General features: G+C 43.1%; 3 protein-coding genes across 3 annotated transcripts; 1 reads left to right on the top strand and 2 right to left on the bottom strand.

Moving 5' to 3' along the window:
- Positions 1–7,291: 7,291 nt before the first annotated feature.
- On the top strand, positions 7,292–9,915 carry gpr185b (G protein-coupled receptor 185 b). The gene is made up of 3 exons (XM_041882613.2): positions 7,292–7,489; positions 7,626–7,912; positions 8,303–9,915. The coding sequence occupies exons 1-3, from the start codon at positions 7,292–7,294 to the stop codon at positions 8,886–8,888; spliced, it is 1,071 nt and encodes a 356-aa protein (XP_041738547.2). The 3' UTR covers positions 8,889–9,915.
- A 23,543-nt stretch (positions 9,916–33,458) lies between these two features.
- Positions 33,459–93,937, bottom strand: zgc:109889 (uncharacterized protein LOC553542 homolog). Its single transcript, XM_041882608.2, has 11 exons — positions 93,594–93,937; positions 61,618–61,757; positions 60,370–60,504; positions 45,356–45,509; positions 44,582–44,699; positions 43,791–43,868; positions 43,044–43,222; positions 38,111–38,410; positions 37,814–37,876; positions 37,490–37,719; positions 33,459–35,687 (listed from the first exon to the last, which is right to left on the bottom strand). Exons 2-11 carry the CDS (start codon positions 61,748–61,750, stop codon positions 35,527–35,529), a joined length of 1,551 nt encoding a protein of 516 aa, XP_041738542.2. The 5' UTR covers positions 61,751–61,757; positions 93,594–93,937; the 3' UTR covers positions 33,459–35,526.
- Positions 93,938–100,889: 6,952 nt separating this feature from the next.
- htr2cl1 (5-hydroxytryptamine (serotonin) receptor 2C, G protein-coupled-like 1) lies at positions 100,890–137,510 on the bottom strand. Its single transcript, XM_041884753.1, has 6 exons — positions 136,804–137,510; positions 136,365–136,560; positions 110,294–110,494; positions 107,210–107,373; positions 106,498–106,854; positions 100,890–102,925 (listed from the first exon to the last, which is right to left on the bottom strand). Exons 1-6 carry the CDS (start codon positions 137,023–137,025, stop codon positions 102,356–102,358), a joined length of 1,710 nt encoding a protein of 569 aa, XP_041740687.1. The 5' UTR covers positions 137,026–137,510; the 3' UTR covers positions 100,890–102,355.
- Between the last annotated feature and the right edge of the window lie 6,669 nt (positions 137,511–144,179).

The raw sequence follows: 144,179 nt of genomic DNA, 5'->3' as shown, positions 1-144,179 counted from the left end.
CATTTACGTCATTTAGCAGACACTCTTATCCAGAGCGACTTACAAATTGGTGCATTCACCTTATAGCAGTGGGATAACCACTTTACAATGTTCTTTTTTTTGTCTTTAATATTTTTTTTTTTTTTTGGGGGGGGGTAGAAGGATTACTTTATCCTATCCCAGGTATTCCTTAAAGAGGTGGGGTTTCAAATGTCTCCGGAAGGTGGTGAGTGACTCCGCTGTCCTGGCGTCGTGAGGGAGCTTGTTCCACCATTGGGGTGCCAGAGCAGCGAACAGTTTTGACTGGGCTGAGCGGGAACTGTGCTTCTGCAGAGGTAGGGGAGCCAGCAGGCCAGAGGTGGATGAACGCAATGCCCTCGTTTGGGTGTAGGGACTGATCAGAGCCTGAAGGTACAGAGGTGCCGTTCCCCTCACAGCTCCGTAGGCAAGCACCATGGTCTTGTAGCAGATGCGAGCTTCAACTGGAAGCCAGTGGAGTGTGCGGAGGAGCGGGTGACGTGAGAGAACTTGGGAAGGTTGAACACCAGACGGGCTGCGGCAGTCTGGATGAGTTGTAGGGGCTTAATGGCACAGGCAGGGAGCCCAGCCAACAGCGAGTTGCAGTAATCCAGACGGGAGATGACAAGTGCCTGGATTAGGACCTGTGCCACTTCCACTTCCTGTGTAAGGCAGGGTCGTACTCTCCGAATGTTGTAGAGCATGAACCTACAGGATCGGGTCACCGCCTTGATGTTAGCGGAGAACGACAGGGTGTTGTCCAGGGTCACGCCAAGGCTCTTCGCACTCTGGGAGAAGGACACAACGGAGTTGTCAACCGTGATGGCGAGATCATGGAACGGGCAGTCCTTCCCCGGGAGGAAGAGCAGCTCCGTCTTGCCAAGGTTCAGCTTGAGGTGGTGATCCGTCATCCATACTGATATGTCTGCCAGACATGCAGAGATGCGATTCGCCACCTGTTTATCAGAAGGGGGAAAGGAGAAGATTAGTTGAGGAGAACTGGGTGAAAGTGTTGGAATGCTGCCTATGACCCCAAGAACACCATTCCCACCGTCAAACATGGAGGTGGAAACATTATGCTTTGGGGGTGTTTTTCTGCTAAGGGGACCGGACAACTTCACAGCATCAAAGGGACGATGGACAGGGCCATGTACCGTCAAATCTTGGGTGAGAACCTCCCTCCCTCAGCCAGGGCATTGAAAATTGGTATTGGATGGGTATTCCAGCATGACAATGACCCAAAACACACGGCCAAGGCAACAAAGGAGTGGCTCAAGAAGAAGCACATTAAGGTCCTGGAGTGGCCTAGCCAGTCTCCAGACCTTAATCCCATAGAAAATCTGTGGAGGGAGCTGAAGGTTTGAGTTGCCAAACGTCAGGCTCGAAACCTTAATGACTTGGAGAAGATCTGCAAAGAGGAGTGGGACCAAAATCCCTCCTGAGTCATGTTTTGCAGAGGGGTCAAATACTTATTTCCCTCATTAAAATTCAAATCAATGATAATATTTTTGACATACGTTTTTCTGGATTTCTTTGTTGTTATTCTGTCTCTCACTGTTCAAATAAACCTACCATTAAAATGATAGACTGATCATGTCTTTTTCAGTGGGCAAACGTACAAAATCAGCAGGGGATCAAATACTTTTTTACCTCACTGTGTATATATATATATATATATATATATACAGTGGGGGAAAAAAGTATTTAGTCAGCCACCAATTGTGCAAGTTCTCCCACTTAAAAAGATGAGAGAGGCCTGTAATTTTCATCATAGGTACACGTCAACTATGACAGACAATATGAGGAAAACAAATCCAGAAAATCACATTGTAGGATTTTTTATGAATTTATTTGCAAATTATGGTGGAAAATAAGTATTTGGTCAATAACAAAAGTTTCTCAATACTTTGTTATATACCCTTTGTTGGCAATGACACAGGTCAAACGTTTTCTGTAAGTCTTCACAAGGTTTTAACACACTGTTGCTGGTATTTTGGCCCATTCCTCCATGCAGATCTCCTCTAGAGCAGTGATGTTTTGGGGCTGTCGCTGGGCAACATGGACTTTCAACTCCCTCCAAAGATTTTCTATGGGGTTGAGATCTGGAGATTGGCTAGGCCACTCCAGGACCTTGAGAGGCTTCTTACGAAGCCACTCCTTCGTTGCCCGGGCGGTCTGTTTGGGATCATTGTCATGCTGAAAGACCCAGCCACGTTTCATCTTCAATGCCCTTGCTGATGGAAGGAGGTTTTCACTCAAAATCTCACGATACATGGCCCCATTCATTCTTTCCTTTACACGGATCAGTCGTCCTGGTCCCTTTGCAGAAAAACAGCCCCAAAGCATGATGTTTCCACCCCCATGCTTCACAGTAGGTATGGTGTTCTTTGGATGCAACTCAGCATTCTTTGTCCTCCAAACACGACGAGTTGAGTTTTTACCAAAAAGTTATATTTTGGTTTCATCTGACCATATGACATTCTCCCAATCCTCTTCTGGATCATCCAAATGCACTCTAGCAAACTTCAGACGGGCCTGGACATGTACTGGCTTAAGCAGGGGGACACGTCTGGCACTGCAGGATTTGAGTCCCTGGCGGCGTAGTGTGTTACTGATGGTAGGCTTTGTTACTTTGGTCCCAGCTCTCTGCAGGTCATTCACTAGGTCCCCCCGTGTGGTTCTGGGATTTCTGCTCACCGTTCTTGTGATAATTTTGACCCCAAGGGGGGGAGATCTTGCGTGGAGCCCCAGATCGAGGGAGATTATCAGTGGTATTGTATGTCTTCCATTTACTAATAATTGCTCCCACAGTTGATTTCTTCAAACCAAGCTGCTTACCTATTGCAGATTCAGTCTTCCCAGCCTGGTGCAGGTCTACAATTTTGTTTCTGGTGTCCTTTGACAGCTCTTTGGTCTTGGCCATAGTGGAGTTTGGAGTGTGACTGTTTGAGGTTGTGGACAGGTGTCTTTTATACTGATAACAAGTTCAAACAGGTGCCATTAATACAGGTAACGAGTGGAGGACAGAGGAGTCTCTTAAAGAAGAAGTTACAGGTCTGTGAGAGACAGAAATCTTGCTTGTTTGTAGGTGACCAAATACTTATTTTCCACCATAATTTGCAAATAAATTCATAAAAAATCCTACAATGTGATTTTCTGGATTTTTTTTCCTCCATTTGTCTGTCATAGTTGACGTGTACCTATGATGAAAATTACAGGCCTCTCTCATCTTTTTAAGTGGGAGAACTTGCACAATTGGTGGCTGACTAAATACTTTTTTTCCCCCACTGTTATATATATATATATATATATATATATATATATATATATATATATATATATACAGTGAGGGAAAAAAGTATTTGATCCTGCAGCGCCCGCAAGGTCCCCCTGCTCAAGAAAGCACATATACATGCCCGTCTGAAGTTTGCCAATGAACATCTGAATGATTCATTTTTACATTTACATTTACGTCATTTAGCAGACGCTCTTATCCAGAGCGACTTACAAATTGGTGCATTCACCTTATAGCAGTGGGATAACCACTTTACAATGTTCTTTTTTTTGTCTTTTATTTTTATTTATTTTGGGGGTGTGGGGGGTAGAAGGATTACTTTATCCTATCCCAGGTATTCCTTAAAAAGGTGGGGTTTCAAATGTCTCCGTAAGGTGGTGAGTGACTCCGCTGTCCTGGCGTCGTGAGGGAGCTTGTTCCACCATTGGGGTGCCAGAGCAATGCTAAAAAAATAAAGGGAACACTAAAATAACACATCCTAGATCTGAATGAATGAAATAATCTTATTAAATACTTTTTTCTTTACATAGTTGAATGTGCTGACAACAAAATCACACAAAAATTATCAATGGAAATCAAATGTATCATCCCATGGAGGTCTGGATTTGGAGTCACCCTCAAAATTAAAGTGGAAAACCACACTACAGGCTGATCCAACTTTGATGTAATGTCCTTAAAACAAGTCAAAATGAGGCTCAGTAGTGTGTGTGGCCTCCACGTGCCTGTATGACCTCCCTATAATGCCTGGGCATGCTCCTGATGAGGTGGCGGATGGTCTCCTGAGGGATCTCCTCCCAGACCTGGACTAAAGCATCCGCCAACTCCTGGACAGTCTATGGTGCAACGTGGCGTTGGTGGATGGAGCGAGACATGATGTCCCAGATGTGCTCAATTGGATTCAGGTCTGGGGAACGGGCGGGCCAGTCCATAGCATCAATGCCTTCCTCTTGCAGGAACTGCTGACACACTCCAGCCACATGAGGTCTAGCATTGTCTTGCATTAGGAGGAACCCAGGGCCAACCGCTCCAGCATATGGTCTCACAAGGGGTCTGAGGATCTCATCTCGGTACCTAATGGCAGTCAGGCTACCTCTGGCGAGCACATGGAGGGCTGTGCGGCCCCCCAAAGAAATACCACCCCACACCATGACTGACCCACAGCCAAACCGGTCATGCTGGAGGATGTTGCAGGCAGCAGAACGTTCTCCACGGCGTCTCCAGACTCTGTCACGTCTGTCACATGTGCTCAGTGTGAACCTGCTTTCATCTGTGAAGAGCACAGGGCGCCAGTGGCGAATTTGCCAATCTTGGTGTTCTCTGGCAAATGCCAAACGTCCTGCACGGTGTTGGGCTGTAAGCACAACCCCCACCTGTGGACGTCGGGCCCTCATACCACCCTCATGGAGTCTGTTTCTGACCGTTTGAGCAGACACATGCACATTTGTGGCCTGCTGGAGGTCATTTTGCAGGGCTCTGGCAGTGCTCCTCCTGCTCCTCCTTGCACAAAGGCGGAGGTAGCAGTCCTGCTGCTGGGTTGTTGCCCTCCTACGGCCTCCTCCATGTCTCCTGATGTACTGGCCTGTCTCCTGGTAGCGCCTCCATGCTCTGGACACTACGCTGACAGACACAGCAAACATTCTTGCCACAGCTCGCATTGATGTGCCATCCTGGATGAGCTGCACTACCTGAGCCACTTGTGTGGGTTGTAGACTCCGTCTCATGCTACCACTAGAGTGAAAGCACCGCCAGCATTCAAAAGTGACCAAAACATCAGCCAGGAAGCATAGGAACTGAGAAGTGGTCTGTGGTCACCACCTGCAGAACCACTCCTTTATTGGGGGTGTCTTGCTAATTGCCTATAATTTCCACTTGTTGTCTATTCCATTTGCACAACAGCATGTGACATTTATTGTCAATCAGTGTTGCTTCCTAATTGATATAATATAGTGGCTATATCTAGGAGAACCAAGGTTCCAAAAGCAGGGCCTAAAATAGTGTAGTGACTTATGTGGATGATGTAAAAAATATTTTGCTGGTCTGATGTGATTAATAAGGAGCATCCAGACGCTGCACTTGATGAATTAATGAAATTGCTTCTTCCAATTATTGATAAAAATGCACCTGTTGAGAAACTGACTGTTGGAACTGTTAAGGCTCCATGGATTGATGAGGAATTTAAAAACTATATGGTTGAAAGAGATGGGACAAAAGAAGGCAGACTTACTGCAAATTGAGAAATTATGTGACTACACTTAACAAAAAGAAGAATAAATTGTATTATGAAGCCAAGATCAATGACATAAAGAATTATGGGAAAAAAAACGTTGGCGTACTTTAAATGAAATTATGGGTATGCTGATGATTCAACCATATACGTGTCAGCAACCACAGCTAATGAATTCACTGAAACCCTTAACAAGGAGTTGCAGTCAGTTTTGGAAAAGGTGGAACCACCAAGACTCTTCCTAGAGCTGGCCACCCAGCCAAACTGAGCAAATGGGGGGAGAAGGGCCTTGGTCAGGGAGGTGACCAAGAACCCGATGGTCACTCTGACAGAGCTCCAGTTCCTCTGTGGAGATGGGAGAACCTTCCAGAAGGACAAACATCTCTGCGGCACTCCATCAATCAGGCCTTTATGGTAGAGTGGCCAGACGGAAGCCACTCCTCAGTAAAGGGCACATGACAGCCTGCTTGGAATTTGCCAAAAGGCACCTAAAGGACTCTCAGATCATGAGAAACAAGATTCTCTGGTCTGATGAAACCTAGATTGAACTCTTTGGCCTGAATGCCATGCGTCACGTCTGGAGGAAACCAGGCACCGCTCATCACCTGGCCAATACCATTCCTACGGTGAAGCATGGTGGTGGCAGCATCATGCTGTGGGGATGTTTTTCAGCTCCAGGGACTGGGAGACTAGTCAGGATTGAGGGAAAGACGAACAGAGCAAAGTACAGAGAGATCATTGATGAAAATCCGCTCCAGAGTGCTCAGGACCTCAGACTGGGGCGAAGGTTCACCTTCCAACAGGACAACGACCCTAAGCACACAGCAAGACAACGCAGGAGTGGCTTCGGGAATGTCCTTGAGTGGCACTGCCAGAACAGCTCTGGAGAGACCTGAAAATATATGTGCAGCGACGCTCCCCATCCAACCTGACAGAGCTTGAGAGGATCTGCAGAGAAGAATGGGAGAAACTCCCCAAATACAGGTGTGCCAAGCTTGTAGCGTCATACCCAATAAGATTTGAGGCTGTAATCGCTGTGAAAGGTACTTCATTAAAGTACTGAGTAAAGGGTCTGAATACTTATGTGATTTTTCAGTAGTTTTTTTTATATACATTTGCTAAAATGTCTAAATACCAGTTTTTGCCTTGTCATTATGGGGTATTGTGTGTTGATTGATGAGGGGGAAAAAAAACAATTTAATCCCTTTTAGGTGTTCCTAATTTTGTTATACTCAGTATATATATTATTTGGGTCAGGTGCATTTGTTTCCAATGTTGATTGGATGGATGGATGCTCTCTTTTTGTTTTTATTTGAGAAGTGACTTTATTCCTTTGTAGTAATGGATACCTCTGACTCACTCGCTCTCTCGCTCTCTCGCTCTCTCCCTCTCCAACCTAAATCCCTTAATCCTCTTTCCTCACCCATCCTCCCTCTCTGCCCCAACTCTCCCCCCTCGACTCCTCTCCCCCTCTCTCCTTTCCCTCTCCTCTCCCTCTGTAGAATAATATACTACAGTAACCATTACATTTTACATTTTAGTCATTTAGCAGACACTCTTATCCAGAGCGACTTACAGTTAGTGAGTGCATACATTTTTCACATTATGCTCTGTATTCTCTATCTGGTTTTATCTTACTAAAGACATTCCTGAAGCTTACACTATGGTGTCCCGTCTCCTTATTAATACAGCCTATTCTCTCCCTTCTTCTTCTTCTTCTTCTTCTTCTTCTTCACCCGAACCCCCCCCCCTCCTCTCCTTCCCTCCATCCAGTTATGATCCTCTCCCTAGCTGCAGCCATGAGCAGCAGTGGCCTTCCCCAGAACACTACTTCCTCTGCAACCTTTGACCCCTCATCCCTTGACCCCTGGCTTGACCCCTACCCTGACCTCCCCGGGGTCAACTCCTCCTTCGCTGTCCCCGTCCGCACCTCCACATCCGACCTTGACCTACGACCTCTGACCACACCCCAGGTTAGTCATGATGTCATCCAGTTTTGTGTACGTGTATATTCTGGTTGATTTTATAGCTTTTTAAAAATGTTGCTGACTATGTGAAGTAACTTTGGGTATTTTGAAAACGTATTACTATTATTGTTGTCATCAACAGGATGTCAACCCATGGGACGTGGCATTATGTGTCACAGGAACTCTCATCTCCTGCGAGAATGCTCTGGTCATTGCTGTCCTGTTCTACACGCCGACCCTTCGAGCTCCTATGTTCATCCTGATTGGTTCGCTGGCGTTCGCCGACCTCCTGGCGGGTCTCGGACTCATCCTAAACTTCGTCTTCACCTATCTGGTCAAGGGAGAGGTCGTGACCTTGGTTTCCACAGAGATACTCATCATGGCGTTCACTGCGTCCATTTTGAATATCCTGGCAATCACTGTGGACAGGTACGATGACATTGTAGTTCTCTTTATGTTGTATTTCTGATTACTATAATTGCGGCGATGCAACTGTGTAGGGGGAAGTTGCCCCTAGACAATGATCTTGGGTCAGTTTTACATTTCTCCCACTAATGGTTTAGGTTAGGACTTGGTGAGGGGAAGCTGATCCTAGATCTGTACCTAAGGGAAACTAGACACTAGCCACTAGCCCTGTAGCTCAACTAGTGCATGAGTAAAACATAGACTGGAATTCTGAGTGTATCGGTTCTCACTATGATGAAAACATGGACTGGTCTTAAGTAATCAGTTATCAGTATGAGTAAAACATGTTTTGGAATAGTGAGTGTGCCAATGAAAACATGGACTGGACTGACAGTAATGTTCACTCCATTACAGGTACCTGTCGCTCTACAACGCGTTGACCTATCACACCGAACGGACTGTCCTCTTCACGTACCTGGTGGTAGGGCTCATCTGGTTGGTGGGTCTGATCCTTGGAGTCCTCCCCGCCCTCGGGTGGAACTGTCTAGACGACGAAACGACCTGTAGCGTCTGCCGACCAGTCACGAAATCCAACGCCGTTGCACTCGCCGTCTTCTTCCTATTGGTCTTTGCAGTCATGATGCAACTCTACCTCCAGATCTGTAGGATTGCATTCCGTCATGCTCAGCAAATCGCAGTCCAACATCAATTCCTTGCTATTTCCACGACCAAGGGAGTCCAGACACTCTCTGTAATTCTCTGCGCTTTCGCTATGTGTTGGTTGCCATTCGCAATGTATTCTATAGTGGCGGACTCGAGTTATCCTACAATATATACATATGCCACTGTGCTGCCGGCGGCGTGTAATTCAGTTATAAATCCAATCATATACGCTTTTAGGAACCCGGATATACAGAAGGGGTTGTGGTTGGCGTGCTGTGGGTGTGTTCCGTCAAATTTGAGTCTGAGACCGAGGGCGAGGACCTCCAGTGATGTATAGGGAACCTGGACATACAGAAAGCTTGATTAACTGGCCCGGAGTGTGCGGAGGATGTTGCCAGGCCAGGCCAACTGGGAGATGGGAATGTCGAGCCCTGGAGAAGGGTTTCTGGCTGCGACCCCTCCAAACTCTCCCTCCCACCATACATCCAGTGATGTAGAGGTAGGGGTGTTTGGGTCGTCAGAAGAAGGGGATCTCCCCTCCTCCCCCCTTTCTCTAGGGATGTGTTGACGTCAAGGCAAGATGGCACCCCTCCTCGAACCTCTGACGATGTATATGTTTGGGGTGTGGTGAGGTCAAAGTTCAAAGGTGACCAACAAGGCAAGGTCGACCCCCTCCTAGGACCTCCAATCTCCAACAATGTATAGGTTTGGGGTACGGTGACGTCAGAGCAGGGTGGCAAGGAGAAATGTGACCGACCCCACACCTCACCTGCCTAGGGCGGAGACCAGTGTTGGGTGATGGGTGTGGCTCCCCCTAGTCATACGTTGAGGAGGCATGGACTGGACTGAGAAGGTCTGGGATGCATTGCCCTGGGCCTAGCCCTACCCAAGCCCACTGGATAGAGATGGTAGTAGTGGACTGTGACTGTGTGTGGGGCTGAGGTGAAACACTTATAGGCCTCTGCAATGCTTCTAGCGCAGAAGGTGAGCATGAGTAGTGGAGAGCCTAGTAGGAGTTTGTTGGAAGATGATAAGGAGTCTTCGTAAACACAAGATGAGCTAACTTACTTATGATGAGCAAACTAGCCGACCATGGTAATGTGTGTAAGGTTAGGGTACTACGACCTTGAGGTTTTCAGTGAGGTGTCATTTGAGAGCTTCTTTAAAGCTAGAATCCTTAGTACCTACATCCATTTTTGGACTTACAAATTACTGATATATACCCATTGATTATTGAAGAATATAACTTATGAATGCTTCATGAGCATGGATCAACTGTCGTACCCCATCAGAAGCTTGTTTTACTTCAATAGTTGTAAGCAATGTAAATGTAAGCAAACATTGTATAGCCTCAAAACATGGTTATAATTATTGATATCATGGATGGTCAGTCCTTGCATCCATACCTCTGTCCATGAATTTGAGAGTGGTTACATTTCTCCAGGCCCAGCCCTCAACTTTTTACCAAAACTGAGGCGGGGTGCTGGCTTTGTTATTGTTTTAATTAAGGATTCTAGCTTTAAACTATCATGCTTAAACTATCATGCCACAATGATCGTATTGCAAATGATGACTATACCCGGTATTAGAACACCAATAACAATCGTTAGAACCAAGTCACAAGGCCAAACAAACAAAGGCAATATGAACTCTGACTCATGTTTACCATTAGAGAAAAAACATACATTTTTAGAAAAGCCCAAACCTCTCAAGAATTCCCTTATTTCCCATTGCTATCAACACAAAACAAACCATATCACTAAGCATTATGTTGTATGTTGTAGGCCTACATTTAGGAGGTATAAAAATAGAATTACAGTACTAAAATTCCTAGAAATCTGAATTTTCTACAGTTATTATCATGTCAAGAAATGCATCTAAAACATTCTAAACCCATTTCAGCACCATGGACTTCGCCTAGCGAATCAAACCACTGTCACCCAGCACTGAGAGCTAATTTCAGCACCATGGATAGCGACCGTGTAGCCAACACTCCTAGTCCCTATTAGCCACTGATCTAAGGTCAGTTTTGCATTTTCCCATTTACTGGTTAAAGTTAGAATTCAGGAAGTGTAATCTGATCCTCGATTCGTGTCTAAGCCAAGGGAAATTCTACCCTTGGAGCCAGCTATTCAGGCCGTTGTTTTCACATGTCTCATTTGTTGTAGGGTTTAATAATGCATTATAAAACAGGACTGGCGTTGAGAGAAAGAGAGAGCACAGCCCCGTGAGTTTTAGATTAACACGATCTTCCCAGGCAGACAGAGAGAGAGATGACAATATGTGTGTCACAGCCGACGGCTCGTGTTCCCAGAAGCTTTGGCTGAGTTCCATAATGACGTAATGGGTTCTACCGTTCTAAATGTTGCGAAGGGTTCTAAATGATAGCAGATGGAGATGACTGTTGGAGGTGTCTGTTTGTCTGTCATTTCTGGCAATTAGCCTATTAGAATAGTGTGACATGCAATCATAACAATTAATATACATCTGAATTAGATGTATAATTTGATTCATTTGATATCATTAATGGAGTTACATTTGAATTTAAACTATTGAAAACTTAGTGCACGTAGGTTTAAAAGCCTTGATTCAGGCAGGCAAGTTAAACAATAATGATTGATCAACATCCGTCTGTCAAACGACAATGTAAACAGTATATTGATTATGTCAGGTGAACAGACATCGATCCAAATCCGATAGGGTGTCTATCAATAAGATGGCGATGCATGGACGACACAGCACTAGACAACAACAGAACACCAGAACGTAGCCTGAAACACAAAACCAACATTACACCACATAGGCTCTGGGTTCCATATTCATTATTTTATTGGCCTATATACCCCTAATTTCCCCTCTCCGTATCTAGGTCTCTACACAAGCTTCAAATCACACATTCCCTCTCGGCTCTGCATCTCTGGATGTCTGCAATAGAGGGAAGCTGATGTGTCATAGGTGGTTAGTAAGGCGAAGAGACGAGGAGAGGAAGCAAATTAATACTATTAGGATGTAGCCCCAAACTCCAAATGAAACAGAAATTGAGATTACACTTTCTTAAAAATCTTTCTGATTAGCAAACATGTTTGTTTGTCATCAAACAACTAGGATTTTGCAACTGTATCCACTGTACTGTAAAAACAACAACAATTGTAAAAGACTACTGTGGCCTATGTGATGTGCCAGCCATTGGGTCTATCTATAGGTCAATGGAGAGCTGGCTGTCTTATGAGGGTAAGAGTTTAGCCTATAGAGCTTGGTGTTTAAAAATGACTAAATGAAGGCAAACTGTACAGAAATATTTTTATATTGTCAATGAGTCACCGTCACTATTCAAGGGTATATCACAATTCAACGCTTTTACCAAAAAGAAAATGTATCAAAAACAAACAACAAAAATATAACAAAATAACTTTCATAATGGCACACATACAGAACTGGAGAACTTCCTTATAAAATGATGATGGCATTTTTCTACATTGTAAAGTGCTGTTTTTTCTATTGTTTTCTATTCAGTGGGATTGACGACCAAAAACAATCACGCTTTCGCGGTTAGGCTGTGTCCCAAATGGCACCCTGTTCCCTATATAGTGCACTACTTTTGACCAGAGCTGTATGGGCCCTGCAAAATAGTGCACTATATAGGGAATAGGAAGCCATTTGGGATGGGTCGTTGGTGTAGTTAGGCAATGAATGCAAAACCCAATTCACCAATTCTTTGAAAATGCAGATTCTGTAACTAACTGTTATTTTGGCCTTATTGTACTAACCTAACTTTGCAATAATGTTTAATGTGCTTGTAGTGGCTAAAATGACTCCTACAGTATTACTTACTACTGTGTACAGGTCAATATCAAACAGCTACAATCGAGAGAGTGGGAACTGGACCTACTGGCAGATAGAATCCATTCAAATCAAACTCTCACTACCTTCAACTTTCAACAATAAAAAATAGACATAAATATTGGTTAGCATATATCAACATAAACCATCATTTTTGACCACCATATGACCGATTATAGATCTAGATGTATTACCTCCTTGTGTCAGCCTTTAAATGCACAAGACAACAGGTGTATATTGGGGTCTGCTGTGTACTCCTCTGTCTTGGGGTGTATTAACTAAGAACTAAACAGAACCAAACGAAGGCAGAAGCAAACGGGGAGGGACATACTTGAATTTGTCCAATAGAAACCCTCGTATTTGTTGCAAAATGTTTTACGCATTTTCTACCGTTTGCGACTAATGAATACACCCCTGGTCACTCTCTGATGGAAACATGCGTAACCACGGTGGTGAACACGCAGAACTCTTATGTGTTCTTTTGTGAGGTGCGTCCTCCAATGTCATTGAATCCCATTTGTGAATATACCACTCTGTCATGCCTATAGAACAGGGGTGGGACTACCGAGCACCGTGTGTGTGTGTGTGTCACCCCCTGGTTCATATTGCCAATACTGTATTGTATGTGATGTAAGAAAAAAACAGACACTGTAAACAGGAGATGGTCAGGCTCCTTTCCTGGAGGGCTGCAGCACATCTGTGGCCTGTTCATTTGGGCACGCAACGGAAGACGTTATAAAACCTTTTGCAAAAGAAAATGAAAGTGTTTCTTGTTGGAAAAGTCCAGGTAGTTCCTTCTAGTTTCAGTCCATTTGGTGCCTAACGATCACGACCCAGCTGATCCTCATCATTGACTTTCTATTAGTGTCTTGATTTACACATGGGAAACCAGGTGTGAGCACTTTATAGCCAATCAGTGATGTTAATTGGTTAATTGGTCAATTAACAGAAAAATGGAAACTACAGCGGACACTGTGGCCCTCCAGGATAAAAGCTTCACTCTCTTATGGATAAACACACCAAGATGGGTCATACATACTGCTGTAGGCATATCTTTAGAAAGAGATTATATTAATTATATTTCTATATGCTCAACACAGTCTCTTCAGGAGGGAAAAGGAGTGTGGTTATTTTTCTTATGCAATGCTGTACAGAAACTTATATTTTTATATTCGTCATCAGGGCATGAGTTTAAACAAACATGGTTGTTACAGTGTGTGCGACTTGTGTGTGGGTATTATCAATGGTCAAAATAATTTTCTTGAAACAATGTGTGTTGGATTATGCTAAAAAGTGCCATATTTCTTACCTATTACTGGTGTCTTATTTTGGTTGATGTATTACATGTATTGATCATGTATGTGTTTGTCTCATGTATTTCAAGGTAAAGGCATTCACGAGCTATGAAAAAACATGACAGCCTATCACAAGCTATGAAAAAAGATGATAGCCTATCACGAGCCATGAAAAAACATTATAACCTATCACGAGCTATGAAAAAAAACGACAGCCTATTACGTCTGATCTTGTGTAGAGATTATATATAAAGGATAATATCGCTAAAACCAAACTGATTTAGGATCAGCTACCCCCCCGTCCCCCCCAATCCCAACCTAACCATAGGAGAGGAGAGCACTGAAAAATTACCTTGAAAATATTAGCTAAATATGAGCAAAGAAAAACTGCAATTGAGGACCTTTGTGGCAGCAGAAATGGCCAAGAAATAGTGTATATGTATCAGTGCTCTGTGAATAACAATGTGGAATATAGGAGGAACCTAAACCCACAGGCAATATTCACCAGAGTAGAGCAGACACATAAACATGCCATTCTGAGAGCACATTGCCAAAAAATACGTATATCAATATTACTCTAAATAGGCCTAATTAAGATATAATACAATCTTTATTTACCCATTATACAGAGAACAGAATAAGCAAGCTGGACTTACATAAAAATAAAACTATTTAAAGGGGGGAAAAAGCAGCAACAAACGTCATATTGTCTATCTGGTTACAGGTGACGTCATTGCTGAGAAGAGAAGAGAGGAAAAGGTCATTTCAAAGACACTTTCTATCTGCTTCCCAAATTGAACACTATTCCCTATATAGTGCACTACTTTTGATCAGGACCCACATAGGGCTCTGGTCAAAAGTAGTGCACTACATAGGAAATAGGGTGCCAACATAGTGCACTATATAGGTAATAGGTTGCAAATATAGTGCAATACATAGGGAATAGGGTGCCATGTCAGACTGTGCTCCTCTCTCTGTAACATTTCACAAATCCTACCCAGAAATAAATCTGTCTCCAAACTATAAATAGCAAGCTGAAAGCGAAGGAGAAGAAAAAAATTGTTTACCCCCTGAGCAACTTGAAAATCCTCTCATTGCTCCATTAGACAAGAAGCTTCTCGCTCTCTTTATCTGGCCTCTCTCTCTCTCTCTCTCCCTCCCTCCCTCTCCCCTTCCTTTCTCCTCATCCTCTCTCCCCCTCCTCTCTCTCTCCTTCCTTCTTTCTCTCTGACAGATCTGAGAATAATGTAAAGCTGGATTCTGTTTCGATTGCTTTTGCTGCTTTACAAAGGAACCCCACTAAACCTAAGCCACCTGCACTTATGAGAAAATGTGTGTGTGTGTGTGTGTGTGTGTGTGTGAAGCGCTTTCAGCACTTGGAGAAGCGTTAGGCTATATAAATCCCATTCGTGAAAACGTTACATATTGTCTATAGCAGTACCTGAGAGCTAAACTTCACTGGGACCATGTATGGTCTTCACAGATTAAACAGTGTTTATCGTGCATTATCGTTGTTTCTTGGGGTGTATTCTAATTTCCACTTAAGCCAAAGTTTTCACTTAGTCATGCATTGATGTCAACAGGGGACTAAGTGAAAATGCAATTTATGTAAGTGGAAGTTAGGATTTGTCCCTCATAGACTAAGGAAGTCAGGCCCTGAGCAAAGGACGTGATTGGTTGATGATACTGTGATGTAACAGAGCTAACATCTTGTTGTTGTTCTTACTGGTTATGTCCCAAATGACTCCCTATCTCCAATAGAGAGCAATAGTAAAATGCCGTCTTTTTGTAGGGACTAACTCTGCCATGGACAAAGCCTATGGGTAAATGAGTTTTTGTAGGGTTTTTGGATAAACGCTGAAAATAAAGGTATGTGGTAAACACAGACATAGGAGATCTTATACCTTTTGTTCTATGAGATAATAATTTTCATCAGCTAACGTCACTTTTTGTTTATTTTGAAGCATTTATGTAACCAAAAAAAGCACATAAAACACATAAAGGCTTCAAAATTAATAAAGGTCATATTAACTGACTGATATTATCTCATAGAACAAAACACATAAGATCTCCTAAGCCTGTGTTAACCAGAGACCATATTTTTGGCGTTTATCCAAAACCACTATTCTTTCCCCATTCATTTCCCATTTAGGAATGGCTGAACAAAACAGATGTAACTCATTTCTGGGATTTAGGACTACAAGCTGGAGAGCTCTATAAAGTGCACTACTTTTGAACAGAAATATTAGACTATGTGGGGGAATAGGGTCATTTGTGACACAGTCCGAATCATGTTTTCATTTTCTTATTTGTATCGTGAAATATCAATGTGAAGATGACAAAGTACAATGCACTTTATGGTTATCTTCCAAATGGCACCCTATTCCCTATATAGTGCACTACTTTTGACTAGAGTCTTACTAAAAGTAGTGCACTACATAGGTAATAGGGTGCCATTTGGGATGCACATTATGAGTGGGACATGTTACACATTGCACTATAAGTGTCGAATGTAAAATAATACTAATATTGCTGACAAATGATTTATTTTTCCTATTGTAAATAAATTCAAGAAATCGAAAGAAAAAAAAGAAAAAACAAGGGAGAGTAATTTGCCAAATAAACTGATAAAAACGAAAGAAGCTAAATGATTTTTGTGTGCTTGTTGAGTTGCTCTCTTGTACATTTCACTGTCAAATTATTTATCAATGGTTGGGTCGAGCGCGTGTGTGTGCAGATATTCTACACTATCTTGTCTATGTGTTTGTGTGTGTGTGAGAAAGAGCATGTGTGTGAAATGTGCCTACGTGTCTCTGAGCATGATGATATACAGTGCCTTCAGAAAGTATTCACACCCCTTGACTTTTTCCACATTTTGTTGTGTTACATCCTGAATTTTTAATTGGTTAAATTAAGATTTTGTGTCACTGGCCTATACACAATATCCCATAATGTCCAAGTGGAATAATGTTTTCGCAATGTTTACAAATTAATTACAAATGAACAGCTGAAATGTCTTCAGTCAATCAGTATTGAACCCCTTTGTTATGGCAAGCCTAAATAAGTTCAGGAGTAAACATTTGCTTAACAAGTCACATAATAGGTTGCATGTATTCACTCTGTGTGCAATAATAGTGTTTAACAGGATTTTTGAATGACTAACTCATCTCTGTACCCCACACATACAATTAATTATCTGTAAGGTCCCTCAGTCGAGCAGTGAATTTCAAACACAGATTCAACCACAAAGACCAGGGAGATTTTCCAATGCCTCGCAAAGAAGGGCACCTATTGGTAGATGGGTAAAAAAAAAAGCAGGCACTGAATATCCCTTTGAGCATGGTGAAGTTCTAAATTAACATAAACACATTTAGCATCTCCAAGCTTCCATGCATAGCCTACAAGTCACTGATGCATACCTTTGGAACATCTACATTTAAAAAAGTCTAATAAATCCATGTAATATAGCCTACACCGTCACAATTAATCAATTATTTATTTTAGACAGGTCTAAAGAAACATGATATGAAGAAAATGTAGTCTATTTCAGAAGAACAGAATAGCATACTCTGCATTGTCCTTATGTTAGGCCCTGATCTGGCTATGCCATATGGCTGTGGGCTACACTAGTTCATTTAGCAGACAAGATTTGCTTAGAATTCAGTGGCACTATTTTATATTATTTTATAGTATGAAGAATGCAACTGAACATAGCTGAATAAAATAGAAAGGATAGTTTCTCCAAACGATTTGAGGGAGTGCGCACATGCGGCTATTTTGTGTTGAGCGGTTAACAAAGAAACAGGTACTCCTATATGCTTAATTTAGAGTTATTTATGTAACTTTGGTTGTGATAAATATGTTGGGCTATTTGTTTTGATTTTAATACATTCTAAGGCTGCATGATGCGACTCTAAGGATGATTTGAAAAAAGTTGCATGAAAGGCATGAGTTCTGCTTTGATTTTTGAGCAGGCTGTACACACTTCATCAGTCTTTCATTCACAATTTGACAAGCACTTGATAATGCCTCAAATTTCCCAGCTGCATCCACTTTGTGTGGCCATAATCCCCCTAAAAAAATAAATGCCTTTTGTGGCCAGTGGCCATTGTGCCCTTGGGCTGAATATAAAAATGATAATTCCCTTCTCCCCGCTGCGTGCCGAAGCACCTCTCACTCTCATGGCTCTCAGTCACGTGATCGGGTCTTTCTCACAGGCTACAAGTGAAGAGACACATCTGGGACGCAACTGCGCATGTCCTTATCCAATTCTGAGGCACATATTGAAGATGTTAGAAGAACTGACCACATTTACTTTTCGTCAGCCAACAAGATGAGTAGGCCTGACGAACAGCAAAAGCACTAGCCTATGTCAATTTACTATCCCCCATAGTAGGAAGTTGACCTATTCTATTCTGTGTGAGAAATAAATATTCCAAACATAGTCCGGGACAGTTGTGGGATGCGATAGATCCCATTAATACATCCACTAGCATCAAAAAAAGGTGCATTTCTATGGTGAAAATGATCTTGCCCAAACTTGAAACTCACGCGCTGCGTATGTATGCCAGTTAGGCTCTACACCCATTGTAAAGCGGATTAATGTGCTTCATTTTAAGAAGTTATTTGGCCACTTTAGTTGTGATACAAACCTTATCAAAACATACAGGCCAATTGTCTAGGCTACATGAGGTGTGCGACTTTGATTTCAAAAAACCCAAAGAAAAACATGCGCTGTTTGCCTTCAGCTGGACATCATTCACAAGTGATAATATATAATTCACAAGTGATAGGCTAATATTGTCACCCATCACACTATTCTTGATTTAATCTTGTCTTTACATATATTAAATAATATATGTCATCTATGCACTTAAATAGCGAATAGAGGACGCTTTTCCCGTGGTTCATTTTCATGCCAGCCAGGTAGGCTATACTCCTGTTGTAAAGAGAAGCAATGTGCTTAATATTAGGAAGGTTGAGAAATAAATATAGTAAGCTTGAAAATGGCTGCCTAGCAATGATCAACAACCAACTTGACAGAGCATGAAGAATTTTAAAATGAATAATGTGCTAATATTGTACAATCCAGGTGTGCAAAGCTCTTAGACGCTTACCCAGAAAGAGGGGATTCTAACATGTATTGACTCAGGGGTGTGAATACTTATGTAAATTAGATATTTATGTATTTCATTTTCAATAAATGTGCAAACCTTTCTAAAAACATGTTTTCATTTTGTCATTATGGGATATTGTGTTTAGATGGGTGAGATTTTGGGGGGATTTAATCCATTTTGAATTCAGGCTGTAACACAACAAAATGTGGAAGAAGTCAAGGGGTACTTTCTGAAGGCCCTGTAAATAAATGTGTGTGTGATCGTACGTGCATGTCTATATGTAAGCATGTCCTACGTGTGATTTCAGTTTGTGTGTGTGTGTGTGTGTGTCAGTCTGTGTAAAGGAAATGTATTGAGCATTAAAAGGGCTGGTGATAAATTATAGCAAAACTCTCACTGGTTACGTCCCAAATGGCACCCCACACCCCCCTTGGCATTTTTCCTATTTTGTTGCCTTACAACCTGGAATTAAAATGGATTTTTGGGGGGTTTGTATCAATTGATTTACATAACATGCCTACCACTTGGAAGATGTAAAATATTTTGTTTTGTGAAACAAACAAGAAATAAGACAAAAAAACGGAAAACTTGAGCGCGCAAAGTAAATACTTTGTAGAGCCACCTTTTACAGCAATTACAGCTGCAAGTCTCTTGGGGTATGTCTCTATAAGCTTGGCACATCTAGCCACTGGGATTTTTGCCCATTCTTCAAGGCGAAACTGCTCCAGCTCCTTCAAGTTGGATGGGTTCCGCTGGTGTACAGCAATCTTTAAGTCATACCACAGATTCTCAATTGGATTGAGGTCTTTGCTTTGACTAGGCCATTCCAAGACATTTAAATGTTTCCCCTTAAACCACTTGAGTGTTGCTTTAGCACTATGCTTAGGGTCATTGTCCTGCTGGAAGGTGAACCTCCGTCCCAGTCTCAAATCTCTGGAAGACTGAAACAGGTTTCCCTCAAGAATTTCCCTGTATTTAGCGGCATCCATCATTCCTTCAATTCTGACCAGTTTCCCAGTCCCTGCCGATGAAAAACATCCCCACAGCATGATGCTGCCACCACCATGCTTCACTGTGGGGATGGTGTTCTTGGGGTGATGAGAGGTGTTGGGTATGCGCCAGACATAGCGTTTTCCTTGATGGCCAAAAAGCTCAATTTTAGTCTAATCTGACCAGAGTACCTTCTTCCATATGTTTGGGGAGTCTCCCACATGCCTTTTGGCAAACACCAAATGTGTTTGATTATTTTTTTCTTAAAGCAATGGCTTATTTCTGGCCACTCTTCCGTGAAGCCCAGCTCTGTGGTGTGTATGGCTTAAAGTGGTCCTATGGACAGATACTCCAATCTCCGCTGTGGAGCTTTGCAGCTCCTTCAGGGTTATCTTTGGTCTCTTTGTTGCCTCTCTGATTAATGCCCTCCTTGCCTGGTCTGTGAGTTTTGGTGGGCGGCCCTCTCTTGGCAGGTTTGTTGTGGTGCCATATTCTTTCAATTTTTTTATAATGGATTTAATGGGGCTCTGTGGGATGTTCAAAGTTTCGTATATATTTTTTAAATAACCCAACCCTGATCTGTACTTCTCCACAACTTTGTCCCTGACCTGTTTGGAGAGCTCCTTGGTCTTCATGGTGCCGCTTGCTTGGTGGTGCCCCTTGCTTAGCGGTGTTGCAGACTCTGGGGCCTTTCAGAACAGGTGTACATATACTGAGATCATGTGACACTTAGATTGCACACAGGTGGACTTTATTTAACTAATTATGTGACTTCTGAAGGTAATTGGTTGCACCAGATCTTATTTAGGGACTTCATAGCAAAGGGGGTGAATACATATGCACGCACCACTTTTCTGTTATTTATTTTTTAGAATTTCTTGAAACAAGTTCTTTTTTTCATTTCACTTCACCAATTTGGACTATTTTGTGTATGTCCATTACATGAAATCCAAATAAAAATCAATTTAAATTACAGGTTGTAATGCAGCAAAATAGGAAAAGGGGGATGAATACTTTTGCAAGGCACTGTATAGGGTACCTATATATGTTCCTTGTTTTACTATCATTGTGGGGACTTTGGGAATTTCCGGTACCCACGCCACGAGGATAGTAATACAAGCACACATACACACACGTTTGGTTTACTATCCTTGTGGGGACCAAACAATTGATTCCCATTCAAAATCCTGTTTTACCTAACCCTTAACCCTAACCCTAACTATAACCCTAACCCAAAAACACCTATGCCTAAAATTGCCTTTTTCCTTGTGGGGACCGGCGAAATGACTTCTGGTCCCCACAACGATAGTAAAACCAAAAACACACACACACACACTAAATAAGAGATTTGATAGCTAGCTACAGAGTGGTGCAGCTCTGTCTCACCATAAGTTGTGACGCAGTAGTGACGCAGAAGGTTGGGGGAGAGGACAGAGAGACCACTGTCGGCACAAACACCTAAACAAACACGCACGTATGCACACACACACACACACACACACACACACACACACACCTCTACCTAGGCTAGGAGTGAGGCGGAGAGAGAGGAGGGCATGGGGAGATAATTCCTATGCTAGCCAGACTCCTTGACTCACATCTGCAGAGGTCTCCTACAGAGAGAAGCAGGTCCCCACTGTGGCCAGATGAAGGAAGTGCAGGTACAGGCACGAGGACACTGTAGAGCTGGGAAATACTCAGGCAGGCAGGCCCATCCACCCACAGACATTGGCTAAATCCCAAATCACCCCCTTCCCCTCGCCCCTCATTTGCATGTTCACTCGCGCCTCCACCATATGCACAAGTGTCCCAAAACTGAGGGAGTGAAAATGATCGAGGGTGTAGGGGCTAATTAGTCTCACTGCAGAATTAGACAATTAATCCACGTTAACAAAGCGTAAGATTGAGAAGTTGCTCCAAACTTCCAGTGTTGTGTATTCATGGATGCCAAGGGAAGCCAGGATTCCCCATTTTTTTTTACAAAAATATAAAATAAAAACAAATACTAATTTATCTTTCGTCTTTCTGTGTATCATAATTTCCCTTCAATTCGCAAGCGGCTGAATTTATCTCACAGGAGATAGCATCCGAGTGAGCGAAATAGCACCCCTCTGTCTCTCTACGTGTAGGCCATCTATCTGCTGCTGTCTGGTCCAAATGAGTATGACATTGTTGCCACCTGTAGCATTCAAGGCAAGGGAAGCCAGCGAGCATTTGGCCTCCCTTGTCAAAAAAAGTATAACAAATTTGCCAATCAGCGTTGAGCTAAACTGAGTGAGCTCAACTGTGAATGGTCCTGGTGCACCAAAAAAAAGGTGTCAAGGGAAGCCAGTTTTGATTTGGCGTCACTCCTATCAAATCCCATTGAGAGCATACGTCATTGACAGAAAAACTTGAATTGTTGCATTTCGTTGTGTTGCTAGACAGCTGGCAAAAATTGTCCCTTTCCTAAATTAGCCATGGATGGAGATAGGGATTTGGACTTGTGGTTTTACTTAATTCTCCGGTAATTCTAACGGCGATTCTGATCCAACCATTAATTCATACATTGTTGTGCCCCTGGCCTGACAAGATGGAAGTTCAATATGTAGCTAAATGTAGAAGGCTAATGTTAACTAGTTAATGTTGCCCATGAATGGAAGTTAGGCTAGCGAGCAAGCATTTTAGCCAGGTAGCCTAGGACAACAAAAAATAAAAGTGTGTACTGTATGACAGACTGATAGTCAGTTTCATCAACATGAACGAGAGGAGGATGGCATTGGCGTTTCTCTACAAGTAGGGTGAGTCAACATGTTTTTCTATTTGCACGAACGCGCACACACACGCACGCAGAAATCAGAACCATGGACAGCCACATCCTATTTAGCTTACGTTGATTGGACTAAATAGTTTTTTGCATCTTTTAGTTGTCACTGTCTTAGACTAAGCAGAGGTGATTTGCTAAAGTTGAAATGGTGCTGGCTTGGCTTCCCCAGTGAATTTACCCACGCACCGCTATTGCAAATTTCAAAGTGTTTTTGTTGTTCCTGCTGCTCTGTATCATTCCATTTCTCCAAACATCAAATTTCTAAATTAAGGGTTAAGTTTAGGCACTTATTCCGAATGGTTAAGGTAAGGGTTAAGGTTTGAGATAGCGTTAAAAAGTGTTCAGAGGTTTATGGGTTTATTGATCCCCTCACCACTCTCTGGAAGTCACCCTCTGAGTTTTTAGCAACATGTGACAATGGCTAATCTCTTGTGGACAGATTACATAAACATAAATGGTACCGTAGATCTGTCATGATACAATGGGATGCGTGAGATAACGAGCAGCATTAGTTCCGGTGCTTTGGACAAATCACAATTTAGCAGTTGTTAGCATCTTTCGAGTTTCTGAAGGGGAGGGGACATTTGGTCCATAGACTTGCCTGTAACTTGCAAAGAGAGAGGGTAAAGCTCTTCGTTCTGGCTCAGATCCTCATTCTATCTCTTCTTCTAACACATATGGACCCAGAATTTAATGGAGCATCTGACCAATTACACAAAACTTTAGTTCTGGGTTAACCGAGATTATTCACAGACTAACTCTACCTCTATTTCTCTCTGTCTGTCCCTCTCTTTCCCCCTCTCTTATATTTACGTCTCTACCTCTCCCTCCCTATCATTCTCTACCCCCCTGTGGTCATATGAGGGAAGTGCAGATACAGGCAGGGAGATGCCAGAGACCTGGGAAATACGCACATTCACCGCCCACACAATCTCCAAACCCCTCCACCCCCACACACTAGCTCTACCTCTATCCCTCTTTTTCTCACTCTCTGACAAACCCAATACACGTTGGTATTCATTTCCTATTTTTCTCTCTTGCAGTCGTTGCCCACACCACCAACACTCTTTCTTTCTTTCTTTCTTTCTTTCTTTCCCACTCTTTCACAGCAGATACCCCATTCTCTTTCCCTCCTCTTTCCCCCTTTTCTTTCTCTCACTCTACTTTCTCGAGTGAGTCAGAGAACTAACTCCTCCGTCTGTAGCAGGGTGCTGTGTGTGTTTGAGTGTGTGTGCATGTGTGTGTGTGTGGAGCGCCTCCGTGTGTTAGATAGCACAGGAGGTGATTATATCACTACCTCTGTACCACTGAGTCACGGGCCACACACACACACACACACCTTATGACCCTTCTGTGATCAACTCAATAACCCTGGAAATGAATAATCAGTGACCCCCCTCCTTATCCCTAATCTTAGTATGGACCTGGGTACTTCCAGGAATTTAACCAGAACGAACCACCGTGACACAGACAGGGTTAACACAATGATGCAGACTATTATGACATGACACTAGAGTTAATACAGTGACATCCGAAGAGGGCCCATAGGGTCTGGTCTAAAGTAGTGCACTACGTAGAGAATAGGGTGCCATTTCGGACATATCCAGTGTCATATTTCTATCTCTTCGTGACAAACATTATGAGGAGACTATAAAATATAGTGACTCATTGTTAAAGATGATGTGGCCATTTTGGATGATGAAGCCACTGAACCCTGTTTTAATGATGGAAGGACATGCCTGCCAAATACCATTCATCAAATACTAGAGTAAGTTCAGGAGAGCTATTTTCTGTCTTTTTTCTTTCTCTATTTTCTCTCTCAATAAAAAGGTGGGTTACTGTTTAATGACAGTGTCATATTTCTCACTCTTTGTGATGATGAAGATGTGGCCATGTTTGATGATGAAGCCACTGAACCCTGTTGTAATGCCTGTCAAAAAACATCTATCAATAGGCAGGTTTCCATTGAACCAGGTTTATTCTACAAAAGCAATGTCGCAACAAAAAAACATTGCTACATGTGTAATCAACAACATTTCTATCTGTTCGACAGAAGTTGATTTATTATTTTGTCAAACTATCCTTATTGCGACAAATTATGATGGAAACAGTGTTTTTAAAATAAATTATGATTTTAAAATAATTTTGAAGGTAAGCAGGACATGTGATGTTATCACGTAACTATAAAGCGCCACTCCACATTTAATTCTAAATGTCTACTGCTGGCTAAATCATAAAAAAAAAACTATCAAAATAGTTTCTTTGCAGGACAAGGATTGTCCAGACTTTCAAGTCAAGAATGCCTGAATTGCTTTGCCTTGCTTTTCTGGTTGGCTGGATTCAAGTTTCACCATCAAATTATTTATTTTATAATTGAATAATAATTATTTTCTTTTATTATCTACAGGACAGCAAAAAGTTAAGTTTCACCATGGCACGGAAAATTGGCTATATCGTAAAAATCCATGAAAACAAAAATGTAACTTAAGGTTAGGGTTAGGCATAAATGTTTGGAGTGTGGTCAAGGTTAGGGTTAGGGGGGCTTCCCGAGTGGCGCAGCGGTCTAAGGCACTGCATCGCAATGCTTGCTACAGACCCGGGTTCGATCCCAGGCGACCAGGAGACCCATGAAGCGGCGCACAGTTGTCCGGGTTAGGGGAGGGTTTGGCTGGCCAAGATATCGTGCTCTAGTGAGTCCTTGTGGCGGGCCGGGTGCATACACGCTGACTTCGGTCGCTAGTTGTAAGGTGTTTCCTCCGACAAATTGGTGCGGCTGGCTTCCGGGTTAAGCGAGCAGCTGGGTCGTGTTTCAGAGGATGCATGGCTCTCGACCTTCGCCTCTCCCGAGTCCGTACGGGAGCTGCAGCGATGGGACAAGACTGTAACTACCAATTGGGGAGAAAAAGGGGTAAAATAAAAATGTAATGCCAAGAGTGTGCAAAGCTGTCAACAAGGTAAAGGGTGGGTATTTGAAAAATATATTTGGATTTGTTTAACACTTTTTTGGTTACTACATGATTCCATATGTGTTATTTCGTAGTTGAGGTCTTCACTGTTATTCTAAAATGTAAAAAATTCAAAATAAAGAAATAGCATTGAATGAGTAGGTGTGTGAGGTGAGGTATGTCTTCTCTAGCGGGAGGTAAGCTTGGCTTCTTATATGGTGTCGAGTAAAGCTTAAACCATATATTTAGATTGTAGGTAGGTATTGTAGTTAGGTATTGTAGGTAGTTTATCTAGGTAGTTATTGTAGGTAAGTATTGTATTCGGCTGAGCCCGGTGAAGCACGAGACTAGCTAACCCACCTGGACCAATAAAGCTAGCTAGCTAGCGGGTAGCTACTGGTAACTATTAGCAACTGTGGATAGTTGTTTCCAATGTTATTTCACGCTTAAGAGTACCTGTAATTATGCCAGCTAGCTACCTACCATACAGCTGTTTTTCTAACCTCAATATCTGAAGCGTTAACGTTAGGTAGTTAGTAGCTACTGTACTCGAAATATAGCTAGTTTGTTGCTACCTGGATAGCTAACTAAACAATAGCTGGAACGACCTACTAGCTGCAATATTTGGAGACGCTTTCTCTCCGTTGGGACAGACGCGAACTGGCTGAATCGTTTCAGTGGCTAGCTTTACACATAACTGGCTAACAGTAGCTACTAAGGGTAAGTTATAACCTACATTTATTTTTGTTTTGTTTTTACATACTGGTAACAAGAGTCGTTCGAGGGAATTCGGGACATGGGTGACTAGTTAACGTTAGCTTGGCTCTCTCTGTGTGTTTCGTGCCGTCGGAGGAGGAGTGGTTCGTTGGCAGAGAGCAATGGCTAGCTAGTATGCTAACTATTCTAGCTAACTAACTGGCTGAATAAGTTGACGACGTACTCACTCAAACTGTAAAAACTAACCCAAAACTTTACACAACGTTAGACACGGACACGAATGATCTGTTTGGCGTTTTAACACACTGGTTTGTTGTAACCGAGTATTGGTGCTAAACTGTGTTATTGGAGGCTGGCATGCTAGTTGGCTATGGCGTCATAGGATTCGGTTCCCTGGATGGTTTTCATGGAAGAATACTGTATCAAGTTAGCTAGCTGAATAAACTAAGTTAGAGTCTATTCCTAGAAAACATTGAACCGCTGTAGTTTACAACAATTATAATTTCTAGTTGGGAGAGTTATATTTGAGTGTTTCAGTGAAACGTAAGTGAGGGAGGCCCCGCTCTCTTGCTTTCCCAGATGTTTAGTTCATTTCATTCCAATCTCCTTTGCATTTTTGTAGCCTTTTTCTGTAGCCTGTCAACTATGTGTCTGTCCATCCCTGTTCTCTCCTCTCTGCACAGGCCATACAAACGCTTCACACCGCATGGCTGCTGCCACTCTAATCTGGTGGTCCAGGTCTCCGGCAGCCTCTGGAACTGCCGTTCTGTGGCCAACAAGGCAGAGTTCATCTCAGCCTATGCTACCCTCCAGTCCCTCGACTTCCTGGCGCTGACAGAAACATGGATTACCACAGAAAACACTGCTACTCCTACTGCTCTTTCCTCGTCTGACCATGTGTTCTCACATACCCCGAGAGTATCTGGTCAGCGCGGCGGTGGCACAGGAATCCTCATCTCTCCCAAGTGGACATTCTCTCTTTTTCCCCTGACCCATCTGTCTATCTCCTCATTTGAATTCCATGCTGTCACAGTCACTAGCCCATTCAAGCTTAACATCCTTGTCATTTATCGCCCTCCAGGTTCCCTTGGAGAGTTCATCAATGAGCTTGACGCCTTGATAAGTTATTTTCCTGAGGATGGCTCACCCCTCACAGTTCTGGGTGACTTTAACCTCCTTACGTCTGCCTTCGACTCATTTCTCTCTGCCTCCTTCTTTCCACTCCTTTCCTCTTTTGACCTTACCCTCTCACTGTCCCCCCTACTCACAAGGCAGGCTTGACCTCATCTTTACTAGATGCTGTTCTTCTACTAATCTCACTGCAACTCCCCTCCGACCACTAGTCTCCGACCACTACTTTGTATCCTTTTCTCTCTCGCTCTCCTCCAACACTACTCACTCTGCCCTACTCCGATGGTAATGTGCCGTCGCAACCTTCGCTCTCTCTCTCCCCCGCTACTCTCTCCTCTTCCATCCTATCATCTCTTCCCTCTGCTAAATCCTTCTCCCTCCGATCTCCTGATTCTGCCTCCTCAACCCTCCTCTCCTCCCTTTCTGCATCTTTGCCGGCTCGGTCGTCCCCTCCTGCTCCGTGGCTTGACGACTCACTGCGAGCGCACAGAAGAGGGCTCCGGGAAGCCGAGCGGAAATGGAGGAAAACTAGACCTGTCATCTTTTCACTCCCTCCTCTCTACATTCTCTTCCTCTGTTTCCGCTGCTAAAGCCACTTTCTAACACTCTACATTTCAAGCCTCTGCCTCTAACCCTAGGAAGCTCTTTGCCACCTTCTCCTCCCTGCTGAATCCCCCTCCTCATCCCCCTCCCTCAATGTGGACGACTTCGTCAACCATTTTGAAAAGAAGGTTGACGACATCCGATCCTCATTTATTAAGTCAAATGACACCGCTGGTCCTGCTCACACTGCCCTACCCTATGCTTTGACTTCTTTCTCCCCTCTCTCTCCAGATGAAATCTTGCGACTTGTGATGGCCGGCCGCCCAACAACCTGCCTGCTTGACCCTATCCCCTCCTCTCTTCTCCAGACCATTTCCGGAAACCTTCTCCCTTACCTCACCTCGCTCATCAACTCATCCTTAACCGCTGGCCATGTCCCTTCCGTCTTCAAGAGAGCGAGAGTTGCACCCCTCCTCAAAAACCTACACTTGATCCCTCCGATGTCAACAACTACAGACCAGTATCCCTTCTTTCTTTTCTCTCCAAAACTCTTGAGCGTGCCGTCTCTAGCCAACTCTCCTGCTCTCTCTCTCAGAATGACCTTCTTGATCCAAACCAGTCAGGTTTCAAGACTGGTCATTCAACTGAGACTGCTCTTCTCTGTGTCACGGAGGCTCTCCATACTACTAAAGCTAACTCTCTGTCCTCTGCTCTTATCCTTCCAGACCTATCCACTGCCTTTGATACTGTGAACCATCAGATCCTCCTCTCCACCCTCTCTGAGTTGGGCATCTCCGGCGCTGCTCACTCTAGGATTGTGTCCTACCTGACAGGTCGCTCCTACCAGGTGGCGTGGCGAGAATCTGTCTCCGCACCACGTGCTCTCACCACTGGTGTCCCCTAGGGCTCAGTTCTAGGCCCTCTCCTATTCTCTCTATACACCAAGTCACTTGGCTCTGTCATATCCTCACATGGTCTCTCCTATCATTGCTAAGCAGACGACACACAATTAATTTTCTCCTTTCCCCCTTCTGATTACCAGGTGGCGAATCGCATCTCTGTATGTCTGGCAGACATATCAGTGTGGATGTCGGATCACCACCTCAAGCTGAACCTCGGCAAGATGGAGCTGCTCTTCCTCCCGGGGAAGGACTGTCCGCTCCATGATCTGCCCATCACGGTTGACAACTCCATTGTGTCATCCTCCCAGAGTGCAAAGAACCTTGGAGTGACCCTGGACAACACCCTGTCGTTCTCCGCTAACATCAAAGCGGTGACCCAATCCTGCAGGTTCATGCTCTACAACATTCGCAGAGTACGACCCTACCTTACACAGAAAGTGGAACAGGTCCTAATCCAGGCACTTGTCATCTCCCGGCTGGATTACTGCAACTCGCTGTTGGCTGGGCTCCCTAACTGTGCCATTAAACCCCTTCAACTTATCCAGAACGCTGCAGCCCGTCTGGTGTTCAACCTTCCCAAGTTCTCTCACGTCACCCCGCTCCTCCGCACACTCCACTGGCTTCCAGTTGAGGCTCGCATCTACTACAAGACCATGGTGCTTGCCTACGGAGCTGTGAGGGGAACGGCACTTCCATACCTTCAGGCTCTGATCAGACCCTACACCCAAACGAGGGCACTACGTTCATCCACCTCTGGCCTGCTAGCTCCACTACCTCTACGGAAGCACAGTTCCCGCTCAGCCCAGTCAAAGCTATTCACTGCTCTGGCACCGCAATGGTGGAACAAGCTCCCCCACGACGCCAGGACAGCGGAGTCACTGACCACCTTCCAGAGACACTTGAAACCCTACCTCTTTAAGGAATACCTGGAATAGTATAAAAGTAATCCTACTTCCCCCACCCCCCTTAAAAAACTAAACAAAAAAAGTGGTTGTCCCACTTGCTATCATAAGTTGAATGCACCAATTTGTAAGTCGCTCTGGATAAGAGCGTCTGCTAAATGATGTAAATGTAATACACACACACACATTTTATTGCATGACATAAGTATTTGATCACCTACAAACCAGTAAGAATTCCGTCTCTCACAGACCTGTTAGTTTTTCTTTAAGAAGCCCTCCTGTTCTCCACTCATTACCTATATCAACTGCACCTGTTTGAACTTGTTACCTGTATAAAAGACACCTGTCCACACACTCAATCAAACAGACTCCAACCTCTCCACAATGGCCAAGACCAGAGAGCTGTGTAAGGACATCAGGGATAAAATTGTAGACCTGCACGAGGCTGGGATGGGCTACAGGACAATAGGCAAGCAGCTTGGTGAGAAGGCAACAACTGTTGGCGCAATTATTAGAAAATGGAAGAAGTTCAAGATGACGGTCAATCACCATCGGTCTGGGGCTCCATGCAAGATCTCACCTCGTGGGGCATCAATGATCATGAGGAAGGTGAGGGATCAGCCCAGAACTACACGGCAGGACCTGGTCAATGACCTGAAGAGAGCTGGGACCACAGTCTCAAAGAAAACCATTAGTAACACACTACGCCGTCATGGATTAAAATCCTGCAGCGCATGCAAGGTCCCCCTTCTCAAGCCAGCGCATGTCCAGGCCCATCTGAAGTTTGCCAATGACCATCTGGATGATCCAGAGGAGGAATGGGAGAAGGTCATGTGGTCTGATGAGACAAAAATAGAGCTTTTTGGTCTAAACTCCAATCGCCGTGTTTGGAGGAAGAAGAAGGATGAGTACAACCCCAAGAACACCATCCCAACTGTGAAGCATGGAGGTGGAACCATCATTCTTTGGGGATGCTTTTCTGCAAAGGGGACAGGACGACTGCACCGTATTGAGGGGAGGATGGATGGGGCCATGTATCGCGAGATCTTGGCCAACAACCTCCTTCCCTCAGTAAGAGCATTGAAGATGGATCGTGGCTGGGTCTTCCAGCATGACAACGACCCGAAATACACAGCCAGGGCAACTAAGGAGTGGCTCCGTAAGAAGCATCTCAAGGTCCTGGAGTGGCCTAGCCAGTCTCCAGACCTGAACCCAATAGAAAATCTTTGGAGGGAGCTGAAAGTCCGTATTGCCCAGCGACAGCCCCGAAACCTGAAGGATCTGGAGAAGGTCTGTATGGAGTGGGCCAAAATCCCTGCTGCAGTGTGTGCAAACCTGGTCAAGACCTACAGGAAACGTATGATCTCTGTAATTGCAAACAAAGGTTTCTGTACCAAATATTAAGTTCTGCTTTTCTGATGTATCAAATACTTCTGTCATGCAATAAAATGCAAATTAATTACTTAAAAATCATACAATGTGATTTTCTGGATTTTTGTTTTAGATTCCGTCTCTCACAGTTGAAGTGTACCTATGATAAAAATTACAGACCTCTACATGCTTTGTAAGTAGGAAAACCTAAAAAATCGGCAGTGTATCAAATACTTGTTCTCCCCACTGTATGTGTGTATATATATATATATATATATATACACACACACACACACACTGCACATGGAGACAAAGATCGTACTTTTTGGAGAAATGTCCTCTGGTCTGATGAAACAGAAATATCACTGTTTGGCCATAATGACCATCGTTATGTTTGAAGGAAAAGGGAGGTTGTTTGCAAGCCGGCAGCATCATGCTGTTGGGGTGCTTTGCTGCAGGAGGGACTGGTGCACTTCACAAAATAGATGGCATCATGAGGAAGGAAAATTATGTGGATATATTGAAGCAACATCTCAAGACATCAGTCAGGAAGTTAAAGCTTGGTCGCAAATTTTTTTGCTAATCCAAGCTTATCATTTTAAAAGGCTAATTGATCATTAGAAAACCCTTTTGCAATTATGTTAGCACAGCTGAAAACTGTTGTGCTGATTAAAGATGCAATAAAACTGGCCTTCTTGAGACTAGTTGAGTATCTGGAGCATCAGCAATTGTGGGTTCAATTACAGGCTCAAAATGGCCAGAAACAAATAACTTTCTTCTAAAACTCATCAGTCTATTCTTGTTCTGAGAAATGATGGCTATTCTATGCGAGAAATTGCCAAGAAACTGAAGATCTTGTACCACACTGTGTACAGTCGTGGTCAAAAGCTTTGAGAATGACACAAGTATTGGTCTTCACAAAGTTTGCTGCTTCAGTGTTTTTAGATATTTTTGTCAGATGTTACTATGGTATACTGAAGTATAATTACAAGCATTCCATAAGTGTCAAAGGCTTTTATTGACAATTACATTAAGTTTATGCAAAGAGTCAATATTTGCAGTGTTGACCCTTCTTTTTCAAGACCTCTGCAATCCGCCCTGGCATGCTATCAATTAACTTCTGGGCCACATCCTGACTGATGGCAGCCCATTGTTGCTTTATCAATGCTTGGAGTTTGTCAGAATTTGTGGGTTTTTGTTTGTCCACCCGCCTCTTGAGGATTGACCACAAGTTCTCAAATTGGGTCCTGGCCATGGACCCAAAATTTAAATGTTTTGTTTTGTTTCCGCTGGAAAAGGCATTGTTCGTCACCAAACTGTTCTTGGATGGTTGGGAGAAGTTGCCCTCGGAGGATGTGTTGGTACCATTCTTTATTCCCAACGTCAACAGTGAAGAGGTGACTCCAGGATGCTGACCTTCTAGGCAGAGTTGCAAAGAAAAAGCCATATCTCAGACTGGCCAATAAAAAGAAAAGATTAAGATGGGCAGTCTGAGATATGGCTTTTTCTTTGCAACTTTGCCTAGAAGGTCAGCATCCCGGAGTTGCCTCTTCACTGTTGACGTTGAGACTGGTGTTTTGCGGGTACTATTTAATGAAGCTGCCAGTTGAGGACCTGTGAGGCGCCTGTTTCTCAAACTACACACTAATGTTTTTGTCCTCTTGCTCAGTTGTGCACCGGGGCCTCCCACTCCTCTTTCTATTCTGGTTAGAGCCAGTTTGCGCTGTTCTGTGTTGTCCGAGATCTTCAGTTTGTTGGCAATTTCTCGCATAGAATAGCCTTAATTTCTCAGAACAAGAATAGACTGACGAGTTTCAGAAGAAAGTTATTTGTTTCTGGACATTTTGAGCCTGTAATCGAACCCACAATTGCTGATGCTCCAGATACTCAACTAGTCTCAAGAAGGCCTGTTTTATTGCTTCTTTAAATCAGCACAACAGTTTTCAGCTATGCTAACATAATTGCAAAAGGGTTTTCTAATGATCAATTAGCCTTTTAAAATGATAAACTTGGATTAGCAAACACAACGTGCCATTGGAACACAGGACTGATGGTTGCTGATAATGGGCCTCTGTACACCTATGTAGATATTCCATTAAAAATCAGCCGCTTCCAGCTACAATAGCCATTTACAATATTAACATTGTCTACACTGTATTTCTGATCAATTTGATGTTATTTTAAATGGACAAAAAAAGTGCTTTTCTTTCGAAAACAAGGACATTTCTAAGTGACCCCAAACTTTTGAACGGTAGTGTATATATATATTTTCTTCTTTGTCAGAATGCAGGAAGACTTCTTTCCCCACCACTTCCCTCTTCAAATAATTCAATAAGTAGGCTACACAGTCAGAATTATCTTCACATTTATTATTAGCTATTCATACATGCATACTTTGCCTACAGTTTGTTTCGTGTAATACACAGATGTTTCTTCTCTTTATCTAGATACCCAAATTCGTTACAAGCAGTTTCTTACCAGAATTCTATACAATTTCATTTAAAACACAATGTTACTCGTAAACCACAGCTTTAGAGATACTGAGTTAAATTGACTTGGTTTGAGATATATTGACTTCGGCTACTAATGACACCCTATTCTCAATATATGCTAGTGCACTACTTTTAGTACAAAGTAGTGCACTATCTAATATTTAGTCAAAAGTAGTGCACTACAGGGAGAATAGGGTATCATTTTAGACTGGGCCTTAGAAGTTGTATATTTATCATGTTGGCACCAATAGTTCCAAGACATTCTAGTTTAGAATGCAAATTAGAACTTTGTTGTCATAAAACTACAATGTTTGATGCTAAAAATTGGATCACATTCCAGTTGTTCTTATGTACTGTATATTGAGGATAGAAGTTTCCCATAGGCAAAGATCTAGGATCAGCTTAGCCTACCCCTTACCTTTACCATTAGGGGTAAAACAACAAAAGGTGCAATATCCCTTTTTATTTGCTTCATATCCTGTGTCACGTTGAAACAACGCAAAATAAAGTATTTTCAGTGTCTGTGTCTTTTCTCAATGTCTTTCTTTCTTTATTTTGCAACCTGTACTTATTAAAAGCCTTTATGATCAGGGATCAGATCCCTGATTATAGTTTGGTTGCAAACTCATTGTGCCCTGGGGGCCACATTAAATCATTTCGGGGCCGCATTTGGCTCGTGGGCCAGGAGTTTGAGACCCCTGCCCTACAACCACTGAGCAAATATATAATTAACAGACAAATAAAGGTCAGCAGTCTAGTGGTTTGCAGCGTTGTTTAAACGTTGTTGAGACGATGTGAGTAACGTTAGATGATGGAGTTAGCTAGGCATATGTGTGCAGCTGTACAATGCTACTTCATATAGCAAACAAAAAGCTGAGGCTTGAGTATAGATATAATGAACCTTGTCTAATATTGAGACTGATTATTACCCACAATTCATTACCCACAATTCCACATGCCCTGAAAAATGTGCACTTGAAAATACGTCAACCCACTGCATCATACTGAAATAGTATGTTTGTTCACTCCCATACAGAGTAATTGTTGCTGATGCAAACCTATATAGTGTTTTTATTATTCTCTTAAAACATACATTTTAAAACTTGAGGCATTAGTGTAAAGCCATATTTAAAAGCATTGCATACTGGTATTTTATTTTCTGAGCTGGGTTTTGTTTTATGAGTTTGTTGTTGTCGTTTACAAGTGGAGAGGAGGTGGATGGTGTGTTGTTAAGAGGGATCCTATGCAGTTTCACACACTATGGCATCCCAGGGTGCATCACACCCACACCCCTCATGTTTTGCAGTGACAATCCCCGGGACCTTGTCTGTTTGTGTTCTAGAATTAGCGTTGTCGAGGGCAACTATCTGAACTTTCTGATGCTTAGTGTTAGTTGCTATGGATACATATTTGCATCTCTTTACTCACAGATTGTGAATGATGTGCCATATGAAATAAATAACTGAATAAAAACATGTATGTGTCACCCACCTTCTATCTCCCTTCCTCACTTGTGCTCCTCTATGTATTTACAAATAATCCCTTCCCTCCATTTCCTCTTCTCCATTTCAGACCATTTCATTTAGTTTACTTCAGCAAAGTGAAGTTGAGTTATAGCTTGTTGTAGTGTTGTACTGTACACTGGCATGTACTGCAGTCCTCTAGTATAGCATTGCTTGATTGGTTGATTGGTTGTGTTACAGTTATAGTGCTTGAGTAGAGGTAATGTAGTGTGTTAGCAATGCTACTTAAGCACAGCAATGTTAGGTGGGTTGGGGGTTGGTCTATCCCTTTAAAGTCTCTATGTGTGTGTGGTGGGAGCGGGGACAGAAATTGAATTTTAATTCAATCATTTTGAATAAAGTTTTGAATACTTTGACCCCTAACCATTGTCCCACCTTAACCCATTGACCCCTGACCCCTCTCAGTCGGACCACTCCCCGTTGTCCTCCCCGCCGGAGTCGGAATCTGATTCGCTGTACTCGACGGCGATGCGACGTGATAGGATGGTGGCCACGTCGTTTCCAACTGGCTCTCTCTTCGCTTCCTGCTCTCTCTGTTCCTGGACCTTCCTCAACTGGATACCTGGAGAGATGGAGGAAGGTATTGAAGGAGGGATGGAGGGAGTGAGGGGTTAGATAGATACATACACTAGGCAGGCACGCAGGCACACACACACACACACACACACACAGAGCTTCATATGTATGTAACAGTATTGCTTCTGTCCCTGTCCCTCACTGGGCTCGAACCAGAGACCCTCTGAACACATCGACAGCGTGTCACCGACAGAAGCAGCCTTACCTGTTGCAAAATTCCTGTAACTTCCCCAAAATTCCCAGGTTTTTTCCCCTCCCAATTCCGTGAATCTTTCAACCAGGATTTCTGGAAAACCAGGGAATTTTGGGCAAGTTTACAGAATTTTGCAACCCTACGGACCACCAAAGCCATGCTTCTAAGGGGAATGATCTCCTTATAGGTCTCATCACAGAGGAAAGCTACAAACACACAGCTAACTAGTGTTGTCACGATACCAGAATCTTTACTTCGATACCGATACCAGGTTTAGTATCATGATACTCGATAAGGTTAAACAGATAAACTCAGCTACCGCTCTGTTCAATCGTTGGGCATCTTTTGAGTTCAATATCATTACATTATACATTTTTTATGTCAATATTTCAGACAGCATGTACGCATTAATAAATCAATTATACAATTCTGCAATCAATTTGACTTTGTTTTTATCAATCTTACTACATAACAACATAAATGGTAATCATTTATTTGAATGGTAAATCTCTGTAAATCAAGGGGCTGCAGATGACAAACAATCTGTTTCCCATTCATTTGGGACTTATTTTATTGTACTGATCAACAACATTTTCATAGGAGAAGCAATTTCTTATTTTATAAAAGTATGCGCTGTCTCTTTAAGACCCAGTGTTGACGTCATTTAAGAGGCACATGCACTCACATTCATTTAGAGCGAGAGACGTGATGTGAGGGAGACGATGTGAATGAATCAGCTTTGAAATCAGTATATTTTGCATTATGGTTTGCATATTATGACAAACAAAGCTAGCAAGGAAAGTTGGCCTACAAAGCTGGAAGCTACCGGTATCTTCTTGCATTGTAAAGTGTTCTAGCCTGTATGGTCATTGTTTTCAGTTACAGTAATTAACATTTTCAACATTTCTACATGCCGTGTTGCATTATTCAAGTGTGATTACTTCTGTGCAGCATGAGTGGGGAGCCAAGATGATGCAGCCCAGACTCCCAGTGAGTGCAGTGGTTCCTCAGGACAGGCTAGAGCTAGCTCTAGAAATGAGTAAGTGGAGCAGGCAAGAGGCATGCACAGTGCGCTCGCGCTATAAAGGGGACATCATCTGCGCTGATAGAGAGATTTGATCCTCTAAATAGTTATGACGTGAGACACATTTGACAGAAGTACCGAAAGTAACAGAAATTCTAGTACTGAACCGTTTTTCATGTTCTAGTATCGACAAAGTACTGAAGTTTCGGTATATTGTGCAACACTACCGATAACTAGCTAGCCATTTCACATACGCTAAATGTACTCATTCACAAGTGGATACACATGTATCCATGCACACATGCACACACATTCCCTCTATCTGTCTCACCTCTGCGTATGGCTGCCAGCAGTTCACTGCGAGCATTGCTCATCGGAAGCACACCTAAGCACACACACACGCATGCGCACACACACACACACACACACACACACACACACACACAAACCCACACACGAAAACAAACTTAAACAAGAAAAAAATACACACACGCATACATAAACACACACATACAACCCCCCCCCACACACACCCACATCCACACCCCAATTCTCTCCCCCTCTGTCTCACCTCTACGTATGGCGGCCAACAGGTCGCTGCGAGCGTCGCTTATTGGAATCATCGGCATCTGGCCCTTCTTGGTGGCAGGAGCTTCTCCACCAATGGCCTGAGCCGGAGACAGGATGTGGGAGGGGGGCAGGCCGGGCGGGGGAGGAGGGGGGCAGTGGGAGGGGCACCGGAGGGGGGTGAGAGGGGGAGGGGACATAGTTGGCAGGGGGGCGGGGGGAGGAGGGGAGGGACTGTAAGGGCGGGACATGACCGCCACAGCCCCGGGGGGAAGGGAGGGGGGAGGAAGGGGGGAGGTGGAGTCGAAGGCGGTCTGTGCGGAGGGGATGAGTGGGGGGGGGGGAGGGGCAGGGGGGGGTGAAGTACTCAGGGATGGTTGATGGCTGGCCGCTAAGGGAGGAGGAAGAGAAAGAAAGAGAGAAAGAACACAATCAGACACTAATTGGCAAATCTGTTGGCTGGATCAATTCTCTTAACTAAAATCAAGTGAAATGTTATATGTCAAATATCAGTGTCAAAGACATTCTTCTAGAATTACAAAGGCTTCGAGAATTAGAATTTCTAGAATGGACATTCACAGTCAATTTAGTGTTTGGTGATTCTATTTCTATGCGGTGTTCTTACCCATATGCCCTGTAGTCCTTGACAGACTGCTGCCGTGGTCCATTGAGTGCTCCCCCCTCAGAGGGGGCGGGGGGTGCGTGGGGGTGCTGGGTGCGCCCCAGAGAGGCGATATGTCTTCCCCCAGCGACTGCACCAGAGGGGAGGTTAGGTCGAGGGTACCCACCTCTGTCTAAGGACTGGGTCTGTGGTGTCTGGGTGAGGTGGGGGGCAACGTCGATAGGGTGGGGGGCGGAGGGGGGCTGGGAGGGGTGGTTAGGGCTGGCCGGGTAGGAGTGCTCACCCATGTCTGATGCCACCGACCTGGGAGGGGAGAGGGAGGGGGAATTGAGGACAAAGAATATTGTTCACAAAAACTTCAGTTAATTAAAGTGATATCCTTCTTATTAAGTCCATACTGGGAATATCAGATTCCTTGGAAATGAGATATAGAAATATTATGGATTTCAGTTAGACTTTTTTTTTTTACCCAGCAGAGGGCAGAAGACAGCTAGACTGTGCCTTAGCACACTGAAGACTGGCCAGTCACTGAACAATTCATGACACATGTACAGCGCATTCGGAAAGTATTCTGACCCCTTGACTTTTTCCACATCTTGTTATGATACAACCTTATTCTAAAATGATTTAATAGATTTGTTTCCTCATAAATCTACACACAATACCTCATAATGACAAAGCAAAAACTGATTTATAGACATTTTTGCAAATCTATTAAAAACAATTTACTAAAATATCACATTTACATAAGTATTCAGACCCTTTACTCAGTACTTTGTTGAAGCACCTTTGGCAGCTATTACAACCTCGAGTCTTCTTGGGTATGACGCTACAAGCTTGGCACACCTGTATCCAAACACATCAAGACAGTCGTGAAGAGGGCACGACAAAGCCTATTTCCCCTCAGGAGACTGAAAAGATTTGGCATGGGTCCTCAGATCCTCAAAAAGTTATACAGATGCACCATCGAGAGCATCCTGACTGGTTGCATCACCGCCTGGTATGGCAACTGCTTGGCCTCCAACCGCAAGGCACTACAGAGGGTAGTGCGTACGGCCCAGTACATCACTGAGGCCAAGCTTTCTGCCTTCCAGGACCTCTATACCAGGCGGTGTCAGAGGAAGGCCCTAAAAATTGTCAAAGACTCCAGCCACCCTTGTCATCGACTGTTCTCTCTGCTACCGCACGGCAAGCTGTATCGGAGCGCCAAGCCTAGGTCCAAAAGGCTTCTTAACTTCTTCTACCCCCAAGCCATAAGACTCCTGAACAGCTAATCATGGCTACCCAGATTATTTGCTGTCTGTGATTATTACGCTGCTGCTACTCTGTTTATTATTTATGCATAGTCTCTTTAACTCTACCCACATGTACATATTACCTCAATTACCTCGACTAACGGGGCCCCCAAACATTGACTCTGTACCAGTACCCCCTGTATATAGCCTCCCAACTGTTATTTTATTTTACAGCTGCTCTTTAATTATTTGCTATTTGTTTTTATGATTTTTTACTAAACACTATTTTTTTCCTTTCTTAAAAACTGCATTGTTGGTTAAGGGCATGTAAGTAAGCATTTCACTGTTGTATTCGGCGCATGTGGCAAATAAAATTTGATTTGAGGAGTTTCTCCCATTCTTCTCTGCAGATCCTTTCAACCTCTGTCAGGTTGGATGGGAAGCGTCACCCCACAGCTATTTTCAGGTATCTCCAGAGATGTTTAGATCGGGTTCAAGTCCGGGTTCTGGCTGGGCCACTCAAGGACATTCAGAGATTTGTCCCGAAGTCACTCCTGCGTCGTCTTGGCTGTGTGCTTAGGGTCGTTGTCCTGTTGGAAGGTGAACCTTCGCCCCAGTCTGAGGTCCTGAGCACTCTGGAGCAGGTTTTCATCAAGGATCTTTCTGTACTTTGCTCAGTTTATCTTTCCCTCGATCCTGACTAGTCTCCCAGTCCCTGCCGCTGAAAAACATCCCCACAGCATGATGCTGCCACTACCATACTTCCCCGTAGGGATGGTGCCAGGTTTCCTCCAGACGTGACGCTTGGCATTCAGGCCAAAGAGTTCAATCTTGGTTTCATCAGACCAGAAAATCTTGTTTCTCATGGTCTGAGAGTCCCCTGGAGCTCTGTCAGAGTGACCATCTACACACAATACCCCAATCGACACACAATACCCCATAATGACAAAGCAAAAACAGGTTTATAGACATTTTTGCTAATTTATTACAAATAAAAAACAGAAATATCACATTTACATACGTTTTCAGACCCTTTACTCAGTACTTTGTTGAAGAACCTTTGGCAGCAATTACAGCTTTGAGTCTTTTTGGGCATGACGCTACAAGCTTGGCACACCTGTATTTGGGGAGTTCCTCCTATTCTTCTCTGCAGATCCTCTCAAGCTCTGTCAGGTTGGATGGGGAGCATTGCAGCACAGCTATTTTCAGGTCTCTCCAGAGATGTTTGATCGGGTTCAAGATCTCTCTGTACTTTGCTCCGTTCATCTTTGCCTCAATCCTGACTGGTCTCCTAGTCCCTGCAGCTGAAAAACATCCCACAGCATAATGCTGCCAACACCATGCTTCACCATAGGGATGGTAACAGGTCCAGATGTGACGCTTGGCATTCAGGCCAAAGAGTTCAATATTGGTTTCATCAGACCAGAGAATCTTGTTTCTCATGGTCTGAGAGTCTTTGGGTGCCTTTTGGCAAACTCCAAGTGGGCTGTCATGTGCCTTTTACTGAGGAGTGGCTTCCGTCTGGTCACTCTACCATAAAGGCCTGATTGGTGGAGTGCTGCAGAGATGGTTGTCCTTCTGGAAGGTTATCCCATCTCCACAGAGGAACTCTAGAACACTGTCAGAGTGACCTTTGGGTTCTTGGTCAGCTCCCTGACCAAGGCCCTTCTCCCCTGATTGCTCAGTTTGGCCGGGCGGCCAGCTCTAGGAAGAGTCTTGGTGGTTCCAAACTTCTTCCATTTAAGAATGATGGAGGCCACTGTGTCAACTCTGGGACCTTATATAGACAGGTGTGTGCCTTTCCAAATCGTGTCCAATCAATTGAATCTACCACAGGTGGATTCCAATCAAGTTGTAGAAACATCTCAAGGATGATCAATGGAAATAAGATGCACCTGAGTCTCATAGCAAAGGGTCTGAATACTTATGTAAATGTGATTATTCAGTTTTATATTTTTTATACATTTGCAAACATTTCTAAAAACCTGTTTTCGCTTTGTCATTATGGGGTATTGTGTGCAGATTGCTAAGGGGTCTGAATACCTTCCGAAGGCACTGTATATACACGACCAGTCAAAAGTTAGGACACACCTACTCATTCAAGGGTTTTTCTATATTTTTACTAGAATAATAGTGAAGACTTCAAAACTATGAAATAACACATATGGAATCATGTAGTAACTAAAAAAGTGTTAAACACATCAACATATATTTTATATTTGAGATTCTTCAAATAGCCACCCCATGCCTTGAAGACCAAGTCCATATTATGGCAAGAAAAGCTCAAATAAGCAAAGAGAAACAACAGTCCATCATTACTTTTAGACATGAAGGTCAGTCAATACGGAAAATGTCAAGAGCTTAGAAAGTTTCTTCAAGTGCAGTCACAAAAACCATCAAGCACTATGATGAAACTGGCTCTCATGAGGACTGCCACAGGAATGGAAGACCCAGAGTTACCTCTGCTGCAGAGGATAAGTTCATTAGAGTTACCAGCCTCAGAAATTGCAGCCCAAATAAATGCTTCACAGTGTTCAAGTAACAGACATATCTCAACATCAACTGTTCAGAGGAGACTGTGTGAATCAGGCCTTCATGGTCGAATTGCTGCAAAGAAACCACTTCTAAAGGACACCAATAAGAAGAAGAGACCTGCTTGGGCCGATAAACATGAGCAATAGAAATTAGACCGGTGGAAATGTGTTCTTTGGTCTGAAGTCCAAATTGGAGGTTTTTGGTTCCAACCGCCGTGTCTTTGTGAGACGCGGTGCGGGTGAACGGATGATCTCCGCATGTGTATTTCCCACCGTAAAGCATGAAGGAGGAGGTGTTATGGTGTGGGGGTGCTTTGCTAGTGACACTGTCTGTGATAGACAGTGTCACTTAACCAGCATGGCTACCACAGCATTCTGCAGCGATACGCCATCCCGTCTGGTTTGGGCTTACTGGGACTATCATTTGTTTTTCAACAGGACAATGACCCAACACACCTCCAGGCTGTGTAAGGGCTATTTTACCAGAAGGAGAGTGATGGAGTGCTGCATCAGATGAACTGGCCTCCACAATCCCCCGACCTCAACCCAATTGAGATGATTTGGGATGAGTCGGACGGCTGTGTGAAGGAAAAGCAGCCAACAAGTGCTTAGCATATGTGGGATCTCCTTCAAGACTGTTGGAAAAGCATTCCAGGTGAAGCTGGTAGAGAGAATGCCAAGAGTGTGCAAAGCTGTCATCAAGGCAAAGGGTGGCTATTTGAAGAATCTCAAATATAAAATATATTTTCATTTGTTTAACACTTTTTTGGTTACTACATGATTCCATATGTGTTATTTCATAGTGTTGATGTCTTCAGTATTATTCTACAATGTAGAAAATAGTAAAAATAAAGAAAAACCCTTGAATGAGTAGGTGTGTCCAAACTTTTGACTGGTACTGTATATATATTTTTCATATTTACAAACATTTCTAAAAACCTGTGTTTGCTTTGTCATTATGTGGTATTGTATGTAGATTGCTGAGGATTATAATTTGTTTAATCCATTTAGAATAAGGCTGTAAGGTAACAAAATGTGGAAAAAGTCAAGGGGTCTGAATACTTTCCGAAAGCACTGTATTTGTAAAAAGCACTACACAAATAGAAATCGGTTGATCGATTGGTTGAGTAATTGATAGATTGACCAATTCATTGACTCTGGGCTCACCTGTTATCGGGTGATAGCGACCCCTCGGAGGACATTCCGTGATAGGGTGAGGGGGTGAGTCTGGTATCGGGGCGGAACTCCTTGTCATAAGCCATCATATTCCACTCCTGTCTGCGATTACGGGCCTTACGAACCTTCTTCACCTCCCTTCCCGGGTCCTCTACCTGTTTGTGCTGCTCCTGATGGAGTGATGGAGGGGAGGGAGGAAGAGAGGGAGGGAGAGGGAGGGAGGAAGGAGAGACAAACAAACAAATACAAAGGGCTTTATTTATTATGGATAGTATTCTCTTCACACAGGGACAAACAGAGAGAACAAGAGCCCTCCACCATTATCACACACCTTCAACCAGCAGAATTCACCCAGTCCCACTATAAGCCAAACTTTTAAGCAATGTTAAGCAAGATAAAACATAATCAACACAACATAAAACAGTCCTAAACATAGACGGATGGGTATAAGGGACCAGTTTGGTGGAGGGACAGAGACGGGAGGGTGACACGCAGACGGAGGGGTCTGGGAGGAGACAGGGACGTAGTGGTGGCGTCTTACGGAGCTGGGCGGAGACATGGACAGGGAACATAGGGAACAGGGACGTAGAAGACATTGAACACGCAAGGGACACCGGACAAGGGACAGGGAGACATAGCAGTGGAAGGGGAAGGGGAAACCCAGGGGACACCCAGAGGGCCTGGGAGGAGACAAGGACGGGGGACACGAGAACATAGCGGTGGATGTAGCGGTCTTACGGAGCTGGGTAGTGGGCTGCGAGGTGGAGCCTGTCTGCTGTGGGGTCTACCCTGGTCAGAGTGGGCCGGACAGCTGGTCTGGATGGGAGACGTGGAGATAGAGAGCTCTAACACATTAGATATACTGTGGTTATACAAATGGGAGAGAGTGAGAGTGGGGGAAGAGAGAGGGGGAGAGGAGGAGATAGTCTACTGGTGAAAGTCTGGAGGTTTAGACAGGTGATAACAGGTGATAACAGGGGTAGAGGGGCGATAGTGGGACTGGGGAGTAGAAGCAGAGTGAGGGAGAAGGAGGGACAGAAAGGAGGGATATAGATGTCCGAGAGAGAGGTTATAACTGAAGTTCTCTTTAGACAGCAAGAGGGGTTATGTTTCTAGGGGAATTGGACGTAGAAGGGGCGTGAGGGATGTGATTGAGTTCAAAACACACAGGGAGTGTGTACCAGAACACACACAGCCTGGATTATAACGCAGCAAAGCAAAGGGAATGTGAGATCAAAAGAAGCATGTGGAGATGCAAAGAACATAGCAGTGAAGCAGTAATGGATGATATTCTCTCTTTCCCCATCCAAGCAATACAGTATAGTAAAGTTCAGCACACCCTCACTGGAGTGCCTCTAGTTGACATGTTTGAACACAAGCACTGTCAGCAAGGAGACACAACGACCAGAGGCACAGAGTGAAAGAGGGGAAGGAAAGAGGGGAAGAGAGAGAAAGAGGCAGTGACAGATAGAGAAGGAAGAGATCAAGTACACATGCATCCGCATACTTGCACACACACACACACACACCTTCTGTCGTCTCTTTTCCTTCCTCTTGTCCTCTGTGGCCTGAAGCATCTTCTCTTTCCACAGCATGAAGAAGTAGGAGGGGTCTGTGTAGAACTTCAACGCATCCTTCTTATCATCCCTGGAGAGCGAGGGATGGAGAGAGCGAGAGAGAGAGAGAGAGGAGAAGGGAGGAAGAGGGAGAGAAATGGGTCAGGTGCATTGCATCTATTGCATTAGTCATTCACAGAGCATTGGGTCAGTGATGTGCCTTTCTCAGCATCAGACTGGGATTCACAGCAATTGTGAGGATGATCTTACCTGTACGTTTTCAGAGAGGTGGTGGTTTAATTGACCTACAGGCTAACTATAGGGGCTGAGTATACTGAGGTGCTGACCTATAGAGGCTGAGTATGTTGATAGGTGGAGGTTTGTCACAGCGATGGTACATCACTACCACAGGGTTGGGGACAGAGGTTTAACTAACCAATAGCAGATAAGTTGCCTAACGTCAAAATGAGGGGCGGGGTACAAAACAAATTAATCAGCCATTGGATCATCTCTAACCAATCAGAGTATCAAAGCAAATGATGTTAGGCCAGGCCGGCTCTGGCCCAACACATCGGTATCTGGGACCAATTGAAACGGTCGGAATGTGTTTGTATTCTACAAGACGTCAGGGAGGAAAGCAAATCCAGAATCATTGTGGAGAAGAAACGCTGGTGGGTGTGGTGTTTGGCCGGCTCGATGTGGATGGGTAGTCAGGCTAGGAGATAAGTATACTAAAAAGGTACTAACCTATAGGTACTGAGTATGTTGAGAGGTGGAGGTTTGTCACAGCGATGGTACATCTCTACCACAGGGTTGGGGACTGAGGTCCGTGAGACCACCTGTTGGTCCTGGATGGTACTGCTCTTAAACGCCTTACGCATGTTGATGTCCTGCAGAGAGACTGGAGAAGAGAGATAGACACTCACAAAACCATCAGCACGTTTATAGCATATATATAGTATATATATATTTATAAACTCAGCAAAAAAAGAAACGTCCTCTCACTGTCAACTGTGTTTATTTTCAGCAAACTTAACATGTGTAAATATTTGTATGAACATAACAAGATTCAACAACTGAGACATAAACTGAACAAGTTCCACAGACATGTGACTAACAGAAATTGAATAATGTGTCCCTGAACAAAGGGGGGGTCAAAATCAAAAGTAACAGTCAGTATCTGGTGTGGCCACCAGCTGCATTAAGTACTGCAGTGCATCTCCCCATCATGGACTGCACCAGATTTGCCAGTTCTTGCTGTGAGATGTTACACTCTTCCACCAAGGCACCTGCAAGTTCCCGGACATTTCTGGGGGGGAATGGCCCTAGCCCTCACCCTCCGATCCAACAGGTCCCAGACGTGGTCAATGGGATTGAGATCCGGCCTCTTCGCTGGCCATGGCAGAACACTGACATTCCTGTCTTGCAGGAAATCAGCCATACTGCTCGTTCTGTGCATGGTGGCATTGTCATGCTGGAGGGTCATGTCAGGATGAGGCTGCAGGAAGGGTACCACATGAGGGAGGAGGATGTCTTTCCTGTAACGCACAGCGTTGAGATTGCCTGCAATGACAACAAGCTCAGTCCGATGATGCTGTGACACACCGGCCCAGACCATGACGGACCCTCCACCTCCAAATTGATCCCGCTCCAGAGTACAGGCCTCGGTGTAACGCTCATTCCTTCGACAATAAACGTGAATCCGACCATCACCCCTGGTGAGACAAAACCGCGACTCGTCAGTGAAGAGCACTTTTTGCCAGTCCTGTCTGGTCCAGCGACGGTGGGTTTGTGCCCATAGGCGACGTTGTTGCCGATGATGTCTGGTGAGGACCTGCCTTACAACAGGCCTACAAGCCCTCAGTCCAGCCTCTCTCAGCCTATTGCGGACAGTCTGAGCACTGATGGAGGGATTGTGCGTTATTGGTGTAACTCGGGCAGTTGTTGTTGCCATCCTGTACCTGTCCCGCAGGTGTGATGTTCGGATGTACCGATCCTGTGCAGGTGTTGTTACACGTGGTCTGCCACTGCGAGGACGATCAGCTGTCCGTCCTGTCTCCCTGTAGCACTGTCTTAGGCGTCTCACAGTACGGACATTGTAATTTATTGCCCTGGCCACATCTGCAGTCCTCATGCCTCCTTGCAGCATGCCTAAGGCACGTTCACGCAGATAAGCAGGGACCCTGGGCATCTTTCTTTTGGTGTTTTTCAGAGTCAGTAGAAAGGCTTCTTTAGTGTCCTAAGTTTTCATAACTGTGACCTTAATTGCCTACCGTCTGTAAGCTGTTAGTATCTTAACGACCATTCCACAGGTGCATGTTCATTAATTGTTTATGGTTCATTGAACAAGCATGGGAAACAGTGTTTAAACCCTTTACAATGAAGATCTGTGAAGTCTTTTGGATTTTTACAAATTATCTTTGAAAGACAGGGTCCTGAAAAAGGGACATTTCTTTTTTTGCTGAGTTTATACTGAGGAGTGGTTTCCTAGACACAGGTTAAGCCTAGTCCTGGACTAAAAAGCTACTTCAATGGAGCATGCGCTTTAGTCCAGCACTTGGCTTAATCTGTGTCCTGGAAATCGATATTGATTGTATCAGCACAAAAACACACTGGTAACTGACATGGTAACTGAAAAGAGGGATAAAAAAATAATTCAGTGAACAATACATTACAACATATACAGTACAATATAGTGTAAGGTGCAACATATAGCAGCCACAGTAACAGCTGTGTTTAACCTTTAGTGTCAGTTTAGTGTGGCTTAATCACCCCTGGCATGACCCTACCCCTTTAATCCAACAAATCATGCGCAGGGAGGAATGCTCTCCATGGGCTACAGTGTGTGCTGGTGGCCTCCCAGCTCTGAAAGAATGGGTTATGGGGAACCATGTAGGGATCAGCAGTAAGATCACAGCAGATTAAGGGTTACATCTAGCATGTCCTAACATAATCCATATGTTCCTTTTATATCTCCAAGGTAAAGATGTGTTAGTAGCAGATTTTACATTGACACGGCTTTATCTGTTGGACTGGTACAATAGTCATATGTCTGTCAGGGTGTGTGTGTTACAGCACTATCTGGGAGATCCTGGATCGCTGCACAGTGGTGTGAAATCCCCACAGCGTTTAAGGGATTGACAAACATACACACTTACAGATACACTCCCTTACAAACATACTCTCTCTCTCGCAGACATGTGTTTGTGTGCAGTGGTGTAAAGTAACTAAGTAAAAATACTTTGAAGTAATACTTAAGTAGTTTTTTGGGGTATATGTACTTTACTATTTATATTTTTGACAACTTTCACTTTTACTCTACTACATTCCTAAAGGAAATATGTACTTTTTACTCCCATACATTTTCCCTGACACCCAAAAGTACTCCTTACATTTTGAATGCTCATGCAGGACAGCAACATTGTCCAATTCACACACTTACAGTGCCTTCAGAAAGTATTCACACCACTTGACTTTTTCCACATTTTATTGTGTTACAACCTGAATTTTAAATTGATTAATTAAATTGAGATTTTGTGTCACTGGCCTACACATGTCAGAGTGGAATTATGTTTTTAGAAAATATTTTCAAATTCATAAATAATTAAAAGCTGAAATGTCTTGAGTCAATAAGTATTGAACCCCTTTGTTATGGCAAGCCTAAATACGTTCTGGAGTAAAAATGTGCTTTAAAAGTCACATAATAAAATGCATTGACAATAATAGTGTTTAACATGATTTCTGAATGACTGCCTCATCTCTGTACCCCACACATACAATTATCTGTAAGGTCCCTCAGTCGAGCAGCGAATTTCAAACAGATTCAACCACAAAGACCAGTCGAGGTATACCAAAACTTTTTTGATATACTAAGAGGACCGTTATTAGCATGTTTTAACCACTCCTATGTAAATGGTAGATTATCTGACACTCAAGAAGAAGGTCTGATCTCATTATTACTGAAATGGGATACAAGTGGAAAATATGAAGATCCAGTCCATTAAAAAAATTGGAGGCCCCCTTACACTTCAGTGTTGTGATGCAGAAATTCTAGAAAGAAATGTATAGCGCATAGAATTAAAAAGGTATTGTCGGATATTATTCATTCTAATCAGACAGGTTTTTTACATGGAAGATACATTGGAGATAATATAAGGCAAGTATTGGAAACAATAGAACACTATGGAAAATATGGGAAACCAGGCCTGCTATTCATAGCAGACTTCGAAAAAGCATGTGATAAAGTACGACTGGGGTTTATATATAAATACCTGTAGCATTTCGATTTTGGAGAATCTCTTATAAAATGGGTCAAAATCATGTATAGTAACCCTAGGAAAGTTTTAAACTGTCAAGAGGAGTGAAACAAGGTTGTCCACTATCGGCATATCTATTTATTGTGGCCATTGAGATAGCTATATTAAAAGCTATTAAAATCAGATCCAATAATAATAATATCAGAGGATTAGAAATCCAAGGCTTAAAAACAAAGGTGTCATTGTACGCTGATGATTCATGTTTTCTTTTTAAATCCACAACTAGAATCCCTCCACAGCCTCATAGAGGATCTAGATACATTTTCTAACCTCTCTGCATTACAACCAAATTATGATAAATGTACTATATTACGTATTGGATCACAAGAAAATACAATTTTTACATTACCATGTAGTTTACCAATAAAATGGTCTGATGGTGATGTGGATATACTCAGAATACATATCCCAAAGGAAATAAATGATCTCACTTCAATACATTTGAATAGAAAGTTAGCAAAAATAGATAAGATCTTGCTACCATGGAAAGGTAAATACCTGTCAATTTGTGAAAAAATCACCCCGATTAACTCTTTAGTATTATCCCAGTTTACCTATTTGCTTATGGTCTTGCCTAAGCCTAGCGAACAGTTTTTTAAATTATATGAGTAAAAAATATTCAATTTTATTTGGAACGGCAAGCCAGACAAAATTAAAAGGGCCTATTTATATAATGAATATGAATTCAGAGGACAGACATTATTAAATATTAAAGCATTAGACCTATCACTAAAAGCTTCAGTCATACAAAAGTTACTTAAATCCGAACTGGTTCTCAAGCAAATTAGTAAGATTGTCTCACCCAATGTTCAAGAATGGCCTTTTTCCCTTTATTCAGATTACAACCACTCATTTTCAGTTATTTGAAAAGGAAATCATCTCCCAAATATCACTATTTCTAAAACAAGCCATAGAAAGTCGGTTGCAATTTCAATTTAATCCTCTAGAAACGACAGAACAAATAATGCAACAAATATTGTGGTTAAATTCAAATATACTAATTGACAAAAAACCTTTATTTTTTGACAGAATGTTTAAAAAGGTATAATCTTCGTAAATGATAACATCGGTAGGACTGGTGGAGTTGTCGCACATGCAGCTAACAAAAACATATGGAAATGTCTGCTCTACCCAAAATTACAACCAAATAATTGCAGCCTTACCGCAAAAATGAAAGAGGAAAGTGGAAGGGGGAGAAAGTAAGGAACTTGTCTGTCTGCCTTGCATTAAATAATATAATTGGTTAAGGAAAACTGTGATAAATAAAAAAGTATATCAGTTTCACTTCAGGACCAAAGGATTGACAGCCGTCCCATATAGATTGCAAAATAGTTGGGAAGAGATTTTTGACGTACCGATCCCATGGCATAGTGTTTATGAACTGATACGCAAAACGACTCCGGATTCAAAAATTTGAATCTTTCAATTTAAATTATTATATAAAATTCTTGCTACCAATAGAAGGTTATTTATATGGGGGATAAATCTTCCCAGCTCTGCAGATTTTGCTGTGAAGAGACAGAATCATTAGATCATTTGTTTTGGTTCTGTCCATTTGTAGCTTGTTTTTGGACACAGGTCCAGGATTGGCTAAAGGATTGCAATATTTACCTGGAGCTAACCTTGCAGATAGCATTACTGGGTGTTCTGAAAAGTCATAGTCAATCGATCAATAATATAATAATACTTTTAGCAAAATTTTTTATTTTTAATTCACAATCTGTAGAAGCAATGAGAATAGAAAGGTTCAGAACTTTTGTAAAACATCACAGTACGGTTGAAATATATATGGCAAATAGAAATCCTATATGGATGGTGTTAAGAGATAGATGGGAGGTGTTGAATGGAGTTGAAGGATGGGACTAATAACAAATAACAACAAATAATAACAAGATAACTAATTATGTAAGCATACTGTGTCCATAATAAGTATATAGGTTGTATGTTGGGAGCTTTTGGGAAAGAGCACAGTTAGAAAGATATGGCATATAGAAGCAAACCGGATGGACATCATGAAAATGATCGGAGAGGTTGAGAGTAGAAGAAGTTCAGGAGCAAAAACAAATAAAATAGAATTATTGTAAAATTGACTGTGTCCATAAGGTGTAGATAGTAAGTATAGGCTGGAAGTAGAGGCCTGGGCATTGTTGTTCACTAATTTACCCCAAGTAGGGAAAGGATGGCGGGGTTGAAAAGTAATAAAGGGAAATAAATATGTAAAAAACATGGGGGATTGGAAGTGATGCAGACAATTACATTGATGGAAGTTACAATCTACAGTGGGGAAAAAAAGTATTTAGTCAGCCTCCAATTGTGCATGTTCTCCCACTTAAAAAGATGAGAGAGGCCTGTAATTTTCATCATAGGTACACGTCAACTATGACAGACAAATTGAGGAAAAAAAATCCAGAAAATCACATTGTAGGATTTTTAATGAATTTATTTGGAAATTATGGTGGAAAATAAGTATTTGGTCACCTACAAACAAGCAAGATTTCTGGCTCTCACAGACCTGTAACTTCTTCTTTAAGAGGCTCCTCTCTCCTCCACTCGTTACCTGTATTAATGGCACCTGTTTGAACTTGTTATCAGTATAAAAGACACCTGTCCACAACCTCAAACAGTCACACTCCAAACTCCACTATGGCCAAGACCAAAGAGCTGTCAAAGGACACCAGAAACAAAATTGTAGACCTGCACCAGGCTGGGAAGACTGAATCTGCAATAGGTAAGCTGCTTGGTTTGAAGAAATCAACTGTGGGAGCAATTATTAGGAAATGGAATACATACAAAACCACTGATAATCTCCCTCGATCTGGGGCTCCACGCAAGATCGCACCCCGTGGGGTCAAAATGATCACAAGAACGGTGAGCCAAAATCCCAGAACCACACGGGGGGACCTAGTGAATGACCTGCAGAGAGCTGGGACCAAAGTAACAAAGCCTACCATCAGTAACACACTACGCCGCCGGGGACTCAAATCCTGCAGTGCCAGACATGTCCCCCTGCTTATGCCAGTACATGTCCAGGCCCGTCTGAAGTTTGCTAGAGTGCATTTGGATGATCCAGAAGAGGATTGGGAGAATGTCATATGGTCAGTTGAAACCAAAATAGAACTTTTTGGTAAAAACTCAACTCGTCGTGTTTGGAGGACAAAGAATGCTGAGTTGCATCCAAAGAACACCATACCTACTGTGAAGCATGGGGGTGGAAACATCATGCTTTGGGGCTGTTTTTCTGCAAAGGGACCAGGACGACTGATCCGTGTAAAGGAAAGAATGAATGGGGCCATGTATCGTGAGATTTTGAGTGAAAACCTCCTTCCATCAGCAAGGGCATTGAAGATGAAACGTGGCTGGGTCTTTCAGCATGATAATGATCCCAAACACACCGCCCGGGCAACGAAGGAGTGGCTTCGTAAGAAGCATTTCAAGGTCCTGGAGTGGCCTAGCCAGTCTCCAGATCTCAACCCCATAGAAAATCTTTGGAGGGAGTTGAAAGTCCGTGTTGCCCAGCGACAGCCCCAAAACATCACTGCTCTAGAGGAGATCTGCATGGAGGAATGGGCCAAAATACCAGCAACAGTGTGTGAAAACCTTGTGAAGACTTACAGAAAACGTTTGACCTGTGTCATTGCCAACAAAGGGTATATAACAAAGTATTGAGAAACTTTTGTTACTGACCAAATACTTATTTTCCACCATAATTTGCAAATAAATTCCTAAAAAATCCTACAATGTGATTTTCTGGAAAAAAAATTCTCATTTTGTCTGTCATAGTTGACGTGTACCTATGATGAAAATTACAGGCCTCTCTCATCTTTTTAAGTGGGAGAACTTGCACAATTGGTGGCTGACTAAATACTTTTTTCCCCCACTGTATCTGCAATATTAAGCTGATCTACCCACCCCAAAAAAAAAAAAAAAAAAAAAAAAATGATCAGGCAGGTTTTCCAATACCCCGCAAAGAAAGGCTCCTATTGGTAAATGGGTATAAAAAAGCAGACATTGACTATCCCTTTGAGCATGGGTAAGTTATTAATTACACTTTTGATGGTGAATCAATACACCCAGTCACTACAAAGATACAGGCATCCTTCCTAACTCAGTTGCCGGAGAGGAAGGAAACCGCTCAGGGATTTCCCCATGAGGCCAATCGTAACTTTAAAACGGTTACAGAGTTTAACAGCTGTGATAAGAGAAAACTGAGGATGGATCAACAACATTGTAGTTACTCCACAATACTAACACTAAATGACAGAGTAAAAAGAAGGAAGCCTGTGTAGAAAAAAATATATTCCAAAACATGCATTTGCAATAAGGCACTAAAGTAAAACTGCAAAAAATGTGGCAAAGAAATGAACTTTATATCCTGAATACAAAGTGTTATGTTTGGGGCAAATCCAACACAACACATCACTGAGTAACACTCTTCATATTTTCAAGCATGGTGGTGGCTGCATCATGTTATGGGTAAACTTGTCATCGGCAAGGACTAGGTTTTTTTTGTTGATAAAAATAAACGGAATAGAGCTAAGCACAAAACCTGTTTCAGTCTGCTTTCCAACAGACACTGGGAGACCTTTCAGCAGGACAATAACATAAAACACAAGGTGAAATATACACTGCAGTAGCAAAGACAACATTAAATGTTCCTGAGTGGCCTAGTTACAGTTTTGACTTAAATCAGCTTGATATATATATAGCAAGACTTGAAAATGGCTGTCTAGCAATGATCAACAACCAACTTGACAGAGTTTGAAGAATTTTAAAAAGAATAATCTGCAAATATTGTACAATCCAGGTGTGGAACGCTCTCAGAGATTTACACAGAAAGACTCACAGCTCTAATCGCTGCTAATGGTGATTCTAACATGCATTGACTCAGGGGTGTGAATACTTATGTAAATGAATTATTTCTGTATTTAATTTTCAATACTTTGCAAAAATGTCTAAAATCATGTTTTCACTTTGTCATTATAGGGTATTGTGTGTAGATGGGTGAGAAAAAAATAATATTTAATCAATTTTGAATTCAGGCTGTAACACCAAAATGTGGAATAAGTCAAGGGGTATGAATACTTTCTGAAGGCACTGTATAATATAACGCGTTGTCATCCCTACTGCTTCTGACCTTGCGGACTCACTAAACACAAATACCGGGGTTGTAAATGATGCCTGAGTGTTGGAATGTGACCCTGGCTGCATGTACATAAATAAAAAACAAGACAATTGTGGCGTCTGGTTTGGTTAATATAAGGAATTTGATGTATAGCATTTACTTTTTACATTTACTCAAGTATGACAATTGAGTACTTTTCCCACCACTGTACTTAAGTACATTCAAAACCAGATACTACCTCAAGTAGTATTTTACTGGGTGACTTTCACTTTTACTTGAGTCATTTTCTATTAAGGTATCTTAATTTTTACTGTGTGTGTGTGTGCGAGCCTGCACTGCAAAACCTAACAATGCATCTTACTAAATGAATTAAATATATGTTACTCAAATGTTACACACACAAAAAAAAGGTTAAACACAGTACAATTACAGCGATCATCATTATAATATAATATAATATGCCATTTAGCAGACGCTTTTATCCAAAGCGACTTACAGTCATGTGCGCATACATTGTTACGTATGGGTGGTCCCGGGGATCGAACCCACTACCCTGGCGTTACAAGTGCCATGCTCTACCAATTGAGCTACAAAGGACCGCTATTATAAAAAGTGATGTCCTGTAATTTGTGTGTGTGTGATGTCCAGCTGCATGTTGATAGTGTTTGAGACCATGTGAATTATGGAACCTTAGCTAATGTTACTTTAATCCAAAGCCCCTCTTCAAAGAGCCTGCCCTCTCTCTCTCTCTCTCTCTCTCTCTCTCTCTCTCTCTCTCTCTCTCTCTCTCTCTCTCTCTCTCTCTCTCTCTCTCTCTCTCTCTCTTCTTCCCTCCCCCTCTCTCTCAGCTTTTCCTGTCTCCTGTCTGCTCTCTCCTTGCCCCTCTGTCTTCCTCTCTCGTTTCCCCTCTCTCTCCATCTCTTGTCCTTTGTCTTTTTCTCTCACTATCTCTTTCTACCTCCCCACTCCTATGCCAGTCAGCTGATGAGGAAACTGAAAGAGAGTGGTGCATCTCATAAACTATTAATTACCCATCCTCCCTCCCTCCTCCTAGTCTGTCTCTCTCTTTGGAGGGGGGAGGACAAGGCGTGAGGGGATAGGGAGAGAAGGAGGATGAGAAAGTGAGAGGGAGGATGTAGACAATAAGGGAATGAAGGGAGGACAAGGGTTGTTGGGGAAGAGAGGAAATACAAGAAGGAGAGATGTAGTAGCTACCTCCTTTCATCCTTCTCTATGTTGTTGTTGCTACTTCAGAGCAGAGTGACTAAGCCATATCCTCACCGCTCACACTGTTCAAAGCTCACAGAAAGCAGACAGACTGAGCCTCTAGGGCCACAGAAGCAGTGTCTGAAATCCTCTTTTAAGCAGTGAGTGGCTTTTCATTCAGACACACTGACACCACCAAGTCTTCCAAATGGACGAATACTGAGTCTCTCTCACACTCACACTCACACACACACACACACACACACACACACACACACACACACACACACACACACACACACACACACACACACACACACACACACACACACAAACGCCAAAACTACACATCGAAGTATAATTGACCAAATTATGAAAGACAAGCATCGTAATTTCCAATTCCGTAAAGTGAAAAAAAGTATTGTTGTCTATCACCAATGACAAGCCACCGGGGTCTGACAACTTGGATGGAAAATTACTGAAGATAATACTGGACGATATCGCCACTCCTATTTGCCATATCTTCAATTTAAGCCAACTAGAAAGTGTGTGCCCTCAGGCCTAGAGGGAAGCAAAAGTAATTCTGCTACCTAAGAATAGTAAAGCCCCCTTTACTGGCTCAAATAGCCGACCAATCATCCTGTTACCAACTCTTAGTAAACTTTTGGAAAAATTGTGTTGGACCAGATACAATGCTATTTTACAGCAAACAAATTGACAGACTTTTAGCATGCTTATAGGGAAGGACATTCAACAAGTACAGCACTTATACAAACGACTGATGATTGGCTGAGAGAAATTGATGATACAAATATTGTGGGGGCTGTTTTGTTAGACTTCAGTGCAGCTTTTGACATTATCGATCATAGTCTGCTGCTGGAAAAACGTATGTGTTATGGCTTTACACCTCATGCTATATTGTGGATAAAGAGTTACCTGTCTAACAGAACACAGAGGGTGTTCTTTAATGGAAGTCTCTCCAACAAAATCCAGGTAGAATCAGGAATTCCCCAGGACAGCTGTCTAGGCCCTTTACTTTTTCAATCTTTACTAACGACATGCCACTGGCTTTGAGTAAAGCCAGTGTGTCTATGTATATGGATGACTCAACACTATACACGTCAGCTACCACAGCGACTGAAATGACTGCAACACTTAACAAAGAGCTGCAGTTAGTTTCAGAATCGGTGGCAAGGAATAAGTTAGTCCTAAATATTTCAAAAACTAAAAGCATTGTATTTGAGACAAATCATTCACTAAACCCTGAACATCAACTAAATCTTGTCATTAATAATGTGGAAATTGAGCAAGTTGAGGTGACTAAACTGCTTGGAGTAACCCTGGATTGTAAACTGTCAAGGTCAAAACATGCTGACACAACAGTAGCTAAGCCTTCTTAACAACACTATCATCAAGGCAGGTCCTACAGGCCCTAGCTTTGTCGCACCTGGACTACTGTTCAGTCTTGTGGTCAATTACAATTAGGTCAGAACAGGGCAGCACAGCTGGACTTTAAATGTACACAGAAAGTTAACAATAATATGCATGTCAATCTCTCATGGCTCAAAGTGGAGGAAAGACTGACTTTATCACTATTTGTTTTTGTAAGAAGTTTTGACAAGCTGAATGCACCGAGTCCAGAATAGACTATGGGAGGCGCACAGTACTACATAGAGACATGACTACATGGAACTCTATTCCACATCAGGTAACTGATGCAAGCAGTAGAATCAGATTTTTAAAAAACTGATAAAAATACACCTTATGGAACAGCAGGGACTGTGAAGAGACACACAAACAGGTACAGACACACGCATATGCACACAAACGCTAGCACATGCAATCTACACTCACATACATTGTAATATTGTTGTATGGTGGTATTATACATTTTGTATAATGGCCATTAATATGGAGTTGGTCCCCCCTTTGCTGCTATAACAGCCTCCACTCTTCTGGGAAAGCTTTCCACTAGATGTTGGAACATTGCTGTGGGGACTTGCTTCCATTCAGCCACAAGAGCATTAGTGAGGTCTGGCACTGATGTTGGGCGATTAGGCCTGGCTAGCAGTCGGCATTCCAATTCATCCCAAAGGTGTTCGATGGGGTTGAGGTCAGGGCTCTGTGCAGGCCAGTCAAGTTCTTCCACACCGATCTTGACAAACCATTTTTGTATGGACCTCGTTTTGTGCACAGGGGCATTGTCATGCTGAAACAGGAAAGGGCCTTCCCCAAACTCTTGCCACAAAGTTGGAAGCACAGAAATGTCTAGAATGTCATTGTTTGCTGTAGCGTTAAGATTTACCTTTAGTGGAACTAAGGGGCCTAGCCCGAACCATGAAAAACAGCCCCAGACCATTATACCTCCTCCACCAAACTTTACAGTTGGCACTACGCATTGGGGCAGGTAGCGTTCTCCTGGCATCCACCAAATCCAGATTCGTCCATTGTACTGCCAGATGGTGAAGCGTGATTCATCACTCCAGAGAACGCATTTCCACTGCTCCAGAGTCCAATGGCGGTGAGCTTTACACCACTCCAGCTTTACACCACTCCATTGCGCATGGTGATCTTAGGCTTGTGTGCGGCCATGGAAACCCATTTCATGAAGCTCCCGATGAACAGTTCTTGTGCTTCCAGAGGCAGTTTGGAACTCGGGTAGTGAGTGTTGCAACCGAGGACAGACGATTCTTACGTGCTTCAGCACTCGGCAGTCCCGTTCTGTGAGCTTGCGTGGCCTATCAATTCAAGGCTGAGCCGTTGTTGCTCCTAGATGTTTCCACTTCACAATAACAGCACTTACAGTTGACCGGGGCAGCTCTAGCAGGGCAGAAATTTGACGAACTGACTTGTTGGAAAGGTGGCATCCTATGACCGTGCCATGTTGAAAGCCACTGAGCTCTTCAGTACGGCCATTCTACTGCCAATGTTTGTCTATGGAGATTGCATGGCGGTGTGCTCGATTTTATACACCTGTCAGCAACGGGTGTGGCTGAAATAGCCGAATCCACTCATTTGAAGGGGTGTCCATATACTTTTGTATATATAGTGTATGTAGTGGTAAAATAATTGTATATGTACTGTTTTATATTTGGTTTTATGTGTGATGTAAGTGCCTTAATGTGCTTGGACCCCAGGAAGAGTAGCTGCTGCCTTGGCAGCAGCTAATGTGGATCCCTAATAAATACAAATACCTCCCTCCCATGTTACCCCATGTATCCTTGCAGACATCTGTCCCTTCGTCTGTCTTTACATCTGTCAGCGGGACTCAGACACACACGCATACACACAGAAACCACACACACATGCGCACACACACCCGCACACACACACACACACACACACACACACACACAGACAGACAAATATGAAAGCACAGCACGAGGCTCATCGATGAGCAAATCAGCCATTAAAGATATACTGAGGCTATTCTGAAGGAGGAAAGCTGCTGACACACACACGCACACAAACACCTGCCAAAACATTCAAGCAGACGAACCACAAAGCCAGAGTCAAAACCCAAATACACACACAGGCACAACAACCACAACTCAAAACACGCACCCATGCACGCATAAACAATCGTACCCACATGTGCGCACACACACTTTAAAAAGCACTCACCCCTATCCCTTGAGTCGAACACCTCTACAGGCTAGAAAAAGGTCAGCAGACACACAAACGAGCGTGGCTGGTTCGTTTGAAGGTCAGACAGTCGTGAGTTCATAACACACACACACACACACAGAGTGCTTAACCATCACATCCCTATGCGTTGCCAATACAGTGCTTCTCTATGTGGCTGAAGAGACAATGCATTCCTATGGGGACTGGATGGATGGATAGATGGGTGGAATGGGTGAGTAGGAGACAGGAGAGAAGAGGATCAGATGGGGAGAAAAAACTATAAGAGCGAAGAGGAGAATAAATACTATATGAAGAGGAAAGGGGTGAAATATGATATGAAAGAAAAAGGACAAAAGAGGGGGAGCCAGAGAGAAGAGGGGAAAACAGGGAATAGAAAGGTGGAGGACAGGTGTAGGAGAAAAGAGAGGAGGATATGATAGAGGCACAGTTATTATTAGTCGTGTAATACAGTGCTTCTCTCTCAGGTGATCAGCTCATGCCTCCTGAATCCAGTGTGTGTGTGTGTGTGTGTGTGTGTGTGTGTGTGTGTGTGTGTGTGTGTGTCGCGTGCTTGTGCGTGTCTGTGTTTGTGTTTCATCCCTCCTGAATCTCTGTAAGAAAAGCTGGGTCACTTCACTAATCCACTGCAGCTAAGGCACAGTACAGCTCACACCACTGTAGCAGCCCACATGAAAAAATACTATAGTATACTGTAGTATTACTATATTTATATACTATAGTATTCACTATAGTGTTTTTGGGAAAGCTTGGTGATGAGCTTGGCGGGCACTATGGTGCACTAGGTGTTCCTCTTATCCAGGTGGGCGAGGGCATTGTGTAGTATAGTATTCTACAGTATACTAAAAAATACTATAGTAAGCACTACACGATCGAGGGATACTACAGTGTGGAGTATAATATTCTACAGTATACTACAAAATTATGTAGTAAGCACTACATGATTGAGGAATACTACAGTGTGGGGTATAGTATTCTACAGTATACTACAGTTTACTACACAATAATATATAATTTTATACTAAGTACTTTAGTATTTTATATTAAACTGTAGTATTTTATATGTGGGATAGCACAGTACACACTCAATCTAGATCATATGGTGGATGCTAAGTGGGATCCTTGGGACAACCCTACCCTAAATCCTAACCCTGACCTTAACCATAACCCTTACTTAACCCTTACCTTAACCGTTTTAAATTAAATCAACTTCAATGGGGTGACGTCAGAGTTGGGTCGTCACAAGCATGCCATTTAGCATTTACCGATCATATGCACATTCCAAATTCCACCACAGACAGAGTGGCTTCATTCAATCACACCAGCACTGGGGAAAACCTCACTGCTGCAACACAGACAGCTGCATTCACTCAGTGAAGCGGGTGCAGGTGATATGTTGCTGCAGCTGCTGCTATGCTTTATCCCATGTACCAACATACTTTGTCAGGTGACAAAGTAAGATGAAAACACACCTTCTTCCACGGTGGAGTCTAGCTGGGTGACTTTGACAGCCAGTAGGTCTACTCTCTCCTGTAGGTTGTTCATTCTCATGTAGAAGCTGTTGGCTTCGTTGAACAGCTCTCCAAAGATGTCCTCCGCATGACGACCTGCAGATTGAAGAGACACATTAGTACACAGGATAACACAAACACACACACACACACACACACACACAACTTAATCAATGGGCAGGGATTCTCCATCGTCTCACTGCAGGGTGTTGTGCCCCCTGCAGAGCTACTGTCTGACATCTAGCAGAGAACAATACATTATAGTCTGCCTGCCCCACAGTGTGTGTGTGTGTACCTTGTCAAGGGACCCTGCATATCCCCAGTGGAAGATATAACAATATAAATTAAAACAACAGCACCTACTGTAACATTGCTGGGTGCTATGTCAGGTTATTGTTTAGATATAAGGACTTCTCATTGTTATAGCACTGATACATATAGACATATTGTACCACACATCAATAATGTAGTCTAACACAGAGTGAAGGTGGTTTCAAAGTGCACTTCAGTCATTGTCTCTAGGGTGGATAGGTGGTGGAGGTCTGAGTTGTCTTTTAGTCTAATGAAGCTTCTCTGTCAAAGGAATACCTTTAGACCACAATAACAAGGTGTACTTACTCCACTATGCAAGGGATTCTACACTAAAGAGTACACATTAGCAACCACTTGTGCAGAGGCTACTGGTATGACTAACTGCCACTCTGCCTAACAGCGTGTTTATTCCAATTTAATAAATACATAATATCTCCTTAGACACTAAGTCTTTAGATATTGCTGCTATCCCATAGAAGCCATAGGGCAAAGCTGGGGGAATGTAGAGCCACAAATACTGACAATTAGCATTAGCTTCAAGAGTCAGACTACTGGTAAGTGTCCATTATTATTATCTACAGGTGTCTGGGTCAGAAAGTCAAGTTAATCTATTCCCATCTCTACAGTAGAGAGTCACACTCTGAACCTCTATACCATACCTGATCAGCATACAGGATAACCCTATAGGAGATCAGGATAACACTAGGAGGCACAGACCAGACCAATAGGAGCACGGAACATGGCCTCACATGTTAAAACCATGCTGCTATCTGTCTCTCTCCTGCCCTTCACTGATGTGTTTATTTCACACACACACACAGTCACACACATAACCCCCCCCACCCCACCCACACACCTCTCTATCCTCCCCTACGCGCGCGCACACACACAACTTACTAAGGCTGCCAAGCTGTTTGATGATGGCAGCGAGGGTGCTGTTGGTAACACACTCCAGTTCACTGGTGACTCCATCGGGTACTGCACCTCGACACAGGTGTCTAGGCTCTATACTGCGCTTTACCAACGGCATGGTTTATCTATGGGGAGAGAGAAGTACAAGAAAGAGTGAGAAATGGACAGAGAGAGGGAGAGAGACACAGGTGTCTGTCCTCTATACTGCATTTTACCAATGGCATGGTGATTCACCTCGGGGAGAGAGATGGAGAGGGAGGTGTAAGGAGAGGTAGAGAAAAAGGAAGGAGGGAAGGAGGAAGAGAAGGAGGGAGAGAGAGAGAGAGAGAGAGAGAAAGCGAGACAGATAGAGGACAAGGTGAGAGGGAGGGAGGGAGGCATTTGGATTGACAGGATGACAAAAAAGGAAGGGTAGAAGGAGAGTTAGACATAAAGGAAGAAAGATAAGTAGGGAGGGTGAAAAGAAGCACAGGCAAAGGATAAATCAAAGTGAGCATCACAGAAGCCATGATATTGCAAGACACACAAACTAATCAACTCAATCAGACAGCCAGATCTGATATCTACTGTGATTAATTAATACAAACTTACCTCTAATCAGCCTCTAGGCCACAGAGATAACTATCCCCACTGACTTAGAGACAGTGATCTGATCTGTGATCAGTGTTAGTGTAACTGAACTGAGCTGAGTGACTGGCTCTGTTCACATTGTCGGGCCCCCGCGGCCCAGTTGCCTGTCAAGCTGCTTCGTGTCAGTGCGACTGGGATCCGTGCAGGGTCCAATGGGCCGGAATGGTTGGCACAGTGCTAACTGCCACAGCTTGTGCTGCTACTGCTGGGCTGTCATATCACTGGTGAGAGGACAGAATTTGGAGAGCCCCTGAATGTGTACCAAATGGCACCCTGTTCCCTATAGTGCACTACTTTTGACCAGATCCCTATGGACCCTGGTTGAAAGTAGTGCACTATAAAGGGAATAGTACGCCATTTGGAATGCAACTATCACATGATAGGGGGGCACAATGTCCTTGTGGAAAGAGACGGAAAAACTCTGCTGTGAAGAACTCTCTCTTCTCCCTTTCTTTCTCTGCCTCCCTCTCTCCAAATAAGCTACACATGAGATGGAACTGTAGCTCCTCTCTCTCTCTCTTCTGAGAGCTGTTCTGTATTTGGTCCATGGCCTCTTCTGCCCTGGGATTTTAACTGTGACGGTGTGTGATGTGTGTCAGACCAGTGTGTATGTGTGTGTGTGTGTATATGTGTGTGTGAGAAGATATCATGCCAGTTATCTATGTGATAGTAATTGTGACGGTGATTATCTTGGAAGTGTGTGAGAGTGTGTGGAATGGCTGACTTCCACAGCACTGACCGGAGAAAACACACAGAGACACATACTGCCTGCCAACTGAGATGGAAAAAGGGAACCAGGGCACAAATGAAACGTGATGATGAGCTCCCTTTATGTGTGTGTGTGCTGGTTGTTTGGTTTGTCCCAATTGAGCCGTGCCTGTCATCCTAACAGATAGAGAGAGGACAGACAGGTCACTAGCCCACTCCATCTTTCTTCCTCTCCCTCTCTTTTTCAACACAGTTGTAATCGAACCTGGCACTCTATTACACAGACCACTTCAATGTCCCGGACAATGTGTGTGTGTGTGTGTGTGTGTGTGTGTGTGTGTGTGTGTGTGTGTGTGTGTGTGTGTGTGTGTGTGAGTGAGTGAGTGAGAGTAGTGAGTTGTATAAGTACATCAGGTCTCAACAGTAAGCATGTCAGTAATCATTACGCTTTCCCTGTAAACAAAATATTCACACACTCCAGTCTTCCTCTCATCTCATCTCTCTGTCATCTCTCTCTCATCTCTCTCGCCCCATTAATAAACCAGTACAACTGAATAACCAACCAACCACCCCACTACCACCCCCACCCCAGGCACTTCTTATTGCCCTTGAGTGGGTATATCCCCATTCCCTAGAGGGTTGTAGCGTGTGTGTGTATGAGATCATCTTTACTCGAGCATGAGTAATGCCGCCGGTGTGTGTGTGTGTTGTAGTGGGAATTTGAATCAATAATGAGGAGCGACAGGGTCAATCACCAATCAGGATATTACTTTATTCAAAACGTATCAATAAGGCAATAAACGAGGCTGGTCGGCTCAACAGTCTTCACTGGCGGTGTCGAGGTCACTGCAGAAGAGTATCTCTCTCTCTCTCTCTCTCTCTCTCTCTCTCTCTCTCTCTCTCTCTCTCTCTCTCTCTCTCTCTCTCTCTCTCTCTCTCTCTCTCTCTCTCTCTCTCTCTCTCTCTCTCTCTCTCTCTCTCTCTCTCTCTCTCTCTCTCTCTCTCTCTCTCTCTCTCTCTCTCTCTCTCTCTCTCTCTCTCTCTCTCTCTCTCTCTCTCTCTCTCTCTCTCTCTCTCTCTCTCTCTCTCTCTCTCTCTCTCTCTCTCTCTCTCTCATACCCAGCCATCGCCTTTGTCTGGCGACGTCTTGAGACACGCAATGGAGATGTGTAGAGGCGGTGTCGAGGTCACTCAGAAGAGTATCTCTCTCTCTCTCTCTCTCTCTCTCTCTCTCTCTCTCTCTCTCTCTCTCTCTTCTCTCTCTCTCTCTCTCTCTCTCTCTCTCTCTCTCTCTCTCTCTCTCTCTCTCTCTCTCTCTCTCTCTCTCTCTCTCTCTCTCTCTCTCTCTCTCTCTCTCTCTCTCTCTCTCTCTCTCTCTCTCATACCCAGCCATCGCCTTTGTCTGGCGACGTCTTGAGACACGCAATGGAGATGTGTAGAGGCGGTGTCGAGGTCACTCAGAAGAGTCTCTCTCTCTCTCTCTCTCTCTCTCTCTCTCTCTCTCTCTCTCTCTCTCTCTCTCTCTCTCTCTCTCTCTCTCTCTCTCTCTCTCTCTCTCTCTCTCTCTCTCTCTCTCTCTCTCGCCTCTCCTCTGTCTCTTCTCTCTCTCTCTCCTGTTCTCCTCTCTCTCTCTCTCTCTTCTCTCTCTCTCTCTCTCTCTCTCTCTCTCTCTCTCTCTCTCTCTCTCTCTCTCTCTCTCTCTCTCTCTCTCTCTCTCTCTCTCTCTCTCTCTCTCTCTCTCTCTCTCTCTCTCTCTCTCTCTCTCTCTCTCTCTCTCTCTCTCTCTCTCTCTCTCTCTCATACCCAGCCATCGCCTTTGTCTGGCGACGTCTTGAGACACGCAATGGAGATGTCTCATGACGTCTTGAGACACCTTTGTTCTCAAGACACATTTTGAAGACATGTCTTGAGACACAGCCTGTGTCTCAAGCAGCCTGATCACTAGAAATAGACTTAGATTTCGGACGTTTGAAAAGGTCCTGAGAACGTCGATTAATGCCTTCCTCGACGCTCACAAAAAAAAAAAAACGATTGCCCAGTACTGGGCGCAAACTTGTGATGCTCAGAGCCAAAGCGTGCTGCTCAGACCACTGCGCTACAGCAGTTCACAATGCTCTAGCAAGCAGCAAGAATGTTGATGATACAAACCATAGCCCTGACCTTAACCACTCGGAATGAATACCTAAACTGTTAACCTTTGAGTTGTTTCTGTTTTAACGCTTGTAACCACGTGGAATTAATGCGTCAAAAATATACTTTCATCCATAATACGTCAAATTTTGAAGGGAAAGTATGAGTTCCCTTTCAGGCAGTCAACTTTGCTACAATATACTATGGGGAGTCACACCCTCGTGACTTCAGTTGAAGGATCTACAATCACGCCTGACACGGCCATTGAAATCCGTGCCTCGCTGGAAGCACCGGCTTCCACAGGTGATAAGCGTGAAGCTCGGATTCGCTCCTTTAATTATTCCGCTCTTCACCTCGGTGTGAACAGGAACGATTCATGCTACTAAAACAACCAATTGGAACAAGGGACTGTCTTACGTTGTACCAACTAAACTGTCTGATAGTGGTAGAGCATGCTCACCCGCTGGGCGTTGTGTGCTGAAGTTTCTAGGGTTTTCATAAGCTTCCTAATAATTTACATTTTAGTCATTTAGCAGACGCTCTTATACAGAGCGACTTACAGTTAGTGAGTGCATAAATTTTTTCATACTGGCTCCCCGTGGGAATCGAACCCACAACCCTGGCGTTGCAAGCGCCATGCTCTACCAACTGAGCTACATTAGTTATTCTTCAAATTGCTTGGCCTGGCTATAGCAATAAGTAACCAAAACGACAAAGGCGAGCAAGCCAGGGTCAGGTTCGACAACCATGCCCCAATGAATTAAAAGATACTCACGTTTGTTGTCTTGTATGTCTTGGCTCTGTGCATGCTCAGGCTGCCGTCACTCGAATCAGTTCATGTGGGAGACTAGCGGACCCCTGTTCCCCTACTAGTCCGTGGCGCAGGTTCTGTTGACAATCGTGTGGCATTCTTCAGGGGGCTTGGTGTTTCCGATAGTGACTTTCTCTCCCGGGGTTCTGACCTCGGCTGAGTCTGACGTGTAGATGGATTGGGTCTTTGGTCAGGTCGAATGTCTCCTGGCTCCTGTGCACTCTGTCGCCGGTTACGGGAGGCTCCTCGAAGAAGAGCGAACAGGTTCTGTGGGTATCCCCTGCCGCCTGTGTTTGCCTTTGTTAAGCACCGCTTGCCTCTCTTCCCAGAAGGGTCAGGGCCCCACCTCGGTGATCCGGTCCGATGTAGACTTTCCGAGACCAGGCTAGCTAACAAGCACTGCATAGTGTTCTAGCCAGGTTAGATAACTCGAAGAGGCAAGCTAGCTACTGCTAGCTATTCCAGCTTCCTAACAGTGGAATTGCTTAGGTAGCTCTCTTGTTTAGTATACGTAGCTAGCATTAAGTCGATTCGTTATTCTAAAATGGACCATGCTGCGGTCAAAGAGGCTAGCTAGCCTGGCTTAGACTAGAAGCCTCATCACGTCAGCTAGCATGCATAACTTTCGGCAAATGAAGATTACTAGCTTTCCCCCGGCGTGATGGCAATCACATTCCTATTTCCAATTCCTGGAGTTGGAGAGTGAAGGAAGCGGGTTTTGCGGGCACCTCCGATGAGGAAGTAGCCTCTGAGCATTGGGCTCGGGTAACCCCTGGAGCGAGGGGCCATAGCATTACTGTGACGTCAGTGGCCCCACATTTGGTTACAGCCAAACGGGGTGCTACGTCAGCCATTACCAGAGACCCCTGTGTCCATTAGGGGCCGGGCTTCTTCCAGGCTATTCAGTCTCACGGAAGCACAACTTAGTTTGGAAACTTGTCCATGTTTAAAGCCCCTCTGTTACCCCACGTTCCATGGTGTTCACGGGGTTCAAGGGGTATATCAATCTTATGGACCGGGCTTCAGGCAAACCTTGGCACATAAACACAGTTGCATCAACCCAAAGTTCCACTGTGTTCATGGGTATCAAAAGTGTTGCGTCTCCCACGTGGGTGCAATGAAAAGTGTCCCTTCTCCACATTCAGACACATGGTGGTCGAGAATGCTGGAAAGGGAAAAATAACAATTCTCTCCCAGTCCACAAGGTGGCGTCCCACCCCTTCAGATGGCACTTTATGGGAGGCTCGCTGTCTGCTCCAACCAATGGCGTGCATGCACAATGTTGCTCTGGATCATGCGAACAGTGACATCGGTGTACAGGTTACAATTTGCTGCGCGTCCCCCATGCTTCTGCGGCGTCATCACTTCAACTGTTCCTGAGGACTCAGTGCCCATTTTGAGGTAGGGAATATCCTCTTTACGCCCCGTTCTAGACTTGTGTCCTCAGCAAGCATCTCAGAGTTCGCATATCCAAAATGTTCACAATCCAACGGCTGTTACGGTTTGTGCGTCCCGGCGGTTGGTTCATCACCATCAACTTAAAGGATGCGTACTTTCATGTGCCCATGTACCCCAGTTACAGAAAGTTTCTGGGGGGCCAGGGGCTGAGGGTGTTGGCTGATAGCAGCAGAGTAATGGGAACAAGCAGTGTTACACACATTCAGGCTGGTGTCCCATTTTCAGTCTCTAGGTTTTACTGTAAACCAGAAAAAGAGCTGTCTAACCCCATTGCTGTATATTCCATTCCTGGGTCTCGAGGTAGGCTCATGCGTAAATTGCGCTTTTCTATCCCCGGAGAGGGTTTCTGGGTTCCAGCTCAACTTGGCCCAATTTCAGTTGGGGACCACAGTACGTTTTTGCATGTTCCTGCACCTACTGGGGATGATGGCATCTATGATAGTGGTCATTCCCCTGGGACTATTATTTATGCGGCTGTTCCAGCGCTGTGTGCTAGCCACACGCTTGGATTCATCTCGCCACCGAAACCGGTCATTCAGGTGTCCCCGACATGCCTTTGAGCACTGGCCAAGTGGAGGGGTCCCTGGCTACTGTCGCAAGGGGTACTCATGGGCCAGGTGTTGTTCCACAATATGGTGTCACAGAGTGCCTGGCATATCAATTACCTGGAACTTCTGACAATGTACATGGCGCTCAGGTGCCTCCTCCTGCGTTTGTCGGGCCGGCATGTGCTGGTCAGATCCGACAACATGACGATGGTGGCATACATCAACAAGCAGGGGGGGACACGGTCGCTCCCCCTCCTCACCTTGGCTCACTTCCTGTTGCTGTGAAGCAGTGCGCATTTGCTCTCACTTTGGGCGATGCATGTTCCCGGTTGGACTGTTGCAAGGTATACCGGTACCAATAATATCACAGTACCAAAACATCATGATACTTATGATACCAACATTTTAGAGTAACGTTTCATATGATACTACCAACTTTTCCGGCCCCACCGATCTAAAGAACCCCCTGGCGCCTGTTATAAAAATATAAAAAAAGTGTATAAAGTCTGTTTTTGATATATTCACGTAAATTTTTTAAGCAACAGGAACTAGTCTCTTGTATGCACCGGTCCAATAATGTAATTAAATATAATTTAGCTGTGATGGTGAGCGGGGATGGAGACCCTGATCAGTCTTCTGTTGTTACATTGGCGCAGAGCAAGCAAAGTTGATACATTGTATATAAATTAATCCCTGGTATAACCAAGAGCACAGGCCAGTCTGAGTAGGCTTTTCAAGTTCGCTGTCATGCAGCAGTGCCAGACAGGAAAAACAGCTTCGCGACAGGCATGCTTGCAGCATTATAGCATAGAAAACGGCATGTCTCTAGCTCAAAAAAATAATCATAAAAAAGGCTATAATCAGAGCAATCTTTTTTTCTTCCTGCGAGATTTCACGCGCATTTGATACAATTTCACAAACCACGTTGGGGGCCGTTTTAAACTAATCCCGACCCGCTAATTATTGGTTTGATAACAAACAACGTTGTTCAGTCATGTTACCTAGCTAGCTAACAACCTAGTAACTTGACAGTAGGTCTAGGCATATTTGGTTAGCACAGGAAGAAAAGAAAAGGGTCTGCTACACATGAGATGTGTTTCAAAGGTAGCATTCATATACAGTGCCTCCAGAAAGTATTCATACCTATTGTCTAATTCCACATTTTGTTGTGTTAGAGCATGAATTCAAAATGGAGTAAATATATATTTTTTCTCACCTATCTACACACAATACCCCATAATGACAAAGTGAAAACATGTTAAAAAATGTTTTTGCAAATGTATTTCTAATAAAATATTGAAATGTTTAATTTACACAAGTATTCACAACCCTGAGTCAATAGATGTTAGAATCACCCTTGGCAGTGATTACAGCTGTGAGTCTTTCTGGGTAAGTCTCTAAGAGCTTTGCACACCTGGATCGTACAATATTTGCCATTATTATTTTCTAAATTATTCAAGCTCTGTCAAAATGGTTGTTGACCATTGATAGACAACCATTTTCAAGTCTTGCCATAGATTTTCAAGCAGATTTAAGTCAAAACTTTAAATCGGCCACTCAGGAACATTTACTGTCTTCTTGGTAAGCAACTCCAGTGTATATTTGGCCATGTGTTTTAGGTTATTATCCTGCTGAATGGTGAATTCATCTCCCGGTGTCTGGTGGAAAGCAGACTGAACCAGGTTTTCCTCTAGGATTTTGACTGTGCTTAGCGCCATTCTGTTTCTTTTTTATCCTGAAAAACTCCCCAGTCCTTATCAATTACAAGCATACCCATAACATAATGCAGCCACCACTATGCTTGAAAATATGGAGAGCGGTACTCAGTAATGTGTTGTATTGGATTTACCCCAAACATAACACTTTGTATTCAGGACAAAAAGTTAATTGCTTTGCCACATTTTTTGCATTATTACTTTAGTGCCTTGTTACAAACAGGATGCATGTTTGGGAATATTTGTATTCTGTACAGGCTTCCTTCTTTTCACTCTGTCAATTAGGGTTAGTATTGTGGAGTAACTACAATGTTGTTGATCCATCCTCAGTCTTCCCCTATCACAGCCATTAAACTATGTAAATGTTTTCTCTCACCATTGACCTCATGGTGAAATCCATGAGTGGTTTCTTTCCTCTCCGGCAACTGAGTTAGGAAGGACGCCTGTATCTTTGTAGTGACTGGGTGTATTGATACACCATCCAAAGTGTAATTAATAACTTTACCATGCTCAAAGGGATATTCAATGTTCTTTTTTATTTTTATTTATCTACCAATAGGTGCCCTTCTTTGCGAGGCATTGGACAACCTCCCTTGTCTTTGTGGTTGAATTGGTGTTTGAAATTCACTGCTCGACTGAAGGACCTTACAGATAATTGTATGTGTGGGGTACAGAGATGAGGAAGTCATTAAAAAATCTGGTTAGAAATCTGGTTAAACACTATTATTGCACAGAGTGAGTCCATGCAACTTATTATGTGACTTGTTAAGTAAATTCTTACTCCTGAACTTATTTAGGCTTGCCATAACAAAGGGGTTGAAAACTTATTGACTCAAGACATTTAAGCTTTTCATTTTTAGTTAATTAGTAAAACTTTAGAAAAACAGAATTCCACTTTGACATTATCGGGTATTGTGTGTAGGCCAACGACAACCATTTTTTATTCAGGCTGTAAACACAACAAAATATGGAAAAAGTTAAGGGGTGTGAATACTTTGATGGCACTGTAGGCCTAACTATTTATATAAAAAATATATATATTTCTGGTGCTCCTTACATTCTGTTCATTGCCTAATGTTTTTAAAGTTGGGAGCAGTCTGTATCTTTGTGAGAGAGAGTGGATTTGTGTGTGTGTTTATGAAAGAGAGGGAGACAGAGAGAGTGTGTGAGGGAGGAGAGTGTGTGTGTTAACTGAACAGTAGAAGGTTTCATGCAGTGTTTTCCCCGTACTGCCACAATGACATTTTTTTTTGGACATGCAGATCATTATGCATGTACTGTATATTCCTTCCTCCACATTCATCCAGCAAAATCACAGGCAGGCCTTTGTAAATATGAGCAAATTAGCCACTCTATGCAGTATTCTATAATATTGAACACCGAGTATACAAAACATTAAGGACTCCTGCTCTTTCCATTACATAGACTAAGCAGGTGAATCCAGGTGAAAGCTATGATCCCTTATTGATGTCACCTGTTAAATCCACTTTAAATCAGCGTAGATGAAGGGGAGGAGACAGATTAAAGAAAGATTTTTAAGCCTTGAGACTATTGAGACATGGGTTGTGTATCTTAAGACATCTTGAGACATACAGTGGCTTGCGAAAGTATTCACCACCCTTGGCATTTTACAACCTGGAATTAAAATGGATTTTTGGGGGGTTTGTATCATTTGATTTACACAACATGCCTACCACTTTGAAGATGCAAAATAAGAAAGAACAAGAAATAAGACAAAAAAAAAAGAAAACTTGAGCGTGCATAACTATTCACCCCCCCAAAGTCAATACTTTTTAGAGCCATCTTTTGCAGCAATTACAACTGCAAGTCTCTTGGGGTATGTCTCTATAAGTTTGGCATATCTAGCCACTGGGATTGTTGCCCATTCTTCAAGGCAAAACTGCTCCAGCTCCTTCAAGTTGGATGGGTTCCGCTGGTGTACAGCAATCTTTAAGTCATACCACAGATTCTCAATTGGATTGAGGTCTGGGCTTTGACTAGGCCATTCCAAGACATTTAAATGTTTCCCCTTAAACCACTTCAGTGTTGCTTTAGCAGTATGCTTAGGGTCATTGTCCTACTGGAAGGTGAACCTCCGTCCCAGTCTCAAATCTTTGGAAGACTGAAACAGGTTTCCCCTCAAGAATTTCCCTGTATTTAGCGCCATCCATCATTCCTTCAATTCTGACCAGTTTCCCAGTCCCTGCCGATGAAAAACATGATGGTGTTCTCGGGGTGATGAGAGGTGTTGGGTTTGCGCCAGACATAGCATTTTCCTTGATGGCCAAAAAGCTCAATTTTAGTCTCATCTGACCAGAGTACCTTCTTCCATATATTTGGGGAGTCTCCCACATGCCTATTGGCGAACACCAAACGTGTTTGCTTATTTTTTTCTTTAAGCAATGGCTCTTCCATAAAGCCCAGCTCGGTGGAGTGTACGGCTTAAAGTGGTCCTATGGACAGATACTCCAATCTCCGCTGTGGAGCTTTGCAGCTCCTTCAGGGTTATCTTTGGTCTCTTTGCTGCCTCTCTGATTAATGCCCTCCTTGCCTGGTCTGTGAGTTTTGGTGGGCGGCCCTCTCTTGGCAGGTTTGTTGTGGTGCCATATTCTTTCCATTTTTTAATAATGGATTTAATGATGCTCCGTGGGATGTTCAAAGTTTCTGATATTTTTTTATAACCCAACCCTGATCTGTACTTCTGCCCAACTTTGTCCCTGACCTGTTTGGAGAGCTCCTTGGTCTTCATGGTGCCACTTGCTTGGTGGTGGCCCTTGCCTAGTGGTGTTGCAGACTCTGGGGCCTTTCAGAACAGGTGTATATATACTGAGATCATGTGACAGATCATGCGACACTTAGATTTTATTTAACTAATTATGTGACTTCTGAAGGTAATTGGTTGCACCATATCTTATTTAGGGGCTTCATAGCAAAGGGGGTGAATACATATGCACGCACCACTTTTCCGTTATTTATTTTTTCACTTCACCAATTTGGACTATTTTGTGTATGTCCATTACATGAAATCCAAATATATATATTTTTAAATACAGGTTGAAATGCAACAAAATAGGAAAAACGCCAAGCGGGATGAATACTTTTGCAATGCACTGTAATGTTGAGTACTAACCGGTGACTGCAATTCTGTGCAGTTTTATTAGAGAATACATCTAAATGTTACAACAAGTATATCCCCAAAATAAATTATAGATAAATGGCCGGTGCATGGCTGGTGCATTTATTGGTTGTTTTGTTTTATTGATCAGGGATGCCAATCTCACAGAGGTTGAGGGCTGACCTCTATGCATGGATAGGCTGATGAGGGAAGTTATGACTGGATGCTTGTATCTGCTTTTTGTTTTTACATGTGCTTTGATAGTTATTGTGTAATGAACATGGCCTTTTTCTCTTTTGTCAGGATATGAGGATGGTGGACATGTCAGCAACTCAACTCAATCAAGGTAAGCTGTCACCCAGCAAATATAAGTGAGAATGTTAATTTCTTCCCATGAAAACAGAGTCATTAACTGATTTGTTCTATTTTCAGACTGGACATACAATAAAGCTTGGATAGTAGGGTAGATGTGGTATTGTTATTGATGTTGCTGTATATTACATTTTATTTTCCTGAAGATTTAGGAAGAGCAGCTCTGAGATCTGAGATCCCCAAACAAGAGATGACTATCTGTCTGTAAAGACTTGAAGATCGGCGTTGCTTGGAGCTCTATATCGCCTTTACCAAAAGTTATTTTGTTGCATCTGAAATTGTTATTTTGGTCAATAAATCTTAATTACTTTGATTTGGTGTGCAGTACACTTTGTGCTATGGAGGTGCATAAGAGTTCTAGAGTGGGTGATTGGTATCAATAACTAATAAAACCTGAAAACAACAATTAATTATTAGAGAGACTGATGTCTCAAGACATTGGTATTTCCAAGACGTGTCTATTGACAGTCTTAAAGACGTCTTCATTTATATGTCTTAAGACGTCTCAAGACATGTCTCGACATGGTGATGGCTGGGTATGGCTCATTCCCTCTCACTCTCTCTACACTGCCTCTGTCTTCCTCCTTCACTCTATCTTGCTGATTTATTTATTTATCCATCCCTTATTTTACCAGGTAAGTTGACTGAGAACCCATTCTCATTTACAGCAACAACCTGGGGAATAGTTACAGGGGAGAGGAAGGGGGATGAATGAGCCAATTGGAAGCTGGGGATGATTATGTGGCCATGACGGTATGAGGCCAGATTGGGAATTTAGCCAGGACACCGCCACCCTTTCCCTACTTGGAGTAAACTAGTGAACAACAATGCTTAGGCCTCTACTTCCAGCTTATACCTATTATCTACATTTTATGGACACAGTCAATTTTACAATAATTATATTTTGTTTGTTTTTTCTCCTGAACTTCTTCTACTCTCAACCTCTCCGATCATTTTCATGATGTCCATCCGTTTTGCTTCTTATGCCATATCTTTCTAACTGTGCTCTTTCACAAAAGCTCACAACCTACAACCTATATACTTATTATGGACACAGTATGCTTACATAATTAGTTATCTTGTTATTATTGTTGTTAGTTGTTATTAGTCCCATCCTTCAATTCCATTCAACAACTCCCATCTATCTTTTAACACCATACATATAGGATTTCTATTTGCCATATATATTTCAACTGTACTGTCTTACAAAAGTTCTGAACCTTTCTATTCTCATTGTTTCTACAGATTGTGAATTGAAAATAAATATTTTTGCTAAAAGTATTATTATATTATTGATTGATTGACTATGACTTTTCAGATCACCCAGTAATGCTATCTGCAAGGTTAGCTCCAGGTAAATATTGCAATCCTTTAGCCATTCTTGGACCTGTGTCCAAAAACAAGCTACAAATGGACAGTACCAAAACAAATGATCTAATGATTCTGTCTCTTCGCAGCAAAATCTGCAGAGCTGGGAAGATTGTATCCCCCATATAAATAACATTCTATTGGTAGCAAGAATTGTATATAATAATTTAAATTGAAAGATTCTACGTTTTGAATCCGGTGTTGTTTTGCGTATCAGTTCATAAACACTATGCCATGGGATCGGTACATCAAAAATCTCTTCACAACTATTTTGCAATCTATATGGGACGGCTGTCAATCCTTTGGTCCTTAAATGAAACTGATATGCTTTTTTATTTATCACAGTTTTCCTTAACCAATTATATTCTTTAATGCAAGGCAGACAGACAAGTTCCTTACTTTCTCCCCCTTCCACTTTCCTCTTTCATTTTTGCGGTAAGGCTGCAATTATTTGGTTGTAATTTTGGGTAGAGCAGACATTTCCATATGTTTTTGTTAGCTGCATGTGCGACATAACTCCACCAGTCCTACCGATGATATCATTTACGAAGATTATACCTTTTTTAAACATTCTGTCAAAAAAAAAAGGTTTTTTGTCAATTAGTATTTTTGAGTTTAACCACAATATTTGTTGCATTATTTGTTCTGTCGTTTCTAGAGGATAAAATTGAAATTGCAACCAACTTTCTATGACTTGTTTTAGAAAGTGATATTTGGGAGATTATTTCCTTTTCAAATAACTGAAAGTGAGTGGTTGTAATCTGAATAAAGGGAAAAAGGCCATTCTTGAACATTGGGTGAGACAATCTTAATAATTTGCTAGAGAAGCAGTTCGGATTTAAGTATAACTTTTGTATGACTGAAGCTTTTAGTGATAGGTCTAATGCTTTAATATTTAATAATTTCTGTCCTCCGAATTCATATTCATTATATAAATAGGCCCTTTTAATTTTGTCTGGCTTGCCGTTCCAAATAAAATTGAATATTTTTTTCTCATATAATTTAAAAAACTGTTTGCTAGGCGTAGGCAAGACCATAAGCAAATAGGTAAACTGGGATAATACTAAAGAGTTAATCGGGGTGATTTTTCCACAAATTGACAGGTATTTACCTTTCCATGATAGCAAGATCTTATCTATTTTTGCTAACTTTCTATTAAAATTTATTGAAGTGAGATCATTTATTTCCTTTGAGATATGTATTCCGAGTATATCCACAAATCACCATCAGACCATTTTATTGGTAAACTACATGGTAATGTAACATTTTTATTTTTTAGTGATCCAATACGTAATATAGTACATTTGTCATAATTTGGTTGTAATCCAGAGAGGTTAGAAAATGTATCTAGATCCTCTATGAGGCTGTGGAGGGATTCTAGTTGTGGATTTAAAAGAAAACATGAATCATCAGCGTACAATGACACCTTTGTTTTTAAGCGCTGGATTTCTAATCCCCTGATATTATTGTTGGATCTGATTTTAATAGCTAACATCTCGATGGTCACAATAAATAGATATGCCGATAGTGGACAACCTTGTTTCACTCCTCTTGACTGTTTAAAACTTTCTGAGAAATAGCCATTATTTACTATTTTACACCTAGAGTTACTATACATGATTTTGACCCATTTTATAATGAGATTCTCTTCTTACGATAAGTGCCATGGGATCTTTAGTGACCACAGAGAGTCAGGTCACCCATTTAACGTCCCATCCAAAAGACAACACCCTACACAGGGCAATGTCCCCAATCACTGCCCTGGGGTATTGGGATATATTTTAGACCAGAGGAAAGAGTGCCTCCTACTGGCCCTCCAACACCACTTCTAGCAGCATCTGGTCTCCCATCCAGGGACCGACCAGGACCAACACTGCTTAGCTTCAGAGGCAAGCCAGCAGTGGGATGCATAGCTTGTATTGCTACAGTAGTGGTTGTTGATTAAAGCTAGTAGGACAGAGCAGCAGGTCAAATAGTGCATTAGAGGATAGCAGAAGGGAGGAGAGAGGTGCCAAGGGGCTGTTGCTATAGCAACATGCAGAGGAACCTGCTCTAGACATGTGCAACAGTGGCACCTGATGCGACATCGCAATGGTGATGGAGAAAGAGAGAGAGACAGAGAGATTGTCTAAGCTACCTCTAGATCTAACGCACTAATACAATACATAATGCCTATGCTGTGTCCCTTGGGTAGGTTTTGTGTCACCCAGTGCGCAATTAACAAACGTGACCAACACATATCCACTCTTCCTGGAGTCAGCAGTGTGATTCTAACCTGGATTACTTCCAGACAGGTGAGTGTGATTGTCATCTGGTCATAATACAGTAACTGCCCTGGAAGGCTTTCCTTAACTAAATTCCCTGGCTGCCCTGGATGGCTCGCTGGCCTAACTAAGCACTATTATCCTTATCTCACTTGACCTACAGACACCGCCACTCTCCAGATGGAAAAAGGTGGAAAGGGGGAGGGTGAGACAAGAGCAGGGTCAACAGGGATGGGGTGGAGTGAAGAGAGGGAGAAGGGTGAGGACGAGGGAAAGCAGGGAGGGGGAGGAGGGAGGGATGAACAGAAGGCTGACTAAGTGGCATCTCAGTCCCTGCCTGGCCTCCCTGTAGGAATGTGTGTTCAAGTCCCAGAGCTAATGCTATCAACATAATCATCCCTTAACCACCCACTGTGACACCAGTCTGGTACAGTCTAGAGGTCGCTAGGCTAACATTATGGCTAATTAGCTAGCTGTGACACCAGTCTGCTACAGCTATGTCATATGGATACACATTGAGAGAGACAGGAAGTAAGTCTGTTATACCCTAACCTCCTACTGTGAGAGACATTGGCTAGCAGTCTGCTACAGTCTAGAGGTCGCTAGGCTAACACAAGCTTAGCTCCATGCTAAATAGCTAGCTAGCCTATATGTATACAGCTAGCTGCTAATACAGAGAGAGATAAGGCAAAAGTCTGCTAACTATATGCTAACTACCCACTGTACTACAGAGAGCATTTCCCCCTTCTACCCCCCTCCCCCCTCCCCTCTTTGATGCGTGTGTTTGTTGATGCTCATGAGAAGAGTTCCATTGTACGAGTCATTACGACCGCACTTCAAGCCGCTAATGCTAAACCAAAATTATGCAAAATACTATCCCTCCCCCCATTGACTAGTACATGTTCCATGGTACGAGTCATTACACTGAGATGAAATTACGACCGCACTTCAAGCCGCTAATGCTAAACCAAAATTATGGAAAATACTATCCCTCCCCCCATTGACTCGTACAAGTTCCATGGTACGAGTCATTACACAGAAATGGAATTACGACTGCACTTCAAGCCGTTAATCCTAAACCCAAATTACTTTATGCACACTACTACCCCCTTATTGGAAGACAGGCTTGGTGGAGGCATTGCCATGGTTTCCTTTGAAGTCTTCCAATTCTGGCTTCATATAAAAAGGGAGGGGCAGCAGAGAGGGAGAGAACAGAAAGAGGAGGGTGGGAGAGAGAAAGAGGGTAGAATGAGATACAGTACAGAATGACAGAGAGAAATACAGAATGAGACCGAAGGGGAGAGAGAGACAGATAGAGACAGAGGTAGAGAAAGAGAGAGGGAGGGAGAGCGAGCGTGAGAGAGATTGCACAAGGCACGGGAGGACAACAAGGCTGTAAACTGTCATTGTGTTATGACACAGAGGGAGACACAGGTCAGGTGAGGGATTACCAAACAGTCTCTGTAAAAGTACTGTGAATAAAACATGGCCATTGGAACACACTACAGCATCTGATGTCATACTGTAGGTTCATAACATGGAGAGGAGATGCAGAGGGCTGCCTTGGAAAACGCACACATACAAAATAGCCTTTGTCCTCATGGGCACGTGGGAAATGTCCCCACGAGGGAGAATTTTCCTTGTTTTACAATCCTTGTGGGGACTTTTGGGGATTTTAGGTCCCCACAAGGATAGAAGAACCAACCCACACACACACGTGCATGCACACACACACAGAAAATCACTCAATACCAGTATACAAGGGAATAGTGACCACAGTCAATGACCAGCAAATAGATCTAGTGAGAGTGAGAGAGATGGACAGAGAGAGAGTGTGCGCTATGGTTGTGTGCGTTTGTAGTTCCCCTCCCTCTCTGACCCCGGCTGTCAGAGACTATTAAATGTGTTGCCCTCAACACAATCGCAACAAGTCATCCATACCCATGTGACACACTGGGTTGACACTCTTTCCACTCCACCTAGAACGGACACTCTCTGGGGCAGGGACAAGGGCTAGGATATATGCTACTGAAAGGCTGGGACTGGGAGGTGGAAATGGGGCTATAATGTAGGCCTGGGCCTGGGGTGTGGGACCAGGGCTGGAGAATGGGGCTGGATTGGTCTATAGGCCGACTGTAGGCCTGGGAATGGGGAATCGGACCGGGGGTTTGGGGCTGGAGCTGGAGCTAGAACTTGGCAAGAGAGAGAGAGAAAGAGTGGTAAGGGATGAGGTACAGTAGTAACAAAGGGACTATCAGTCAATAGGAGTCAAGGGGCTCTGGCTAGGGCAAGGTGTAGAGCTGAGGGGCTGGGAGAATAGACAGAGGATAACTGGGGCTGTAGCAAGAGAGGTTTGGGAGAGAGGAAGAACGGGGTCACAGCTCCACAGAAAAAAAGATTTAGAGTGAAACTCTGCCCTAGACAGATTCACCACAGACTGTAAGGCAACTTGATACTATTCAGAATGAGCAGGATGTAGATGCAGAAATTCTCTCTCTCAGTTACTCTTCTCCCCCCCTCTCTCCCCCCTCCCTCTCTCTCTCTCTTTCCCCTCTCTCAGCTCTCTCTCTGTTATATTTAGTTAGCCTCTCTAAGGAGTACATTGAGAAGGCAGGCAGAAGGACGGCAGAAGGCAGGCAGCCAGGTTAAGATGTCTCTCCCCCAACCTGCCCAGTCCCCTCACACACACTACACACTCATACTACACACTCACACACTGCCAAGACAGACAGTCATACATGATGCAAAGAGTTAAAATGATCTCAGAGAGAGTTAGGCAAACTGAATTTCACATGCTGTAATGGTCGCCATGTTGGCACCAGATGTGCACCAGATAGAGCCATTGGAAATGTTTGAGTTTCTCTCTGAAATTATTAAAGTTAGGGTTGGAAATGGGTAAACTGATCCTAGATCAGCCATAGAATGACCATATAAGTAATATGGACTGATTAAGTAATTCTTAGACTATGATCTAAGGTCTGTTTTTCTCCATAATGGTACAAGTTAAGATTGGATGTGGATCAGCGTAACAGATGCTAACCATACATGGATAGAGATAGATGACATGGGTCTGCAGCAGATCAATAACTTGATTGATCATTCCATAATCACTTCAGTGACTCCACATGCGAATACTAACACAGCCCTTAGCAACGATCACCGGGGCAACGCCCAGCCTTATCGATTACCGTGACGATGACGTGAGTGTGAATATCGCTGAGTAAGCATGACTGCTCCAGGCATCCGTGTGTGTGAGGCAGGGTGTGTGTGTATGTATGTGTGTGTTTGTGATGGGAGACTGCATGTGTATGTTTGCCTCTGCACCAAAGAAATTGAAATAAAAACCTGTCTACTTCACTACAGACTACCGATCCAGTAATGCTTTCCCCCTCCCCTCCATATAAGGCTTTCTGACCTTGTGTGTTGAACTCTGTGACTCTTTTGTTGTGACATTCTTTGTCAGTCGGGGGATGCAAAGTGCAAGCCAGGCCACTCTATTGAATAGTGGCCTTAGTGCAGTGCCTGATACATGATACAATGATACAATGATACAATAACACAGCGATCAGCTAGCTACATACCAGCCGTAATGAGGTACTAATACAGTCACTAAATTGGCCTGTCTCATTGTATAGTTGCTGAGTACAGTGGCATCTGAGATGAATGAGTTAATGGATCTAGTCTGTAGTGAGGTAAACAGGTTTTTATTTCAATTTGCACCTGTAAATACACTGTTACCTAACATGCACAAATACACTACTGCCTAGCAAAACCGTATCATATACAGTGAGGGAAAAAGTATTTGATCCCCTGCTGATTTTGTACGTTTGCCCACTGTCAAAGAAATGATCAGTCTATAATTTTAATGGTAGGTTTATTTGAACAGTGAGAGACAGAATAACAACAACAAAATCCAGAAAAACGCATGTCAAAAATGTTATAAATTGATTTGCATTTTAATGAGGGAAATAAGTATTTGACCCCCTCTCAATCAGAAAGATTTCTGGCTCCCAGGTGTCTTTTATACAGGTAACAAGCTGAGATTAGGAGCACACTCTTAAAGGCAGTGCTCCTAATCTCAGTTTGTTACCTGTATAAAAGACACCTGTCCACAGAAGCAATCAATCAATCAGATTCCAAACTCTCCACCATGGCCAAGACCAAAGAGCTCTCCAAGGATGTCAGGGACAAGATTGTAGACCTACACAAGGCTGGAATGGGCTACAAGACCATCGCCAAGCAGCTTGGTGAGAAGGTGACAACAGTTGGTGCGATTATTCGCAAATGGAAGAAACACAAAATAACTGTCAATCTCCCTCAGCCTGGGGCTCCATGCAAGTTCTCAACTCGTGGAGTTGCAATGATCATGAGAACGGTGAGGAATCAGCCCAGAACTACACGGGAGGATCTTGACAGTGATCTCAAGGCAGCTGGGACTATAGTCACCAAGAAAACAATTGGTAACACACTACGCTGTGAAGGACTGAAATCCTGCAGCGCCCGCAAGGTCCCTCTACTCAAGAAAGTACATATAAAGGCCCGTCTGAAGTTTGCCAATGAACATCTGAATGATTCAGAGGAGAACTGGGTGAAAATGTTGTGGTCAGATGAGACCAAAATCGAGCTCTTTGGCATCAACTCAACTCGCCGTGTTTGGAGGAGGAGGAATGCTGCCTATGACCCCAAGAACACCATCCCCACCGTCAAAGATGGAGGTGGAAACATTATGCTTTGGGGGTGTTTTTCTGCTAAGGGGACAGGACAACTTCACTGCATCAAAGGGACGATGGACGGGGCCATGTACCATCAAATCTTGGGTGAGAACCTCCTTCCCTCAGCCAGGGCATTGAAAATGGGTCGTGGATGGGTATTCCAGCATGACAATGACCCAAAACACACAGCCAAGGCAATAAAGGAGTGGCTCAAGAAGAAGCACATTAAGGTCCTGGAATGGCCTAGCCAGTCTCCAGACCTTAATCCCATAGAAAATCTGTGGAGGGAGCTGAAGGTTCGAGTTGCCAAACGTCAGCCTTGAAACCTTAATGACTTGGACAAGATCTGCAAAGAGGAGTGGGACAAAATCCCTCCTGAGATGTGTGCAAACCTGGTGGCCAACTACAAGAAACGTCTGACCTCTGTGATTGCCAACAAGGGTTTTGCCACCAAGTACTAAGTCATGTTTTGCAGGGGGGTCAAATACTTATTTCCCTCATTAAAATGCAAATCAATTTATAAAATGTTTGACATGCATTTTTCTGGATTTTTGTTATTGTTATTCTGTCTCTCACTGTTCAAATAAACCTACCATTAAAATTATAGACTGATCATGTCTTTGTCAGTGGGCAAACGTACAAAATCAGCAGGGGATCAAATACTTTTCCCCCTCACTGTACAGCAGCTAACTGATTCAACAGGAGAGGAGTAAAATACTCCTCAAAAGAACTGGCCATGTTTCTTTTCAATTGCCAGGTCTCTCTTGAAAAATAGTTTTAAATCTCAAGAGACTTCCTGGTTAAACAAAGGAAAAGTACTTCCATTGCCTGTGAGGATACAGTAGCCCAGCTATAAGTGTGTCTGGAAAGAACATGAGCTTTATGGGCCAGAGGTGAGAGTTCTAGGGTGTTCTAGTCAAAAGTACTGCACTATACAGGATTGGCCCTGGTCAAAAATAGTGCACTATATAGGGAATAGGGTACAATTTGGGACATAACTCTAAAGAAACAGATCAGTTATGGAACACAGAATACTACAGAGAGCACTTCTGGAATTCTCATCACATAGACATTCTTATTCTAACAGACTGGGCCTAAGACTACAACACACAGGCTAAACATTCTCGCTGCTACTGCTAAGTACTGCAGGGGCACAACAGAGCTGTCTGTTTACAAAGCAATCTACTCAACAATGCACATAGTTTGGATAGAGAAAAGCAGATGATGCAGCCTATGATATTATGCAGTGTATTTACCTGACTCACTGTTGAGAGAAATTAGGGGTGTGTGAAATTCTAAGATGTGGTGTCCTTCTAATACAAGATTACTAGAGTATGCAGAATAGTTACAGATAGAAAGAGAAATAGCGAGAGAGAGAGTGAAAGAACGAGAGAGAGAGAGAGCGAAAGAACAAGAGAGCGAAAGAATGAGAGAACGAGCGAGAGAGAGCATCAGTAGGCAGTCTGATAGGAAGATTGCTGACGGAGGAGGGAAGAGGACCAGACTGAATGTCCAACTCTGACCTCACCTGATCTCCATCACGGAAATATTGGATTACACACACACGTTTTTCCTATCCTCATGGGGACCTAAAAATGGATTTCCATTCAAAATCCTATTAACCCAAGCCCAAACCCTAAACCTAAACGTAACTCCTAACCCTCAACCTAACATTTAACTTTAAAATAGCCTTTGTCCTCATTGGGACATCTCATTGGGACATGAAAAATGTCCCCACGAGGGACAATTTTCCATGTTTTACTATCCTTGTGGGGACTTTTGGGGGATTTTAGGTCCCCACAAGTATAGAAGAACAAGACCACACACACACACACACACTATGTCTCTGTCATTCCCTCTCTTTCTGTCCGTTTCACTGTGTTGACGATAGGCCTACTATTGTTCTACAGAAGTCAAACAACACTAGAAAACACAGTAGATGTCTATATCTTCCCTCAGTCACAGACTGCATTGAATTTGGATTAGTATTGGCTTGGCACTTTATTCTGCTGCAAAATAACCTCACATAAAATACCACAAATAAGACATAATGACTGCCACACAACACAACTCTACTCAGTTGTTTTCGACTTACAATAGCTGGAAAACCCAGTCACCAGCTTTGACAGAACATGGGCCTCTTGACCATATGTGCACCCTGTGCTAACACATTTACCCCCTATTGAAAATGCATTGACTTCCCCCATTGAAAACACATTGACTTCTCGCACTGAAAATGTATTGACTTCCCCCAATGCATTCGGAAAGTATTCAACCTCTAGACTTTTTCCACATTTTGTTACAGCCTTATTCTAAAATTGATGAAATAGTCCCCCCGAAGTATAATTACAAGCATTCCATAAGTGTCAAAGGCTTTTATTGACAATTACATTAAGTTTATGCAAAGAGTCAATATTTGCAGTGTTGACCCTTCTTTTTCAAGACCTCTGCAATCCGACCTGGCATGCTGTCAATTAACTTCTGGGCCACATCCTGACTGATGGCAGCCCATTCTTGCATTATCAATGCTTGGGGTTTGTCAGAATTTGTGGGTTTTTGTTTGTCCACCCGCCTCTTGAGGATTGACCACAAATTCTCAATGGGATTAAGGTCTGGGGAGTTTCCTGGCCATGGACCCAAAATGTCGATGTTTTGTTCCCCGAGCCACATAGTTATCACTTTTTCCTTATGGCAAGGTGCTCCATCATGCTGAAAAAGGCATTGTCTTCTCCGGACAAGCTTTTTTCCGGATGCCCCAAACAATCGGAAAGGGGATTCATCAGAGAAAATGACTTTACCCCAGTCCTCAGCAGTTCAATCCCTGTACCTTTTGCAGAATATCAGTCTGTCCCTGATGTTTTTCCTGGAGAGAAGTGGCTTCCTCGCTGCCCTTCTTGACACCAGGCCATCCTCCAAAAGTCTTTGCCTCACTGTGCGTGCAGATACACTCACACCTGCCTGCTGCCATTCCTGAGCAAGCTCTGCAATGGTGGTGCACTGATCCCGCAGCTGAATCAACTTTAGGAGACAGTCCTGGCGCTTGCTGGGCTTTCTTGGGCGCCCTGAAGCCTTCTTCACAACAATTGAACCTCTCTCCTTGAAGTTCTTGATGATCCGATAAAACGGTTGATTTAGGTGCAATCTTACTAGCAGCAATATCCTTGCCTGTGAAGCCCTTTTTGTGCAAAGCAATGATGACAGCACGTGTTTCCTTGCAGGTAACCATGGTTAACAGAGGAAGAACAATGATTTCAAGCACCACCCTCCGTTTAAAGCTTCCAGTCTGTTATTCTAACTCAATCAGCATGACAGTGTGATCTCCAGCCTTGTCCTCGTCAACACTCTCACCTGTGTTAACGAGAGAATCACTGACATGATGTCAGCTGGTCCTTTTGTGGCAGGGCTGAAATGCAGTGGAAATGTTTTTTTGGGATTACGTTCATTTTCATGGCAAAGAGGGACTTTGCAATTAATTGCAATTCATCTGATCACTCTTCATAACATTCTGGAGTATATGCAAATTGCCATCATAAAAACTGAGGCAGCAGACTTTGTGAAAATAAATATGTGTGTCATTCTCAAACCTTTTGACCACGACTGTACACACAATACCCCATAATGACAAAGCAAAAACTGGTTTTTAGACATTTTGAAATGAAATATCACATTTACATAAGTAGTCAGACCCTTTACTCAGTACTTTGTTGAAGCACCTTTGTCAGCGATTACAGCCTAGAGTCTTCTTGGGTATGATGCTACAAGCTTGGCACACCTGTATTTGGGGAGTTTCTCCCGTTCTTCTCTGCAGATCCTCTCAAGCTCTGTCAGGTTGGATGGGGAGCGTTGCTGCACAGCTATTGTCAGGTCTCTCCAGAGATGTTCGATCGGGTTCAAGTCCGGGCTCTGGCTGGGCCACTCAAGGACATTCAGAGGCTTGTCCCGAAGCCACTAAGGTTCTGAGCGCTCTGGAGCAGGTTTTCATCAAGGATCTCTCTGTACTTTGCTCCGTTAATCTTTGCCTCAAACCTGATTAGTCTCCCAGTCCCTGCCGATGAATAACATCCCCACAGCATGATGCTGCCACCACCATGCTTCACCATAGGGATGGTGCCAGGTTTCCTCCAGACGTGACTCTTGGCATTCAGGCCAAAGGGTCCAATCTTGGTTTCATCAGACCAGAGAATCTTGTTTCTCGTGGTCTGAGAGTCTTTAGGTGCCTTTTGGCAACCTCCAAGCGGGCTGTCATGTGCCTTTTACTGAGGAGTGGCTTCCCTCTGGCCACTCTACCATAAAGGCCTGATTGGTGGTGTGCTTGCAGAGATGGTTGTCCTTCTGGAAGGTTCTCCCATCTCCACAGAGGAACTCTAGAGCTCTGTCAGAGTGACCATCGGGTCCTTGGTCACCTCCCTGATCAAGGCCCTTCTCCCCCGATTGCTTAGTTTGGCCGGGTGGCCAGCTCTAGGAAGAGTCTTGGTTGTTCCAAACTTCTTCCATTTAAGAATGATGAAGGCCACTGTGTTCTTGGGGACCTTCAATGCGGCAGTATTTTTTTGGTACCCTTCCCCAGATCTGTGCCTCGACACAATCCTGTCTTGGAGCTCTACAGACAATTCCATCGACCTTATGGCTTGGTTTTGGCTCTGACATGCACTGTCAACTGTGGGACCTTATATAGACAGGTGTGTGCCTTTCCAAATCATGTCCAATCAATTGAATTTACCACAGGTGGACTCCATTCAAGTTGTAGAAATATCTCAAGGATGATCAATGGAGACAGGATGCACCTGAGCTCAATTTTGAGTCTCATAGTAAAGTAATATGTAAATAAGGTATTTCTGTTTTTTTATTTTGCTAAAATGTCTAAAAACCTGTTTTCGCTTTGTCATTATGGGGTATTGTGTGTAGATTAATGACAAAAAAAGAAGTTTTTAATCCTTTTTATAATATAATAATAATAATAATAATAATATGCCATTTAGCAGACGCTTTTATCCAAAGCGACTTACAGTCATGCGTGCATACATTGTTTTGTTTTTAGAATAAGGTTGTAACGTAACAAAATGTGACCAACCACCTTGATTCGGTCTTATGTAGCAAAATTTGAAATTGTGTTTTTTACATTGAATAAAAGCAGAGACACAGAGCTACAAAATAGTATTTCATACACTGCATTTAAGGGAACAATGGGAAAGTAATTCTGCTTTGAAAGTTGATCAACTTGTAATCTCACTTTTGAGAAAATGGCCTTTGAATGTTTTGGTACCTAGTGAATAGCTCTTCTTTGTCTATACCCATTAAGCATTGTTCACACCCTCTTAAGCTTTAGACCCAACCATCTAGTTTCGCTCTCGGAGCGTTCAGAGCGCACACTTGACGCTCTGGCTGATGAGTAGGGTTGATCCGAGCGTTCTGACCTCATAACGGTAGACAAGCACCCAAGCTAACTAGCTAACATTGGCTAGCTTGCTATTTACTTTCAGACACAAAATTGGGATTGTGGTTCATTGTTTACTTCTGGATAACATGAAAACAGCCTAACCAGCTCTGCTGGCAACAATGTAATTATGCTTTTTTGCTGACGTTTACTGACACCGGCCATATTCAACTGGTGTTGTGCGTTCGTAAATTCATCAGTTATTCTGCGCTCTGACATACTCAGAATGCATATACGAACGCACCCGAAATGGTTACTTGTATAGTGGAGTCTTTTGTTAAGACATGTAGCTAGCTAGGTAAACAATGAACCTAGATAGGTTTAGCTACCGAGCCAGCCAGCTAACGTTAGCTAGTTAAACAATGAACCATAGTGCCAACTCATGTCATTACTACCCTGCCTGAATCTGCTGGTAGCTAACCAACCAGGTTCAATGTTAGCTAGCTAACATTAGGCTCTAACTAGCCAAGCAAACTGCTCTGAGATACGAATAATAACATCATACACGTAACGTTAGCTAGCGAGCCAGCCAGCTAACGTTAGCTAGTTAAACAATTAACCATAGTGCCAACTCATAATGTTACTACCCTGCATGCATCTGCTGGTAGCTAACCAACCAGGTTCAATGTTAGCTAGCTAACACTAGGCTCTAACTAGCCAAGGAAACGGCTCTGAGATACGAATAATAACATCATACACATAACGTTAGCTAGCCAGCCAGCTAACGTTAGCTAGCTAGCTAACAGTACACTAACTTGAAATGAAACCACTTTCAAAATTAGAAACGTGTCATATCTGAAAATGTAGCTAGCTAGACTATCTTACCCATATACATCATGCATGATGGACGCGTCTCTCTGTCACGGATGCCATGGTTGCCCTTAGTTTGAAGATGTAATCCGGAGACAGGTGTTTTCTCCATCTCTTTAGCTATCATACTCTAATTCCACTGATTTCAAAACTCGATCCTCCAGGAAGTGGAGAGCAACACTTATGCAGCTCCACTACACAATACATTTTTAAAAAGCCGCATTAGACAGGATTACCTACACATACTGACCATCTCAAATAGACAGAAGCCTTCTATATGGCAGACCAATACAAACTCCTCTCTCAGCATGTCCAGCCCACTCATTATCTCAGCCAATCATGGCTAGTGGGAAGGTTGCTGCCTTTTTCTGTGGCTTAATCAACTAGGCTCGTAATTTAACAATTGTATTTGTATTTACAGATAGCATACAAGTTTGTTATTAAGGCACATGAAAGGTCACATGTTCCAGAAGGCATTTCTGCCAAAAAAACGCATTTTGATTTTTAAAAAAAAGTTTACGTTCAAATGGTTCTCCTGTGAAGTTGTGACCCGCGACATAAGCCTAGTTTCCTGAAACGAGCCACAAATGTGGAAAAAGTTAAGGTCTGAATACTTTCCGAACGCACTGTAAATGCATTGACTTCCCCCCCCCCATTGTAAATGCATTGACTATGAACTTCAGAGTACAGTACTACAGTATCTATCTGAGCTGACCCACATAAAAAAATACTACAGTTTACTATAGAATTCTGTAGTAAATTCTAGTATACTATCTTACACACTGTAGTATCCCTCGATCATGTGTAGTACTTAGTATAGAATGTTGTAGTATACTGTAGAACACTACAGAAATGTCAGCAAAAACACATTTCTTTTTAAATGAGTAAATACTACAGTATTTAATTTGTATATACCCTACCCATTCCCCTCCCCCATATCCCAATTTGTGCCACCCATAAGTTAGAAACCTACATGCCAAGAATAGACCATATATTGTGTTCCCTACAGGTTATAGAAAAGAGCAGATGCTCTTAATTCTCCATTCAGAACCCAGTCCTACCTTCAGGTTATGGAAAATGTGCTATTTTCATACATCTCCAGCCCCCATCTTCTATGCCAAAGATAATAAAACAAAAACACTACAGTAAATATACTACAGTATACTAGATTCTGCAAAAACACTACAGTAATTACTATAATATATACTACTTTTTTTACTACAGTATTTGTACTATAGTAAACTGTAAATACTACAGTATACTACAGTAAATATTACAGTATACTACAGTATTCAATGTAGTATAGTCCCAAAAAAACACTACATAGTGAATACTATAGTAAAGTCCGCAAAAACAGGGGCAGTTCCTCTTGCTGCTCCGTAGGCAAGTACCATGGTCTTGTAGTGGATGTGAGCTTCGACTGGAAGCCAGTAGAATGTGCGGAGGATCAAAGTGACATTGGAGAACTTGGGAAGGTTGAGCACCGGGCTGCAGTGTTCTGGATAAGTTGCAGGGGTTTGATGGCACAAGCAGGGAGCCCAGCCAACAGTGAGTTGCAGTAGTTCAGACGGGAGATGACAAGTGCCTGGATAAGGACCTGCGCCGCTTCCTGTGTGAGCGAGTCACTGCTTTGATGTTTGCAGAGAACGACAAGGTGTTGTCCAGTGTCATGCCAAGGTTCTTTGCACTCAGGGAGGGGGACACTGTAGAGTTGTCAAACATGATGGAGAGTTCTTGGAGAGGGCAGGCCTTCCCCGGGAGGAAGAGCAGCTCTGTCTTGTCGAGGTTCAGCTTGAGGTGGTGGGACGAAATCCAAGCTGAGATACAGTGGTTTACGAAAGTATTCACCCCCCTTGGCATTTTTCCTATTTTGTTGCTTTACAACCTGGAATTAAAATTGATTTTTGGGGGGTTTGTATCATTTGATTTACACAACATGCCTACCACTTTGAAGATGCAAAATATATTTTTTTCTGAAACAAACAAGAAATAAGACAAAAAAACAGAAAACTTGAGCATGCATAACTATTCACCCCACCAAAGTCAATACTTTGTAGAGCCATCTTTTGCAGCAATTACAACTGCAAGTATCTTGGGGTATGTCTCTATAAGTTTGGCATATCTAGCCACTGGGATTGTTGCCCATTCTTCAAGGCAAAACTGCTCCAGCTCCTTCAAGTTGGATGGGTTCCGCTGGTGTACAGCAATCTTTAAGTCATACCACAGATTCTCAATTGGATTGAGGTCTGAGCTTTGACTAGGCCATTTCAAGACCTTTAAATGTTTCCTCTTACACCACTCGAGTGTTGCTTTAGCAGTATGCTTAGGGTCATTGTCCTACTGGAAGGTGAACCTCCGTCCCAGTCTCAAATCTCTGGAAGACTGAAACAGGTTTCCCTCAAGAATTTCCCTGTATTTAGCGCCATCCATCATTCCTTCAATTCTGACCAGTTTCCCAGTCCCTGCTGATGAAAAACATCCCCACAGCATGATGCTGCCACCACCATGCTTCACTGTGGGGATGGTGTTCTCGGGGTGATGAGAGGTGTTTGGTTTGCGCCAGACATAGCGTTTTCCTTGATGGCCAAAAAGCTCAATTTGTGTCTCATCTGACCAGAGTACCTTCTTCCATGTGTTTGGGGAGTCTCTCACAAACGTGTTTGCTTATTTTTTTCTTTAAGCAATGGCTTTTTTCTGGCAACTCTTCCGTAAAGCCCAGCTCTGTGGAGTGTACGGCTTGAATTGGTCCTACGGACAGATACTTCAATCTCTGCTGTGGAGCTTTGCAGCTCCTTCAGGGTTATCTTTGGTCTCTTTGTTGCCTCTCTGATTAATGCCCTCCTTGCCTGGTCCGTGAGTTTTGGTGGGTGGCCTTCTCTAGGCAGGTTTGTTGTGGTGCCATATTCTTTCAATTTTTTAATAATGGATTTAATGGTGCTCCGTGGGATGTTCAAAGTTTCGGATATTTTTTTATAACCCAACCCTGATCTGTACTTCTCCACAACTTTGTCCCTGACCTGTTTGGAGACCTCCTTGGTCTTCATGGTGCCGCTTGCTTGGTGGTGCCCCTTGCTTAGTGGTGTTGCAGACTCTGGGGCCTTTCAGAACAGGTGTATATATACTGAGATCATGTGACAGATCATGTGACACTTAGATTGCATACAGGTGGACTTTATTTAACTAATACATGTGACTTCTGAAGGTAATTGGTTGCAACAGATCTTATTTAGGGGCTTCATAGCAAAGGGGGTGGATACATATGCACGCACCACTTTTCCGTTATTTATTTTTTAGATTTTTTTTCATTTCATTTCACCAATTTGGACTATTTTGTGTATGTCCATTACATGAAATCCAAATAAAAATCAATTGAAATTACAGATTGTAATGCAACAAAATAGGAAACACGCCAAGGGGGATGAATACTTTTGCAAGGCACTGTATCTGCCAGGCACGCAGAGATGCATGTCACCACCTGGGTGTCAGAAGGGGGGGAAGGAGAAAAGTAGTTGAGTGTCATCCGCATAGCAATGATAGGAGAGACCATGTGAGGACATGACAGAGCCGAGTGACTTGGTGTATACAAAGAAGAGGAGAGGGCCTAGAACAGAGATCTCTCCACGTCACCTGGTAGGAGCGGCTTGCCAGGTAGGATGCAATCCAAAAGTGTGCAGAGCCTTAGATGCCCAGCCCTGAGAGGGTGGAGAGGAGGATCTGATGGTTCACAGTGTCGAAGGCAAGAGATAGATCTAGGAGGATGAGAACAGAAGAGACAGAGTCAGCTTTGGCAGTGCGGAGAGCCTCCGTGACACAGAGAAGAGCAGTCTAGGTTGAGTGACCCGTCTTGAAGCCTGACTGGTTAGGGTCAAGAAGATCGTTCTGAGAGAGATGGCGAGAGAGTTGGTCAGAGACATCACGTTTTGGAAAAGAAAGAAGAGATACCGGTCTGTGATTTCTGATATCAGAGGGGTCGAGTGTTGGTTTTATGAGGAAGGGAGCTACTCTGGCAATTTTGAAGTCAGAGGGGATGAATTAATGAGGGAAGTGAGGAATGGGAGGTCTCCAGAGATGGTCTGGAGAAGGGAATGGGGTCGAGCGGGAAGGTTGTCGGGCCGCCAAACCTCACTAGTTGCATGATTTCATCTGGAGAGAGAGGGGAGAAAGAGGTCAAGGCGTAGGGTAGTTCTGAGTGAGTGGGACCAGTGGACTCAAAAGGCTGAGTGAATGAGGAGTGGATGCCATCAACTTTCTTTTAAAAGTGGTTGAAAGAGTCGTCGCAAAGAGGGGGTGGAGGATTAAGGAGGGAGGAGAAGGTGGAAAATAGATTCCTAGGGTTAGAGGCAGATGCTTGAAATTTAGAGTGATAGAAATTGGCTTTAGCAGGGAATACAGAGGAAGAGAAGGTAGAGAGGAGGGAGTGAAAGGATGATAGGTCCTCCGGAAGAGTGTTTCCAATTCACATGACCCAACAACAAAACCCCTAGCCCTACGAATAGGACAAAGAGTTTTACCTGACCAGGTCATGAGATCAGGAAAAACACCAGGCCCCAGAAAAGACACATATGAATTTTGCCACAATTTTTTTGCCACCTCTGTTGAGGTGTCGGACTAGAGGACAGTTGCTATCCATTTGAGCACTGCGATTGGTTGCCCAAAATTCTGGGGCGGGGCTTAGTGAAGGGTCAATTGTTTAATAACTGTCTTCAGCTGTTACAAGGCTAATACTGTAAAGAAAGATAACCCAGTGAGCACAAGACGTTGAAAATACGTATTTTCAACATCTTTTGAAACAAAAATACGTGCTCATAGTGAAGGCTATCCTCTAACAATTCAGATCTTTGAGCTCCAGTTGAAGTTCTAGTGCTCTCTCTGCAGGCCACAAAATGTTTACAAATGTCATGAGATAATATCAAGCAGTTTTGAAGCCCTTTCACTCACACGAATGACATTATCATGAACCTATAATTACAAAATTAGGCATTCGTCTACACACTAAATATACTTCATCTCCTTTATCTTTTGAAAAGGTTTTTCAAGCTGTGCTCAGGAGAAGCAACCAGCAAAACCTGAGCAAAACTGTAGCTAAATGTTACAATGCACTAGTTAGTCTACACAACAATAACAACATTTTAACAAAACGACAAGGTACCCACAAAAACAACATTCTACAACAGAATGTTTGACACATTGTAAAACTTGACTTGGACAGCATGAGATAACAGCAGTGGCCGGTAAAGGTTGTTGACTGTGAGTCAGGCTCTACCGAGAATAATCCGTTACACTAAACCCTTGAACCAAGCTGGTGATACACTACTAGTGTAGCCTATGCCCCGAATGGCACCTATTCCCTGAACCAGTACCTGGCCTTGAATACTTATTCAGGGAATACTAGTCTAGTCTGTTCTAGACTTCAACGATGGCCACTTGTTTTGGATAGGCGTGCGGGCAGCACGGCAGGCTGTCAAATCCACATGTAGTAGCCTAAACTAAAGCCTATATCCTAGGATATAGGCCTATATAACGGCAATATTTGTTACCACGCTCAATACATCAATTCAGAATTCAGATAGAAAGAACCTGAACAGTTCCGTGTCATGAACTGTAACGGTAAAATAACAATCAATTAAATGGGGAAACAGAACGTGTCTGCCAATAAAATGATACTCTGTTTCGATTCCGATCAGCTGTTTTTAATTCATTGCATGATGAATCCGCCACAAATGTTTCCATTTTCTCACGGATAAAAACTTGCAGCGCTACTGTTGTAAAGCAAGCGAATGACACTTAAATTTCCCTATTGTTGCTACCGTTAGATCACTGCTAAACCGTCCGCTACAAAATGACTAGCAAAGCAGATTTTAAATCACCAGGGTTTAGCCTACCTACCTGTGCGCGGCTTCTGTAGTTTCTCTCCTTTCTTCTTTATTTTTCACTCCGTCTTTTTCAACCCTGTCTGCATTTCCACGGGTCCATAACAGTGGTGGCACAGCCGCCCAGTTGACTGCTGATGGGAGAAACAGGGAGGGATGGATGGATGAGAGGAGTAGTAGGAAGAAGCCTTTGAAGTCAGGAAATCTGGGTCCCCAGCTCGTGCACAGCATGTGTGTTGTTACCAAGGCAGCGTCGACTCTTCAGCCCTGTAGTGCGAGCTGCAGCAGATTCCAGAGACCTGTTAGTGCGCATGCGTGTCACCGAACTGCCCAGAGGAGCGGAGACTAGACGATAACCACCCGTTAATAGCCTCGAGTGAGTTAACGGAGATGAGCACGCGCTCCCTGCTTCTCTTGCCGTTAAGTTTTACTGTACGGTGAGGTGCAATAAAGATGTTTGTGTTACTCCCTTCCTCTTCAGGCCTATTTACGAGGAATGTAAAGCAAGCCGCATGCTCACACTATCCCAGCGGTAGCCAACCCTCTTCCTGGAGTGCTGCAGGTATCTCAGGATTTTGTTCCAACTAGGCACCACACCCGACCAACTGAGCTAATTGATCAGTTCAATGATTGCCTAAATTCAACACACCTGGTCTTCCAGGTCGGCTAAATCAAAAACATGAAGTGCCTGCTGCACTCCAGGACCAGGGTTGCCTACCCCTGCACTATACCACGGTGTAGCATACAGCAGCCTATAGGTCCTAAACCTCTAGCTTCAGACAGGGTCTGCTCAGAACGAATCAATGGGATGGGCATTTGATTTCCATAGGGGGGGCACATTTTTTCAAGGGACCTCCTATGTGTGCACACTATTTAATGGGGATGTAGCTCAGTTGGTAGAGCATGGCGTTTGCAACGCCAGGGTTGTGGGTTCGATTCCCACGGGGGGCAGTATGAAAAAAAGATATAAAAAAAATAATGAATGCATTCACTAACTGTAAGTCGCTCTGGATAAGAGTGTCTGCTAAATGACTAAAATGTAATGTAAATGTAGTAAAGACCATAGGCATCGTGTGAGCTTCAAGTTTGGGGAAGCAATTTATCCTACAATTTCTACCGATCTGCTTGCCAGTTATGATTTTCACGTGCATGTTTTCAGGGAACAGTTTCATTTAAATAATAGTGTTTTTGTTTCTTAAAATCATTGTCAGAGTTAATCATAAAAATCTGAATTAAAATGATAAAAATCTAAAAGTTTAAATTCAGCTAATGCAAGAGCACCAGCCTCTGCCATATGGACACAATGATACACTGTGATCCATTGGCGGCTAAAGAAATGAGCGCATGGAATTCAGCGATTGCCTAGAGGCCAATGCAGCAGTAGGCCTATAACTTCCATTGTCAACTAAGCAAAATACATAGGCCTAAACTGACAAATAAAAACAGTATGCCTAGAAAATATCCTGATGAAAATTCAGGTTCTTTCAATGGCATTCATCTCTCTACTCTGCCTGTCTGCATCCCTTTCTACAGTATCTGTCTTGAATTTAGCTATCACTAGTGAAGTGCAACTCTGTATCAAATCAATCAACTGGGTCTGGCCTGAAGCTGTTGCTAGCTAACTTGCAACATTGTATCAACTAGCCTATTCCAGGCCCTACATTTCCAGGCCAGTCAGTGTGCTCTGGACAGACAGCTGTTTTTGTGCAAGGGAAAAATGGTCAGGTATTTTACGACATCTCCACTGGATATATGGAATAATCAGATCATTATATTTTGCTCTTTCACACCAAGGCTTGGTGATTATCGAGGCTGGGAGAGTGTTGGAAAGATTTTTCAAATACTGTGAGGAACTATTAAAGTTTGCAATGAATGTTTAAAAAACAGACTTTGTTAACTTACTGTGTGAGGTGAAGAAAAAATTATAGGTTATTAGTGGTGCATGTGGTGAGCTAACACAATCAGAAATCAGACATCCCTAAATAGGCACTTTCCTACATTTGGATGCAGCAGGCCAGGTAGGTAGGCCTACTTGCTACATCAATATTATCAGGACAGAGAAACCAGACACATGCTCATTGCTCACATGGAGCACTCCAAACAAAAGACAATGAAAGAATTTACTAATCAAATCTCATAAATGATGTTTATGAAATAAACCAAAACTTGTTTCTCACAAGTGTAGCAGGTTGTGAACTCTGCGAACAACATCACTCGAATATCATTGCTTTAAATCAGAGCTCACATGAGCACTCTCTCACAGTCTTTCTCTCTACATCAATTCCATTCAAATTGCATCCAAAATTGATAGGCATAATCCTGTTCAAGATGTATATATATATATATATATATATATATATATATATATATATATATATATATATGTCCTAGCCTACCTCTTTTAGGTAATAAATTCAATGCAATATTAGCCTTATATTTAGCTAATGAATGATGGGTTATGCATAGGCTTAGCTTGTAACTTATAGCCTCTGTCTCTTGCGCAATAGACACCTGCGCTCCACTGGCTTCTCTCTTTAAAAAATACGCTCCTTAACTCTTGGAGTCCCAGGAAAAGCTAGACTATAATTAATTGCTGGAAATGTCTTATACTAATAGACTATTCGAAGAGGGATGCAAGCTCTTGTTTGCTGAATGTTATATACAGCAGCCAATAGAACTCATGGGGAGTATGAAAGAAGAGGGAACGCGCAATAATGGTAGGCTATAGCAGTTATTTATTCAGACCCATAACCAGGCAATCTTCGTGAAGAGAAGTGATAGCTGTCTGCATCTTATTCTAGTCCTATTTCATTCAAATCGTGTCATTACAATGATGGAGATAAGGACAACGAAACGTATTTAATTTAACTGAAAGCGAGGAAGGAATGAAGCAACAATAGAGAGAGAAAGAGGTAAGCTAATATGCACATCGCACAACCTACTAATTATACACATTTAATTATACACATTTAAAATATGCCCTATTATATTTTAAAATTAAAATACAATTCGCTAGCCTATAACTGTATCTTCGTAAGCCACATGTCCTGCACCAGCCTCACATGTTCTCTCCCAGCTTCATGGTTTGAAATAGGTGCTTGAATTTTCATGCTGATCAAAGCTCCAGACATATTTATATGCTGTATAGTGGCTCCCGAGTGGCGCAGCGGTCTAAGGCACTGCATCTCAGTGCTTGAGGTGTCACTACAGACCCCCTGGTTCGATTCCAGGCTGTATCACAACCGGCGGTGATTGGGAGTCCCATAGGGCGGCGCACAATTGGCCCAGTGTCGTCTGGGTTTGGCCGGTGTAGGCCGTCATTGTAAATAAGAATTTGTTCTTAACTGACTTGCCTAGTTAAATAAAGGTAAAAAATGTAATATGCTTTAGAATGACAATCTGATTTTGGTGGGAAATACTGGGTTACCTGTGAGAAAAGTGATTTATTCTGGGGATGGAAGGTTTGTAAAATACTGGGAAAATATTTAACCTTATTAGCCACACACCCTCCCCTTCTTCTTGTCTCAACATTTTAAATTATAGTCAAGACTTATTATCTTCACACATATTTTAGATGCTTTTCACTGACAGATGCAACTCAATAATCACTAGGCCTATTGCCAAACGCACTGCCCAAATTGCAGGCTTCCCAAATAGGCATAGGCCTATGTGTGTAAGATTCTGTATTTGTTATCTTAGTTCACCTTTTGTTCTTGTACGTAGCCCTGTTTCTTTGTGTTCTTGAACGTAGCCCTGTCTTCCATTTTTGTTCATTGATTTCACCTGTGTTAGTTACTCACCTGGTCTCATCAGCTCCTTATTTAGTTAAGTTCTTTCTGTTTGTGCCTTGTGAGGTATTGTTCATTTTGACTCTACTAAGCCTTTTCCTAGCTTGTTTGTGAGAACCAGTTATAGCCTTCAGTCCTAGTTTTTGATTCTCCTGCCTGTTTGCCTACCTGTGTATGACTACTGCCTGCCTGTGACCACGATTCCTGCCTTTTGCGAAGGCGAAATAAACACCTGCCGCGCTCTGCGCGTGAATTTACACCTTTTTCTCCCTGAGTATTCATTACAATGTGCTTGTGATTTGAAACAATGCACAACCATTTGTTTTTAAAGACGCAAATGATCCTCTGTGGCTAAGGCATTCTCTCTGGTTAATTATTTTTGAATTATTTTATTTAGACAGGAGTAATTAGTATGACAATCCATACTCTTTTTGTCCAGATAGCATCAGATACATGGTCTAAACATACTGAGAAAGAGGGTTTCATTCGCTTCTTTCTGTCGGGATGCTTCTATGTCAAATAAATGATCAATATTTCAAAATGTTATTTGGAGGGACAAGGAGGTACCGTTGGGCAGGCCAGGCCCCCTAAGGCCCGCCCATAAATGCCTGCCATTGCTTTAGTATTGTGCTATAGGTCGTTGTTCATTTACATCGCCACAGAGTGGCGCTAATGCCTCATATTTGGAACATAGGCCTGGACTGTAAAGGATTGGAAATGGAACGATGCTGCTCTCTCCTGGCTCTTCCAGCGAAGTGCAGAGGCCTCCTCTGTTCTATGCCTATTGTCACGCCGATAATGAATCATTGCATGAACAATTTTTTGCCTATATTGTGGGACCCACATACAATAAACATATTGTAACTATATTTCAAAGGCACAAACAAGTTGAGTCTGCCGTCAATCAAACAAACAATCATTCAAAAGGGAGACTTCACTCAATGACACTACAAACAAATGTATAATAGCATACACATGGTCTATACCTATCCTTTAACTAATGTTCAAAGCCACAAACAGTTGTTTATGCTTACATTTACCTCACATCTGTCTGTTGCTGTCCTTGATGCTGACATCAGTAAAGCTTAACAGTACACTCCATCCATCCATCACCTATCCATCATCTCTCCATCCATCCACCCATCCATCAAGCAGAAGGGAGACTTTGTGCACAGATTAGATTGACATTTTAATAATAAATAAATATCACACAGAAAAAAACAAAAAAACATTGTCTTGTGGATGATTGAGATAGTCAAAACATGAGAAAACATGAGAAGTGTCATTGACAAACATTCACAAGTAAATGGTATGAAAACCGGTGATTGATTGATTGTAATGTAAGGGAATAATAACACAAAATATCTCTAGCTCTGGACCAGGGCATTATGCTGTGTTTATGACAAGTGGGAAACTTGGAAAATACTACTTGTAAACTGGGAGCAACAAGTTGTGTGCATTTACATGCTTTTGAACTCGTTGAGAATGCCGATTGGCGAATGGCAAACAAGCTGCGTCAACCATAAACTAAAAGTACAGCTATCATGCTCGTAAACAAATTATAGTGTTCAAAAACCATATAAATATATATATATTTTTAATAAATTATGTTTTCTATTTGCATTTAACTGCTAAAAATGCTGCTAAAAATGCTGTTATCAAGGTCATTTCCTTAGTAGGTGACATCAGAGTTCAGCATGTGGGAGATGTCGTGGGCACAGGGATGATAGATGAGTTTCCCACTAGTAATTACAAGTTGGAGGGGGTTTCAACTGGAATTTTCCCATTCGTATGCTCATAGTTAAGAGATGTCATAAACCCAGCATTAGTGTGGCTTGCTAACGCTGAGAAGGGAAAGCTCAGTGCTAGCAAGAAGCACTAATGCCCATGACCAGAAACAGCTACAGTTGAAGTCGGAAGTTTACATACACTTAGGTTGGAGTCATTCAAACTTGTTTTTCAACCACTCCACAAATGTCTTATTAACAAACTATGGTTTTGGCAAGTTGGTTAGGACATCTACTTTGTGCATAACACAAGTAATTTTTCCAGCAATTGTTTACAGACAGATTATTTCACATATAATTCACTGTATCACAATTCCAGTGGGTCAGAAGTTTACATACACTAAGTTGACTGTGCCTTTAAACAGCTTGGAAAATTCCAGAAAATGATGTCATGACTTTAGAAACTTCGGAAAGGCTAATTGACATCATTTGAGCGAATTGGAGGTAATTCAAGGCCTACCTTCAAACTCAGTGCCTCTTTGCTTGACATCATGGGAAAATCAAAAGAAATCAGCCAAGACCTCAGAAAAAAAAGTTGTAGACCTCCACAAGTCTGGTTCATCCTTGGGAGCAATTTCCAAACGCCTGAAGGTACCACGCTCATCTGTACAAACAATAGTACGCCAGTACAAACACCATGGGACCACGCAGCCGTCATACCGCTCAGGAAGGAGACGCGTTCTATCTCCTAGAGATGAACGTACTTTGGTGCGAAAAGTGCAAATCAATCCCAGAACAACAGCAAAGGACCTTGTGAAGATGCTGGAGGAAACAGGTACAAAAGTATCTACTGTATATCCACAGTAAAACCTGAAAGGCCGCTCAGCAAGGAAGAAGCCACCGCTCCAACACCGCCAAAAAAAAAGCCAGACTACGGTTTGCTACTGCACATGGGGACAAAGATCTTTTTGGAGAAATGTCCTCTGGTCTGATGAAACAAAAATAGAACTGCTTGGCCATAATGACCATCGTTATGTTTGGAGGAAAAAGGGGGCCGCTTGCAAGCCGAAGAACACCATCCCAACCGTGAAGCACGGGGTGGCAGCATCATGCTGTGGGGGTGCTTTGCTGCAGGAGGCTGGTTCACTTCACAAAATAGATGGCATCATGAGGAAGGAAAATTATGTGGAGATATTGAAGCAACATCTCAAGACATCAGTCAGGAAGTTAAAGCTTGGTCGCAAATGGGTCTTCCAAATGGACAATGACCCCAAGCATACTTCCAAAGTTGTGGCAAAATGGCTTAAGGACAACAAAGTCTAGGTATTGGAGTGGCCATCACAAAGCCCTGACCTCAATCCTATAGAACATTTGTGGGCAGAACTGAAAAAGCTTGTGCGAGCAAGGAGGCCTACAAACCTGACTCAGTTACACCAGCTCTGTCAGGAGGAATGGGCCAAAATTCACCCGACCTATTGTGGGAAGCTTGTGGAAGGCTACCCGAAACGTTTGACCCAAGTTAAACAATTTAAAGGCAATGCTACCAAATACTAATTGAGTGTATGTAAACTTCTGACCCACTGGGAATGTGATGAAATAAATAAAAGCTGAAAAAAATAATTCTCTCTACTATTAATCTGACATTTCACATTCTTAAAATAAATTGGTGATCCTAACTGACCTAAGGGAAGTTTTACTAGGATTAAATGTCAGGAATTGTGAAAAACTGTGTTTAAATGTATTTGGCTAAGGTGTATGTTAACTTCCGACTTCAACTGTATATCTTACACACACACAGTTACGGCTAACATATACAGCTTAAAATACAAATACATTGTTCCTCAATCGGAAAGCAAACTGATTTTTTGGATCAGGCACCCGTCCTCTCTGCAGTCCTTTTATTCTTTTAGTTTAATGTTTTTGTCAGACTTTATGTCAAACATGACAATGGGCCTGTAGCAACCCACCCTTTCAACCCAAAATACTTATTTTCAACGTCATGTACTCATAGTGGTTAACCTCTGCATTTTGTCTGATAAAAGCTTCAACATTCCTAGCGATCGCTTAGGCCTTCTGTTCGATCTTCCTTATGGAAGAGAGAGAACTTGACATAGTGAGTGAGTTGATACGTTTTTGACCTTTGAACTGTGACCTGTGTAGAGGGTTCAGAGGTTTTCATATATACATTCATTCAGGTGCTCTGGTGTTTTCGTTATGGTTGTGGCAGTGTTTGGGTATGGTTGTAGGAATAACCTTCAGGGTCAGAGTGGGATATACTACAGGATTACTAACATACTGTACATTTGGTTTGTTCTATGATAGGGTTATAGACTATGGTTATGATTGAATTATGGCCATAGCTATGGTTGTAAAGATGGCAGAGGTGGGATTATGTTCTGGTCAAGTTAGGTTGGCTGTGTGGGACAAAAGCCTGCACACACTGCAGCCCTCCGGGACCTGTATTGCTGTTCATCCTTAACTTGACTGTGTTCTGATCTTCTCGAGGAATGCTGTGTGAATCTGTGTGAGGTAATACATTATGATGTGTGAGAGAGATCCACTGTACTTGGACCAGTGTTTCCAACCGCTTCGTTCACCAACCCTCTTGAAAATGATTTATTTCATGCATTCATACATGCACCACCAGATGGAGCTGTGACACTATCATTGGGGCTATAGTGTGTTCAGTTACATTCCTTTCTCCTTTCAACATGACTATTCTACCTAGTAACCATTATAGGCCTTTTTATACACACCTGCAGAGCTCGATTCAGACCTGTTGTATTGTTATGTAGTGTCCTAACCAGTTATAACCAGTTATAACATGGTGCTGAACTGTTACTAAGATCCTAATACAGTTGAGTTTAGGTGTATTTTAAGTCTTGAGCCTCTCTCTGTTCAGACTTGTTCATGGCTTCTTCTTCGGTGGGTTTCTAGATCGAAACAGTACATGTCTATTACATCCAGATCAAGATGAGTCCTTCCCATAGAGCTGGATAGAGGGCTCTTGTGCCACAATGCCAGCTTTAACATGGACAGTGTCACTGAGGGCTTCCCATTGTATAGGTAAGAGATGGGCACTCTAGTATCTCTATGGTCCTTCCTTGGCCCTGTGCTCTGTGGATGTGTCCACTGTCTCTCTATAAAACAAACCCAGTATCGTCCCCCTCTCTTGCACGCATCACAATAGATGTCCATTCCGTCCGTCCATCGTTAGCCAATGAGACGCAGCGCTGGCGTGATTCAATTAACCAATCAACCAATCAGACGCTGCTGGTGCGCTCCATATGGGTGTGGCAGAAGCTGTCGACAGAAAGCTTCAGCTCCGACATTCCGGGTTTTAATTCCGACATTATCCCAGGACATTCCATCTCCATCCCCATCCTGTCGTCTGTGGGGTCGTCAGGCTCCACCCCTCTGATCATCCCATACCCATCCGCCCGGGCCCCTCCACCACCATTCCGACAGTTACTATTCCGGTCCACACTTCCCATCTTCCCATTCCCACCATTATGTCCAAATATGGGTGTGACGGCATGTGACGGACACTGCATCGTCGTAACTGCAAGCGACTTACTACTAACTCCGGCGTTTGGCCCTGTGTTATACTGACAACGCATATAGCTGGAAAACGCCCTTCTATATGTCTTGTTAAACAACGTATACACTAAAGGGTTAACTCCGGAGGATATATATCCCACCCATACGAAGACGTTGAGGAGTTCGGCCAATAGCGGCTCGTTGCATGAACCCTGACAGAGGACGTATGTGACGTTGGTGATGAAAAAAGGACACCACATGATCAGGAAGAGGAAGAACACGATCCCCAGCACCTATAGAATAGGACAGAGAACATAGAACACATTAGAACAGATTAGATTAGAGAACACAATCCTCAGAACCTAGAACATAGAACAGAGTAGAATAGACAACATAGAACAAGATTCCAAATCAAATCAAATCAAATCAAATTTTATTGGTCACATGCGCCGAATACAACAGGTGCAGACATTACAGTGAAATGCTTACTTACAGCCCTTAACCAACAGTGCATTTATTTTAAACAAAAAAAGTAAGAATAAAACAACAACAAAAAAAGTGTTGAGAAAAAAAGAGCAGAAGTAAAGTGACAGTAGGGAGGCTATATATACAGGGGGGTACCGTTGCAGAGTCAATGTGCGGGGGCACCGGCTAGTTGAGGTAGTTGAGGTAATATGTACATGTGGGTAGAGTTAAAGTGACTATGCATAAATACTTAACAGAGTAGCAGCAGCGTAAAAAGGATGGGGTGGGGGGGGGCAGTGCAAATAGTCCGGGTAGCCATGATTAGCTGTTCAGGAGTCTTATGGCTTGGGGGGTAGAAGCTGTTGAGAAGTCTTTTGGACCTAGACTTGGCACTCCGGTACCGCTTGCCGTGCGGTAGCAGAGAGAACAGTCTATGACTAGGGTGGCTGGAGTCTTTGACAATTTTGAGGGCCTTCCTCTGACACCGCCTGGTATAGAGGTCCTGGATGGCAGGAAGCTTTGCCCCAGTGATGTACTGGGCCGTACGCACTACCCTCTGTAGTGCCTTGCGGTCGGAGGCCAAGCAGTTGCCATACCAGGCGGTGATGCAACCAGTCAGGATGCTCTCGATGGTGCAGCTGTAGAAATTTTTTGAGGATCTGAGGACCCATGCCAAATCTTTTTAGTCTCCTGAGGGGGGAATAGGCTTTGTCGTGCCTCTCTTCACGACTGTCTTGGTGTGTTTGGACCATGATAGTTCGTTGGTGATGTGGACACCAAGGAACTTGAAGCTCTCAACCTGTTCCACTACAGCCCCGTCGATGAGAATGGGGCGTGCTCAGTCCTCTTTTTTTCCTGTAGTCCACAATCATCTCCTTTGTCTTGGTCAAGTTGAGGGAGAGGTTGTTGTCCTGGCACCACACGGCCAGATCTCTGACCTCCTCCCTATAGGCTGTCTCATCGTTGTCGGTGATCAGGCCTACCACTGTTGTGTCGTCGGCAAACTTAATGATGGTGTTGGAGTCGTGCCTGGCCATGCAGTCATGGGTGAACAGAGAGTACAGGAGGGGACTGAGCACGCACCCCTGAGGGGCCCCCGTGTTGAGGATCAGTGTGGCAGATGTTTTGTTACCTACCCTTACCACCTGGTGGCGGCCCGTCAGGAAGTCCAGGATCCAGTTGCAGAGGGAGGTGTTTAGTCCCAGGATCCTTAGCTTAGGGATGAGCTTAGAGGGCACTATGGTGTTGAATGCTGAGCTGTAGTCAATGAATAGCATTCTCACGTAGGTGTTCCTCTTGTCCAGGTGGGAAAGGGCAGTGTGGAGTGCGATAGAGATTGCATCATCTGTGGATCTGTTGGGGCGGTATGCAAATTGGAGTGGGTCTAGGGTTTCTGGGATAATGCTGTTGATGTGAGCCATGACCAGTCTTTCAAAGCACTTCATGGCTACAGACGTCAGTGCTACGGGTCGGTAGTCATTTAGGCAGGTTATCTTAGAGTCCTTGGGCACGGGGACTATGGTGGTCTGCTTGAAACATGTTGGTATTACAGACTCAGTCAGGGACATGTTGAAAATGTCAGTGAAGACACTTGCCAGATGGTCAGCACATGCTCGGAGTACACGTCCTGGTAATCCGTCTGGCCCTGCGGCCTTGTGAATGTTGACCTGCTTAAAAGTCTTACTCACATCGGCTACGGAGAGCGTGATCACATAGTCATCCGGAACAGCTGGTGCTCTCATGCATGCTTCAGTGTTGCTTGCCTCGAGCGAGCATAGAAGTGGTTTAGCTCGTCTGGTAGGCTTGTGTCACTGGGCAGCTCGCAGCTGTGCTTCCCTTTGTAGTCTGTAATAGTTTTCAAGCCCTGCCACATCCGACGAGCGTCAGAGCCAGTGTAGTATGATTCAATCTTAGACCTGTATTGACTCTTTGCCTGTTTGATGGTTCGTCGGAGGTCATAGCGGGATTTCTTATAAGCGTCCGGGTTAGAGTCCCGTTCCTTGAAAGCGGCAGCTCTACCCTTTAGCTCAGTGCGGATGTTTCCTGTAATCCATGGCTTCTGGTTGGGGTATGTACGCACGGTCACTGTGGGGACGACATCATCGATGCACTTATTGATGAAGCCAGTGACTGATGTGGTGTACTCCTCAATGCTGTCTGAAGAATCCCGGAACATGTTCCAGTCTGTGCTAGCAAAACAGTCCTGTAGCTTAGCATCTGCGTCATCTGACCACTTTTTTATTAACCGAGTCACTGGTGCTTCCTGCTTTAGTTTTTGCTTATAAGCAGGAATCAGGAGGATAGAGTTATGGTCAGATTTGCCAAATGGAGGGCGAGGGAGAGCTTTGTATGCGTCTCTGTGTGTTGAGTAAAGGTGGTCTAGAGTTTTTTCCCTCTGGTTGCACATTTAACATGCTGGTAGAAATTAGGTAGAACGGATTTAAGTTTCCCTGCATTAAAGTCCCCGGCCACTAGGAGCGCTGCATCTGGATGAGCATTTTCCTGTTGATTAATGGCCTTGTACAACTCATTCAGTGCAATCTTAATGCCAGCATTGGTTTGTGGTGGTAAATAGACAGCTATGAAAAATATAGATGAAAACTCTCTTGGTAAATAGTGTGGTCTACATCTTATCATAAGATACTCTACCTCAGGCGAGCAAAACCTCGAGACTTCCTTAGTATTTGATTTTGTGCACCAGCTGTTGTTTACAAATATACACAGACCGCCACCCCTTGTCTTACCGGAGTCAGCCGTTCTGTCCTGCCGATGTAGCGTATAGCCTGCTAGCTGAATGTTATCATTGTTGTCGTTCAGCCACGACTTTGTGAAACATAAGATATTACAGTTTTTAATGTCCCGTTGGTAGGATAACCGTAATCTTAAATCGTCCATTTTATTTTCAAAAGATTGAACGTTGGCTAATAGGATTGATGGAAGAGGCGGTTTACTCGCTCGCGTCGGATCCTCACAAGGCACCCCGATCTGCGTCCGCGATATCTCCGTCTCTTCCTCACGCGAATGACGGGGATTTGGGCCTTGTCGGGTGTCTGTATGATATCCTTCGCGGCCGCCTCGTTGAAGAAAAAATCTTCGTCCAATACGAGGTGAGTAATCGCTGTCCTGATATCCAGAAGCTCTTTTTGGTTATAAGAGACGATGGCAGAAACATTATGTACAAAATAAATTACAAATAACGCGGAAAAACACACATAATAGTACAATTGGTTAGAGGGCTGTAAAACTGCAGCCATCTTCTCCGGCGCTGTTCTTCATTAGTGTGTATAAAAGGTTATGGAATGCAATAGAACAGAATGGAAAGGAATGAAATGGAAGAGACTAGGAGCGAAGGAGACGAGAATAGAAAATAAGCTCATAGATGTGTAAAGTTGGTCCTCACCTTGGAGGCCCGCCTCTCGTTCTTGATGGCCTGTATCATCCCCCGTCTCCCGATACTGTCCCGTGGATCTCGCCCCGTCGGCGAGCTCAGCTGTGACGCCACCTCAGAACTTGGAATTATGCTAATGATCTCTGAGGGGGAGGTGCTTAGGAGGCTGGTCTGCCGGACATGCTCTGCCCCTTTCAGGCATTTCAGACTCCCTTGTCTGCTAGGAGGAGGACCCTCAATGTTTATGGGCGGGACTTGGACGTTTGGGGCCGGGGATCGGTGGTTTGAGGGAGTGGGCGGTGCCTGTAGTGGCTGATGGGAGGGAGTCTTCCCCTCGTAGAGGAAGACGGTTGCCTGGCACTGGAGGACCTGGAGAAAGACAGACAGGATGTGATTTTACAGTGGTCAAATTTTGTCCTACTGTTCTTATGTCTTATGTCTGTGTTTGCTATGTGTATCAGCACATGCCTTTTAAGCCGAAGACACATTTCCATTCCTATCAAAAAGGGACAATAACATTTTGGAAATTGAAGAAATACATTTCTGGCAAATCAAAACAATGACAACACTATCTTAGTGGTTGTAGCCGACAAAGTTGGGCCTGTGTTATATTTCCTCTCTGACAGACCAATGAGATTCAATCAGAGGTGGGACAAATACATGGCTAGCCAATCAAAAGACAGAACATTAAATGGCTAACCAATCAAAACACTCTCTGACAGACCTGTATGGTTAGGTAGTAGGATACCACCATGATGACCAATGGGATGAAGAAGGCCACGAACGAGCCAATCAGCATGAAACGCTCCTCGTTGAGGACACAGCTTCCGTCAACAAACACCTTGTCCTTGTTATGGAGGCCGATGACAGGGATAGGCATTGACACTCCTAGTAGAAGGAGAGAGAGAAAGAGAATGAGATTAGACAAGAAGATAGATAGATCAGAGAGAGACAGATAAAGGCATTGTCCTTGTAAAGGCTGATGACCAGGATAGGATTGGACACTCCTAAGATAGAGGGAGAGAAAGAAAGAGAGGGATGAGATAGGAGAAAAGTAGGGAAGGAGGGAGGGGAGAGAAAGAAAAGGGGGTTTGAGAGAAGGAGAGACAGATGAAGACTTTATCCTTGTTGTGGATGCTGATTAATGTTTTAGGCATGGACACTCCTTAGAGAAGGAGAGAGATAAATAAAAGGATGTGGCGAGGAGAGAGATTAAGAAATTGTCCTTGTTGTGGAGGCCGATGACTAGATATGGATGAAAAAATAGAAAGAGCGAGAGAAAATAGGGATGAGAGAAGGAAATAAAAAGAGAGGAGTGGGAGGGAGGAGTGTGATGAAGACCTAATAACCATCATTAAATGTAGAGAGAAGGATGAAAGAGGAATACAGAGAGAGAAGCGAGAGAAAGAAAAAGGATAGAGAGAGAGACAGAAAGAAAGAGAGAGAAAGAGAGAGAAAGAGAGAGAGAAAGAAAGGAAGAGAGAGAGAGAGAGAGAGAGAGAGAGAGAGAGAGAGAGAGAGAGAGAGAGAGAGAGAGAGAGAGAGAGAGAGAGAGAGAGAGAGAGAGACTAACAGACAGACAAAGACAGAGAAAATAGTAATTCCACGCATCCCTCTAATCCAGTGGTGTCAAATTTATTTTGCCCCGGGGGCTGAATTCGGTCTTCCACGAGGTCCGTCTATATTTGCAAAAACTGGTATATTTAAGCTTTCATTTTGGTGATTATTAACAAGCAGTCAAGAAACTGCATTCGGAAAGTATTCAGACCCCTTGACTTCTTCCACATTTTGTTACATTACATTTTGTTACATTATTTTCCTCATCAATCTACACACAATACCCCACAATGACAAAGAGAAAACAGGTTTTTAGACATTTTGCAAATGTATTAAAAATAAAAAACAGAAATACCTCATTTACATAAGTATTCAGAACCTTTGCTATGAGACTCAAAATTGAGCTCAGGTGCATCCTGTCTCCATTGATCATCCTTGAGATATTTCTACAACTTGAATGGAGTCCACCTGTGGTAAATTCAATTGATTGGACATGATTTGGAAAGGCACACACCTGTCTATATAAGGTCCCACAGTTGACAGTGCATGTCAGAGCCAAAATCAAGCCATGGGGTCAAAGGAATTGTCCGTAGAGCTCAGAGACAGGATTGTGTCGAGGCACAGATCTGGGGAAGGATACCAAAAAATGTCTGCAGCATTGAAGGTCCCCAAGAACACAGTGGCCTCCACCATTCTTAAATGGAAGAAGTTTTGAACCACCAACACTGTTCTTAGAGCTGGCCACCCGGCCAAACTAAGCAATCGGGGGAGAAGGGCCTTGGTCAGGGAGATGACATAGAACCCGATGGTCACTCTGACAGAGCTCCAGAGTTCCTCTGTGAAGATGGGAGAACCATCTCTGCAGCACTCCATCAATCAGGTCTTTATGGTAGAGTGGCCAGACGGAAGGCACCTAAAGGACTCTCAGACCATGAGAAACAAGATTCTTTGGTCTGATGAAAGCAAGATTTAACTCTTTGGCCTGAATGCCAAGCCTCACGTCTGGAGGAAACCTGGAACCATCCCTATGGTGAAGCATGGTGGTGGCAGTATCATGCTGTGGGGATGTTTTTCAGCGGCAGGGACTGTGAGACTAGTCAGGATCGAAGGAAATAGAGAAGGAGCAAAGTACAGAGAGATTCTTGATGAAAACCGTCTCCAGAGGGCTCAAGACCTCAGACTGGGGCAAAGGTTCACCTTCCAACAGGACAACGACCCTAAGCACACAGCCAAGACAACACAGGAGTAGCTTCGGGACAAGTCTCTGAATGTCCTTGAGTGGCCCAGCCAGAGCCCGGACATGAACCTAATCTAACATCTCTGGAGAGACCTGAAAATAGCGGTGCAGTAACGCTCCCCATCCAACCTGACAGAACTTGAGAGGATCTGCAGAGAAGAATGGGAGAAACTCCCCAAATACAGGTGTGCCAAGCTTGTAGCATCATACTGAAGAAGACTCGAGGCTGTAATCGCTGCATAAGGTGCTTCAACAAAGTACTGAGTAAAGAGTCTGAATACTTAAGTAAATGTGATATTTCCGTTTTCTATTTTAAATACATTTGCAAACATTTCTTAAAACCTGTTTTTGCTTTGTCATTATGGGTTATTGTGTTTAGATTGATGAAAAAACAAACAATTTAATCCATTTTTGAATAAGGCTGTAACGTAACAAAATGTGGAAAAAGTCAAGGGGTCTGAATACTTTCTGAATGCACTGTATTATATATATTTTTTTACTCCCCAGAACTTTCCTCAGTGCTCACACAAAAAAAAGGAAAACAATTTCCCAGCACTGGGCACAAACTCGTGATGCTCAGAGCCGGAGTGCGCTGCTTAGACCACTGCGCCACCACGGTTCACAATACCCTGGCAAGCCGTGAGAATACTTGATGACTGTCTACCAGACCAATTGACATTACTTATCTTTCCATCCTCAAAGAGAGAAGGGGAGAGAGACAGAGAGAGAGAGAGAGAGAGAGAGAGAAAGAGAGAGAATCCTGTCTGTGTCAGTCTCACACAGTTGTGGAATACCACCATGCTTTACAAAGAGAGAGGGAGGGAGAGAGAGGGGGAGGGAAAGAGAGAGGGAGGGATAAACAGCTAAATAGCCAGGAGGTCTAGATGAGTAGGCAGAAAAAGAGGAATTAACAAAGTCTCCTTCTGCCACTATTCATCAACATTTCCTAAAGGAGTACTCTGTGTGTGTGTGTGTGTGTGTGTGACGCATGCACCCACACATCCCCTCACTTACCTATAGATATGGTCCATACAGCTGCTATCTTCATCATAGCTTTAGTTCTGGAGTTGAAGCGGCTGTGCTCAATAGGATTTCTTATGGCCACATATCGATCCAGAGATATAGCACACAGGTGCATTATACTGGCTGTAGAGAAGAGAACATCCAGGTAGATCCAGATAGGACACAATGCACTGGGCAGGGGCCACGCATAGTCTGGAAGGGGGGGGAGGCAGGTTAGATATATACAGGTAGATCCAGATAGAACACACACAGCCCAGCTAGCACATTTGCTTCATTGGAAGTTGTGGGAACGTATGATTTTGGTTACACATTTGTTATGGGAACAAAGCCATACGTTTCCTGACCTGTAAAACTGAATGTTTTTTAAACCTTCTGATAACAGAAGTGAACATTAGACGTGTTCTGGGAACGTTGATTTTTAGGTTGCAGGGAGGTTCTGAGAATGTTTTACTCTGGTTAATTGATCGTTTTCCTGGGTGGTTATATTAATCCTCTGAGAACGGAAATTATAGGTTTCTGAATAACTTTCTTAAAACTTTTACTGGATGTTTCAATAAGACTTTTAAAAACACTGCTAGCTTATTTTGGGTTCACTTTTTTAAACCAAGCACAGAAGGGACACATTAAAAGTAATTTCTTTAGGCATTAATCATGCCAACACATTTAGTTTTTATTGTGACACAGCATCAGTGAGATTCAAACCTATAATCTTCTGTTCTCTATCCTTGGAATTAGTCCACTGCGCCACCAGGATGGAGCTAGCATGCCATGTTGTGTATGTATACAAAGCTGTTCAATTTAGTCTATTCAAACAGAACCCATTTCAAAGGAAACAAGCACTCATTAAGGTCAGGTGTGGCCAATTAGTGGGCGCGGCCAACACACCTGAACAGACTTAACAAGATAGAGGGTAGAGATAGTTTTGTTGATGCTGAGAACGTAATGTATGTGTTTTTAAATAACATTCTTAGAACTTTCTCTGAACGTTACAAAAGTATTCTTGTGGTTTTTATGGAAAGTTTTCTTAATGTTCTTGGAACAATTTGAGAACAGGACTTTAGATAGAACCATGAGGAAACCTGTAGGAAACGTTATGTTGAAGTTGTGAAATTCCCACAGAAGAACATTGTTTCTTAATGTTCTTAGAACAATTTGAGAATATGACTAAATAGAACCATGAGGAAACCTGTGGGAAACATTATGATGAAGTAGTGAAATTCCCATAGAAGAAAGTTGTTTCTTATCATTATTGGAACAATTTGAGTATTATTTTAAATAGAACCATGAGGAAACCTATAGGAAATGAGAGAGAGAGAGAGAGAGCGAGAGAGAGAGAGAGAGAGAGAGAGAGAGAGAGAGAGACAGACAGACAGACAGACAGAGACAGAGAGACAGAGACAGAGACACAGAGACAGAGAGAGACAGCGAGAGAGGCAGGTTTGATATATACAGGTCAATCCAGATAGAACACAGCACACTGGGCAGCAGCCACTCATATCAGGCAGAGAGAGAGAGAGAGAGAGGGAGGTTAGATATATACAGGTAGATCCAAATAGGACACAGAGCACTGGGCAGGCGCCACACATAGTCTGGAGAGAGAGAGATAGTGGATAGGAGGGGGAGAGAGAGAAGTGTAGGCTAGATACAGATACACAAGTATGCACCCACACAAAACAACAAAGGCATAGCCTAGAGACATGGAAGTTGACTGTCGTGTTTGCCCGGAAAGACCAGGAAAGAGAAGAGAGAGAGAGAGAGAGAAAGAGAGAGCGAGAAAAAGAAAGAGAGAGGTGTAGGTTAGGTACAGAATCACACACGCTGTATACAGATACACGTGTAACTATCCACCCACTCATACAGAAACAAAAAGGCATAGTCATAGCCTATAGACATGTATTTAGATCTGATACTTGCCCAAGACACAGTCAAAAAGACTAGACGAGAGAAAAGAGAGACAGCGAGAAAAGTGTGGAAGAGGCTTTTTCCGGTTGGGTGGCAAAGAAGTGTACTGTTTGAATTCTGATTCGGCAGAGAGAGAGAGATAGAGCGGGAGAGACAGAGAGCGTGTGTGTGACAGAGAGAAATATAGGTTAAATGGTTAGATACAGATACACACACATCTTGCATGCTGTAGTGCACACAGCTTATTCTTATTATGTTGGCTGTGACTGAAGCAGAGAGAGACAGAGACAGAGAGAGAAAGTTAGAGAGCGAGAGAGCCACTAAGCGAACATTAGTATTCGCTACAGATGGCTTCAAGGGATTTTCCCATTGCCTCCTACACTCCATCTCTTTTCCCCCTCTTCCCCGTGTCCCTTCATCCCTCTTTTCTTTCATTCATGTTTTCTGAGCTCAGCCATTCCGCTCAAGTCCGTCTTTACAGCTGAATGGGAATCAAGGAAAGCCTCAGGGTGTGTGTGTGTGTTCTGAGTTGGATTATAGGGACAAAAAGGAGGTGATACATGTATTTTCTCTAGTCTGAATTAATCCACAGCTGTTGTTTGAGATAAACTACAAAGTGAGTGTGTGTGTGCAGTGACACAGTATCATGGACACAGTGTGCTAGAGATGATGAGTGACAGATTATAGATTGAGAAGAAACACATGCACACACACACACACAGAGAGAGAGAGAGAGAGAGAGCTGGGGACATGCTAAAGGACAGCGCTACTGCTAAAGGACAACGCTAGAGCTATCGCAGCCAACCCCGAGGCTACGGCTGAGGAAACGAACGCGTACAAGAAGGCCCGCTACGACCTCCGCAGAGCCATCAAACAGGCAAAAGGACAATATCGCAACAAGGTTGAATCCTATTACACCGGCTCTGACGCTCGACACATGTGGCAGGGGCTACAGTACATTACAGACAACAAGGCAAGCCCTAGCTGTGATCTGCCATCTCTACCAGATGAACTCAATGCCTTTTATGCACGCTTCGACAAAAACAACACAGAGTCCTGCATGAGGGCCCCAGCTAATCTGGAGGACTGGGTGATCTCTCTCTCCGAGGCTGACGTGAGTAAGGTTTTTAAATGGGTCAACACTCATAAGGCCGCTGGGCCGGAAGGTATTCCAGGGCAAGTCCTCAGGGCATGGACAGACCAGCTGGCAGGCGTCTTCACTGACATTTTCAACCTCTCCTTGTCCCAGTCTGTAATCCCCACGTTTCAAGCTGACTACCATCATTCATATTCCCAAAAGCTCTAAGGCATCCTGCCACAATAACTACCGCCCTGTAGCACTCACATCTGTAATAATGAAGTGCTTTGACAGGCTGATCATGGCCCACATCAACTCCATCATCCCAGGCACGCACGACTCCAACTCCATCATCAAGTTTGTTGATGACATGGCCTAATCACCAACGGCGATGAGACAGCCAGGGAGGAGGTCAGAGACCTGGCAGGGTGGTACCAGGACAACAACCTCTCCCTCAACGTCAGCAATGTCGACGTCATCAAGGAGCTGATCGTGGACTTCAGGAAACAGGGGTGGGTACACACCCCCATCGACGGGGACAGGGCCAAGAGCTTCAATTCCTCTTTGTCCACATCACCGAGGACTTAACATGGTCCGCTCATACCAGCACAGTGCCTTCCTCTTCTCCCTCAGGAGGCTGAAACTTTTTGGCATGGACCCTCAGATCCTGCTCAATCGAGAGCATCCTGATTGTTTGTATCTAGGGCTGTAACGGTAACCGTATTACCGCCACACAGGCAGTCACGAGTCATGACAGCAGTCAAATTCCACGTGACCGTTTAGTCACGGTAACTAGGCTTCTCCAAGCTCTCACGCTGCTGATGGTCATTAGTAGCCTAGCAAACTTGCTACCTGCCTGGTACTCAGCACTCGATTGTCCCTCTAATCATCTGACATCAATGCAAATGTAATCAAAAATCAAATCAAACACTTCATGAGAGCCCCTGAGCTCATGTTGCACAACATTTCTATAGGTTGCTTGAGAAATGGGTTGCTTGAGAAAACAGTTTTGATGGCCTCTACTAAAAAGATGAGGCTCCCATCAGCTTTCTATAGGCTAGGCCAACTATATTTATTTCTCAACATTCCTTATATTAAGCACATTGCTTCGCTTTACAACAGGAGTATAGCCTACCTGGCTGGCATGAGCGTCCTCCATTCGCTATTTAAGTGCATAAATGACATGTATTTTTTCCCCAGGTGCATGATAATGGTCCATTCTAAATCAAAACTAATTGAACACATATATATATACATTTTTTATTATTGAATATTAAAACATACAATCTACTTGCAGTGAAGCTGCTCAACATTTACATTTCATTCAGTCATCTAACAGACTCCCATCCAGAGCGACTCACAAAAGCAACCAGGGTCAACGCCCTGCTCAAGGGCACGTCGACAGATCTCCCACAAGGTCAAAAACGGGAACCCGAACCAGCGAACTATCAGCCACCAGCCCAAGCTCCCAACCGCCATGCCACCAGCCCTTCAAGATCCCCCCCCACAGTTCCCCGAGAGCTGCCCCTCAACCATCCAAGTTTGGGAAAGATAATTTTCACCATAAAAATGCACCTTTATAATAAAGCATTACATGCATAATCTCATTTGTTGTCACTTTTCAGAATGGTGTTTTCCCGCTAATTGATTGCATTTTGGAACATTTGCACTTATAGGCTACTGCCGTGTGCGCATTGCTGCGCTTATAATGTGAAGAAATAGGCTAATAGTTTATCAACATGTTAAGCTAAACATTCTGATCTGTTGCATCAGCCTCATTGCTATGAAATTGGTTTTTTTATGCGAGTGGTTGGATTAATTTGGGATCTATCACATCCCACAACTGTCCCAGACTATGTTTGGAGTATTTATTTCTCACACAGAAGGACAAGTTGACCAACAGAATAGGTCAACGTTTGTACTATGGGGGATAGCAGATTGACATAGGATAGTGCTTTTGCTGTTCGTAAGGCCTACTCATCTTGTTGGCTGACGAAAAGTAAATGTGGACAGTTCTTCTAACATCTTCAATTTGCCCCTCGGAATTCGATAAGAAGGACGCGCAGTTGAGTCCCCGATGTGTCTGTCTTCACTTGCAGCCTACTTCAGAGCTGAGATAGATGCCTGTAAGAAGAATGTGACGGGCATTGGCTAATAAGAACTGCGATATCTGAGAGAGCCATGTGAGTGAGAGGTGCTTCGGAACAAGCAGCCGTGAGAAAGGATTAAAAATTATTATATTTAGCCGAAGGGCACAACGGTCACTGGCCGCAAAAGGCATGGATTTTTTTAGGGGGCATTACGACCACACTAGGGGAAGAGTGTGCAAAGCTGTCATGAAGGCAAAGGGTGGCTATTTGAAGAATCTCAAATATAAAATATATTTTGATTTGTTTAACACTCTTTTGGTTACTACATGATTCCATATGTGTTATTGCATAGTTTTGATGTCTTCACTATTTCTACATGTAGAAAATAGTAAAAATGAAGACAAACCATTGAATGAGTAGGTGTGTCCAAACTTTTGACTGGTACTGTATATACATATACATACATACATACATACACACATACACACCTACATAAATACATACACATACACATATATACACACATAAATACATACATATACACATTCATATACACATACATCCATACAGTTGAAGTCGGAAGTTTACATACACCTTAGCCAAATACATTTAAACACAGTTTTTCACAATTCCTGACATTTAATCCTAGTAAAGATGCCCTGTCTTAGGTCAGTTAGGATCACCATTTATTTTAAGAATGTGAAATGTCAGAATAATAGTAGAGAGAATTATTTATTTCAGCTTTTATTTATTTCATCACATTCCCAGTTGGTCAGAAGTTTACATACACTCAATTAGTATTTGGTAGCGTTGCCTTTACATAGTTTAACTTGGGTCAAACGTTTTGGGTAGCCTTCCACAAGCTTCCCACAATAAGTTGGGTGAATTATGGCCCATTACTCCTGACAGAGTTTGTGTAACTGAGTCAGGTTTGTTGGCCTCCTTGCTCGCACACGCTTTTTCAGTTCTGCCCACAAATGTTCTATAGGATTGAGGTCAGGGCTTTATGATGGCCACTCCAATACCTTGACTTTGTTGTCCTTCAGCCATTTTGCCACAACTTTGGAAGTATGCTTGGGGTCATTGTCCATTTGGAAGACCCATTTATAATAATAATAATATAATATGCCATTTAGCAGACGCTTTTATCCAAAGCGACTTACAGTCATGCGTGCATACATTTTTGTGTATGGGTGGTCCCGGGGATCGAACCCACTACCTTGGCGTTACAAGCGCTGTGCTCTACCAGCTGAGCTACAGAGGACCATTTGCGACCAAGCTTTAACTTCCTGACTGATGTCTTGAGATGTTGCTTCAATATATCCACATAATTTTCCTTCCTCATGTTACCATCTATTTTGTGAAGTGCACCAGTCCCTCCTGCAGCAAAGCACCCCCACAGCATGATGCTGCCACCCCCCGTGCTTCACGGTTGGGATGGTGTTATTCGGCTTGCAAGCAACCCCCTTTTTCCTCCAAACATAACGATGGTCATTATGGCCAAACAGATCTATTTGTGTTTCATCAGACCAGAGGACATTTCTCAAAAAAGTACGATCTTTGTCCCCATGTGCAGTTGCAAACCGTAGTCTGGCTTTTATGTGGCGGTTTTGGAGCAGTGGCTTCTTCCTTGCGGAGCGGCCTTTCAGGTTATGTTGATATAGGACTTGTTTTACTGTGGATATAGATACTTTTGTACCTGTTTCTTCCAGCATCTTCACAAGGTCCTTTGCTGTTGTTCTGGGATTGATTTGCACTTTTCACACCAAAGTATGTACATCTCTAGGAGACAGAACGCGTCTCCTTCCTGAGCGGTATGACGGCTGCGTGGTCCCATGGTGTTTATACTTGCGTACAGTTGTTTGCACAGATGAACGTGGTACCTTCAGGCGTTTGGAAATTGCTTCCAAGGATGAACCAGACTTGTGGAGGTCTACAATTTCTTTCTGAGGTCTTGGCTGATTTCTTTTGATTTTCCCATGATGTCAAGCAAAGAGGCACTGAGTTTGAAGGTAGGTCTTGAAATACACCCACAGGTAAACCTCCAATGGACTCAAATGATGTCAATTAGCCTATCAGAAGCTTCTAAAGTCATGATATCATTTACTGGAATTTTCCAAGCTGTTTAAAGGCACAGTCAACTTAGTGTATGTAAAATTCTGACCCACTGGAATTGTGATACAGTGAATTATAAGTGAAATAATCTGTCTGTAAACAATTGTTGGAAAAATTACTTGTGTCATGCACAAAGTAGATGTCCTAACCGACTTGCCAAAACGATAGTTTGTTGACAAGAAATTTGTGGAGTGGTTGAAAAACGAGTTTTAATGACTCCAACCTAAGTGTATGTAAACGTCTGACTTCAACTGTACATATAAATACATATACATACATATATATATATATACATTTTATATATATATATATATATATATATATATATATATATATATATATATATCCTTTAAAAATATATATTTTCCTTCATTACTTTCCAACCCCGCCACCCCTAATCGGAGTAAACTGGTCAACAACAACGCTTAGGCATCTACTTCCAGCTTATACATACTATAAACATTTTATGGACACAGTCTACTTTACCATAGTTCTATTTTGTTTGTTTTTACTCATGAACTTCCTCTACCCTCAACCTCTCCGATCATTTTCATGATGTCCATCCGGTTTGCTTCTATATGCCATATCTTTCAAACTGTGCTCTTTTGCTAAAGTTCTTAACCAATAACCTATATACTTATTATGGACACAGTATGTTTTACACTAGTTATCTTGTTGTTATTAGTTGTTATTAGTCCCAACCTTCAGCTCCTTTCAACCCCTCCCATCTATCGCTTAACACCATCCATATTGGATTTCTATTTGACATATATTTTTCAGCTGTGATGTTTCACAAAAGTTCTCATTGTTTCTACAGATTGTAAATTGAAAATAAACATTTTTGCTAAAAGTATTATTATATTATTGATTGATTGACTATGACTTTTCAGATCACCCAGTAGTGCTATCTGCAGGGTTAGCTCCAGGTAAATATTGCAATTCTTCAGCCATTCCTGGACCTGAGACCAAAAACAAGCTACAAATGGAGAGTACCAAAACAAATGATCTAATGATTCTGTCTCTTTGCAGCAAAATCTGCAGAGCTGGGAAGATTGTATCCCCCATATAAATAACATTCTATTGGTAGCAAGAATTTTGTATAAAAGTTTTGAATCCGTCGTCATTTTGCGTATCAGTTCATGTGCCATGTTATAGGTACGTCAAAAATCTCTTCCCAACTATTTTGCAATCTATATGGGACGGCTGTCAATCCATTGACCCTTAAATTAAACTAGTATACTTTTTTATTTATCACAATTATCTTTAACCAATTATGTTCTTTAATGCAGGGCCGACAGACAAGTTCCTTACTTTTTCCCCTTCCACTTTCCTCTTCCATTTTTGCGGTAATGCTGCAATTATTTGGTTGTAATTTTGTGTAGAGCAGACATTTCCATATGTTTTTGTTAGCTGCGTGTGCAACGTAACTCCACCAGTCCTACGTATAATATTTTTTACGAAGATAATAATGTTTTTTTTTATCAATTAGTATATTTTAGTTTAACCACCATATTTGTTGCATTATTTGTTCTGTCGTTTCTGGAGGATTAAATTGAAATTGCAACCAACTTTCCATGACTTGTTTTAGAAATAGCGATATTTGGGAGATTATTTCCTTTTCAAATAACTGAAAGTGAGAGGTTGTAATCTGAATAAAGGGAAAAATAACATTATTGAACATGGGGTGAGACAATTTTACTAATTTGCTAGAAAACCAGTTCAGATTTAAGTATAACTTTTGTATGACTGAAGCTTTTAGTGATATGTCTAATGCTTTAATATGTAATAATTTCTGTCCTCCAAATTCATATTCATTATATAAATAGGCCCGTTTAATTTTGTCTGGCTTGCTGTTCCAAATAAAATTGAATATAATTTTCTTATATAATTTCAAAAACTGTTCGCTAGGCTAGGCTAGACCATAAGCAATAGGTAAACTGGGATAATACTAAAGAGTTAATCAGGGTGATTTTTCCACAAATAGACAGGTATTTACTTTCCCATGGTAGCAAGATCTTATCTATTTTTGCTAACTTTCTATTAAACTTTCTTGGAGTGAGATCATTTAATTATTTTGGGATATGTATACCGAGTATATCCACATCACCATCAGACCATTTTATTGGTAAACTACATGGTAATGTAATATTTTTATTTTTTTATGATCCAATACATAATATAGTACATTTATCATAATTTGGTTGTAATCCAGAGTGGTTCGAAAATGTATCTAGATCCTTTATGAGGCTGTGGAGGGATTCAAGTTGTGGATTTAAAAGAAAACATGAATCATCAGCGTACAATGACACCTTTGTTTTTAAGCCCTGTATTTCTAGTCCCTTGATATTATTGTTGGATCTGATTTTAATAGCTAACATTTTGATGGCCATAATAAATAGATATGCCGATAGTGGACAACCTTGTTTAACTCCTCTTGACAGTTTAAGACTTTCTGAGAAATAGCCATTATTTACTATTTTACACCTAGGATTACTATACTTGATTTTAACCCATTTTATAAGAGATCCTTTAAAATTGAAATGCTCCAGGCACTTATATATAAACTCCAGTCATATTTTATCAAAAACCTTTTCAAAGTGAGCTATGAATAGCAGGCCTGGTTTCCCAGATTTTTCATAGTGTTCTATTGTTTCCAGTACTTGCCTTATATTATCTCCAATGTATCGTCCATGAAAAAAACCTGTCTGATTAGAATTAATAATGTCAGACAATACCTTTTTAATTCTATGCGCTATACATTTTGCTAGAATTTTTGCATCACAACATTGAAGTGTAAGGGGCCTCCAATTTTTTTTATGGACTGGATCTTTATATTTCCCACTTGTATCCTGTTTCAGTAATAATGAAATCAGACCTTCTTCTTGAGTGTCTGATAATCTACCATTTACATAGGAGTGGTTAAAACATGCTAATAACGGTCCTCTGAGTATATGAAAAAAGGTTTGGTATACCTCAACTGGTATGCCATCCAACCCTGGAGTTTTCCCGGACTTAAAGTCTTTAATTGCATCCAGAAGTTCCTCCTCTGTAATTTCACCTTTCTGTATGGCTGTTAATTTTACATTATCAATAGAAAAAACATCTCCACAATTAGCTTCAGTTAGAGGAGATGGAGGCGACTGAAACGAAAACATATGCTTAAAGTACTTTGTTTCCTCCTTCAAAAAATCATTTGGTGAATCATGGGTGACTCCGTCATTTGTAACCAATTTCAGTAAATTATTTTTGGTAGTATTCCTATGCTGAAGATTAAAATATAATTTGGTGCATTTTTCCCCATATTCCATCCAGTTTACTTTATTTTTATAATATCTTACACTTGATCTTTCTTGAATGAGTTCCTCCATTTATTCCTGTTTTTCTGAGCCTCTATGTTACAGTTTTGTAAGTTGAAGTCAGAAGTTTACATACACTTAGGTTGGCATCAATAAAAACGTTTTTCAACCACTCCACAAATTTATTGTTAACAAACTAGTTTTTGCAAGTCGATTAGGACATCTACTTTGTGCATGACACAAGTAATTTTTCCAACAATTGTTTACAGACATATTATTTCACTAATAATTCACTGTATCACAATTCCAGTGGGTCAGAAGTTTACATACACTAAGTTGACTGTGCCTTTAAACAGCTTGGAAAATTCCAGAAAATGATGTCATGGCTTTAGAAGCTTCTGAAAGGCTAATTGACATGATTTGAGTCAATTGTAGGTGTACCTGTGGATAAATCAATTTCAAGGCCTACCATCAAACTCAGTGCCTCTTTGCTTGACATCAGGGGGAAATCAAAATAAATCAGCCAAGACCTCAGAAAAAAATTGTAGACCTCCATAAGTCTGGTTCATCCTTGGAAGCAATTTCCAAACGCCTGAAGGTACCACGTTCATCTGTACAAACAACTGTACGCAAGTATAAACACCATGGGACCACGCAGCCGTCATACCGCTCAGGAAGGAGACGCCTTCTGTCTCCTAGAGATTAACGTACTTTGGTGCGAAAAGTGCAAATCAATCCCAGAACAACAGCAAAGGACCTTGTGAAGATGCTGGAGGAAACAAGTACAAAAGTATCTATATCCACAGTAAAACGAGTCCTGTATCGACATAACCTGAAAGGCTGATCAGCAAGGAAGAAGCCACTGCTCCAAAAACGCCATAAAAAAGCCAGACTACAGTTTGCAACTGCACATGGGGACAAAGATCGTACTTTTTGGAGAAATGTCCTCTGGTCTGATGAAACAAAAATATAACTGTTTGGCCATAATGACCATCGTTATGTTTGGAGGCAAAAGTGGGTAACTTGCAAGCCGAAGAACACCATCCCAACTCTGAAGCACCGGGGTGGCAGCATCATGCTGTGGGGGTGCCTTGCTGCAGGAGGGACTGGTGCACTTCACAAAATAGATGGCATCATGAGGAAGGAAAATTATGTGGATAAATTGAAGCAAAATCTTAAGACATAAGTCAGGAAGTTAAAGCTTGGTCGCAAATAGGTCTTCAAAATGGACAATGACCCCAAGCATACTTCCAAAGTTGTGGCAAAATGGCTTAAGGACAACAAATTCAAGGTATTGGAGTAGCCATCACAAAGCCCTGACCTCAATCCTATAGAAAATGTGTGAGCAGAACTGAAAAAGTGTGTGCGAGCAAGGAGGCCTACAAACCTGACTCAGTTACACCAGCTCTGTCAGGAGGAATGGACCAAAATTCACCCAACTTATTGTAGGAAGCTTGTGGAAGGCTACCCGAAACGTTTGACTCAAAGTAAACAATTTTTATGCAATGCTACCAAATTGAGTGTATGTAAACTTCTGACCCACTGGGAATGTGATGAAATAAATAAAAGCTGAAATAAATCATTCTCTCTACTATTATTCTGACATTTCACATTCTTAAAATAAAGTGGTGATCCTAACTGACCTAAGACAGGGAATGTTTACTAGGATTAAATGTCAGGAATTGTGAAAAACTGAGTTTAAATGTATTTGGCTAAGATGTATGTAAACTTCCGACTTCAACTGTTTCTATCTGTTCTGCTAGACCTTCTATTTCCTTTGTTAGTATGGACTCTTTTGACTTAAATTGCTTTTGTTTTTGAGATGAGTACTGAATTGCATTGTCTCTAAAGGCACATTTAAAAGTGTCCCATACAATAAGGGGATTTACTGTACCTATGTTATGTCTGAAAAATTCAGTTATAAACTCCTCTGTCCTAGTTAAAAACAAGTTATCATCCAATAGGCTTTGATAAAATTTCCAATATCCTCGCCCACGTGGAAATTCAGTAAGAGTAATGTATATGCCAATTATATGATGATCCGACCGCATTGTGTCCCCTATCAACACTTTTTCAACTTTTGGTGCCAACGAGAATGACATAAGAAAGAAGTCAAGTCCTTTTTCTTTGTTAACTGCTCAACACAGAATAACGGCATGTGCGCACTCCCTCAGAAATTGTTTGGAGAAAACATCATTTCTATTTAATTCAGCTATGTTCAATTGTATTCTTCATAATATAAAATAATATAAAATAATGCCACGGAATTCTAAACAAATCTAGTCTGCTAAATGAACTAGTGTAGCCCACAGCCATATGGCATAGCCAGATCAGGGCCTAACATAAGGAAAACTCAGAGTATACTATTCTGTTCTTCTGAAACATACAACATTTTCTTCATATTATGTTTCTTTAGACCTGTCTAAAATAAATCATGGATTTATTGTGATGGTGTAGGCTAAATGTGTTTATGTTAATTAACGGTCAATTAACGTGAGACAGGCAGTTAATTGCTTGACAATCATGGCTGACAAAATGTAATGACCGCCACAGCCCTAGTTGTATCACAGTCTGGTAGGCAACTGCTCCGCCCTCGACCGGAAGGCCCTCCAGAGGGTGGTGAGGACGGCCCAATACATCACTAGGGGTGAGCTCCCAGCAGTCCAGGATGTACATGCCAGGCGGTGTCTGAGAAAGGGCCGAAACATTTCCAAAGACTCCAGCCACCCGAGACATGAACTGTTCTCCATGCTCTCGTCCGGCAGACGGTACCGGTGCATCAAGGCTCAGACCAATAGACCCCTAAACAGCTTCTATCCCCTGGCCATAAGACTGTTAAATGGCTAACTACTACTGCTCCCGCTCCACACTGTTAAAATTATTATTGAATAGATTTATTATTACCACTACGCTGCTGTTCATTGATTGATTATTGATTGTCATTACCATTGATATATATCTATTTATCCTGCTACTGGTCACTATTACTCCTGTATTAGCATCTATCTAGCCATCTATCCATCTAATCCATCCATCCATCCATCCATCCATCCATCCATCCATCCATCCATCCATCCATCCTGGTACTGGTCACTATTACTCCTGTTTACATGTATACTGTATATTACCACTAGTATATTACCACAAGTATTTATATATTCACTTTTCAGCCCTGTTTACATGTATATCCACCTATCACGCCTACAGTGATATCTCGTCATCTCTCTGATAAGCAGAATAATATTAGCAGCACAAATGCGCAGCGCAGTTCTGTTCAGCAGTGGGAAGGACATGCCACACCTGGCACACACAGCCTGCATCAGTTGGTGAGCTGCGGGAGAGCAATCGATGAGTGTGGGCAGACTGGCTCTGCACCAGCTCCGCCTCCACCTCCGATTATATCTCCGACTCTCTTCCTTCCCTGTAGCTAACCAGTCACCACCAGCCTTCTAGTTATATACCCTTTGCCTGGTTAAGAAACACATGCTGCTTTAAAAACAATAGCAGCATTGAGATTAATGGTAAAACGACAGTGTAGCTATGTTTTCCTCTCCCTTGAGTATAGAAAAGTAAGCTGTCTTTGAATTTGTAGCCAACGTAGCCAAGTCTCCCTCTTTTCCTCAGAGAAAACGGCTTGATTCAAGCCCTTTCAAAAGATAGGAACTCAAGTCATTTTGTTCGCCCGACCTAGAATACCTCACAATCAAATGCCGACCGTATTATCTCCCAAGATAATTTTCTTCGGTTATCGTCACGGCCGTGTATATCCACCCTCAAGCCGATACCACGATGACCCTCAAAGAACTTCACTGGACTTTATGCAAACTGGAAACCACATATCCTGAGGCTGCATTTATTGTAGCCCGGGGATTTTAACAAAGCAAATTTGAAGACTAGGCTGCCGAAGTTCTATCAACATATCAACTGTTGTACTTGGGCTGCTAAAATCCTCGACCATTGCTATTCGAACTTCCGGGATGGTTATAAGGCCCTCCCCCGCCCTCCTTTCAGCAAATCTGACCTCGACTCCATTTTGCTCCTCCCTTCCTATAGGCAGAAACTCAAACAGGAAGTACCCGTGGTAAGGACTATTCAACGCTGGTCTGGCCAATCGGAATCCACGCTTCAAGATTGTTTTGATCACGCGGACTGGGATTTGTTCCGGGTAGCTTGCAAAAATAATTTAGACGAATATACTGAAACGGTGACTGAGTTTATCAGGAGGTGTATAGGTGATGTTGTGCCCACTGTGACTATTAAAACCTACCCTAACCAGAAACTGTGGATAGATGGAAACGGTGACTGAGTTTTTCAGGAGGTGTATAGGTGATGTTGTGCCCACTGTGACTATTAAAACCTACCCTAACCAGAAACTGTGGATAGATGGCAGCATTCGCGCAAAACTGAAAGAGCGAACCACCGTATTTAACCATGGCAAGGTGACTGGGAATATGGCAGAATACGAACAGTGTAGCTACTCACTCCACAAGGCAATTAAACTGGCAAAACATCAGTATAGAGACAAAGTGGAGTCGCAATTCAATGGCTCAGACACGAGACGTATGTGGCAGGGTCTACGGACTACAAGCTTCAAGTTCCTTGGTGTACACATCACTGACAAACTGAAATGGTCCACCCACGCAGACAGTGTGGTGAAGAAGGCGCAACAGAGCCTCTTCAACCTCAGGAGGCTGAAGAAATTTGGCTTGGCACCTAAAACCCTCACAAACCTTTACAGATTCACAATTGAGAGTATCCTGTCGGGCTGTATCACCGCCTGGTACGGCAACTGCACCGCCCGCAACTACAGGGCTCTCCAGAGGATGGTGCGGTCTGCTGAATGCATTACCGGGGCAAATTACCCGCCCTCCAGGACACCTACAGCACCCGATGTCACATGAAGGCCAAAAAGATGATCAAGGACATCAACCACCCAAGCCACTGCCTGTTCACCCCGCTATCATCCAGAAGGCGAGGTCAGTACAGGTGTATCAAAGCTGGGACCGAGAGAATGAAAAACATATTCTATCTCAAGGCCATCAGACTGCTAAATAGCCATCACTAGCACATTAGAGGCTGCTGCTGCCTATTGAAATCACTGGCCACTTTAAGAAATGGAACACTAGTCACTTTAACAATGTTTACATATCTTGCACTACTCATCTCATATGTATATACTGTATTCTATTCTATAATATTCTACTGTATCTTAGTCCATGCCGCTCTGTCATTGCTTGTCCATATACGTACAGTGGGGGAAAAAAGTATTTAGTCAGCCACCAATTGTGCAAGTTCTCCCACTTAAAAAGATGAGAGGCCTGTAATTTTCATCATAGGTACACGTCAACTATGACAGACAAAATGAGAATTATTTTTCCAAAAAATCACATTGTAGGATGTTTAATAATAATAATAATATGCCATTTAGCAGACGCTTTTATCCAAAGCGACTTACAGTCATGCGTGCATAAATTTTTGTGTATGGGTGGTCCCGGGGATCGAACCCACTACCTTGGCGTTACAAGCGCCGTGCTCTACCAGCTGAGCTACAGAGGAATTTATTTGCAAATTATGGTGGAAAATAAGTATTTGGTCAATAACAAAAGTTTCTCAATACTTTGTTATATACCCTTTGTTGGCAATGACACAGGTCAAACGTTTTCTGTAAGTCTTCACAAGGTTTTCACACACTGTTGTTGATATTTTGGCCCATTCCTCCATGCAGATCTCCTCTAGAGCAGTGATGTTTTGGGGCTGTCGCTGGGCAACACAGACTTTCAACTCCCTCCAAAGATTTTCTATGGGGTTGAGATCTGGAGACTGGCTAGGCCACTCCAGGACCTTGAAATGCTTCTTACGAAGCCACTCCTTCGTTGCCCGGGCAGTGTGTTTGGGATCATTGTCATGCTGAAAGACCCAGCCACGTTTCATCTTCAATGCCCTTGCTGATGGAAGGAGGTTTTCACTCAAAATCTCACGATACATGGCCCCATTCATTCTTTCCTTTACACGGATCAGTCGTCCTGGTCCCTTTGCAGAAAAACAGCCCCAAAGCATGATGTTTCCACCCCCATGCTTCACAGTAGGTATGGTGTTCTTTGGATGCAACTCAGCATTCTTTGTCCTCCAAACACGATGAGTTGAGTTTTTACCCAAAAGTTCTATTTTGGTTTCATCTGACCATATGACATTCTCCCAATCCTCTTCTGGATCATCCAAATGCACTCTAGCAAACTTCAGACGGGCCTGGACATGTACTGGCTTAAGCAGGGGGACACGTCTGGCACTGCAGGATTTGAGTCCCTGGCGGCGTAGTGTGTTACTGATGGTAGGCTTTGTTACTTTGGTCCCAGCTCTCTGCAGGTCATTCACTAGGTCCCCCCGTGTGGTTCTGGGATTTTTGCTCACCGTTCTTGTGATCATTTTGACCCCACGGGGTGAGATCTTGCGTGGAGCCCCAGATCGAGGGAGATTATCAGTGGTCTTGTATGTCTTCCATTTCCTAATAATTGCTCCCACAGTTGATTTCTTCAAACCAAGCTGCTTACCTATTGCAGATTCAGTCTTCCCAGCCTGGTGCAGGTCTACAATTTTGTTTCTGGTGTCCTTTGACAGCTCTTTGGTCTTGGCCATAGTGGAGTTTGGAGTGTGACTGTTTGAGGTTGTGGACAGGTGTCTTTTATACTGATAACAAGTTCAAACAGGTGCCATTAATACAGGTAACGAGTGGAGGACAGAGGAGCCTCTTAAAGAAGAAGTCTGTGAGAGCCAGAAATCTTGCTTGTTTGTAGGTGACCAAATACTTATTTTCCACCATAATTTGCAAATAAATTCATAAAAAATCCTACAATGTGATTTTCTGGAAAACAAAATCTCAATTTGTCTGTCATAATTGACGTGTACCTATGATGAAAATTACAGGCCTCTCTCATCTTTTTAAGTGGGAGAACTTGCACAATTGGTGGCTGACTAAATACTTTTTTCCCCCACTGTAAATGTTGTGAAATTGTTAGACATTACTTGTTAGATATTACTGCACTGTCGGAGCTAGAAGTACAAGCATTTCGCTACACCCGCAATAACATCTGCTAAACACGTGTATGTGACAAATAAAATTTGATTTGATTTGATTTGAAGACCATTTAATATGGATGATGGTATAACACACATCTGCCTGAGTCATCGTGTGTGTATGCGTGTGTGTGTGAGATAGAGAGAGAGAGAGAGCGAGAGAGAGAGAGAGAGAGAGAGAGAGAGAGCGAGAGAGAGAGAGAGAGAGAGAGTTTGTGTGCGTGTGTGTCACAGCGGAGTGTGTGTGTGTTACCATGCTGTGTGTGTGCGTTTGGAGGAATGTGGATAAAGGTCCGAATCTGTTGTCAAATTGGTAAAACCATGAGATCTTGTTGATGCAATGAGTGTGTGCTACGATACTGTGAGCCTATGTTGTGTGTGTGTGAATCAATGCAGGTAAATGCCAGGCCTGACTGAAAAGATGTCAGTGATATTAATGAACACAGAGAATAATCAACAGGAGTGGTGAGCAAACAGTACACAGACTATTTACACAGACTGCAGAGCATAGAATTAGGAATTAGAATACTAGAATGGACATGAACCGTCTTATAATGCTACTGTATAAAAGGTTAGCCGTTTTGACGCATCAGCTGAGACTGCACCAATCACGCTTGCCTTATTTGGCGGTCTATTTAAGCTGATCGGTTCTGCTCACACATGGAGCTTGCTGCTACTGCTAATATGTGTGTGCTTCTTTTGCTGCATTGACGCTGCTGCTGTAACTAGCTGTACTCGCAATGCTGCTGTTTTCTGATATGACATTTTCTTTGTGAATGCTCGCTAGCTGAGTTTGGACCTCGCCCGTGTCGTTCAATATGCTCATGTTGCAATGTTTGGCTGCTGCGGGGATGTTGTTGATTGTGAGGATCAACCATGTTGCTGCTCTACTGTTGTCAGTCAATAGCCTGCTACAACTAGATAGCTAAGTAGAATAAGCTTCGGTTAGCTATACGGGCATATGCGTCGATATAAAATTAGTGAGTAGCAATGTTTTCTGATCATTAGAAGAAGATGGTGCTTATCACAGTGATTCTATAGTATTTCGGACTCTATGCGACCATTAATTTGTTTAGTGCAGAATAGTAGCTATCACTGTGTGTCGCGACCTATAGTCATCTCGGTCACATTAGTTAGTTGACTTGGGCGGCAGTCACACTTTAATTTCTGACTATGGTTATTCTTTTTTGGAACCCTATTCCCTTACACAGTTTAAACTAGAAATGCATTCAACTTAACTTGCAGACTGGTTTGGATTAGTGTGCTTGTATAGCTACACTTTTGCTAGGGTGTTAGGGGTCAAAATAAAACTTTGGTTCTGGTGTTACACTTTATTTCATGAGGATAGGACTTAGCTGAGATATCTTATTTTCAAGTGATCGGAAAAGGTAAAAAAGGCACCAAATCACTTGTCTGGTTTTGGCCAATATATTAAGATAGAGTGGTCATATAGTTATGACATTTTCAGGGCTGGTGTGGAACACAGAGAGGACTCAAGTAGAATGAAATTAATATACAATATTATGTAGATTATGCACATAATATGTAAATTAGAGCAGTACGGAATACATAATTACAGTAACTTAAACCCATCATTTAAGGTAGGGTGATGTTATTAACAAATATTCATGTTTTATGCAAAACTGAGAGTTTGTAACAATTTGAAACAATTGATGAAATTAGAAAACAACTTTTTATACTACTTTATGCAAATTTAATACATAATAATATGCAAATTAGTCTGTGCAGAATACAAAAATACAGCATGTTAAACCAATTAATTTAGCATGTTAAACCAATTAATTTATGGTCAAGTGGTCATATTGTTAACATATATTGATGTTTTATGCAGTTCTAGGAGCTGCACACACACACACACACACACACACACACACACACACACACACACACACACACCAGGGCTGGTAAGAGTGATTGGGATTACATGATCATGAACAAAAAGCAGGGTTACTAACTGATTAGGCCTAGTGTGCCAAATAATATGCCCAACCCTGTGCCCGTGCCACCTGCATGCTCACACACACACACACACACACACACACACACACACACACACACACACACACACACACACACAGCACCCCCACCAACACACACACATACACACACACACCACACGACACACATACAATAGGTATACCAAACATTAGGAACACCTTCCTAATATTGAGTTGCACCCCCCTCTTTTGCCCTCAGAACAGCCTCAATTCGTCTGGGCATGTACTCTACAAGGTGTCGAAAGCGTTCCACAGGGATGCTGCTTTTAGTGTCCGTGTGTCCTTGTGTGTTTTTATTGTGTATTTATTGTGATGCATGTATTGGCTGGTGCATTTCCCCTTTGGGGGATTAATAAGTACTATCTTATCTTAGCCTACTAATGCATTATCAGGTTCCATAGCTGTCTTTTACATTAAGTGGTCACTTTCTCCGGTTTCTCCCCAGCTAGTTATTTAATAGTGGTGGGATTACTGTTCTTGGTTTATCCCAGATTGCCCGTTACAGGATAAAACATGCATTTTTACAGTTATCTATGAATGAGTTCTGTCCTCTTTCATTCTAGCTGTAGCATAAGTTAAGGTTAGGCAATATCTTAAGAGCATACTATGCTTTCGGATAGTAGTAATGAAGTTTATGTGCGTTCATGTATGCTTGTACATAGTGCGTATGCAAGGCATCTTATACCCTGATGAAGCTCACTCTGCTACAGTCATTTTATCTGAGCGTGACTCATATCTTCCACCATCGTGCTTTGGTCCAAATGCTGTCCAGCAGTCGAGCAGCCCGATATCTTTTTCTACTCGGATGGCGTTCGTCGTCGGCTAAACATTACTGGTTCTTTCCATTACTAAGTACATTTTAAATTGATACTACTACCTAACCCTAGCCTTAACCTTTATTCCTCAGATTTAAAGTTATCACCTTGGACCTTAATCAAATAAAATCAAATTGCATTGGTTTCATACACATATTTAGCAGATGTTATTGCCGGTTTAGCGAAATGCTTGTGTTCCTAGCTCCAACAGTGCAGTAATATCTAACAGTACACAACAATACACCCAAATCTAAAAGGTAAAAGAATGTAATTAAGATATATATAAATATTCGGATGAGCAATATATATACAGTATGTCATGGCTGAGCTGTGCCGCTCTGCAGCAGTCTACTGTATGGTCTTCTCTCTGTACAATGTCTTCTGTTATACTGTATGACCATGTATGCCTTTTCCAATTTTAGTCAGGCAAATGCAGCCTTTCTTATCATAGTACGAAATTAGGAATTCAGTTCATATTGGGCGTCAGGACCCTTGGACATGCAGACTGCTCAGGAATCAATCTGTCCGCCTATTCTTCATGGCCTACAGAGAAGCAACCAACGTGCATATCAAAGAGTATCTCTCCTCTCTTAGTAGCACAAGTTTGAGTTCACGTTAAGGCAACAGTGTTGGGTTTACATTACGCTTTTCCAGAGGCGCTCCGTATGATGGCTTTAATGGGTTTTTCAGCCTGAAATATACTAAATGTTTCTTCCCTTTAATCTCGCATGATCTCTTAAATTCTGTTTGCATTATGCACACTCACATGCTAACCAGACTCTCATACAACCCTAGATTAAAGAATTAGCATGGAACATCAGTCGTCATCACCAGAACTAACACTGCTGTGTCCTCTCTTTAATGTTATACTTACCTGCATGCTGAGCACGGGCGGCACCTAGCGAACCTCTGTTCAACATTAATGCTAGCAACAAATGACAAGATACTGGAACTCATCATGGCTCTGGTTCCTTCATCAGCGCTGTGGGCTAGCTCTGAGCTATTGGATGCCCAATTCTGCATCAGCGCCGCTACCGCTTCTCAATCAGTCTCGGCCTCACTCTCAAGATCATGAGCCCATGATTCTCTGCTGCTACGATGTTGCATTTGATTGATTCTGAGATTGTGGAGCCTACATGAGTTCTTACAGTATTGCTATAGGATGATGATTGTGTCAGCCCTGTGCTCCAGTAGCTATGTAGAATATCCTCATATACCAAGATTACAGCTCATCCTGCCTCAGCAAAGCCACCTGGCGGTGCATCTTATTGTAGGCGGTTGGCTAGGTCATGGCAGGTGGGTTCATCCTATTTATGATTGCCTAATTAAGATAGGTCAACATTTCCCATGTACCAAGATGACAGCTCATCTTGCCTCATCGAATGTACTCGGCAGTGCGTCATATGAGAAATAGACATAGTGCTGCATTAGATCATGCTACACAGTAATTATTCACACATTTACATTTTACATTTACATTTTTAGTCATTTAGCAGACGCTCTTATCCAGAGCGACTTACAGTTAGTGAGTGCATACATATTTATTTATTTTTTCATACTGGCCCCCCGCAGTAATCGAACCCACAACCCTGGCGTTGCAAACGCCATGCTCTACCAACATCCCTGCCTGCCATTCCCTCCCCTACCCTGGGCCAATTGTGTGCCGCCCCATGGGTCTCCCGGTCACGGCCGGCTACGACAGAGCCTGGATTCGAACCAGTTGTCCATCCAGTCATAGGATTAGGATCAGAGAATGAACCTAGTGTGTTGTATTGGGGTTGTGCTGCAGAGCATTATGCAGGGGTTCTATGTGTTGAGAAGCTTGGTGAGTTGGTAACATTATTGGATAGAGAATGAGAGTGAAAAGTGATATTTTAGCATTTTTTGGATATTAGTTTCTTCAAATTACAGGAGACGGAGGAGGTAGATTATACATAGTTTTCTTGGTTTTAGAACTTTATTTTTGTGTCCAGTTAGTGCAATTTATTTCAATTTTCCTTGCTAACTTCAGTAGCAAGTAGCAGTAGCTAGCTAGCTAGCTAGCTACTAGTGCGAGCATTAAGTTTTCGCCGCCAGAATGGCAGAATGGCCAAACCCTACCTCTTTAAGGAATACCTGGAATAGTATAACAGTAATCCTTTCACTTTCACTTACTTAGCTAGCTTCAAATGCAGCTAGCTAGTTTAGCCTACTCAAACACCAAGCTCAAACAGAGAGGGATGCTATTTTAGCTAGCTGGCTATGGCTATCTAACACTAGAACTCTTCCAAGTCAAGCTAAGCTTTTGGTTTTATAAATGTATAGCCACCAGGGCCTGCCGGTGTAACTGCTTGCTGCACTTCATGATTGTAGCAGGTTTACTAAATTGTTAGTTCTAGTAGCTATGACATGACGTAGGCTGTGTGTAGCAGGTCATGAAATTAAGGTTTGGCTTGGAAAGTTTTTTTCACCTGGTGACAGACATTTAGAAATTTTTGTCATTTAGCAGACGCTCTTATCCAGAGCGACTTACAGTTAGTGAGTGCATACATTTTCATACTGGCCCCCCGTGGGAATTGAACCCACAACCCTGGCATTGCAAACGCCATGCTCTACCAACTGAGCTACACAGGGACATCTGATGAACTGAAATCCACAAGCAAAGGAAAAAGGTGAGAGGAGGAGAGCACGTAGATAGATGCCAGAAGGAATGATATACAGTATACAACGAGCTGTTATGTGACTGCTATTAAAGTCAACTGTGTTTGCTTGTGATCAGGGGTGTATTCATTGCGCCGATTCTGTTGAAAAATGTTTCTTGAACTGAAGCAAACAGTATGAAAACGGGGATAAACATCCCTGAATTTGTCCAATAGATACTCCTGTTTGCAACTGTTGGACTAATGATTACACCCTAGATCAGCTAGATTCAGGCAAGAGTGTGCGAAGCAGTATTGAATGTGTCACTGTCTGTCACCTTGATTACTCAAAATTCTCTCGACCTGTGCACCTACGTTGTAAACTTTAATTCATAGGCTAGGTTGTAGCAACCTCATGGTGGGTACAGGGAAAAATTTTGTATCACATAGTAGCCTAAATCTATCGGTGTTACATTAAGCTGGGTGAATGGAATATGAATGACAGTCATCCAATATGCTGTAATAGAAATAAGGCCATGTTCATTAAAAAAAGTTATCATCCTCCCTCACCTTAAAAGGCACCGACCCCCACTGGAGCATATAAATGCCCACATCAGCTTCAAGCTTCTGGGGAAAAGCCGCATTGATCATGTAATAGCTGAAGGTCTGCATATTCAAACTGCACAACACAACGAGAAAGTAATAAGCAGGGATGTTCTCAAACGGCTTATTGACGCCACTGCATGTTGAGGTATGCAAGAATTGGCTTTCAGAGGACACGACGGGAGGGAAAGTTCCGCTAAGAAGGGCAACTACAAGGAACTTGCAGAGGTAATTGCACGTTACGATGCTTTACTTGCTGAACATATGGAACTTTCGACTGTCTTTTCTGGGATGTCGAAATTAATTCAGAATGATTTGATAGCTTCCATCGTATCATCCATTAAAAGTTAGATTAAAGAGAGAGGTTGACACAGGGCACATAATCACTCCGGACAGACACCATCAAAAACGGATTACATAAATGTTGCAGCAGCCTAGGCTACACCTAAACATTAGAGATCGGACATGCTGTATGGGATGAAAACAAGACAATTTTTCAGTCTGATCAACTTTAGGCTACTAATAATAGCAGCTGCATACAGCCTATGTGCCCTGTCCATCTGGTCATGGTAAACAAATTGGTAAAGTTATGTATTTATAGTCCATTTGTGTGTCAGGAGAAAATGTGAATGTGATCAAATTTGGTTTATATTCAAACTTGGGCTGGCTAGGCTGCCTATACTTTTTCAATCCAAAATTATTAACTGGAATTAATCAATCAACAAAATAGTGATGACAGATTTGAGTTAATGTTTTATTAGGCCTACAGTTGTATATGCCTGCATGATGCAAATATGCATAAAGCAAGCTCAGCCCTGTGAGTTATATTGTCTATCAGTTGTTGTCTCTGTGTCTGGGTAGAGGAAATACCCCTCTTAATCTAGTCTAAATATAATTCATATGAACAAGTATAAGGTTGCTGCAGTTTGACAGGGTTTTCATTCGCCCCAGGGCTAGGAGTTTTTGTCAGGAGTTTTTTTTAAACCATGTGACCTGATTAGGAAAAACTGGTCCCATCATAGCCCATATAAAACCTTTTTACAACTGATTAATCACTGTCATACCTTATAGGGTCCAGAGTTTTCCTGGTTAGGTTAACAGATAAGGAAAAACTCTAGGCCCCAGGGGGGAAAAAATGCCCCACCACTCTGCTTGCAGTTGTCAGTTATTGTCAGGTATGTGGATGCTGCTTTTGCAACAGCTAATGGGGATCCTAATAAAATACCAAATACCAATGATCAGGGCTTTATTCAGGAACGTTTCTTGGGCTACTTTGATGTGTCAAGTGGGCGAGATGCTGCAGTCTGTGTTTGACTTTGTGAATTCTGAGATGTCTGAGTTTAACTTAATGGAGAAACACGTTGCTCAAACCTACGATGACGCAGCTTTAATGGAATGTATCTGCTATTTGTATTTACAGCTAGGTCCCCTCCTGTTCCCTAATTTAGAGGTGATGACCACTCCACTTTAGCCACGTCTCAAGTGCCCGCTCACTAGTTAATGTGCCTGCTCATCCACTGTTTCCTCTCCAAGCACTTTGAGCACCCCTATCAATTTTCTCTCATTACTGTATGTAGAGTCAATCCCACACACACACACACACACCCACAAACACAATCACATTATTACACATAAATGATTTTACTCCTTCCTTGGACTAACTCATTCTTAGCTCCTTTGTCTAACTATGTAGTGTATTGTGTTATAATTTTTTGTCTTCCCAGTCAAATCCTGTCCTGCCCTGAGTGGAAGAGTTGAGCCCTTTACCAACACCATCCATCCATGATGAGCCTGTCCTGGACTGAAGCCTATGAACACCTCAACCCCTGTCCTGCACTGAAGTTAAGCCTCTGAACACCTCAACTCATACCCTCATTCAATTACTGCTGTGATCCCTTCCCAACACTGTGTAAGTAGCCCTCTCATTCCCATTCCCCATAATATTGTACTATACATGTCTTTATTAAATGCTTTAGGTTAAAATAATTAGTCTTTGACGATTTTCGAAACACGCTTTGTCTTCTCCGTGCGTTCTGCGCCTATTCTGTGGTTCTCTCATCCTCCTACATTTTTCAAGTTACCAGCCTCCACTGTTAACTAAGATACACTATTATGCTCTAAGACAGAGATTCAGTTTACACATACCACTAACACAGCCCACTAACGGTTCTCAATGCACTCATAGTCTCACAGAGAAAGAGACAGAGATAGAGACACATACAGATAGAGACAGAGAGAGAGACAGATGCAGAGACCGTTTACACAGACCACATAGCACTAACCATCCTAGATACACACTAACCACTAAAAATACACTCCCTGTCAAAGACAGACTGAGACCACAGAGCCAACCGCAAGACAGTTTACACATACCACATGGCATGACCAGTATCCCCACCAGCATGTTGGCCATGCATGGCCAGGGGGAGTTATGCACAGTGTGTTGTTCTACTCACCATATAGTATGTTAATGAGGGATATAGGCATCACTAGTATCCCCACCAGCATGTCGGCCACGGCCAGAGACCTCAGGAAGAAGTTGGTGGCGTTCTGAAGCTTCTTCTCCAATGAGACAGCTAGGATGACCAGGATGTTTCCACACACCGTCAGCACGATGATGACCAGGATGAGGAGCGCCGGCCAGTTCTTCTCCTTCAAATACAACCAAACTTTAGTTGTATAGCACCATAGAAATCGAATGACTAGAACAGCCATAGAACATCTGAACCTCACACCATGGCAAATGACTGGTAAACTCATGGTACACTGAAAATGGCTAACCTTATATTGTAGTGATTGTTTTTCTATATGCTTCTATTGCACATTTCGTAGCAACAGCAATTCAATCCATAAAAATTTACAAAATAATAATAGAGATAAACAAAACACACTGACCTTCATGGTCGGTGCTCGCATCACCGCCTCTGCCTGCGACGATCCCAACGACAGGTTACCGTCTACTCCCCCAGCCCCGACCCCCCAGGGTAGACTCTGGTTGAGTCCAAGGTAGGTGGAATTGTTCCCTCCTGGCAAGACCATCCAGCCCCCTACCTCCAGAGAGGCCGTGGTGGAAGATCCGAACCCCCCCAGTATTGCTACCCCTCCTGGACTTCCCATCCTGGGAGGGTCTCCTGGGGCCTGGAGGTCCTGGCTGGATCAGCACTACTCCCCTGTCACCACTAGAGGGGGGCAGTGGACCAATCCGGAGGACCATGCGACATCAGCAGACTTGGGATTGATTTGGTTGGGGGTAAAAATGTGTTGTCTTGTAATGGGTAGTCCAAGTTTAGGTCCACTTAGAAAGTCTAGAGACTTGGGGTTGGTTTAGTCCGGGTTCCGGGTGAAAATAGTGTTAGAGTGGGATCTAGTTACTGTTTAGTTATGTTCACAAAATGGATAGTCAAGGCTCCAGGTTTAGGTCCACTTGAAAGTAAAGGAAGAGTTGTGTTTGGTGGTTGTGTTTCCTCTTATACAGTGGAGAAGGAGAACATCCCAGGATAAGCTCTTCTTCAGAAGTCCCATGTGAAGGACAAGCTGAGCTGGTCAGTGTTGCCCATTGTTTCATGTTTTTGGTAACTTTCCCCTTTAGAGTAGAAGATCCAATTTTTCTATGTTTAGAAGCTCTAGAGAAAGGGAATACAAAAACATTGAGTTTTACTCTCTCTATTTCAATCTCTCACTGTGTGTACATGAGTGTGTGCACAGATCTATGTGTACAGTGCCTTGCAAAAGTATTCATCCCCCTTGGCGTTTTTCCTATTTTGCTGCATTACAACCTGTAATTTAAATGGATTTTTATTTGGATTTCATGTAATGGACATACACAAAATAGTCCAAATTGGTGAAGTGAAATTTTAAAAATACCATATTTAAAAACTATATTTTTAAAAGAATAACGGAAAAGTGGTGCGTATTCACCCCATTTGCTATGAAGCCCCTAAATAAGCTCTGGTGCGACCAATTACTACCTTCAGAAGTCACATAATTAGTTTTTAAAAAAGTCCACCTGTGTGCAATCTAAGTGTCACATGATCTGTCACATGATCTCAGTATATATTTAGTGAGGGAAAAAAGTATTTGATCCCCTGCTGATTTTGTACGTTTGCCCACTGACAAAGAAATGATCAGTCTATCATTTTAATGGTAGGTTTATTTGAACAGTGAGAGACAGAATAACAACAAAACAATCCAGAAAAACGCAAGTCAAAAATGTTATAAATTGATTTGCATTTTAATGAGGGAAATAAGTATTTGACCCCCTCTCAATCAGAAAGATTTCTGGCTCCCAGGTGTCTTTTATACAGGTAACGAGCTGAGATTAGGAGCACACTCTTAAAGGGAGTGCTCCTAATCTCAGTTTGTTTCCTGTATAAAAGACACCTGTCCACAGAAGCAATCAATCAATCAGATTCCAAACTCTCCACCATGGCCAAGACCAAAGAGTTCTCCAAGGATGTCAGGGCCAAGATTGTAGACCTACACAAGGCTGGAATGGGCTACAAGACCATCGCCAAGCAGCTTGGTGAGAAGGTGACAGCAGTTGGTGTGATTATTCGCAAATGGAAGAAACACAAAATAACTGTCAATCTCCCTCAGCCTGGGGCTCTATGCAAGATCTCAACTCGTGGAGCTGCAATGATCATGAGAACGGTGAGGAATCAGCCCAGAACTACACGGGAGGATCTTGTCAATGATCCCAAGGCAGCTGGGACCATAGTCACCAAGAAAACAATTGGTAACACACTACGCCATGAATGACTGAAATCCTGCAGCGCCTGCAAGGTCCCTCTGCTCAAGAAAGCACATATACATGCCCGTCTGAAGTTTGCCAATGAACATCTGAAGGATTCAGAGGAGAACTGGGTGAAAGTGTTGTGGTCAGATGAGACCAAAATGGAGCTCTTTGGCATCAACTCAACTCGCCGTGTTTGGAGGAGGAGGAATGCTGCCTATGACCCCAAGATCACCATCCCCACCGTCAAACATGGAGGTGGAAACATTATGCTTTGGGGGTGTTTTTCTGCTAAGGGGACAGGACAACTTCACGGCATTAAAGGGACGATGGACGGGGCCATGTACCGTCAAATCTTGGGTGAGAACCTCCTTCCCTCAGCCAGGGCATTGAAAATGGGTCGTGGATGGGTATTCCAGCATGACAATGACCCAAAACACACGGCCAAGGCAACAAAAGAGTGGCTCAAGAAGAAGCACATTAAGGTCCTGGAGTGGCCTAGCCAGTCTCCAGACCTTAATCCCATAGAAAATCTGTGGAGGGAGCTGAAGGTTTGAGTTGCCAAACATCAGGCTCGAAACCTTAATGACTTGGAGAAGATCTGCAAAGAGGAGTGGGACAAAATCCCTCCTGAGATGTGTGCAAACCTGGTGGCCAACTACAAGAAACGTCTGACCTCTGTGATTGCCAACAAGGGTTTTGCCACCAAGTACTAAGTCATGTTTTGCAGAGGGGTCAAATACTTATTTCCCTCATTAAAAAGCAAATAATTTTATAACATTTTTGACATGCGTTTTTCTGGATTTTTTTGTTGTTATTCTGTCTCTCACTGTTCAAGTAAACCTACCATTAAAATGATAGACTGATCATTTCTTTGTCAGTGAGCAAACGTACAAAATCAGCAGGGGATCAAATACTTTTTTCCCCTCACTGTAATTATATTCCGGACTCGGACATTGCTCGTTCTGATATTGCTCGTTCTAATATTTCTTAATCTCTAGTTTCTTCTTTTTGACTTTTTTTTCTCTTGGGATGATTTGTGTAATATTATTGTACTGTTGGACATTTACTGAACTGCTGGAGCTAGAAACACAAGCATTTCACTGCACCTGCTTTAACATCTGCTAATCTGTGTACAAAGAAATTCGATTTTTTAAGATAGCCTACAGCATCGAACACTGTTATCCCGAGTAAAAACTAATGCAGTTTGTCAAGCTTAGAATAATGAAATGGCTACATTAATGGGATACACTTTGTTTATATGAGGTGGTTCAGATGATACATCCCATACCAAGAGAGCCCTACAGGCAATGCAGTTAAACAGGGCTATAAAACAGCAATACATAAAACATAAAATAGATAAGAAGAGAACAAAACTAAACAGGAAGAGACAAAGAAAGGGGGAGAGAGAGGGAGATAGACAGGGAGACAGACAGAGCCAACTTTGGGGCCGTAACTCAACGATGACCACTGTTATGTGTCATAGGTTTCATAATCATGTCTTTATAACAATTCAATAATGATGAGACAGGAGACAGGAATTCAGTTCAACCATTTATATGAACGTGCTCATCTCAACACATACAACTCCCATGATGCTCTGCGGCACAACCCTAATACACCACATCTCCTCCCCAACTACTTACATTTCCCCATTATGAACAATAGTCCTGAGAAGGTGACTGTGAGCCCCTAGGTGACGACTAGTGGGCCAGGGTGTCACCCAGTAACAGTTCTGGACCACTCATGACTGGTGGTTTTGTCAATGTTGCTTTACTCAACAATAACTGATCTGTGTGCCTTTTCCAGATGACGTCCTCTGCAGTCTGAACAGTGTAGGGCACAGGACCAGTCTGAGCAATGACTGTTGCAGGAACCCACTTTGGTCTGTTGAGTTTGTTCCTAGCTAAGACATTTTCTCCAGGATTGAAAGCTCTTTCCTTTGCTCTCAGTTCACAACATTTGACTTGACTCTCCTATCATCTTTGCGTTGAGGTTTGAGTAGGTCGAAGCTTGTGCATAGCTCTCTCTTTATGAGTAGAGATGCAGGCGAAGCCTTGGTGGTTGCGTGAGACATGTTCCTGTAGGATAGCTGGAAGCTGTTCAAGCGTTGGTGCAGTGTCCCTTGACCCTGAGACATTTTTAAGGCATGTTTCATGGTCTGTTCGAACTTCTCTGCCAGCCCATTGGAAGATGGAAGATACAGTGTTGACCTGATGCGTTATACGCCATTTACCTGTAGGACACTAGTTGCCGTCCGTTGTCACTAATGAGTTGGGAGTGGTGATCCAAACCGACTTAACACTTCTACAAGCTTCTCAATGGCATTCTCTGCAGTAGTAGACATCATGATGGCAACATCTGGCCACTTGTTATGAGTATCCACCACCACAAGAAACATTTGGTCTTCGAATGGACCTGCGAAGTCAACATGTATGCATAGCCACGCCTCCTTGAGGTACATTGCAAACCTTCTGACATGAGGAACACGTTTTTGCTTTCTCCTCAATAGTTCCATTCAATCCAAGCCACCAGAAGTAGCTTTGTGCAATTTCCTTCTTGTGAACCATTCCACAATGACCTGAGTAGCTGTTGCAACACTGGTTTCCTCAGCGAAGGCGGAATGATAACTCTCCTCCCTCACAGCAGACAACCGTACTATACTGACAGCTCAGTTCTCATGGAAAGGTAAGGTTTCAGTTCCGAAGCATCTCCTGTGGCTGTACCTTTGCTGATGATGTCCATCACTTCCGATAACACCGGGTCGTTTCTTGTGTTTCTCTTCACTTGTGTTGAAGTGACTGGTGCATTTTCCACTTGTCTGAAGTAGAAGATGTGCATTTGGCATGACTCTGGGTTGACCACAGGTAGTGTTAACCTGGAAAGTCTATCTGCATTGCAGTGCAGTTCTGAGTGCATGATCTGTAAGAAGGGTGAACTTCCTGCTGAACAGATACTGTTGAAACTTACGCAGTCTAAAAATTATGTCTAGAGCTTCTTGTTCTGTCTGTGCGTAGTTACTTTCTGCTTTGTTCAATGTCCTTGATGGGAAAACAATCGACTTCTCTTTACACGGTATGATATTGTACACAACTGCTTCCACACCATAGGGACTAGTATCACAAGCTAGTCAGATGGGCAATGACGGGTTGAAGCGTATTAGAGCCTTAGACTTCAGGAGTGTTTCCTTGGTTTTCACGAATGCTTCCTCGCATTGTTTTGTCCAATTTCCGTGTTTTGTCCTGACAAAGCCTGATGCAGTTGCTTCAGCTTCGTTGCTAAGCTCGGGATAAAGCGTCTGTATTAATTCAGTAACCTCAAGAAAGAAAATAGTTGGCTAAATTACTGAGGTGCTTGGGTGTCCAAGATAGCCTTGAGCTTGGACAGAGCCTTATAGGGAAAAAGCCAATGCAATGAACATTTTGTCAGTGTTGATGTGGATGCGGTTGAGGAGTCAGACGCAGGACGCATAGGCTGAGTCAAACAAGACTTTACTAACTGTAAAACAGTACCAAAATAAAAGGGCCTCAACAAAGGAGGCGAGCGACAACGCAACACAGTGCGTAACAATAAACAAAGTCCAGAGTACTGCACAGGTTACACCAACGGACAGGCGGACAATAACACACAAACTAACGAAAACAACACAGGAAACTTATAGGGCACATAATCAGTCTCAAACGGACACAGGTGTAACAGACAGACCAAACCAAACGCACATCGAAACATTCAACGGTGGCAGCTAGTACTCCGGGGACGACGAACGCCGAAGCCTGCCCGAGCAAGGAGGAGGAGCAGTCTCGGCAGAATTCGTGACAGTACCCCCCCCTTGACGCGCGGCTCCAGCCGTGCACCGACCCCGGCCTCGGGGACGACCAGGAGGACGCGGAGCCGGGCGCGTGGGATGACCACGGTGGAACTCAGTCAGGAGGGATGGATCTAGGATATCCCTCCTAGGCACCCAGCACCGTTCCTCCGGGCCGTACCCCTCCCACTCCACGAGATACTGGAGACCCCCCATCCGGCGTCTCGAGTTCAAGATGGTCCTGACCGTGTACGCCGGAGCTCCCTCGATGTCCAGTGGGGGCGGAGGGGTCTCCCCTATCTCACCTTCCTGGAGTGGACAAGCTACCACCGGCCTGAGAAGAGACACATGGAACGAGGGGTTAATATTCTTATAATCAATAGGCAGTTGTAACCTGTAACACACCTCGTTCAATCTCCTCAGGACTTTAAAAGGCCCCACAAACCGCCAACCCAGCTTCCGGCAGGGCAGGCGTAGGGGCAGGTTTCGAGTCGAGAGCCAGACTCGATCTCCCGGTGCGTACACCGGTCCCTCACTGTGGTGGCGATCGGCGCTCGCCTTCTGTCGACGGATGGCCCGCTGCAGATGGACATGTGCAGCGTTCCACGTCTCCTCCGAGCGCCGAATCCACTCATCCACCGCAGGAGCCTCGATCTGGCTCTGGTGCCATGGTGCCAGAACCGGCTGATACCCTAACACACACTGGAAAGGGGTTAGTTTGATGGAAGAGTGGCGGAGAGAGTTCTGTGCCATCTCTGCCCAGAGGATATACCTTGACCACTCCTCCGGCCGGCCCTGGCAATAGGACCTCAGAAACCTACCCACATCCTGGTTGACTCGTTCTACCTGCCCATTGCTCTCTGGGTGGTAACCCGAGGTAAGGCTCACCGAGACCCCCAAGCGTTCCATGAACGCCCCCCAGACTCTAGAGGAGAACTGGGGACCTCGGTCAGACACTATATCCTCGGGAACCCCATAGTGCCGGAAGACGTGGGTAAATAGGGCCTCAGCGGTCTGTAGGGCAGTAGGGTGACCCGGCATTGGGAGGAGACGACAGGCCTTGGAAAACCGATCCACAACGACCAAAATGGTGGTATTCCCCTGGGAGGGGGGAAGGTCGGTAACAAAATCCACCGAGAGGTGGGACCATGGTCGTTGTGGAACGGGCAGGGGATGTAACTTCCCCCTCGGCAGGTGTCTAGGCACCTTACACTGGGCGCACACCGAGCAGGAGGAGACGTAAACCCTCACATCCCTAGCTAACGTTGGCCACCAGTATTTCACGCTAAGGCAGTGCACTGTCCGGCCAATACCTGGATGTCCAGAGGAGGGTGAAGTATGAGCCCAAAAAATAAGGCGATCACGAACCTCGAGCGGAACGTACGTCCGCCCCACTGGACACTCGGGGGGAGTAGGGTCGGTACGTAACGCCCGCTCGATCTCCGCATCGACCTCCCACACCACCGGAGCCACCAGACAAGACTCGGGCAGTATGGGAGTAGGCTCAATGGACCTCTCCTCTGTGTCATACCGCCGGGACAGGGTGTCTGCCTTACCGTTCTGGGACCCTGGGATGTACGTGATCTTAAAAACAAACCGGGTCAGTAACATGTTACACCTAGCCTGACGAGGGTTTAATCTCCTAGCTGCCCGGATGTACTCCAGGTTACGGTGGTCAGGCAGAATGAGGAAAGGGTGTTGAGCCCCCTCAAGCCAATGCCTCCACACCTTTAG

Source organism: Coregonus clupeaformis, chromosome 8, assembly GCF_020615455.1.
Source record: "Coregonus clupeaformis isolate EN_2021a chromosome 8, ASM2061545v1, whole genome shotgun sequence".
Classification (NCBI taxonomy): Eukaryota; Metazoa; Chordata; class Actinopteri; order Salmoniformes; family Salmonidae; genus Coregonus; species Coregonus clupeaformis.
This window is presented reverse-complemented; position numbering and strand designations above follow the sequence as displayed.

Bases quoted from the DNA above. Each gene is read 5' to 3' on its own strand.
- zgc:109889 (XM_041882608.2), bottom strand. From the start codon at position 61,750: ATGCCGTTGGTAAAGCGCAGTATAGAGCCTAGACACCTGTGTCGAGGT. The intron at 45,510-60,369 runs GTGTGTTTTCAT...TCTCTTCTCCAG, and splicing joins AGACTCCACCGTGGAAGAAG to TCTCTCTGCAGGACATCAAC. The intron at 43,869-44,581 runs GTGTGTGTGTGT...TCTCCCATCCAG, and splicing joins AGGAAAAGAGACGACAGAAG to ACCAGCTGTCCGGCCCACTC.
- gpr185b (XM_041882613.2), top strand. From the start codon at position 7,292: ATGATCCTCTCCCTAGCTGCAGCCATGAGCAGCAGTGGCCTTCCCCAG. The intron at 7,490-7,625 runs GTTAGTCATGAT...TGTCATCAACAG, and splicing joins GACCTCTGACCACACCCCAG to GATGTCAACCCATGGGACGT. The intron at 7,913-8,302 runs GTACGATGACAT...ACTCCATTACAG, and splicing joins CTGGCAATCACTGTGGACAG to GTACCTGTCGCTCTACAACG.
- htr2cl1 (XM_041884753.1), bottom strand. From the start codon at position 137,025: ATGGGAAGTCCAGGAGGGGTAGCAATACTGGGGGGGTTCGGATCTTCC. The intron at 106,855-107,209 runs GTCTGTCAGAGA...GTCTTTCTCCAG, and splicing joins CCTACTACCTAACCATACAG to GTCCTCCAGTGCCAGGCAAC. The intron at 102,926-106,497 runs GTGAGGACCAAC...CCTATTCTATAG, and splicing joins ACGAGAGGCGGGCCTCCAAG to GTGCTGGGGATCGTGTTCTT.